Source organism: Anarhichas minor, unplaced genomic scaffold (genome assembly GCF_050575085.1).
Source record: "Anarhichas minor isolate MPS153535 unplaced genomic scaffold, ASM5057508v1 ptg000049l, whole genome shotgun sequence".
Classification (NCBI taxonomy): domain Eukaryota; kingdom Metazoa; phylum Chordata; class Actinopteri; order Perciformes; family Anarhichadidae; genus Anarhichas; species Anarhichas minor.
In genome coordinates, this window is record NW_027466495.1 from 3,537,310 (window position 1) to 3,655,359 (window position 118,050).

At 43.1% G+C, this 118,050-nt stretch overlaps 3 protein-coding genes and 1 long non-coding RNA gene across 5 annotated transcripts; 2 read left to right on the top strand and 2 right to left on the bottom strand.

Moving 5' to 3' along the window:
- Positions 1-27,893: 27,893 nt before the first annotated feature.
- Positions 27,894-45,054, bottom strand: LOC142971689 (B-cell scaffold protein with ankyrin repeats-like). The gene is made up of 16 exons (XM_076112308.1): positions 44,995-45,054; positions 44,168-44,563; positions 42,286-42,413; positions 42,058-42,196; positions 41,818-41,960; positions 40,641-40,755; positions 39,766-39,947; positions 34,658-34,721; positions 34,209-34,412; positions 32,392-32,454; positions 31,106-31,299; positions 30,186-30,249; positions 29,964-29,993; positions 29,633-29,712; positions 29,454-29,488; positions 27,894-29,352 (listed from the first exon to the last, which is right to left on the bottom strand). The coding sequence occupies exons 1-15, from the start codon at positions 45,005-45,007 to the stop codon at positions 29,456-29,458; spliced, it is 1,848 nt and encodes a 615-aa protein (XP_075968423.1). The 5' UTR covers positions 45,008-45,054; the 3' UTR covers positions 27,894-29,352; positions 29,454-29,455.
- Positions 45,055-47,813: 2,759 nt separating this feature from the next.
- On the top strand, positions 47,814-105,313 carry LOC142971690 (protein phosphatase 3 catalytic subunit alpha). Its single transcript, XM_076112309.1, has 13 exons — positions 47,814-48,113; positions 73,184-73,384; positions 81,548-81,672; positions 82,233-82,344; positions 82,799-82,944; positions 83,782-83,921; positions 87,453-87,530; positions 88,579-88,673; positions 95,396-95,521; positions 96,190-96,261; positions 98,723-98,807; positions 99,287-99,384; positions 105,020-105,313. Exons 1-13 carry the CDS (start codon positions 48,047-48,049, stop codon positions 105,220-105,222), a joined length of 1,548 nt encoding a protein of 515 aa, XP_075968424.1. The 5' UTR covers positions 47,814-48,046; the 3' UTR covers positions 105,223-105,313.
- On the bottom strand, positions 67,616-75,685 carry LOC142971691 (uncharacterized). 2 transcript variants are annotated; one of them, XR_012959402.1, is made up of 5 exons: positions 74,056-75,685; positions 73,175-73,356; positions 72,913-73,005; positions 68,659-69,110; positions 67,616-68,144 (listed from the first exon to the last, which is right to left on the bottom strand). It is a non-coding gene; the product is annotated as an uncharacterized LOC142971691 (long non-coding RNA). The 2 variants fall into 2 exon arrangements; XR_012959401.1 differs by having other exon boundaries at positions 73,175-73,415.
- Positions 105,314-108,510: 3,197 nt separating the features above from the next.
- On the top strand, positions 108,511-116,486 carry LOC142971793 (uncharacterized). The gene is made up of 11 exons (XM_076112456.1): positions 108,511-108,670; positions 111,170-111,457; positions 111,550-111,660; positions 112,064-112,162; positions 112,473-112,493; positions 112,841-112,909; positions 113,016-113,057; positions 113,361-113,456; positions 113,614-113,638; positions 113,796-113,878; positions 115,503-116,486. Exons 1-11 carry the CDS (start codon positions 108,610-108,612, stop codon positions 115,514-115,516), a joined length of 909 nt encoding a protein of 302 aa, XP_075968571.1. The 5' UTR covers positions 108,511-108,609; the 3' UTR covers positions 115,517-116,486.
- The last annotated feature ends 1,564 nt before the right edge of the window (positions 116,487-118,050 follow it).

The following is a 118,050-nucleotide window of genomic DNA, read 5'->3' on the forward strand; positions in this document are numbered from 1 at the left end:
TCTAACACACTGCCTTGAAATTCAGGCATCATGTAATTGATTTGGCGATATCCTGCCGTAACGTCATCTCATTTTTATTACTTTTATAAGTGGAATTCTGTGGTACTCAGGTCCATCTGAAGCCACAGAGCTGCCACCTGTGCTGTCAAATACATGTTTACTTAGCAGCTCTTTCTTCAAAATAGAGTCTGGTTATAAAATATTCACAGCGTTGAATGTTTCCCATGAATATATTATTTTGAGATTTTTTCTTCCAAGTTAAGAGAAGAGGGTTACAATAATAAGGCTTGCGAGGGTCTTGCCTTTTTCTTTGTAGATTCAACCCAGTTATTTCCGTACAGTGCCTAAAACAGATGAGAGGAACTGACTATTCGTATAAGAGTGATAACTGGCTGTAACGTTCAGGATCACCTAACTCAGGAAAGTCTCTGAGAGAGCAAAACAAGGTGAGTAATTGCTGCCGAGGTGGAATGAGGACATTGCCAAATCAGGAAAGACGAAACTTGACTTTAAGTATTAAACTAATTGGATTTCGTTGATTCTCAGAAGTGTGTCTGTGACAGTTTTCCCTGAAAGTAAACGTTGGATTTCATGTCCTGGAGCGATCCCATGACACAACATACCCGTGCTCCACCGTGGTATTACTCCAGCTAATCTACTGTAATACCCCGATCCCTGAGGAATGGGAGACAGACTACAGTGTTTGGACCACAGCAGTCTGCTGGGGCCTTGGAGGGTCATGCAAGGTAACATCCATCTGGGTCACTGTGTCAAGTACATGAAGCTCTGATCTCGTAAGCCTTTCTAATGGGATTGAGGACATTGAAAAAGGAAAAAATCCGTCTAAAGCGGCAATTAAGTCTCATTACGGGCCTGTGCGATGGGCTCAGGGCTCAGCTGGACACTTGATGACAACAACGGGCACCGTCAGCGGCCCACGAGTCCAAGCACCCACAAGACCAGGGGCGCCCTCCTAATGGTCGGTTGGGGCAGTGCATGCGGCATATTGAGCACAGAAAAGCCCACCTGGCATCGGGCACAAACCGTAGTTCATTTGGCTATCATTAAAGAGGACCAACTATGTGGCACGCTGATATAAAATTACCCGATCTATAATGGTAATCATCATGCCATTTATCAAAATTGGCCAGTTGAGTCAACATCTGGCTTCAATAGGGGGCTCTATCGGTGAGGGTCTTGGCAGCGTCTTGTACCCTACATATTTTCCACTCTCTTTTATCAAGGCCTGCTGTCAGTGATTTGACGAAGCTAAATAGATGATGATTTGGCCCTATTATGTTTCGCAGGGCTCAAGCAAAGGGGATTTGTTGATTGCCTTTGTGTTTGTCCAGTTTTTTTTCTTCCTTCCTCTATACCCTCATGGATTCAGGAGAGGTAACGGCGCCTTGTGGTTCTCCGACATGCATCTGACTGCGTACCAAAGAGAGGATGGAGGGGGGGCACAGTGAGTACTCTCACACAACCCTGTGAGTGCAGAGGCTGGACTGGGCTGTTGGACACGAGCCAATGCCAGCACAAAGACTTCTGTCACATCCCCAAGTTTTATGGGAGAGTATAATATTCATCTCGTGCGCTGTTGGAATAAGGTAATTAATTTATCTGATCCTTTCGTCTTTTGGCATCAAAGTATGAGTGTAATGCACTTTATCTAGCAGGAAGTCATTAAAGCGAAATTTGTGCAGATTTTCTTTATTGGTCTATGACTGAGAGAAAGATTTATGTTGTTAGTGTTTGGTGCCGACAATGTGCAGCACACGATTTCGATACAAAAACAAAACAAAACATTTAACTTTTTTGAAATAGATAAAAAATCTCATATGTTTCTCTTTGAAAATAAATCCGCAAAGGAAGAGGCTTCAGTACCCAAGACTCCACTTAAAGGATTAGTTCAACATCTTGGGAAATAAATAAAAAACAAAGTGTACAAAGAGACAAGTTGTGGTTTTAGGGGGGTAGCAGCTAGTCGTAGCTAGCTGTTTCCCCATGGTTCCAGTATTTATGCTAAGCTAAGCTAACCATCCTAGCTGTATTTTCGTATTTAAAGGACACATATAAGTGAATAAGTATTTTCCTTCACTAACTAATATTTGGAGATATCCAAAGGGCAAAACAATTTCACGTGAGCCCGTCTCTTCTGAAGAAGAACTTTCGCCTTTGTGAAGGGAACACACAAGACATCAGACAACAGCCCGCGTCTGTTTGCAAAAATGTAGTTGAAGAGAGCTCCGGGAATAAAAGAGGGCTGTCTGAAAATGCACTAGTCCTAAATAGTACTCTCAGCTCTGTGTATTCCCACACAAATTTGCATAAATTTCATAGTCTAAGTCATGGGCTGTGGCTGGAGCGTGTTATTAGTCTATCTTTACGTGGTAGTACAGGCCGATCACATTGAGGGGTTGTTGTTATCTCATTGAAAGCACCCTGGTATTACACCCGGCGGATTGAGAGTGGGTCTTAAGATCGTGGGATTTGTTCACATATTAAAGCATGTCTGTTTGGATGCGCGGAAAAAAGAAACAGGTGTTCAGTGCTTGTGTGTGTGTGAGAGAGAGAGAGAGGAAGCGAACTCATGTGTGCGTCTTTGTGTTGCCCCCCCACCCACCCCCACCCACCCCCCCCCCCCCCCCCCCCCCCATGATGTTTATTCGTGAGCATACAAGCGCATAGGATGAGAACGCTCCGTTCATATGTGTGCTGTGTGTGTGTGTGTGTGTACATGTGTGTTTTTGTGTGTGTATGACTTGACAGAGGGGTGGGGGTGCTTTATTGAAAAGTGCTCCTCTCCTCCCCTGTTCAACATGCTGGATTAGCACCAGCAGTTTCCCATGGAGCTGTTCCCTCCCAGCCCCCTGGCCATTTGCATAAGGCGCAGACAGGCGGAGATGTGACAAACAAACCTGGCACACACACACCGCCGGCTGCCTCCTTTACATGAACTCTTTCTACATGTTCTGTCGCCACGGCAAGAAAGAGACAAGACGGAGCTCAGGCAAACCCACCTGCGTACACTTTGTACCATAAATGACCTTGTGTCTGAGTTCAATCTGTACAGCGTAAGTAAAATGGATCTGGGGTTTGAGGCCTGCATTCCTGCTGGTGATCACAGTGATTCACATGTAAAGAAAAGCAAAGGAGGTGAGATAGGCTTTCATTGCTCTGTCATTTGGACAAAACTCCCCTGAATCAAAGTATCCTCCCACCTCGTTTTTCTCTTCCTCCAAGATGGTAATGTTCACCTTAAAACATCTTTACAGTACTGTAGCTACATACCACAGCTCTCTGCACTGCTGTCCGGCCGCCAAGTTCCCATCAAGCCCCTGATTTATGGCGCTTGATGCATTCCTTGGCCCTGGCGAGGAGGCAGTTTAGCTGAAATATGAGAAGAGATGCAGAGAACACACTCAAAGTGTGTTCCATTTTAGCCTGCCTGTGCACTCCGAAGCTGGTGCAGCCGTAGAACTTTGTCCATGCGAAACCTGAGAGACAGCTTGGGAGATTTTTTTATATATATATATCTGTCGATGGCAAAATATTTCAGCAATGTGGAACGGTCTGTCCGCCTCATCGGCATGTCGTGTTGGGGTGATAACAAAAAGAAGAACTGTAACCCAGCTGTCATGAAGCCCACAAGACCCCCTTTTGTCGGTTGTGACAAGTAGCATTTAGCCTCCTAAATTACATTTGGGATTAGAAATGTTGACTGCAACTCTGTGCCTTTTCCTGTCCACTTACATGTAGAAAATTACATGCAGGTGTAAGAAGGAAAAAATATCAACTTTAATGTAGTAGTTTGCTGTAAATGGCTTTCTTGCTTGTGCGGTAAAGACCTGCAATCAATCATAAAGGCTTCAAGTAGCTGTTTGTCTTCATTTGGGTCGAAATGTATGGAATTGCTGATAAATCTGATAAACAGCAACAGACATTTCTGAAAAAAACGGACGAGTCAGTATATGAAGCGTTCACCCAGCATTGCTTTGTCCACTCCCAAGTTACAACAGTGTGATTACATGCTTTATTAAGTGCTGAAGTGCTCTCCCTGAGTAAAAGCAGATGTCACCACAAGGTCTGTCACTGAGTCTGGATCGGGCTGCCTGTGGTCAGTGTCTCAGCCCGCTTGTAGCTCCCTGTGGTTTCCCATCAATTGAGCACACAAAATCATCACCAAATAGAGCGAGTAAAAATACAGACCAACAAAGTTTTTTTTTACATCACTGCACGTTTATATTATCCTGAACATGTACAACATCAGCATACAGTGTGCTAGAAATAAAAAAAACTGCACCATACTTTGTTCAGCAAGAAGCCTTTGTTGTTATTTTTTTGAACTAAGTATATAATACTTATACAACTACCACACTACTGATGAGACACACACTACATCCCTCCAGCTCCAGGGTTGCTGGTCTGGATATCAGTCTGGCCTTTGACCTCTATGTTAGGAGAGCAAATGAATGGTTTCCATATTATGCCACATTTTATCCCATCACTGCGCATACTCATAACTCTGACACTTCTATTTTAACTTATAAAAATCAATCTTTGTGCAACAGTCACCTGACTGGCATTTATGCTAACTAAACATTTATATTAATGTTCACTGGATGAATGTAAGACTTTTGTCTATTTTGACTCGCGTCTTGCTTCTTTCTGGTTTCCGGCTTTCGACTGGCCTCAAGTTGATTGCCTTGATTTGAAACACCTGTCCTCGTTAGTGTAGATGCCAGTCAGGTGACTGTTGTTCTCATCCCGAAGAAGGCTGTTTGCTGAACCGGCTGTCTCTGTGAGTTACGCATGGGGAAGTTTTTGCTCTCTCCAGAATAGGTGAGTTTTCCCCCTCATCACTTCACACTGTACCATATTGGCATACATCACGTTAAACCACATCACATCGGCAGTTTGTCAGTAGTGCGCACCAACACCTCCGTGACCAACAGAGGCAAGGAGCGGGCCTTTTATCATGCTTTGTCTGAGCTTCATGGTAGTCCTTCTTAGGACGAAGGATAGCGGCAACATGTGAGTAAAACGGCCAAAAAAAAGCCACTTTGCACCAAAAACAATGAATGTGGATATGAAGGCAACATTTTTACCTTTTTATATAGCACACTACAGCATCATGTCTGAGAAAGAAATTTAGGAAATGTGGTATCGGAATCATTCAAGGCTGATGTATCAACATATGTCAATTCTTAGAATAAGTGATGTGCTCCCTGTGTTTCCCAACACTCGGAGAGAACAATGGTCAGGATTTACCTACCAACCACAGTATTAATTAATCATCGCACATCTGCAAGTGTGTATGCCCATTTTGGTGTGTGTGTGTGTGTGTGTGTGTGTTACAATGGTGCTGTGGCACTTTAGCACCTGTGCTACATTATATACCTAAAGGCTTGGATAATAAGCTGCAGGTGCACTCCTGGCAAACAGAGCGGAGATGCAGGGGGTGGCAGTGCTGGAGTGTGTGTGTGTGTGTGTGTGTGTGATGGACGAGGGGGGGGGGGGGGGGTCACCTGCTGTTGCTGGTGGCACTCTACATTAGCAAGTATATGACATCACTCTGGCTCCTATACCTCGCTCTAAACAGCACGTTGACGGACGTTTTTAGCAGTGGAAGCAACGTTTCTTCCAGGAAATTGGCGTCAAAGCGTTCGACAAAGAAACCAACTCTTTTGTCCGACATTCCCTCCGGCCTGTGGCACTGTCAATAATTATTGATGTTAATTACAGTGATGATTAGGGTAATTTCTTCATAGCTGTGTTGGCAGGTATATGCAAAGTAAAGATGGGCTGATGGAACGGACCACAGAGGGGGGGCTTCTCTCATTGACAGCATAGAGTTGAAGTGACAACCAATAAGGAGGCAATCTACTTCATGAAAATCTAATTATGTGATGAATGGTGCAATGTATAGACTGTGGCAGATTAATATTGCACTCCCACCTGTGAAAACCCAGGCTGGAATAATTGTTTATGTTGGGGGGAGAGCGACATTATCTATATATAATGCAGACAGGGTTGTGTTGGTATCTTAAGCAAGGTATATCTATAAACATCTGCCTCATGTAACCCTGCTATATGTATTCTAGATAAGATCCATGCAGCACATTTCAGTTTGAATTTTAAAAAGTGACATTAAGAGGATTTCCAGTGTGAGATAGAAAATAAAAAAAATAGTGCCAAGCTTGAAAATGCAGCTTTGAAAATAGCTTTTTTCTTTCTGTGGAAGATTGATGAGTAATATTCACATCATTAAAGCATTCAAATCCTTCACCTGCTTAACATTTACTGTACTTTCTGCTGAAGCACTGCTCTACTCTCTGTTAAATGGCTTCCAGACTTCATCTTGGCTGAAACGCATCGATGCGATTGAGCGAAAATTCTCCTCTGAAGCTGGAAACTGTGACGGACTTTTTCGAAGACGTTTGTATTGTGAGACTGATGCAATAGGAGTGTTCTTTGTTTAAACCCTTCTCGTGGCTTTTACCTTCAATGTTAAGGTTGTAACTCCCAGGGTTGAAATCGTACTTGGACGGTGCTCCAACTGTTTTCTGCTTTGCATTTTGTTTTGTTTTTAACAAATTAAGAGTTGCAACTGTTTGCAGCTTAACATTAACAAAGACCATCAGTCCACCTGAAACAGGCTGTCCGGTTGTGAAGCATATCAAAATGACTTGGTTTAGAAGTAAGGTAGCGAGGCAGTGTACAACATATGGCGCCGCGTGTTCAAACCTGGCAACGGGCAACGGATGAACAATGAAGATTTCCTCCGAAATGAAACAAAACCCATCAAAAAAGGACCATCATTAGAAGGGCTGCAAGTGTAACCTTCACTTTCATGTGCCCATGGGAGTGAGCGCGACAAGAGTGGGAGACTTTTTGATTCTTTCAGCTGCATTTGGAGAGAGACCGAACATGCACTGAGCTCTTGGATCTTCTCCTCCACACTTTCCCATATGGCATATGGATCTGGGTGTAGATGGAAGGATAAGACGGAGGGGGGAAAAAGGGAAAAAAAGAGTCCCATGTGTGTCTGTTTCTCTTCATTAGCTCCCAGCCAAACAGAAGTACCTCCTCAGCAGCTTGATTGAAATGAATGTTGTTAAAAAAATGTCAAGACGGACGCAGTTCATTAACACAAGGACTTGACATCACAAACGCAAATGTTCCCAGAGATTTTGACATTGCCTCTAAAAAAAGGCTTCAATTTATGAAATATATATTTATGTTCAAGTTGCACACAAAACGTTCACCTTGATGTCCCTGCCGTCTGACACTGCTGTCTGTAAATTAAGGAGGAAGGATAAGAGTGTTAAAACACGGCTTCCGGTTGGAAGTTCTGGAGGTGAGCAACATGCAGCGATAACCTGACGTGACCCTGACATGATTTATACTGCAAGTTACAACTTGGCACAGATTGTTCCTGGAATCTATGAACGGAATTAATTGAGACATTCCTTCTTTTTGTGCAATCTTAAACCTGCAATGGTTTTTCTTTTTTCTGCAACTTGAGGGCAGGGCAACACACTGTAAACGAAAAATAATGACCTGAAAGAGGCTTAAATGCTCAGGTTTTTTTGGCAGATTAATAGATAATAAATATAAACAGTAGCTGAAGCTCTGTTACACATACTTATTGATCTATTGTTTGTATAAGAATATTGATTAGAGCAGCTTTGAGGTCCAATTCAGTCAAACAAGAGCCATTCTCTGTGTTTTCAGGAATAAATAGCCCGCTGTGGTTTGTACGGCAGAAGCCCGAAAACTTGAGCATTCCAGCCAACTACTTCAGTTCAATCCATTAATGCTGCAGCTCCATTCCCACCGCGGTGACCCCTCCCTCCCTCCGCTAGCTACCAAGTCTAGACAAAGTACCCATTGTGGCACTGTCCTCATTCTTCCTGCAACACCACCAACACCCTTTTAAGAATTTCACTATCCCCACCTCTGCAAACCTAAATTTAGTCATATAGGCCGACATCTAAATTTGAGAACGTAGACTTTTGATATATTAGACATAATGACTTGCCAAAACACCACTTATCTGAGTCATAAAGAGGTCAGGCCCAATTTATATCTGGATTAATCACTTAAAAGTTACCTGTGATGTTGATGCACTGCGCTTTCCAATAGATGTTCAGTCCTGTGACTTCTTTCTCCTTGGGCTTTCAGTTGATGAGGATTCTGGAAATAGTGCCTTTTTTCTTTAACCACTTCTGTTGGACTTTTTTTTTTTTTCTAAACAAAAAACGTTTTACTTGAGCTTTGAGGGAAAGCTGGTGTTAGATTGGGTTGCTGCCTGTCAAGTGGGCATCTTTCTTCACAGATGATTCATTGAATTCGACCCACGGCACCTCCAGGGGCTCGACTGTAACTTCCAGCATCCTAAATCCATCCACTTCTGATGACTTTTCTCTGCGTTGAAAAGCACAGTATTTCTTGTCACACAGACGCAATCAATTTGCACATGGCCTCCCCTTGACACTTTTTGCCCATTTCCCTGGTGGGATGGGGATATATCCGCTGTTACCTTGAAGAAGGTGTTAACACTCGGCCCGGCACCAATGAATTGCCCAGTTGCCTCAATTAGCTGCTCAGGATCTTGTGTCAGTGCCATGAGGACATGGGGGCGATGTGATACTCTGCACTCGAGGCTCTGTTGCTTACCTGGTGGCCCCATAGTATGTTTTAGCATACCATATGCCCGCTAACGCATACACGCTCCCAGCTCTTTTTACACGGATTCGGCAGAAAGGCAGCCACGGGGGCCTTCTGCAGGTCCATGACTCCTCCTTGGGCCAGGAATGCACCTCTCTAACCAGGGCCAGGCCTGACGGGGAATAAGTTGCAGCCGATCTGATGAAGGATATTCTCTGGAAACTGGTAGTTGCCAGCAGGATTAAGGTTAAGGAGCATTCCGTTGCTAGATCAGCGCTTAGGGGCACCTTGTAGCTCGGCGGAAGTTGCGCCGGTAGAAGGGGGCAAGTGTACCTCCCTGGTACCCCCTAGCCACCCTCCTCCAACTGCCATCTGATGTGAGGTAACGTGCGAGGGCGAGCTTCCATCTGTCCACGGTATACGCTAGCAGAAGGTGCAGCTAATGAGGCTTGATTTGCTGCTGCACCTGCCTCCAATCTGGGGGGGTGGGGGGGTGGTAGTAGTAGTGGTGGTGGTTGTGTGTGTGAGTGTACTGGGGATGGTCTCTCACCAGTCTCCCTTCCTCCTCCTCATCCACCCTCTCCCCCTCAAGGTGTAATCATTGGTTAGCTTGTATGGGAGCGCCTGCAGGTTGCTGGACCCTGGGAATTCATTAGGAAGTAGGTGAGGACTTGGGTTGAACGGGGCCTTTTGACCTGCCTCCAAACACACTCGCATTACAAAGCAGAGGACGATTCAAAGGAGAGAGGAGTCAGACAACTTGTCGATGCGTCTTCAATGCTAGCACGGTAGTCTGCCTGTTAAAAGGGAACAATTTAATGCTCATATTCGAGCTTCGACAGCTTTTTTTTTCGCAACGATTCCTTAATAAATGAAGCTTATTCAGAATCAGTTGTTGCATCAGAATCTGTGACTAGTTAAAGTTTATGAAATGCAACTAAAACAAGATCTTTTTTTTTTTTTTTTGTAGTTGAAAATTAGGTTGTTTTTCTCCAGATGGTGTGAGGGGGAGGTGTTATGTCCACATGTTAAATGCAGCATGTTTATCCCCCTTCTCTGTTCCCTGTCACAGATACCATTTGACACAAGAGCTCTTCAGGGGCCAGTTATTCCAGGCCATTGAATCCAGATCAAAACCAGCCCTGTGTTTTTGTGACTCGGTGTTCAGCTCAGCTTTTATTCACAATCGGTAGCATACTGCTTCTGGAACTGAGGAGGGGAGGCATCTCCTCACCGCAGCTCTGCGTTATAAGCCACAAATATGACCAGCTCTCTGGAGGGAGACTTCCCAACAGTGTGCGTTCAGGGTCTTTTGTTGCACATGGTCTTGTAAAATGTTGCATTTGAGCGCTGTGTTTCAGCGTAAGAATTTTGGTGGGAAAAAAAAAGGACCGCCCCAAGGCAGTACTTAAAACTAGTAGTGAACCCATCGTTGGGAACCCTATTATGCAAGCTGCGTGAATAATCCTCAGGGTGATGTCATTGACGACAAAAGCTATGTGCCACTCTAGATTATTTTCAAATTAGTTGCTCCATTCAGAAAAGACTCTTAAAAGTTGAGGCCCAAATTAGAGCTTTAATATTAATGAGTGACCCGGGCAGACTGGTAATACTTAACATTCACGTTTTGATTTGGAGAATATAGTTCAAACTGAGCTGGCAGTCTTTCCATCGACGGGTATAATCACCAAACTCGGTGGATGTTACCTTGATGAAAAATAGCGTCGAGTTTTATCAGGTCTCGTATCAGCATGCTGCAGAGTCACTGAACATACTGTACGCTTGACCATGTTATTCATCAGCATCTGGAAGGAAAACCATGTCGGTGATTTGCATTCCAGCCATCCCACTTTATGCTGCAGCTCATGATTTCATGAATACTTTATTGCTCAAGTTTGTCCAAATGGCTCACATTTCAAATGAGTTGATGTTAATACAGTATCTGACCTAAAAGTAAAAAGACCACTCAGCATCTATAAATAATATGAGCCACTGTGGCTCCTCAGCCCTGCAGAACCTAAAATGCATTTTACTCTCAGCCTGTCTCCCCTTGGATTTTTATTTTCTTAAATGTCAAATCTGAGATCTTGTAAATCAGAGCTTTGTCACCAATCGAATCAACTGCTGAGAGATAAATTCCAAGGCCTGTGTTGAAATGATGAGGCCGCTCCATGGGAAAAGAGTTTATGCTGCAAATCTGAGAATGCTGATCATCCCGTCGGGCTCATTTGTTTACTTTCAAATTCCCTCTTTTGTGTGGTTTGGAATTGGAGCAATGTTTGTGCTCGCTTTGGCAAAGGGGGGGGGGGGGATCACTTGAGATGTGATTAAGAAAATGGATACTGCCCTCTTCTGGCGGAAACAATGATCACTTCTCTATGAATAAATAGCAATTACAACATTACTACAGCAATCAGAGCAATGCAAAACCACGATTGTAGAAATTTTAGCATTTTTCAGATTTTCCGCAGGACTAGTACAGAGAACAGACTTCTCCTACTATTCTATCTATAATATTTCCCTTAAATTCATAGTTTTAATTGCAAGTATGTGTGCATATGTGACAACTGATCTGATCAGTGGATGCCACTTTCCTACTTCCAGCATGTGAGGGAGGGGAAATATTTCAACTCCAGATCCTGAAATAAAATGCAAAACTAGCAATTGTTTGACAATTTACCAGGCAGGCCCATCGTGCTCTAACCAGGTAATTGTCCAGAGCTTTTACGACCACTGCAAATCATTCATTAAAGCGATGTATAAATCCCATATGTTTCCTGCGCCTCTCTCTTGTGTATAATGGTGCTCCATCCTCGCGGCTGACGTGGGTCAGATCTCCAGGCAGGTGGCTGGGAAATGGAGGCAGATGGGCCGAGCACGCCGCCACTGAATCTGTGAAGTTCTCTCTTCAGTTTCAAGCTGCACCGATGGGCCCTTAAATTATTACCGGGCCCCCCATTCATAATTAGCCCGGGCCTGGTGGGGACCAAAGCCCCACTAATGATGCCTTTGTTGACGCTGATCCACGCTGCACAATCAACAAGAGGGGACGTATGACTGGGAGAAGCAGTCCCACATTGAGCGATAACGTGCCTTGAGGGCAGCCTCTCTAAAACAATCACGCACGGTTGCAGCTCTCCCCTCGTTAAAGATGAGTGTTCACATGGGGCGTGAGACTGAGTGTGTGCGTGTGTGTGTGTGAGAAAGAGAAGCTTGTAGGTCTTCAGATATGCCAGTTCCCATAGGCAGTATTTGATTTCATAAGCTCTCCAACAGCAGTCATTGCAAAGATGTCTCCATCCATCCATTAATATTCAGTCTAGTGTGATGCATATTATATTTTATTTATTTACTTTAATTTAAGTACTTCATTGCTAACATGCCTTATCCTTGTTCCTCCAATATCGATCGATTTTAATAACTTTTTTCATAATAATGATAATCCCCATGATACAGGTTTCATCAAGTTTGAGTTGTTTTTATTGGTAGAACGCTGCAGCTCGAGTGGATCACATCACTCCAGTTCTGAGGTCTTTGCACTGGCTTCCTGTCCAACAAAGAATTGACTTTAAAATCCTGCTGTTGGTTTATAATGCACTAAATGGTTTAGGGCTGAAATACATCTCTGATGCATGTGCTGCTACCTTATGAACCATCCCGGCCCCTTAGGTCATCTGGGACCGGTCTACTCTCTGTTCCCAGAGTCAGAACTAAACATGGAGAAGTAGCGTTCAGCTTTTCTGCTCCACATATCAGGAACAAAGTCCCAGAAAGCTGCAGGTCTGCTGAGACCCTCGGCTCCTTTAAATCAAGATTGAAGACTTTTCTGTTTGCTGCGGCCTTTAATTGAACCAGATTCAAGGATATTAATCAATTTCCTGCATTTCTGCATTTTACTACTGTATTTTATTTCTTACACTGCTTTTTAGTGTTTTAATGACCGTTTTTAATGTTTCAGTCAATGTTCTTAATTGTTTTTAAATCTCCTTTTCTTTTGCCTTATGCTTTGATGTTTTTAATGGTTTTATGTGAAGCACTTTAAATTGCCTTGTTGTTGAAATGTGCTATACAAATAAACTTGCCTTGGTAATCAAATGTCTATCAATTTGTTGAAAAACAATATGGCCATAAACACTTTTTAAATTTACTTGGAAGACATGCCATTAGACAATATTCATTCAAAATTGGACATTACAATTCATTTCAGAATTGTCCCCAATCTTGCAATAGTACAAGATAAGGAGGCTTTCATTTGACAGCCTCTGGGTATTTAAACAGCAACAGCTGACATGTGTCAGTGTAAAACTGTGTGCGCTTGAGACAAGTGCTGTCTCCAGATTTTCACTCGGAGAGAGGAGAAATGGCTTACTATCATAAATAATAGGCGCGTAATATGTGCAGAATCATACAATAAATATATTCTTAATTATGGGTGAAACTTCAACACATTTCAAAAAAGAAATTCAAAAAAATTTGCCAAAGGAAACGGCCATGTGGCTCCTCATCAGCAGAGTTGGAAGAAATGTTGAGATCTTTTCCTACTAATAAAAGAATCGATACCAAAATGCTCAATAGAAAGTAAGAGCCCTGCAAAAATGTTTTATTTAAATACAGATTCATAAGTATGAGAGGCTAAATGCAGCACCATCAGAAATGTACTCATTAGACGGCATGCATTATAATATTGTATAATTAGTACTGATCTACATGTAAGGAGCATATATGTCAAATAAATGCAGTGGGATCAAAAGTTAAATATTTTTCTTTTAAAACACAGCGCTGTATATGTATAATGTAGCATAAAATAAATACATGTAGTCAGGAGGTTATTTTACTCCCACATGTTTGCATTAATGTATGAGAGAAAATAGTGGTTGAATGTGCCGGGATCTCAAAGTCCCAAAAAATTGCACATTTTCAGACATTTCAAAGTAGCTGATTTCATACCTAATATCAGAAATCACATTTTTTACATTTCAATAGAACAACAAAAAAAAAAGTCAGCCCACTGCCTCCCTCTGCCAGCTCTCCTTCACCTGACCATTTCACCTTTCACAGTTCAAAATGCCAAGCAAATGCACTCCTACGTACGAGCAGGCCTACAGATGAGAGGAAAGGTCTCGTAGGTCTGAACTGTGTGAACGCACTTTCTTCCTCGTGGTCACGACAACTCATCTTCTGCCTTGAAGTTAGTTGAAGAAAAGAGAGAAAGGAACAGGACAGGAAATGAATCACATGCACGTCGTGTATATCATGTTATTTCACATAGTACACAATTCACCGTTTCCTTGAGAGGAATGCGCTTGAACGTCACTTGAGCCGCCATCTCTGAAGGAGACTGAATTTTGTTGGCAGCTCCTGTCATCTTCTCTGCCATTGGGAAGAGCTGGCAACATGGTGGCACCAGCATCTGTTCGGAGCGAGAGGAGGGAAAGGATTTATTTTGCACTTTTGGGATAAACCAACAAAATATTGGTCAAATATGCATTGGCTCCTGATGTACTTTGGAGATAACGGCAAGATAATTGTTTGGTACCACAATGCAGATCCAGGGTGAGGTTTTTGGTGTGTTGTGTGAGGGGGCTATTTGTAGCAGATGAAGCGTTTGGCTTTCTAACACAGGGGTGGATCCCCAAAGTCCAGAATCTTGGCCCTTTTTCAAATTAAAGTGTATTTGTGCTTTTATTAGTGTGCATTTGACAGACTGCACTCCACCCACTGGTTAAGTCCAGCTTTGAAGTTACACGTGAAAAGGATTACCAAAAGAAAAAAAATTGGAATACAGTTTAAGTATTCAGAATTTGGCAAATTCAAGTTCAAATAAGTTCAACTTCCTAAATGTAGATGTCTGGACCCACATTTTTCAATACATATTCTATTTTGACAAAAATTGTTTTGACATATTTAAAATTAGCTTGCTTTAGATTGCTTTTCCTGCTGAGAGTTAGACAAGAAGATCAATATCATGGTTATGTCTATAAACTAAATATGATGTTACACACAGCAGCAGGATAACTTGGCTTAGCATAAAGACTGTAAAGAGGAAACGGATACTCAAAATTGCCTACAAGCAGTGAACACTTGATTAATCCATTCAAAAATACAATTAATAAATAAATGTGTAGAATTGACACATTGTGGTATTACAACTCCTGTTAACATCTCTGTTTGCGGTCCTAAGCTAACTGACAGACGGAGACAGAGTGGTATCAATCTTCTTATGTCATCTTCTTCAAGAAATGCAAACTATTGATTTAAGTATTATAAAAAAAAAAGTGTCTGAACAGCAGGGAATTGTCTTCGTGCACATATTATCTAAAGGATGCATCTCATATTGCTAATGGTCTTTTTCAGCCTAAATACTCCCCAGGGTGCACTGTAATGCGAGTTAAGCCCAGAAATGTAAGATGTTTAACCGTTTTCTGATGACGGTTTCACAAGAGTCTTGTTAATGTCAGCCAGGCATGTTTTCCAACATCTAATAATTCAGCCTTTGGCACACTCTTTGGAAATATGATTGTTAAGATGTTGTTACAGTTGTGTGAACCCTGTGATTAACAATGTCTGAGCAGTGCGACTCACTGATTCCATTGAAACTAAGATGTAGGAAGTCAGCTGTGGAGAAGCCCGTTATGGTTTTTTGGCGTGTTGGAGAGACTGTTTGCAGCCAATTGTTCAAAACCCAATTGTTTCTCAGATCTGAGCAAAGGGCATTTAGTGATGCAATGAACTGATGAAAAGAGGACTTGATCATAGCTGTGGTGTAGTTTTAAAGTATGATAAAGTGAAAGCTCAAAAGCAAACTGACTGCTTTAGATTTGTGTTATCACAAGATTCCACCAAGTTTCACTAAATCACATATGTTTCTGTTTATCACATGGCTCAGCTAGACACCTGGTGGGCACCATTTTAGAAAGTGCTTGCAATCAGACCAGAAGCTAACAGTTTCCAGATCCGATCCAATACTTTCAGTCTGACCATCCTGTCAGTAAAACACAACATTTACTTGGTCAACAGTGCAATTGTGAAATTCTATAATGTGGAATATGATTTCCTCCTGTTTCTGGACATATTTTCGGGACATACGCAGGGCAGACAGCCACAACTGTACCTTGCAGATTAGACTTCTCCACTTCTTCCTGTTTCATTCCATCCAGGTGCATACTGGGAACGCTGCCATCTATATCCCTCGGTGCACAACAGTACAGCGCAGCTGTGGAAGCCACCTAAATTTGATTCCTCTTGTTGTAGCCTAGCAACGGCGGGTATTAGAGCACACAAGCTGGATGGATGCGGTTCTGGTGCCAGAGGCAGGATGGGCGCCTGGTTGCAGCTCATTGGCAGATGACATTGAGTGAAAGCTGGCATTCTGAGATTAGGGGATCAGATGCTCACAGTGCTCTATGCAGGAAGTAGTATGAAATGTAAAATCAATACCGGGGGGGGGGGGGCTTGACAGGTTCTTTACACTCGATGTACACAGATACACCGTGCATAATGTTGTTATACACACGTAAACCCACATTACACCAATTCGGTTTTTAATTTGTTGGGGTACTGTAGCTTTTTGCAAATATTTTTGAAAATCTGTTATCAGATCTTGGCTCCCGCTGCAGATAAGAAAGGTGGCCCGGGATTTGAGCAGATGTACTGGCGTATTTCCAGCAAGCACAAATTCCTAATGTCACCTTTGCTATTGATTTACTTTGAATAAATAAGCTACTGTTTAGACTTGTTGTGGTAACTCAGCACAGGGGGCGTCCTGGCAGCCTGGTGGTTTGTGTGTGTACCATATAAACATGAATTTCAACCAGCCCAGGACTTTTGTCACATGGCTGTCTTGTGTCTCTACTACCAGCAACAACCCCCCCCCCCCCCCCCCCCCCCCCAAAAAAAAGAACCTTAGGACAACACAGCCAAACAATACACCTCCTTGTAGATTTAAAAAACAAGCCAGTAGCATTTCCACTGGCTTGAGGCTGCTGAGCGGGGGAGGCTACTCTCCCCACGAAAAAGCGTTGGCAGCTACGCTAGTTTCTGTTTGCTGGAATACCAGATGCCTCACGCCACATGCTTCAACCACTTTGATTTCATCTCCGTGCAGTTGTTGATCAGATCTGTCTCTGTTTGACGCAACCTGCCTCCCGTCTCCCTCATAACTTTCATCTTTTTCAAGCCGGGCAGGCAGGCGGCTGCGGCTGTCTTGAGATGTCACCCGGTGACGTGCAGTGTCCATCTGGTACATGTTGTAATGGGGCCGGATGAATGAATGGCCAGCCACTCCACTGCTTCCTTTATGAATCTCAGCAGTGGTGCTGTCCAACTTTGATTCCCCAGTTATTAGGGAATCAAATTCCCCACTGAGGAGAGGAGGAAGAGAAAGAGGCACACAAAAAGAGTGTGAAATCTGTGGCAGGGGTACAGAACATATTGTACAGCCCACCACCACTCTCTTCCTGGAGCCTCTTCTTTCTTAGTTTCTCTGTAAACATGTTCACGCCACAATCAGCCCTCTAAAACTGGAAGGATGGCAAACCAATGTGCAGCATGATATTATTAAACTGGTGAATTGTATGAATCTTGATATTCTTTGTGGCTGAGAGAGAGAAATATTGCTGTTTAAAGAGTAGCAGATCATAAAAAAGCAGTCTGAAGGTTTTGTAATGAACCAAGCACCCTACGTCAGAGACGGACTACATTGGGTGAAGAACCCTTGGGGGATTTTCCTTCATCTTAAAAAATATCAACCATTTCCCTCTGAATTTAAAGGGCTCCTACTGGATCCCATCACAAGGGGATTAAAGAGGAAAAGGGCAACTGGGATCACTTGGAGAGCGGACCCCTTCCACTTGAGCCAACACTCAAGCAGGGATGAAGTGGAGGCGCAGAGACGACCCAGAGGGAGAGAGCGCAGAGGGTAGGGAGAGACGGGGAGGTGGCATAGTTTGGGTTCCCAATATGTGTCCGGGGAATCCGAAGTGAGGCCAGATGGCACAGGCCTGCCGGTCTTTGGGAATCACAGCATACGGCGGCGGGACGCATGGCAGAAGGTAGCGGGAAACAGTGCCGGGGTCAGCTCTTGATGTTGGACGCTCCCCGGAGCGGTTCCTTCCATCCCTTTGAACAAGAGAGCATCTCCACACAACTGTGCCACTCCTCTGCTTAATGCGGCAGTTGACTTCAAACGCCGCGCTATTCCCTCCTGCCCAAAGCCTCCTGAGTTCTAAACATATGTTGTCAGACCTGATGAAAACTCTGTGCCAATAACATGCCACTGAGTGCCACGCATGGACATATGTGTTCTGTTTTTCCGCCGCAACTTTCATCTTGTACAATTTCCTCTGACTCACTCCGACTGATGTGTCAGGAGTCTACGTCACCAAGTGGCGGCAAGGCTTCTGTCATGCCAGTGTGCTTTGCCATAGAATGAAGCGCGATATGATGGCAGCCAATTACATCAGTCAGCTCTCTGAGACAGATGTCCAATATAACCTGGTTAGCGCTAATAGGCCGATTTTTAAACAAGAGTAATTATTCGTCTCTCACAGACCAGTAAAAGAGACGGATGCTAATATCTGATGCTGAATGTGTGTGACAGGTGTAACCGCCAATTTCCCTCAGTCTCCTGTGGCATCGGGCACTATGAAAACATCTTAAAACATGTCTACACACATTTTGAACACATACTCTTTGACTTTGGGAAAGGAGCTACTCTGCATATTCATACTGATTATCTCCTTCTATTTCTATCTAAATAACAGTTTTTTGGAAGCCAAGTGTGGTGTTAGGGTTGTTGTTGCATCTCCATATCCGTGTATAGACTAAGATCCTCTCGTTATTCTCATTAATGGTCCATCTGTCATCTTGGCAGAAACCCACTGCTATAGAGTTAGCTATGATTAACATTTAATCTATATGATTTTCTAATGAGAGCGGGGTGCCACACTCGGCAATGATTGATTTGTTCGCCTTTTTAATAATGGCTCTATTTGTTGAGGGAGATGTTTAACTGTGTGCTGATTATGACGCCATTGTTTTCTGCATTTCACACAGTGTTACTTATTACTGTGAATTTCTGCTGTTGAGCATTTTGGTTATTATTGTAGTCGTAGGGAGGATGAAAACAACTGTCACTTAGCTGCAAGTGATGCAACCTTTTGTAGTTTGGCTTTTGATAATCTTTATTTCAATCATGAAGTTTGCTTGTTTGGTGTGTCTAGGTTTCCCTTCAGGTGGTCCGGACCGTCAAAGCTTGTTGGATGCATTGCAATAGATTGTGTGTCTCTTAATGTCACCCGGTGCATGCTGGGATGCATTCCAACTCCTGTGACCCTGAACAGGAATAAGAAAAGATTTACACATTTTCTTTTTGCGACATTAAAAAAAAAGCTTTTAAAAAAAATGTTCCGTTAATATTTCAGAAAATTGGTATTTCCAACATTCCCTTGATTATTTTTGTGATTAGTTAATTATCTGTTAAGTCAACAAAATGTCAGATAACAATGAAATGTAGTCAAATCAATTCAATTATCTTTATATGGATCAAAATCTAATTTGCCTGTGCAGCGCATGATAACCACTATTCTTACACTTGCTCATTTAACGGGGCAGAGGAGGAAACCTCGGTGGGGCAAAATCCCTCTTCCAGGATGCAACAGATGTTGCATGTGCTGTATTTAGTAGACAGAAATTACAATAACTGCACCACAGAAAAACAAAATGACAATACTAGGGTACATGAAAGTATGAAGAACCTTTGGGCCACACTAGGTGCTGCCAAAACAGGCCGGACCTGGGTCAAACAACCTCTTCTCTACCCTCCACCCCAAATTCCCCCATTCCAATTTGCTGGAGCCCATGATGACAAATGCTGTGTTTTGTCTGGCCAACCGTTCAAAACCCAAAGATATTAGCAATATAAAAATATTTGAGAAGCTGGAGCGAGCAAATATTTGGTGTTAGGAAATCAATGGTATGTTAAAAAAAGGATAATTAATGAGTATGAGCTACCAGTGTGCAGGTGTTTACTGTCTTTAACTCGCTCTTCGTACCCCAACTCAAAAAACGATATTTGTTAATTAAATGGACAGAAAAATCTGCCACATGAATACGAAATCTAAAATACCTCCACTTCTCATATACTGCAGATGCCTAAAGACACCAACTTGCGTTGCAGTTCTCCGGCTGTATAAGCAACATAGATCTGAAACCTTCCATAGGCTCACCCAGACATCTGCCATACATGGCAACATGAATGGAACTGTTGGCTTGAGTTCAAGCTTTTCGAGAGTGCCTTTTGTCTGCGAACGGCCCATTGTGGAAGGATAGGAGGACGGTGTTTATGGTCACTGCTGCCTCCGTGGCCCCCACAAGGCGGATAATGAGACACAGTCGTTATCAGTGACAGCCGAAGGCCACGAGGAGTTGTATCGGCCCGGTGTCTCCGCTCGGATCCTCCCAGGGTGAGAGAGATTAGGATGACGCTGATGTGGAATTGCTCCATCGTAGAAACCACATATAAAAATGTTTCTGAGCAGGAGATATATATTTCAGATATTATCCAGTTGGTCAAGGAAGAAGTGATGAGGTGCTTTGTAAATTGAAGGTGGCCTTTAGACTCATAAGATCTTTTGAATGTTTAATGGAGAGTATAAGCAGGGTTGGAAAAGTAAATAAAAAATTATCTTTACCAATTACTTCATTGCAAAAGTAGTTCATTACTTTCATTGCTTGGGCCAGCGCCGTGCCTTAAACCTCAGATCCTCCAATTAACACGTGTAGAAATGCTGACCATCAAAAGCTAACGTTAGCTTGGCCCTGGTGAACAAAACCAGGTGACTGCAAGCTTCCCAACCAAATGTACAGCCTGGTCACACTCCCAGGGCATCAGATCCCCATGCTTAGGTCGTGGCCATTGCCATTGCCACCAAAGTCACCCTAAAGCGTCTGTATGAGATGCACTGTGCTTTCTAATCAATAACTAATTTAAACCCATCCACATCATTATTAGACACCCAGAGCAATGTAGCTTAAGTTACGTAACAAATGTACTTATTTAAACCCAACTCATGATGACTTTTCTAAACCTAAACAGCATGTGTTGTCTTATTTGTAAATAAGACTTCTCTTTGGCTTCCTTAGACCTCCAGCCCCTTTGCCAAGCTAACGTTTCCCACGACTTCATATCAACTGTCTTTCAAACTCCTGGCAAGAAAACAAACAATTCAACCCAGAAAATATTAGTATTGAATAGAGTATAGAAGCATTATTAAGGTCTGCAATTTCTAAATTCAATCCCTTTCACTACTTTGCTACTTCCCAACACTGAGAAGTTTTGATCTGAAATACAGCCAACGTTTGTTTGAACTTTGACATTTCTGTTACCAAACCAACCTCCCCCTACACACAGATGCCGTTCAGTCTTATCTCACAGCTCAGGCCGAACATAAAAGTGAATCAGTGGTGGCGCACTTTATCCTATACCCATGCTGGATGTGGCACAACATCTTAATTGATTTGTTCCAAAACCAGATGAAGTGAGTCACAACAATCTGCTCTATATGCCCCTAGATAAGTGCAAAGAAACACGTTTTCCCCTTTGAAGAGTATCCAGCAATTATTTGTGGTATTTGCGGACAAACACCATTGTTCATGGAATTTAGGGTCGAAGCTGAGGCCCTTACAGATGATTTATGTATTCAGCTGGGGATGGGGGTGGATAAAATGGGGAAATTTCATCCGGCTGTAGAAAGCTCCAGCCCAGCGGGCCCGGAGAAGGCTTAAACATAAGCAGGACGGGTGCCAGGTCCTCTCCTCGGCCATTGTGCTTTAATTAACCTACATAGGAGCTGACTGCCTAAATGTGCAGTGATAGATAAGGCCCCTTGGATGATTGATTTATTTACTGCACATGCAAGTGATTTCCATAACATTACTACCCCCAATTACTAGCCATATGAGGCACAAACATCATTAACAGCCAGCCTCAACGTATGTATGGGCACGAGTGAACCCAAATGCAGTAAAACATCCATTACAGTGGATATCAGCTACCGAAAACATGACAAGGCTTCAGGAATCAGGAAGAAACATCTCTGCATTAAGAATCAGCCAAGGTCAGTGACGTCTCGGTCAGGGACGGTGAGGAGCAATTACACTAAATGATTAAGAGATGGTGGATCCACGACTCTTGGAGACATTGTTTTACAAAAGCGCTCTGGCTTTGTCAAGTAAAGCCTGGCACGGGCCCAGCAGCAGTCTGAGGCTGTGATTGCAGCAGAACGTCTCCATCAGAGAGCACTAGAAGGTAACGGTGGGATTAAAATGGGCACTGCTGGCACATACAGGCGGGCAGAGTGTTTCATTTTTTTATTTTTTTTTAGCTAGGCCATTGTTCCATATGTGCTCCACCTGCGCCTCTCAGAGCCTCGCGCCAAACACACGGCCGGCAGGCTCCGCCATCCTTGCTGATTGGAAGTTGCCATGGTGACGCTGGAAGCCGGTGCTGAAAATGGGGGGGGGGGGGGGGGGGGGTTGCGCTGTAAATCACAACATGGTATTTTTTTAATTTAGGAAATTGGCAAAGGAAGTGTAGTAAATGAATCGTCGTTAATAATAATTCACATATGGGACAAAACACAATTAGGCTGTTTTTGGCTACAGGCAAAGAGCAGGCAGCTCCGTCTAAAATGTGATCTCATCTCATCAAAGGCACTTCAGCAGTCCTGAGTGAGGACATAGTACGTCTCCATCTGATAATGATGTTTATGGAAATAATATCAGTGAAGATTATCATTGGACACAGAGCAGCGAGATGGAGACATCAATCATGTAATGATGACCCATAAATTGATTCCTTATCAGCGCATGCAAATGGATGGTAAGAGTGATTCGGTGCATTGGAGGACAGAAAACTCATATTTATTTTTTTCCCCTCTGGGAAGCTTACCCACTACTCAACGCTGTTTTGTTTCATAAGCTATTTTTTTCATAAAGTGTTTTGGAGTGCAGAGGAGAGGCGAGCAGCAAAGCTCACCCGTAGTTTTTAATAACACGATGGCCACCATCCAGCTCCAGACAAGTGCTGGGATTGGCTGATCCCTTCACACCCTGGCACCTGGAGGAGCCAGAAGTGTGTGTGTGTGTGTAGGTGTGTGTGTGTGTGTGGGAGGGATGAAGGCGAGGGAGACTGTTATTGGTGGCTGCACTATTGGAGGCGTGACAAGACCCTCACCTGCAACCAAGTGAGAAGAAAAATCATTAAAATGGTTTCAGGCCAAAAGCCTTTGCATAAAATCCAGAAACTTTTAGCTTAAAAAAAGAAATCTCCTTAAATTCAAAGTTCAGAGTACATTGAAGGAAATTCTTGGCTTTGGTTTTGGTATTTGCAGCAGGTGTGCGAGGAAATATGTGAGAAGGAAAACCTCCCTGTCTAAAGATTTGCAGGGCTTGAGTTTGTATGAGACGGACAAATCTATCTGCAGTGATGCTCATCACTCGTCGTGGTGACCCTCATATTTGCCTCTGATTAGCAGCCTCTGCTGAAAACGGCTGTGCAAATACGATATGTACATTTGCATGTTTGTTGTCATTCATTTGACCATTAATCCATAATCCAAATTAAAACCGGTGGTAAACAGCATTGTGTGCATGTGCGTTTGATTATTCAGCTGTGGTCTGCAGGATCATCCAGTGGGTTGAAATGTGCGTCGATAAAGCGGCATCGATGGGGAGAAATTCAAGAAATTCTGCCATTTCCCGGCACAAGCTCTGACAGAGAACCTAAAAATATACCATTCTGATCTCAAGATGTTGGTGCCATCTGCGGGGGATCGTGCACTAGCTTATCCAGTGCGGATGTGACCTTTGCGAGTCATTGAAAATCCAGAGTAGTAACAGACAAACTGACCTGCAGAGGAATTAGCCGCTGCTCCTTTCGTCTCCCGCAAACCCAACAGCTTGAACACGCCTGGGCGCTGCCTCACAAAGGCGCTCTACAGAGGAGGCCTATTAATCTTCCCAAAGCCTCAAAAAGCAGTGGACCCAGCGTGGGCCCCTGAGTCTGGTGCCTGGGGCCCACAGACAGGGGCCCTTGGCAGGGTCTGCAGGGTCACTCTTGGCCCTCGATCAAATGAGCGGGGGCGGGACAAGGGCACAGGACGGCGTACCTGTGCCCTTTGGCAGATGCCAGGCTGAGGCGTGCTCTGGGGAGAGGTGAGAGGATCAGTCCTGGTGCTGCTGGCCTTCACCAACATCAATCAGGATGTGGCTGCTGTTTCTCCGTCATTAAAGAGGAGATAGATGGAATGTTCTCCGAAAGCGGTGCAGCTTTTCTCTCTGGTGTTGAAGGCCCGACGTGGAATAATTAACACCTGTGGCACCACGTTTCGTTCTCTTTGTTGTTCAAGTTATCATGTAGAGACATCACTTTGTACTATTGGATGTATACCACCATTTTATGGGCAGACTTTCATTGAAATGTGTTTATGTATTGATAGCCTAATTTCTTATTCCTCTGTAACATAGCGCTCTATTCATCAGCGTAAATTTGGGTATGGGCGGTGAGGATGATGTCCCTTAGTGGCATAGTGGTTGGTCAGACAAAAACTGTTAAACTATCAATGAGCCAAACTGTTGATGTTCCTTCACTATAATGAACAGGGGCTCTGTAGTTTATTTGTCAAACCAACATACACCACCCTGCTGCTGTAAACACTCACAATCATACCAAATGTGTATTCATCCGCAGCGGAAAATAGTCCCCAAACAAATGTTCTTTACTTTTGTTTGAGTAAGGTTTGCTAAAAACGTCAGTGCCCATCTGTCTTAAGAAAATACAGATATATATATATATATATATATATTTCATAATAACACAAACAGGAGCAGGTAGATTGAGAATAGACCTGTCGTGTAGACACAATAGAGTTTGTGTTAGTCAGCAATAAATGACACTGTCAACAGACAACATAGCAGAAGGTACAGCAACACCTTCTGGACACAATTCTCACAGAATGCACAGAATCTGGAAATCATTGGAGGCTCCAGGAAAAACCGCGACCGAGCGAGGCTTCATTATAATGCAGCTTAATAATTCATTTAATATATTCAATGATAATAACACAGAAGGCATGGTTCAAAAGGTTTATTTTGAAATAAAATGAATCCCATAAACCCATCACACTCTTTAATACACTCCACAATCGGTAAGATACTAGCAATGTAATCAGATTATTTCAAAGCCCTGGTACTGACGAGCATTCTTTTGTGGAGAAATAGCAGTTTTCCACCAGTCCCAAGGGTACATCTTTGAATCCAACACAGACCTTTGACCCTTGTGGAGGAGGTTACGGGAAACCAGAGTTTCACCGCGGAGATCAAAAAAGGGAATCACATTGTTAATAGTATCTACATCATTAACCGTTTCAAAGCGATGTGTGTATAAAGGAGTCACTGTCGGAAATGTAGGCAAGGTGCTGCCCTCTTTGAGAAAGAGCTCCAAACCCTCTGCATAAATCTGAATTAAAAGAAGCGAGGAGACGGCCAACTCTGTGCTCTCAAGTCCGTTCATCAGCAGAAAACTGTGATTTAAAATCTTGTTTGAACATTTTACTCCCAGGATGTTTGATCCTAACTCTCCACTTTACTCAAGTCCTCATTCACATCTATTGAATTAAGTTTTTCACAGTTATATAGTCTTAAAAAAAGTTTGTGTCTAGTATGTGTTTCTATGACACGAGCCGATGTTTTAAAAAAAAATCCAAAACAATAATTAAATTTCCTGAACTGTTAACGCTCAAACAGCAGCGGGAGCAAACTCGGTTACCTTTTACATCGTCCAAAAGCGAAACCATGAAATGATCCTGTTATCGTGTTAAGGCTTCAGCATCCTTCCGCTGGGTCTATTGCCTCTCAAACAAATAGACCTCGCTCCGGCTTTTCACTGTCTGTAAGGACGTGTCAGAATGGATATACCCTGCTGTGGCTGCTGCTCTTTTCACCCCCACAGCCTGCGAGGACTGAAACAGAGCTCTACTGTGCCTCGGCGGACATTGAAATTCCCCCGAAGTTTGTACAGTGAATTCCATTTCCTAGCCCTTTTGATTCATACTTTTCCCCCCTTCTCTCTTTTTTGCTGTGAAGTACCTTTTTGTCCCCTGTTTGAACCTCGGTGAAGAATTACTCTGGCAAATGGGGGTTGGGGGGGTCAGACAAAATGGGATGAAATGAATGACTCGAGAAGGAGGGAAAACTGTGAAGAATAATGGCGTGCAATGATTAAGGAAACGCATTAAATAAGGTCTCTATATAAACGAGGGCGACTCCTGTCGAGGAGTTACGAGTAATGGACTGTTTACATGAGTGCAAATAGAAATTCACACTTCTTAAAGTGGTTTAAACTGATTTGAATTGCAACAACTGATGTGTCTGAACATATTTATTTAATTGACATTTAAAAAAGTCTAACCTTTTAGATGAGTCTCTAAAACACAATTTTTTGCTTATTTTTACTTCTGCATTAGCTGTAATCCCTGTTTACTGTTGGTCAACGCATAATTAATCATCTAATTAGTGGCTAAAAAAAAGGAAGTGAAGGTCAATATGCCGCATTGGACCGGACACTCCTTTCCAGCTCCCTACAGTCTGGCCGCTCAATGTTTCTATAGCCGATCGAAGCTCAGAACAGCTTGTTCTCATCGCAGTGAGGCTCATCTATACTGTATGCGGGGTTGTGGATTAGTGGATGAAAGAATGCCACTGACTGTGAAATTGCCTGATTTTTATCGGGGATGTTGGGGAGCAGCTGTGCACAATCCTCTGCCCTAATCCAGGGGTCGGAGAAAGGACCGAGCAGGAAGGGGAGGTGTGAATGTGTGTTATTGCCTCCCTGTGTGTGTGTGTGTGTGTGTGTGTGTGTGTGTGTGTGTGTGTGTGTGTGTGTGTGTGTGTGCTAAGGTGCACAATGGAGAAGTTCTGAGTGGTTGTGTTAATGCATGCTCCTTCTAGTTCTCCCTGATAGGTTGTCCCAGTGTTTGTACTCTCATGAGTGTTTTTTGCGGCAGTGTGGAACCAGCGGCGTCGCAGCGATGCAGGAAGGATTCAGCAGATGACTGAGGCGAAAGCTTGGCTTTTTTCATGTTTCAATTGGTCGAGGCCATCACCAGTTAAGAACTGTGTCATAACAGTATTATTGATGCGTTGACTGTGTAATCCTGTCTCTCCACTATCTGGCCAAGCCTGCTGCTGGAATAGAGGGGGGGGAAAGAAATCCAACAGGGAAGTTTGTAAAGGTTTCAACAGAATTTAATTCTTCCATTCACTGTTGAAGGGAAACTAAAAGCTGCACTTATGGGTGTACTTATGTTTCAAATGTGTAATATGAAAGAGGTAGTTCATAGTGACCGACCCAAAGACAATTATCACCCAGCTCTCCAGTTATCCTCAGGTTTTAGCATCTTTCAGCTTATTGTTTTGGGTGTTAGCAGGCCGCTAATTTACTGTTTTGGTTCAGCCTCACCGCTCTCATCAGCATCGTTTACAGACACAGAAAGCACACTGAAGGGTCGACAGAGGAAGTTAGCAACCAGCTGGTTAACATTGGTGAGCATTTGACTGCCAGAGAGACAAATATATTTCTCAGGAGTTAGTGGAGACCAAGAAACTAAAGCTAAAAGAGTGGATATTGGACTAACTTTTGTCTACTTCAAATTAATGCTAATGTACCAATTTCTGGATGTGTAAATAGTCAACTCCTTTTTCAAATGTTCGCCATATCGACATTATACGGTGATTTGATATGTCAATATTTCTTTGCAGCTTGGTCTTTTGCCTTCAAGGGGCAAAAACTGTGTTGAAGAAAAACCTTTGAAGATAATACACCCTTCACAAAGCTTATTACCATAACCTTTAAGATTTATTTGTCGTAAAATGTTAGAAAATATAGATAGAAAAGTCTCTCAAAATGAAAATATTGTACCTACAGTACTTTTCAACAGGCAAACACATTCACTGGGTAGAAAGAGTCAGTTTGCTCAACCAAATGATATCCTAATTATAGTTTGGATGCAGATATACAGTACGGGGTTTTGAAAGACAGTGAATCTTTGATCCCTCATCTTTGATGTGGGGCTGCCCGCATATAGAAGCATGTTTTGTGTGGGCGACACATGCCCACGAAGCGCTCAGTCTCTCTGCGACTGGGGGGAATCTTTCCTTGCGGCGACGCTCGGATGTTTGTACGCAGGATGAATCGAGGCCCATCTCGGCGGCCGTGCCTGACGCACGTGCTGAAACGCACTCAGCAGGTGACAGGCAAACATATGCCTCAAATGCCATGGGGTCCTGAAGCCGGATCATCTCCAAAGGCTAACTGGCAGGTCTAAGTAGGGACGGCATTAATACATATTATTCACAAAGAGCATGATTGAACAGAAAAATGTGCCCAGCGTGTACCCAGCTGCTTTGTTGGCACGTACTCTGCCTGGGCTTCAAGACTGAGCTTGGATTTAGCCATGCATTCACTGAATTCCCCATGCAGCTCTTATTCATTCATTCAGGCACAGGCTGGGCTGCACCAACAAACTGGTGTGTGTGTGTGTGTGTGTGTGCGCGCGTCAGACTATGTGCATTTGTGCCAATGCCTGAATAGTTTGGTAAATCACAGCAAATTTTTTGACAAGTATATACAGGAAGCGTTTATTATTCAGTAATTCAATGGATGTGATTTAAAAAGGCCTCTTTGCGCTTTTTTAAATAGATTATTCTAAAGCCGTTTGTCACACACAGATGCCTGCACTGTGGCAGCTGAACAGAACGAGTTTCCCAGGAAAATTAAGCCTTTGACCTTTAATTTTACAGTCACTTGCTGTTACAGCACCCCTCTGTGGATATTTCTGTTCATCCCAGTGAGCTGAGTTGTATCGGTTTTACAGTTTTCATTTTATTTCAATTATATTTAATGAGCAGATTCGATTTGACATGTCTTGGCTGATGCAAACCAATCTGTTGCTGATCTGTTTATGTTCATAAACATGTATGGATAGTTTTCTTTTTTTTTTTTTAACCATAGCTTGTCTCTAAGCCATCAGGAGGTCAGCAGGTGCTTCTGGGTTTGACAGATGTCTTTGGTTGCTTCACACAGTGAGTGTGATGGATATATTTAAAGAGACAGCGCCCTCTAGAGGCAAAGGTTTGAAGGGTTTTTAGGGGTTTTTAGGCCAACGCTTGCTGGGATATTGATCCACAGACCCATGAAAACATATTAGACTTTTTACACTGTTTTTAACCCTTTTTTATTTTTATTTAATTTACTTGTTCACTGTGCATGCAAAATTAACAAAGTTATTACAATATTAGTCGCTGAATTATTGACAATATGGTGACATTGAATTCAACATATAATAAATAGTCTAATTAATTTAAGTGTAACTTTCAAAATTAACAAGATTTTTGTTGACGTGGAAAAATTTCATGCGACATTTTACAAAATTAAGAAATTGATTCTGAAGATGTACATTTGCTTACAAAGGTAACGCATATTGTACATTACTGATGAACAAACAGTAGGAAATATATAAAAGAAAGTCTGTCATTACTCTCCTGTTGCTTTGAAAAACAACTCTTTGTAAATATGTGGTGAAACATCATAGAGAGTTGTACGCTGTAGAGTGATGATGGGGCCTGCAAATATGAAAAAAATGTGACAATTTATAAGCTTGAATAAATGTGAAATTTAGCTGAAATTATAAATCGAAAACTAGGGTCATTGATTTCAGTCTTACCTTCACCATTTATCACCTTTCGAGAACAAACTCAGCTGCGAAACAATTCAGAAGGACACTTGTTACTGGTTTGTTCGGCATTAATGTCTGTTTGCTATAACTTCATGACCGTTTCAACTCCAGTGACATTCAGTATCGCGTAAATTTAACACATTTATGCCAAGCTAAAGCAAACTCACAAGCTGTCCTTTAAGTGGCTTGCTGTAACATTCAGACTCCGCTGCTTGGCTTCCCCTTCGACTTCCACTCACTGTAACACCTGGAGGGAAAGGATCCAATATGCACAGCTGAACAGAGAATTGTTCAGTAGAAGAAAATTAAAAAAAAAACAACTCCCATTTAGTGCAAGTGAAACTCACTCGATCAAAACAGGGCACTTGGGATTTGATTAAATAACACTTCCCCGAGGATTAATCCCCCACCACTGCAACTGGGACTGGGGAAACTACAAAGGCATGCAAGCACGGGTTTTTCCTCCAAGCACACAGAGATACGGTTTTAAAGACTCACTTGGCGTGTGATGAACGGTGTTGATTTTATCTGGTGGGGAGAGAAGAGTTTCTGAGCCATTTACAGTATACAGTTTAACACTGTAAAGGGGCTACTTGCTCCAGCTTTAACGGCGCTGCATATTTTTATTTTGAAGTTCCAGGAAAGCTGCAGCTCTGTGGAGCCTCACTGTGATGACAGCGGAGCTTAAAGCCCTCACATCCAGGAAAGAGGAATATTTACCATAGACACTGTCGCCGTCCTCTCTGCTGTTGACTGTTCTGGCTCTCAGATCCCTAAACGTCTCCTGCGGAGACAAAGATCAGTGCTTTGAGTATTAGACAGACACACATCCACTTATTTAAAATGATGAGATTTCCATATATGATGATGTGTTTCCACAGGCTGAGAAAAGGAATCGATCAAAGTTTTGCAGTTTGCTCATAAATCTTTTGGTACCTTCATGGAGGTCTGCTGGAAAACATTTAATCCCACTAACATTTACATATTATTTATACACAGTAGACCAATAGATCTGGTGATTTATCAGACTCAGATTTTAAAGACATTTCCCTTCGTAACTTCCCACATTTGTTTTCTTTTTTAAATCCCAAAGAGGTTAAATAATCAATATTGCACAAACACTGCAATGACAAAAGTTAAAAGTCCTAAATATCAATGCAAAACAAAACACATAATTTGTTCTTCTGTCCTCTCCCGTTAGTCATCTTATATCTTCATCTTATAACTCTTAGGAATGGTCCAATCCTTAAACGTGGGAACCACTGGATACAATTTTCCTTTTTAGCCATCAAACAGAAGCTCAAAACAGTGCCACGCCGCCCACGCCTTTAATCACATGTTCCCTTCTTGTGCACTGTGAAAGTACCGAGTGCAAGACAACCAGCGGTAAGTGGCTCTTCATCACTATCTCTCCTCTCTGTGGAGCCATCGCTGTGTTTTCCTGAACAGCCCTTTGCTTTCCTCTAAGGTAGACGCTTGCTTGTACCCTCGTGCTCTCCTGTGAGTAGATTGCTTTGCAGCTTGGCATGGCATGAGCAACAGATGGCTATAGTTTTATTAGGGTTTTGTTCCCGGCTATTGCTCATTCATTCCAAGTCACATGTGTGGGTGCGATCACAGTGTGCGATAGTCCCATATACCTGCTGGACGGCGTCCATGCCCTTCTGAGCCCGCTGCCACTCGCTGAAGCGCTCCAGGGCCCCGTCCACAGTGAGTGAACCGGCCTTCACCCTCTGCTGGAGCTCGATGAGCTGCTGCTGCAGCCCGTTTGTCTGGTTTGGCACAAAGGTATCGTAGGTGGAGGAGATGCTGTCCTCCCGCGCGCGTGCAGCAACTCAATACAAATGTCATAAAAAGAAATATAAAACATCTGGTGTAAAACACAAAGCAATCACCACACAAGTGGGGACAACTTAACGAGCAAGATCTCAAATGTAACGTCAGAAATTGAACAGTTCTTTTTTTTTTTTTGTGACAGAAACAAGACAAGCAAGGGCATAAAGCCACTCCAGATGGCATTCATAGCGGGGACTTGCTGATAGTGGGATTTTGCTCTCCACATCTGTAATGTCGACGGCAGGTAATGTTCCGGGTGACTGTGATGATCTTTGGACCCGTCACTCAGTGCCACCAACATTACAGCAGAGCAGAAGAAATGGCTTTGTATCTCAGGTGCTCAATAGCAGAAGCAGCTCTTTTTTTACGCTTTGATTAGTATTTATTTTGTACATGCATAAATACATATTATGTAAGAACCCGGGCAGGTAATTCCACCAGGTTGTCAATCATAAGAGAGAAGTCAGCTCGACTCATTGACACGGTAAAAGTCCTGCTGTTACCAGGATAACATTTACAATCTGCACATCTCAAAGTCAGAATACAAATTGAGCCCAGAAAGGAGAAGTTAATTATTTTTTGGAGACAGTGCAAACAGAAATGCATGGCAACTGCCTACTGTACTGTAGCTGAAGGGCGCCTTGTATATTTGATCCAAAATGATGGCTGCGACTGTCTTTTTGGTAGTGAATGATGAAGAGTGGTGATTAAAGTGTCTGTGCATTAATATGCAGATTAAAACTCCTAGTGGTTAAGACACAAACCGTAATGTCCACCTTTTGCTGCTGTCATACCCGGCTCTATTTCCATCTACCTCTCAACTGTACCCTGTCATATAAAAGGTATTTATCATATAATTGCCAAAAAATGTATCTTTCAAAAGTCAAGAAAACCTCTTTTGAAGTTCTAACAAAAAGATTCTATCGATTGTTTTTGAAGCTTTGGTCATTTTAGAGACTAAAAGTCAGGAGACATCTGTTGTGATATAGACTATTCTTGTTGTAATCTGTCCTTTGTGAGCTCCACAACTTCATGGAGGTGCGATACGACATTGCTGGAGTGACTCTTTGATTGATCACCTGACACTCACCTTGTTTAGTGGGAAGTGAATACAGATCAGCGTCGCTCTGCGGTGTCGTCTTCTGCTGGAACACTGTAAAACACATGAGCAGCTCACAATAACTAATATTGCAAAATGTAACAGAACATTCAACTTTTACAAAAGGAGAATTTTCTTGTTGACGTCACCCTCACTGAATACATTGCCAGGCTCAATCCGGAGCTGATTTTACAAATTTCTACAAAATATTTGCGTGCCTACATTTGAACAATTCCTCCACGAGATGGCGCCACAGCCTTAAACTTACAACCTATTGAGTGGATTGCTAAATCTGAAGAGCCAGCAGAAAACAAACATCCCATCAATCTAAATGTTTCAGAAAAAGACCAATGCAATTTAATCTAAAAGAAATTACATTTATCCTTGTTTTTCATTCCAGAGCTTAAATTTGTTTCTCTCAGAGAAAGACACGCATTCAGCTCTGGATTGAATTAAACGCCCCTGAATGATGCTTTTTGGTTTGGTTGTGAGCTCTCAGTATGAAAGGCTACTCTGTTTAGCTCTCAGGAGGGCGGAGGAGCTGCGGCTGTGTGACCAACACTGGATTAAAATTCACCATCCACACCCTGAAAGATAATCCCCACCTCTGACCATTTCCTCCATGACGGCGTCTCTCCTTTCCACTTCATGTTCGAGTGCGGCTTGCTCACCACACAAGCCTGGCTTTGTGGCTCAATTCCGGAATGAAACTGTGTGGAGCACAGCTGAGGGGCAGAGCTACATGACTGTAGCGTGTACATTACTCTCAGTGTAGTTTACAAGCAGAGTAATTCCACTCTGTAAGACTGAATTTGATTCACATTTCAGCATTTTAGTCTCATTGAGCTGGAGAAACCCCCCCCCCCCCCCCCCCATCATTATTTCCACTTACGCAGTGGTCTCCAATAACTGGCTCCTCGCCTAATCCTCCACCGAGCCTCATCTCTACTCTCGCATTCTCTGTGGCAGCGGGAGTGAGGAGCAAAATGTGATCCTCGTGCAGTTTCTGAAGCTCCACCGTCTCAATGGATGGAAACCCCAAAATCCCTCTCCTCTCTCCCTCGTGCACTCTGGGGACAAGGACGATGGAAAACATGTGTAATGACTTATTCTAGCTGACTTGGCCTTGGTCTGGCCAAGATTGGTTGCAGATGGCAGCACGGTAGTTCCTTCTCTGTTACTGAGGGGATGGTTGGGATGCAGGGAGTTCAGTGGTGCACTGTTTCTTCTTTTTTTGCTTTGTCGGCCCCATCGGGAAGAATAAACTGCATGATGGAGATGGGGCGCTTACGTCATTAAAATCATGTTTGTGTGTTTTTGAATATGCAAGTGATGGTTAGTGGGGGACGAGTGTAATATCTGTGGGAATAACAATTCATTGTCGAAGCATGTGTGTATGTTTTGTATTTGCAAGATGTAAGAGAGAGAAGTCGCAGCTGTTTTAATGATTCATAAGCCTTAATAATACCACTCACTTTTGGATGTTTCATCTTCATGAAATATTCACGCAGCTGAAATTGAACAGTTAGAATGTGGGCTTTCTCTCTGTGGGGGGGGGGGGGGGGGGGAGTGTTATGTTGTGGTTTACGGGATCAAAACAAACTACGTTGCAAAAGAAGCATCTCTGACAATGGAAATGCCCATTCCAGGCACTTCCTCCCTCCCACATGCTCTCCCAAACTCCCCCTTCACATACTGTGCATGACTCGGTGTTGTTGTTGTTTTTTTACTCCAAATCAGCTCCATCATGTCCTGTGATTTGGAAGAAAACGGGGGCAAAGGATTGCAACGCAAGACTCATAAGTTACCTTTAATGATGTAAGGGGTTCTGTCCTCCTCCACGTGGGTGATCTCGGGCCGAGGCGTGGGCGCTGGTGGGCGACTGGCAATGACCACGGCTTTTGTGGAGTTCGGGATGGTGTCGTATTCATCACTCGCCCCCAGCGGTGCATAGATATACTCGTCCTCCCCCTCTCCGTGCTCTGCTTGTCGATGTGCGGTGGAAGGAGTCCCTAATGCACAAAGTGTTTACAGCACTGTTGCCTGAGTGTGACGATGGAGTTCTGCATGCTGATTTTGCTACCGTTTACAGCTACATCGGAGGCAAGGCTCTACACGCTGTGCCCATCGGCAAGGGGGGGAAAATATTCAGTGCTCGGAAATGAACAGCAACTCGGCATACAGATGTGATGGGATAGAACAAACACCATTACCAGCTTTCCTTTGTCCTCCCACTTCCCATCAGTCCTTCACTCACCTGCAGCGCACATCCTTTCGTACAAACCGGCATCCCCATCGTCCTTGTCTGAGCAGAACATATTCTGCAATAACAGAATGAAGAGATGTGTTTTGTGCTTCTTCCAAATCACAAAGAAGCAGGTCAATAGAGGCAATTTAGAATTCAAGTTAAGACATGTCTAATACCACATAGGTCACACCATAGGCTGATATCTGCCTCCATGCCATGCTTTTTTATGCAGTTTTCTCATGTCAGTTTGTGACAAACGTCGAGACTGTTAATTGAGGTTTCCCACCGCAATTTCAGAGCTATCGCAGGAATTGGAGAGGTGGCTGTAAGTTACCTCGCCATGCTGCTGGATAACAGAGAGCAGTGTTCCCTCTGACAGCAAAACGCTGCTGCAGAGTCGGCCTATCTGCTAATAGCATGCTGAGGGACAGACATGGGCTATGATCAGGGTAATTATGAAATCAGACAAATCTTCCCCTTTCAGTCCAAACATATCATTTAGTGAGCAATTCAAGGCCCGTGGCTTGATATTTAGACTGCATCCGTAATTAGATTGCGGTACGGCTCTCAATTAACTGCTGCATTTCAACTTCTGATAGGAATGTGAAGAACTGAAGAGTTGCATCATCATTTTGAAATTACTCGTGAAAAGCTGCTTTCTTAGAGATTTTTTTTTCCACATAGGAACCATTAAGGAAATGCAATAAATGCTGTTTCACAACATAACACTTTTTGGACTAATCACTACAGTGTACATTTTATGTATTTTGAATCAAGTTAACTATAATTACAACGTATTAATGGGGATATATATATATATCATTAGAATATACCGGTATATGCAGGCGACTGCATGAGAAAAATGTTTTTTTGAACATTAATTAAAGTATGTTAACAAAATACAAGGTCCTGAAAATGAGACTTATGTCCCTAAAGCAGCTGCAGAGCTGTATTGTAGAATTTGCCTCAAAACAGATGACAATGAAGACTCTATCATAATACATATATACACGTAAACTTATATGATATATTCTTAGTTCAATAACAATCTCAGTCAGTAATATAAAGAAGAACATATGAGACACAGCTCACTTTGATCAAGATGTCCTCCGTATAACCCGCCAAGCTCTGTGTGCAGTTTCCAAGCAACACAGCCACTCATGACTCAATTACAATATTACACCATTCCTACTACTGCAAATCACTGATTGGTTGCCATGAATACATTACTTAACAGTGGAGGTTCATATCGAGCCCAACAGGTAGAAGGGACGGGTTAATTACCACCGCAGCGTGAACATTGAATTCTAATAGTTGGATGCTGTGTGAGCACAATGTGGTATTTTCAGAGGTAATTTCTGGACAGGGGAGAGGAATTTATTTACTAACCACGAATGCTGAATCATTTTACAGATGTCTGAAACTGCAGGAGCCCCCCGGGGCATTCCAGACAAATTCACTTTCACCGCCGCAATCCAAGCAGCAGTGCTTCAGACAAAACAGCAGGCATGATTTTGTTAGAGGGAGAGCAAATCTCAAGTGAATCTAGAGTAAGATAAGGAGCGCAAATGGGGTTTTCAGCAGCTGAAATGGTCAATTCGCAAGCTGGCTCGTCTCGTCTCTCGGTGCCAGCGTGCTGGCTGTCTTTTGACATGGTGGTTTCAGGATAAGAATGTTGGGTTTGTGGCAGATTGTACAGCGTAACACTTAACCCATCACTTCAGTGACGTGCAGACAAAATCTGCACAACTTATTTTTTGGCTAAGGGAAAATAAGAAGTGGTCAGCTCAGCAGGCAAAGGAACACTTCAAACTAGGTTTACTTTGTACAGTGTTATATTTCTAGTTTTCTTTTAAACCATGTATCCTAGTCGGCCATTATAACAAGACTACAGCCATGCTAGCAGCTCCTTGAGGCTGTACTTAAACACAGCTTTGAGCCAAATGTCAATATGCTCACAATGGTAATGCTAACATGCTGGTGTTTAGCAGGTATGGTGTTAACCATGCCCGACTTATTATTTAGCATGCTAATATTTGCTAATTAGCACTGAACTCAAAGCACAGCTGAACCACACATTTTATGTCAACCCTAATGGTTGCACTAAAGGAAAAGTCAGGGGATCCCCAAACTCAGGATTCATCATCTAGGAACCATGAATGTCTATAATATTTTTGAAACAATCCATTGACCAGATATTTTAGTGGACCGACGGTGCCATTCATGAAGCAACTCTGCTAGCATAGCTGAAGACTCAAAGTGGTTGGATAAATGTTTATTTTTCCTGAAGCCCAGTCCTGCGATACGCGCCCAACGTATAGCTTGATGGATGAAAACTGTTTCTTTTTTTTAGACTGTATGATTCAAATGACAAACAAATCTGCGAGGTTTTGCCTGTGACACCGAATAAACGTAGCATGCAAAATGGGTTCGGTGGAATCAACAAATCCCTAATCCCTAATTTGTCTATGCTGCATTTGAGTAGAGAGATACGGCACGCAGCACGTGAACAGTTCTTCTGAGGTCCATACAGTTGCAAGCTATTTATCGAGCTCTGCTCTGTGTGAGAGCACACAGTGGAATCTAGGAGCGCAGAGTCCATCTAAATGCCAAGTGACCCAGTACTAAAATATTAAATAAGGACAATGTGTGTTTGTGTTAGTAATTACGACGAGCGGGCACATTGCAGTCTGTGGACATAAACATCGCGGATAATAACATTTTCTTTATTTATATTCTAGTTATGCTCCCCCTGAATAATTCAGCTTTCCCCTCTGGAGCGGTTCACAGCTAATTAACAAAGAAGTGTGGTGCCAGGGCAGACTTGTGGATCTGATGCAGGGCCTGTGAGTGATTCAGCCTGTGTATGAAGCAGGGGGACCGATCCATCTCTGGCTTTATTGACAGAGTTCTGCTACACCGATGCCCAAATCACTGATGCAGCGTGACTTGATTAATTGAAGGTGGGGGTAAACACTGCAGATGAGTTAATGAAACTGCCGAGCAAGAACAAAACACCACGACACATACGTCCTCTTATACTTCCTCTGACACGCCACACAAGCACAGTATGCATGTTAGTTTGCTGTTAAGATACATTTTAATTACCCTCCAAGGAGACCACAAATCTCAGTTGCTTGTGCATGTCTAATCTGTCTGTTATGTTGCATCTATAGGCTTGTTGAAGTCCCGTGGGGAGACCTCTGTTTGACTCTCCCCTGTCAGCTCAGCCGACTCGCAGCAAGCACTTTGACTCACTAGAGCAATCTGATCAAACCTCGCACCATCTGCAGTCACTCTCAATTAGCAGCGTTGCTAGGGGGATAAATACATTTGCAACAGCTGTTGGAGTGTCTAAATTTCCCTCGAGGGGCGATACTCTACGTTGATTCTAGACATCAGAGAATGTTAAAAGTTGTCAGTGTTATTAGGGAGGACTGTAGCAGAGATTTTCATATGAATGAATGAGCATGATGCCTGTTACCGATTGACAAGTAGCTGATTCAACTGCTGATACAAGCTTTTTGACGCAAGTATTTTGTTTCAAGTTGTGCAATTTTCGAGTTACTTGTACTTGAAATATTTGAAGTGTAGTATTTCAAATTCACTACCTTTTTTATGACGACAGTACAGTATAGTTGGAGGAATACGATTGTATGTACAGAACAATCTTCCTGTTCCGATGTGAGGGTCCCGGGACAGAGGATGTCTCATGTGTACAGATTGTAAAGCCCTGAGGTTAATTTTGGGCTATACAAAAATAAATTGAATTGCTTGGTGTGTCACGATGATGAGACTCAAAGAAGTTACTACGCCTGCATGGAGAAGAAATAGTCGGGCACATCTGACAACACCTCAACCTCTAGTCGTTTATATTTCAGTTTTTATATGGATTAAACAAATGAGATGTAAACATGTTAAGTTTAATAGTGAGCATGAGTGGTGATGCTTGATGGATTGTGTCTGTGTTTACCTTCGGACAGTTCCAGGCTAGCTGTTTTTACTCTATTCAAAAACATACAGGCAGGAACTGTAAGTGTTCTTTATTTTTTCCGTTAAAGTGAATCATGTTTATGTGAAAATGTTAATTTGCTTCTTGTGTCAAGTGGAGTATTTGCAGGACACACCAGAAATGATCTGGTGTTTTCAGCCTGCCGTCTTTGCTAATGTTACACCACTGGGCACATCATGTCTTTCTTTTAATGATAATGTCCTCACTGCCTAATTAAATTAGCATTGGGGAAAAAACAACAAAAAAACAACATGATGATCCTAGTGTCCTTCAGAATTATCAAATAAAAGGATGTGCATGCAAAGGCTCTATTAAATTTGGATTGCTACTTTTATGTTTCTCCCCACACAATGAAATGGGAGGTTGAAAAGGAATAGGCTCTTCATATTAATGCGGGGAAATGACAGCCATTACGCAAGAAAATAGTTAGCGGCTGCATTAATTGTCTGAATGTATGCAGACGACCTGCGCTCTGAGCCATTGTGCATGCATGAACAAACGCAGCCTTTCGATTATCTGTGGGGGCGTTCCATTAGGAACCTCACAGGCCAAACAAATTCAGGATGAGATGGGGGGTACCATCAATCCACCAACTGTGCCATGAGCTGGATGTATAGACACTAGATAGGAGGGAGTGAGGTCGCACTCTCCCTGCTTTCCGCCTTTCTATCCTCTCCATTCTGTTTATTATTGATAACCACTCACTCATAGCCCTAACGCTGTGTTTGTGTTGGTAAGAGTGTTCCTGGGCCCTCGCTTTCAGATCAGGTGCATGTGTTGTTTTGCTCAGCTGTCAGCAGGTAACTGAAAACCATAGAATTCCAATACTTTCGGTGACATTACATCCAGCCTGCTCTATAGATGATAAATAATGTCATCGGGTGGATTTAATTAGCTCACAGAGCACTGAACGTGTGAAGCCGTCATCGGATATTGGCATTTTGAGAAATGTGTTTATTGTATACAGGGTCAATAAAGCCAATATAATATTCACTGGCATGTTGCAAAGGACACGTAACTGGAGCAGAGGTGAAAATGATCCGGAACATACAAATGAATGAAACCCTATTTGAGAGCTGTGAATAGTTATTATAGAAATAGTTACCAGTGTTTCCTCCAATAAGACGTGAAGCTCTGTATGGCCGTGACTCTTGGCGATCTCACTGGGCGTCTGTCCATGGCGGTTGGCTGTGTGCATCGCTCGCTCAGCACCTGGACACAGCAGGAGCAGGCTGGAGACGCTCTTGAATCCATACCGGGCAGCGAAGTGGAGGAGCGATGGTGCGTCTGCATGGTGGAGCTCTGATTATAATAATAAATAAAAAAATCCCCACTCACCACTTCCTTCTGTAACTTATAGACCCGATGTGTGCAATCTAACACAATTGGGAGAGTCGAAGGAAGACAGCTCAGAGGCACTTATTTGTCATGGGGAACATTTCCCTGTGCCTATTTTTTTTTTTGGGTTCTTTTTAGCAGAGTTAGGATCAATCTTAGTGGCTGATGAAGCCATCAATCTGCCACATAATGAGCCAAGAAATAATGGAAGGCTTGCTTTTCATGGTGGATAATGTGCATCTTGCAATGGGAACGCATTCTAACAGTGGCACTTATGTTTAGCCCGCATTGTTGCATAAACACATGCTCGGAGGGAAGGGAGTGAATCCAATTGACATTGTGATGTGGTACAGCATTTTGCATAAATGCTGCGAATGTCTTCTATGGGGCACATCAGTTGATCATCTCTTGTTTCAACATGACATGATGCATATTTATAAATCTGCATGTGAAAAAGTGTTAGACACAATTATGAACTGTACAGTATACTACTGGGTTTTGGGGGTATATCTTGTAACACTGCATTTAAATATTATACAGAATACATAGAGAACAAATAATTTGTGATAATTCCTAAGTGATATTGAGCAGCAGATGTTATTCAATGTTAAGTGTAGAGTAAGCAATCCCACAGTGCTGTACCTCTTCCAGGTGTGTTTTCACAATGCAGTCCCTGAAATCCTCCGCCGGGCATGCCCGCCAATAACATGGAGGACAACTTCTGGTCCAGCTTCTCCACAGAGGATTCCTGAAGAGCCTGGAATCCAGAGAGACAGAGACAGTTCACAAGCTGGGCATATCTTGAAATAATTTGAGGCAAGGCAAGTCAGCACAAGCAAATTAGCAACTAAAAGTCCAACAAAAGCAGCATTTAAAACAATGGATATAGTCTATAGAGGCACAATAAAGATGCCAAGTTGAACATAACCAAATGCATCAGAGTCCATTTGTGTCGGTCCAGACGTTTTGTTTGAAATACTCTTGGCAAATTCTTCTTTTGGCAATGCTCAAGTTTGCCTCTTCAGCAAAAGAGACCTAATCGAATCAAGTGCTCATGGCAGTGGGAAGGCCGAAACCTGCTGTCTCTTCATTTCCACAGAGGAGACGGGGAAACAGTGGCGCACATACACATCAGCAGAAATATGCAGATTCAATTCATTTTCGGTTTTTCTGCGTCTTTCCAACGACTCGAAGGGGATCGATTATCGGCAGTAACACGGCAGTCGCTAAGTAACATTCACAATGCCTGGGAAAATTCGCTTTTATTAAAGGGGGGGAGAGAATAGAACAGCATTCCAATGCTGTTTCCTAAATCAATGATTGATGGAGTTATTTGAATATATTTGCAAGTGTTGGAGGTTTAAAGTTTGAGGTATCTCCACTGCTTGTACAAACAACGGAGTCGTGTAATATTAAGTTTACTTCCTTTTTACAGAAAGTAACATACAAACAAAGTTTAGAAATATTAATGTTCATCTTCATTACAGCATTACCATTGAAAGGTTTGGCCGTGTTGCCAACTGCAGTTGGCTGTTCTCCAGATTATGATTTCATACACAGAAAAAAAATAAACCCCGACTACCTTCTATTAAAGTGCTACTCCATTTAGTACTGCACTGCCATAAAGAAGTCGTGGGACTGGCAAACACACTGAAGAGAGATCAAAATCAAAAGACCCGATGACCTGACTTTTTGTCCCTGGCATGGGTCAAACTCGAAAAACACTATCCTACATTTCCCATAGTGCAACTCAATAGCGTGCGTTTGTTAGCCTGCCTGGTAAATGCCCACATTTGAAACAGCCCTTTAATGACTTTACCTGACACATGAAATCGACAGGGTCTGCTGCCCTCGCCAGAAGGGAGGTTATTTCCTCCATGTTGCTGTAGTACTGCAGCTGTGCCTTGCTCAGTGGCACCCCGCTGCTATACACGGTCACGCTTACATTTCCTGCTGGAAAATCTGCAATAGAAAACATACAGATACTGTACACGAGCTGGGCTTAACTTAATATTTCATTGTATAGTATTTTAATCAACTCATTGTTATTTTTGTTCACCTGGTGCATTGACACACAGGATCCGCTCATTCCAGCACGCAGGCTTCACCCTCAGCGTCTGATTCTCACCAGTGAACTCGACCTCGGCGTCGCTGCCAGCCGACTCATTTTTCAGCAGAATGAACACTTCCGTAGAGCTCTGCCAAAGAGACAGCACAGTGAACTGCAATGCAGTAAATGTTGAGGACTCTTTATGAAAAAAAAAAAAATACTGGCTGAGTGTCTCACCCTGCATGGAACTCTGGAGGGAACGACCACAATGTTGGATTTGACACTTGACTGCATTTGTTCCGCCTTTTGCTCTGATCCTAATTGTTGACGCGTCAAGGGGTTGACATTTGCCGCCACTAACACACCTACAAAAGATGGGACATTTACTGTACCATCACAGTGATGTCTACTAAATGTGTTCCAGATACCATAAGCCAGCCAGGAGTGTTTTTAGCCATGCAAGTAACGTGGCTATAGGGCTGGCAATGTTGGCCAAACTGAACTATCTTGCCAACTAAAAGATGCGTCGCCATGAAATTTGTCATTTATGATCCTCAGAGGATGAATCCTATACCGACTTTGGTGATCCTCTGACGTTTCCTTTGGCACCACTGTGAGGTTATCGTTAATGAGTGAACTGTCTCAACAACTACTATAATGTAATCACTTGGCAATTACTGAGCTATCTAGCCCCATTATCGAGTCAAAATTTCAATGGTTTATGACTAAATACCTGCAAAACTAATGATATTCCCATCAGCCTCCATTGTACTTTATGATTAACAGAGCCACTAACATGGCTGTGTAGAATATTTGTCTTGTTATTTACAATCGAACTAGGTTAAATTACACTAAATCGAAAACACTCTGGTATATATGATGAAAAGTGACATTTTAAGTCATGCAAATAGAAATAGGAAAGGTCTCCTAATTTCCAACACTGTTGATTTAGCTTTTCAGGCCGTGATCATAGAAACCAGTCATGAAGTGCCCTTTATTCACCAGTTTACACTGGAACATGTCAAACACCCACATATCTGTTGCATGTGCTAACAAACAAACAGCATCATCCTGTATGAATAGGGAAGGTACTCCTGGCTTAAAATATAACCATTTGTGGGATCCTGGCCTGAAGCCCTTCACTGTATCAGTGCAATGAAGTGATGCAGAGTGCACTTGAATTTGCATTGCTCACAAAGAGTATAGTCAGTGTAGCCGAAGAGGAAAGACTATTTGCATCATATGATGCGCACACACCTGTCGAAATACAACCCCCAATTCTCTGCTTTATGATTTTATACAAATATTGCAATTAGGAAAAACAAGGAAGGAGGCAGAGGATAATTGACCAGGCAGATGAGGACATGCTAGAGATACACACAGAGTCACAAAAGACGTCTCCGTGGCTGGTGCCTTAAAAAAATATTGGATGTCAATCTTTAAGCACACACACAGAAAGAAAAAAAAAAAGTCAGTAAACAGGTTTCCGAGCTGCTGCTCAGCCAGTCTCACAAATAATGAGCATTCTTTCCCCCTCGCATTTATGGCAGGGGAACGGCGAGGCCATGTGAAGGAAGGGTATTCTGAAGAGGGTGATTGTGTTCTGGGTTTGCAGACTGGGATATGCACGCTTTGACTAAATTGCAATCTGTTTTAAAACTGTCGCGCATTAAGATATTTCTGGCCACTATTCATTGATTCATATTACTATAAATGAAGTTTCCGTGGATAAAATAATTATTTTGAAAACTGCAGCAATCCGAATTGGAGTGACACTTCTTAGGTTGAAATATATTGACTATAAGCACAAGACATTTTTGTGAGGAAACTGAGGTGGGCATGCATACCTCACTGGCTTCTGAAATAAGGTCAGGGACTTCCAGGGGTCTTTGATTTCACTATTAATCAATTCTGCAGAATTCTTGAGAGGTGGAATATTGTGAAAGAGCATGTATTTTGCACTTTTGCCTTCCTTTCTGTAGTGCAGCTAATATTAAAATAATATCTTAAACCAGAATCTTCTCACATGGGGCTCAAGACAAAATGTTATCAACAGGTGGTCAGTGATATTTGAGGTTTCACGAAAAGAAAAAAAAACTTTTTGGTGCAAATTCCCTACCTTTTCCCACAATATCAGTCACAATGGTCAGGTACTCATGAGCATCTTGTTCACTGGAGATCTGCAGGCACTCGTCGCCGTTCAGGGGCACCAGCTCCAGCAGTGGGGTCAGACTCTCCACCCCACACAGCAGCACCACCACATGAGCTGCAGGACGCAATACACGGGCCAGGAAGAAGCGCCGCTTCTGGCACAGACCCTCCAGCATTCCCTTGGAGAGGACCAGGAGCTTGCAGGTGTACTGGACCAGCCTGAGGAAGTCTTCCCGCCGACTGGACACTGCAGCGATGTCATAGCAGCAGATCCCAGCCTCTGAGATTGGACCAGTGAAGACTGAATGCAGATAAGTTGCCCATTGCTCTGCCTCCGTCTCATAGATGATTAACAGCTGGTCAGCTACAAGAGAAAGTGTTTAAGTATTCTATGGAATAAAACATCCCCCCCTACCTTATATACGCATTTAGGCTGCGTGAGCTATATCTATAGTAAAAGAGTCTCCAAACTTCTGCAACTGACCCACATAGTGGAAAAATATCTTTGCATTTACTCTGTTTAGCATATTGAAAAGTAACGTACACGTTTGTAGAGGATGCATTGAAATGGCTTAACAGTGATCATAAATCTTGCCGTTGATTGTCATTGTCATATACAAAAACAACCAACACTTCAATATTGTTTCGAGATATTTTGTGCCAGTATTGTTGCTCCGAGCATTGCAAATAATCATGAATCAGCAAGACTCGTATATTAAAAGCGACGACTGGTTTTCGTTACCCCAGTAAAAAATGTATTGAGTGAATAAATAATCAACGCAATGGACTGCTCACCTGTCTGGCTCATGGCTACAGGTCCGTTCGTCTGCAGGTTCAACTTCACAGTGACATGGAAAACAGCACTGCTATTGTCAGGAAGAGCTCAGATAAGAGGGAGTTTCCTGCTACACCAACATGGACAAAGAAATTAGACCATTTTTTTAAGTGAACATAGAGTAGAGACTGTTCTCTGGAATTTGCTCCATTTGATTTACTACAGCACTAGCTCCATGGCAGCAATTCTAAGTAATTAAGTAATTTAACCAGTAGAATTAAATGTGCGTCATCCATGTGTCATATGGGGGCAAAAAGACAACAGGGGATGGACCCAAATGCAGATAGACCCGGGGGAACAGAGGGATGACTCACGGTGACTTTAATAAATGAAAAATGTCCAAAACTTATAGCAGGGGAGTCCTAAATTGTGTAACTAAAAACCCAACGCAAACAAGAACGGGCAAAACAACACAAAACAGGATCATGTAATTCAGACATGTGCACAAGCGATATTAGCAGGAACACTGCAGGGAACAAAGCATGAAGCATAGCAGGGAACGTACCAGGAAGCCCTCGTAGACGAACCAACACAGACACTGGGGAACACAGGGTTTAAAGACACTGGGGAGGTGTGTAGGTGATTAGACACAGGAGGATTCAAACACGGGCGGGCTAGACGATTGCAAAGGAGAGAAAACATACAAAGAAAATTCAAAATAATACTGGAAACAAACTAAATCGAAACCAAGATCGTGACACCATGTGATGGAAAAATTTATTATGTGGTTTGGACATTCAAATTCTTGTCATCCAAGTTTGTTTTTTGCTGTCAACATGTAACTGGTACTGGCACAACCAAACCCAGTACACAAAATGTGTAGTCGTAAGAAGTCAAGAATTTTTTTCCTTTATATATCGTCATGGAATAAAAACTACACAAACCAACAGTGGAAGTGGTCTAAACTGAAATACAAAAAACAATAGCACACAAAGTAAAGAAAGCCATAAGTTTCTATTCAATGAAAGGCCATTAAAAGGACATGCAGAGCACGACTACGAGCAGAAAACAGCAAATAATAAACAGAAAAGGTCGCTGCCAAGCAGACAACAGGTAATCAGAGAGAAAAACTTGAGTCTCCGACCTGACCGGCATTTAATTAAGTCTACAAAGCCACGGGTGCAAAGCAGAGTACTAGAGCCATGACGCTTGTTAAAACTAATGATCTGGTGTGAATGTCTCCACTACAAGCATAAATAAAAAGGCAGTGGGATGTTGTGACCTACTATGCACACACACACACACACACACACGGTCCATCATTGAGAGAAATGTTAAACTCAGGGCTTCATTAACTGCCTTCACCTGCCAAACAACTGACTCATACCACACCAGTGTCTCACTAATAGCAGTTTGCCACCATTTATTCCCTTTGGGCAGCGGTGGGGTAACTGAAATCCACAACTGCTGAGAAAATGAGCAGGTGCGTGCTGAGGTCTCCTTCAGGCAAATCGCCGGTGCCGTGTAGCTGATGACTCACCAATGAAAGGTCGTTCTGTTCCATGCAGATCCACACACGTCTAACTCACTCACATTTTCTGTATGTCTACCATGATCTAACCACAAAGACGGGATCTGTAGGGAGTTTGACTGAGCAGAACACGTCCTCTGTAGCAGACATTAAACCCAGCTATTTTTGTATGGAAACATGTAGACAAATAAGTAAATGTCAGGTTAGCCGTGACCTCAGAGAGACATGTTGTTATCACTGTAAACAAACAAGAAGTGAAGCTGCAACTCTTATCCTGAGGGTGGCACTGGAGGAAAAGTATTCAAGCATCCAAAATAGAAAGATCAGCATTTCACTAAAACTATCGGGGTTCATCCTCAGGGAACTATGAAAAGAGCAAACTCCATCGAAGTCTGGCCTTCATTTAGTGTTCCAGATATCTTTCTAATGTTATTGTCGTTGACTAAAAAGTGGGGCAAAATTAAAATTATGCAGATGAGATTCATATTTCCTACGGAAGCCCGATTCAGCCAGTAAAAGAAGAAAAGAAAGATGAATATAAAAATAAATACAACTTTACTCACTATCTCATCATTTTGACAGTTTATCTCAAAACCTTCACTCATAATGTTTGACTTACCTCATCATTTTAACTTTTTATCTAAGGATTTTGACTTCTCATAATTTAGACTTTTCAGCTCATAATCTTTTACTCACTATATCTTGACTGACTTTTGTCTCGTACTTTTTTGCCTTACTATCTCATACTGTTGTCTGTATACCTTATTAACTTGACTAAGACTATCAACCTTCAAAAAACTGCAGTTAAAAATTAGCCAGTGGGTTAACACTGGCATATTTATAGAAATGTTGATTAATCTATGTTGTCTTTACAAATAAAGAAATAAAATAAAGACCATGCACATTTTTACCATTTGTTTTGTTTTTTACTTTTTTTTTCTCTTTCAGGTGGAAACAAGCTTCTGTACTGAGAATGTATGTCTCGGGTCCAAATATGTGTTTAATAGATGGATCCTTTGTTGTGCTAAATCTAATATATTATCTGCTTTTGTGAAGTGATCACTATTTCTTTTTTGTATCTGTTCATCAAAGTATTTATTGTGCACACCCAGCCACAAATGTGTATCATAAGTGATGCATACCAGTTATTCATAAGAGACCAGATTGACACAGAAACAGTCCTTTAATAAAAGTGAATGGACATGAAGAGTGGCAGCCTTGCCGCTCTCCGCCAATAGAAGGAGTCGCTGTGAGTCGGGGGCGGGTCCTGTGGGTTAGCACTTTAGACTGCGCACTGCGCTCATACAACTTGATACAGAGTAACAGTAAATCAGACGGAGCAGCTCCTCCAGCACCAGCAGTGAAATTGTAACCCTGTTGCAAGTATTTTTGGCCGCTGATACGACCGAGTGAGATCACTGCGGTCTCTTTTTCTCGGATAGAGTCGAGAGTTGTTCGGCAAAAGAGCAACGCAGGGACCTTTTTATTTTTCTTCTTCTTCTCCCAGTCTCATTTCTGCTATATCTCAATATTATACCACAATGGAAATGTCCGAAAACAAGCCGAATGATGAACCGAAGTTATCTACGACGGACAGGGTGGTGAAATGTAAGTGTATTTTGTTCATGCCACGCTGAAAACGAGACGCTATACCCACGGCTCTGGCTCTCTGACCAGCGGTGGCAGACTTGGGAAGAATTCACGGTCGCAGCAGCAGCAAGCAGCAGCAAAAATTGTTTGCTGTGCTGTGGAGGAAGAAGGGTGTTAGCCGAGCTATGACAGCAGCAGTAAACTAGGAAGTGAGGGCAACTCCAGTGTGCAGACCAGAGTGGCGAATTCTTCCAGAAATGTTGTCACATTTGTCTGTACATGCACTGTTCTCATTAGCAGCAGCTGTGCCAGATGCATGACCATTCGCTTCATATACACAGTGCACAGCTTTACAGTATGCATGCAGATATTGCACAACCAGTGCATTCTATCCGAGGGCGATTTTCCCTAATTTTGCATGCACCACCAAGCATAGTTTCACCAAGGCTCTATTTTCTTCTTCTTCACCATTGCATAATACTCCTTGATGTCGCCTGTGTTTTTGTAATCTCCCCGTTTTGAGGTTGTCCATCGTGTGTGCCTTTTAGTGTTCATGCCATATGGGGAGGTGATTCCCTGTGCATTTTTACAGGTCTGACATTCCACCTTTGCCGTCTACCATAAGAATGCAATAAAGATCACTATCAAGTCGACCTGCCTCTCATGCAGCCTGCCCAGTTTCATGTCAGTTGACATCTTCTGTTGACTTATTAAAGGCAGCAGTATACTCCACTTAAAATTGCAGCATCGAAGCCAATTTCTGTGAGAATATGAGCGCCTAAATGTCATTGGAAGTGAGATTTCTCTCATTGGAAGACTAACTCAAAAAGCCCCTTTTTTTTTTTCCCCCTCAGCATCGAGATGACAGAATGTGTTTTTATTTGTGGCCGTGCTGGTTGTGCTCCAGCACTAGTTGCAACCATTATCCTCTCCAGCTTCCAGCACATCACAACAGGCGTGTGCACAAAAAGGCACAGTCGGGATGCGTTAAGTCATTATTATTTTTATTTTTTTCAAGGGTTCAACCGCTTGAAATGATCGGATCATCGGTGAGCATTACATGTTAAAAGATTTTTCTGGTTGAGAAAGGATGGAAAGGCAACGCTACAGTGTTCAAAAGACCATGACTGGAGTCATTGACTATATTAAAAGACGAGCCTGAGCTCCCTTAGCAAATATAGTTCCACGTGATTGCTTCCTTTAGACTGAGCTTTGTGCCATTTGGAAAAAAAAAAGTTCAACGAAATGATGACTGCGACGAGGTCTTTTCGGTACAGAGATAACCCGTCGTGTTTTTTGGCTATACATTCCCGCTCAGAAAATGGGGTTGAACGTTAAAAGGGAACTCACGGCATGTCTTGGGTGCTTTTTGTGATGAATATTTCAAGAGATCATCCGCCCCTACCAGTCTCCACCAACTTGAAGGCTAATGAAAAATAGATACAACAAGTACGGGTCTTTTTTTTGAAGAGATTTAACATGATCAGTGGGGATACTTGGCCTGGTCGCGTTACGCAGATCTGAAGCTCCTTTTCGCCGAGGAGATGCCAACATATTGCAACGTCTCAACACTGTGTTTTCCCTTCTCTGCTTGGCAGAAGGTCTGCTTTGGTCTTAAATCGGGTTAAAAGTAATTGATTGGTCTTTTTTTTTTTTGGAGGGGCTGTCAGGGAATCTAACCGATTGAGCCCCGGTTTCCTTCGAGCTCACTCTTCAACCAGATGATCGGCAAAGTAATTCCGCTCATTATTCATCCAAGTTTGGAGAAGTCAGTGTTTTGGTAATGCATCAGTATTATGACAACACTGACGCTGGCTGTGTACAAAGCAGCTCTCCAAAATAACTGCAGGCTATAGGTGTGAAGTAATTTGTTTTCAGCTGCCTTGGTTTGCCCCGCTACGAGGTGTCAGTCCAACTTATCATAAGTGCTTTGCATCCACCTGTTCTCCAAAAGGCATTATCATAATGCTCCTGAGAGCCGCTGCCGCATGCATAGTAATTACTCATCAGAGTTTAATCAACTGAAGCAGGAGAAGTTGCGTCATTTGCGTCGTGTTTTCATACCAGACCGGAAGAACCTGAATTATATGAGCAATCTTTCCACCGTTACGTTTTAATGAGCGCCATTGCTTCTAAGTTAAGTCAGTTGTTTGATATTGTTGTTAGTATAGAATTATATCGATATGGTATGTTTTTTTTCCTTGTTTTAAACGCTGCATTACAGTTTAATGATTTAAATTTCTGAACTTACCAGACTGTTCTTGCTGCTATTATTTGCCTTTACCCACTTAGTCGTTATACCTACTTTCCTCATGATTAATTATCAAAAACCTCACTGTGTAAATATTTTGTGAAAGCACCAATGGTCAACCCTACAATATCGGCGCAATATCAATATCTGGTCCAAAATATCGTGATATTAGATTTTCTCCATATTGCCCAGTCCTATCGAAGATGCTTAGTTTAATATCATAGAGTAGGAAAACTAAATATTCACATTAGAGAACCTGAAACCAAGGAATCTGTTGGCACTTTTATTTTTCAACTCAAATGAACCATTATCACGCACTATTCATTGAACTTTTTCATTCATCAGCATTTGCAGCGACTACAGTTCTTTTTTGAATGTATAATTACTGCCAATTAACTTCGATTTTGAATGTGGAAACAAAAGTATGCTCTGCATTTGAGTAGCGAATGAAAGTTTGCACCCGAGCGACCCTCGGTTAGATATCAAACAAACAAACCGTTGGTAATATGGTCGTCACGGTGCGAACATTACAACCACCGAAGCACAACAAAGCTCAGTAATGGTGTTTTTCCGTCACCAGCCCAGAAGCAGGGCCTCCGAGCCCCCGATGGTGGGTCCTTCTCTGCGAGCAGGGATGGATAACATCTGACATTTGACTTTTGAGGAGAGGCCCCCGTGCTCAGACATGCGTGGGCTGGAGAAATGGCGGTGGTGACAGCGGCGCAATGCCAGCCACTGATCCCAGCTGGATAGCCGAGTCATTTATAGAACAGAACATTAAGTAATGCCACATACTTGATCCTTGCCTTACATGTGAACACCTGCATACGGTTCTGCTCCATTTTCATAAGCTGGCATGTGTGCGCCATCATTTCGTTGGGTTTTCTTTCTCACCAGGTACAAACACAGTGTAATACAGAGGTATTAATTCATCATTTGTCTGGATTTCCCCTCTGGGTGCCGCCATTCTCAGTAATATTTCCTCATTAGCATTCATAAACCTCGCCATTAGCTTTATTTGCATGGCAATAAGTTTGCTGTGGGAAAGTTAAGTGATTTACAATCACTGCTGCGGCTTTTTTTTTTTTTTATTATTTATTTATTATACTGTGCCAGTCTGTAATTTGAAAAGTAAAAATTTCAGTACAAAAGGTCCGCAGTATATTATCAGTAACTACATCCTTTTGTTTTGTTTTTGTCGCATAAATTATTCTTCTGCAAGACCGTCAATTTGAATCCAGAGTGAATAACGACGTTCGTGTGCCGCAGACATCAAGCTGCTTTAATTCCTTTTAGCTTTCCAATTCTCGAGGGTGGTTGCATTGTTTTTTTTGACTGACTGCTCAAAAAATGTAAGCGTTTATTGTGCGGATTCAAAGACACTAATCGCTGCAGCTATATATATATATATATAGCAATCCACAAGATTGCTACAATAAGATTGTAAAGATTGAATAAGATTAAGATTAATATAAGAATAATATAAGAATATTGAATAAGATTGCAAGATTGAATCCGCAAGAGGCAGCCTAATAGAATTAATATATATATATTTATATATATATATATTTATATATATATATATTTATATATATATTTATATATATATATTTATATATATATATATATATATATATATATATATATATATATATATATATATATATATATATATATATATATATACTAAATGAGAAACCATGAGCGACCGAAACCTCTCATGTATCTGCTTGCCTATAGTCTGCTGTCAAGTGAAAGATGATGTTGGTGTATTGCATTTTAGTAGGGGAGACTTGGAACTACCTCTGTTGCGACGTGACGCTCGGACACATAGTCCGCGGTATTCTGAACCTGAGTGAGTGCACCTTTACCGCTCATTAGATTAAAGAGGAATTGGGCTCTATTGTGGATTTACAGCACGGCAAAGCGGCGGATTTGAACAGATTACGCTCCATATAGGGGGATAAAGGCGGCTCTGCTCAGAGGTTGTAATCTGACTCCATGCATTAAAGCCGCTGCTCTTGCTAATTCATGTGGACAAATGGATGTTGGGTCTCGATAAAGCAATAGGGGGAGAAAAACCGTTTACCTACCTTTGGCGTTTTTAGATTGTTGCTAAGCCTACGAGTACAGTTCGGGGATCTGCTGTCCTTTAAACTCCCGCCGTTGATACATCTGAACCAGTGCAGTTATAATCAGCAGTTTTGTAGCTCATATGTAGAGGGACAGAGTTTTACTGCAGCTTTTTTGCCATTGCAGCTCATCACATTTCGCCTCACAATGCGCTACATTCTCTTCAACCACCAAAGTGCCATTTCGCCGAGGAGCAAACAAACAAATTAGTCCACTCTCGATTGCTTGCACACACATTTGGCGTCCGTGAGCCATGCATCATGATGTTGCGCTATCGTATTTGGTAAAAAAAAAATCCGCCTCCGTATAAACAAACACTCAGCATTTCCCATTTCATTTCTGCCACACGGGCCTTTTTGTCGGCTGCAGCGGCGAACAAAAGCGATTTTTTTTTTTTTTTTTTTGGAACGGGGACAGGAGTCGTGTGTCATTGGACTCCTCCCTGGAGCTGGTTACAGAGCAATCAATACAGTGTCTACAACACATGTAACTACATGTTGGGCACCCAGTACAGTGAGCGCGGGGAAGGATGGGCCAAATCCGGAGTAGTCAATCAGCTTTCTCACCTCAAGTCCCAAAGCAGTTGGATTTTGAGGGAGTAGAGTGTACTCATGTATACATACATGCATGCATGCACACGGGCCACAGCATGGGTCACTTTTAGTTGATTTTTAGGATTCAGATGTAGAAAAAACCCATCTGTCATGGGACTGTTGCCAAATGCTGTTTAGCAAAATAATTGAGAGCAAATGCTTTGTCAAGGGCTGTGACTCATTAGCTTCACAGAGACTCATTAAATTAACAACTCTGTGGATGTTTATTTTGGTTCAGGAGCGAATTTGTGTGTGTGTGTGTGCATAATTTGATTTAGTAAATTACAGTCAGATTTGGTAACTGTTGGCCAAAATCAGCAAAAACAAATGTGTAGTAAAACAAGTGAGGCTGTCATTTTTGTTTTGCACGGTGAATCGGAACAAGACGGCATAATTACACTTAACCACACTGTTCTGTATGCGTTTCAGTTACAAAGACACTGAAGATTTGAGATGACTTTTTACTTTAAAACACTCAAGCTGAAACATTTAGACATCAATATCTACAGGCTTGCTTTCTTTTGAACTGTATACATAAAGTAAACAAACAACTAATTATCCCGTATTTACAAAAAGGCCTTATGAAATGATGAGGAGCAGTTAGTAAATAGGTTTAGTGTTCTAGCTTTGCAAGTTTACAGTATTTTATCGTTCCTGTCCCATTCAGGAACAGTAAATTGTAGGGATCTCTAACTTTAAGGATCTCTTGTTTGTCTGCAGTACTCGTTTGTGAAATATAGTGTTGGTAGTTCTGAACAATTTCGGCGCTGCATTGGTAGGAGTAAAGGTATCGTTGCTGAAGCCACATCGTGTTATTATTTTGTTCTGTTACCATATTGCTGCAGCTACATCTGCATTGAATCAATGCATCTGTGTAATGAATGAATCCTTACACCCCTGGTTGTATCATTAGCAGAGAATTGCAGTCTGTTTACATTTTAAAAACGCCTGAATATTTATTTAACTCCAGCCCACAGGTATGTGTGTACACACACACACACACGCGCACACACAGCCACCTCAAACCGCATGCTAAATGAGAAACCATTTTGCACCTCAGAATAAAACGCAGGTATGTGCTTCTTTTTTTAAAATTGAGGACAAACCTCTTCAGTTTGAACACCCGCGCTGTATTTAGGCATTTCTCCCGCCATACTTGTCTCCATTACCAGGAGGAGGTTCCTTGTGGTGAAAAAAAACCCGACCGTACCTGTATGCTAAATGGGAGACTTGTCTTCTTGGATCGGGAACAACAAGCCCTGGCATGCTGCCGTGTGACAGATGCAAACATAAACACACGCTCCTGTGTTGTGGCAGCCAACCGGTTTTGTATTTAAATATGGGTGAAATGAGTAAAGCCGTCTGCGGGCCTGCCTGTAAATGTAAGATTAGCAAGCAGAGAAGAGTCACAGCGGGGGGGGGGGGGGGGGATGTCGGGGATGCCGTAGCTCTTGTGTGGGCTCGGTGCATGCGTTGCGGGGAATGACATGGAAAGGGGTGTGCAGTATCTCATCGTAACTGTCAATGCGAGATTGTCTCTTCCCTGCTGTCTCGTAGGCATCGCGACTTGTTGACACACACACACACATAAATTAAAGCTGATGTAAATAAAAACCTGTTCCTATGAAGAACTGATGAATATGCAGATTTCTTTCCTTTTTCAGTACGTGGCCGTGTGCGTGAGGTGACATGCAAGAAACGCAGCAGGCAATATACCACCTGGGACACTTTATCCGGCATTATGGCCGGACAGGTGAAGTCAAACCTCGGCTATGAGGGAGTTTGTTATGATGACCTTTTTTTTCTGTTTCCACACCTGAAACACGGGCCGTGACGCTGGACTCCAGAATTTTCTTCTTCGAAACATTGCGCCCATTGGAGCACATCCTGGGAATGACGACCTGTCGGGCCCAATTTTCTCATTTCAGGTTGGAGGGCTGCAGTCGAGTGCAGCCTTATTTCGGCGGCAGGAGGGGGTTTGGTTCGGCGGATCGCTGAAGCATAGAGGCACAGAGAGCGGCATCAGCCAACATGGCATCAGAGCGGTGCATTCAGACAATTTGCCCTGTGATTTATGGCTTTCCCATGCAGTCTGACATCTTTAACGGCATTTTTCAGCACCGGCGGCTTTTGACTATAAACCAGGAGACCCTTCGGAGTGACGTACGTGTGGGGATTTATAGTCAATGTCATGTGGACCGGTTTGCCGGCTGTTTGCTGCTCCATCAAAGAACGCAGCGGAGGGTTGATCCCACTTCCTCACCGGTTTATTTACCACTTTTCATCATCGTCGTCATTTCAACTGCGGCTGGAGAAATGAATCCTTTCTGCCGATTTCTATCAGACAAGGAGATCATGTTGGGTGTATCCAGTTCCTTTTAATTATCAGACCAATCAATATTTTTAATCAAGTATTATTGATACGCTCCTTAAAGCCTCCAGTAACAGAGGCTGTAAGATTGAGAGCAATATAACCACTTTTACTTTTCTGGTTGACTTGTACAATGTGATTCAGTATTTTTAGGATATTTAGACTAAAAAGGCTATTCTCAGGTTCTGCATGGACCCTTTTTTATTATTTCTTAGCTCCATTAAGCAAATGAACAAAAATGAGCTTAATTGAGGAAAACCCTAATTACAGATGGGTAAATAAGCCATTATGTGCCACGTTGTTTTTCCTCCGTTCATTCACTGTTGATCTGTGGAAAGACAACTTCGGGGGTAACTTTTCCCTTCTTTCAGGTGTTGTTAGCCCAACTAGCTAAAGCACCCAGTGTGTGGACGAGAGAGAAACTCCAGCTATACAAATACAGCTGGAGGTGAGTCCAGGCCCCAAGGTTTATTTACACTCATTCACACGCGTTAATTATAGACCACCTGGCTGAGAATGAACCCCCTTAGTCCGTGTGGTGGTGAATTTGGTTGGTGTCTGCTTGTCTTAGTCTACCAAAGAAAAAAAGTTATCTTTCATTGGATGTCAGCTTGTTCTATAATTGACCTGACAGGATGTTGCATTGTGAGGTCGGCATTTGTTGACTGCCTGACAGGATGTTGACTAACAATCTTCTGATCTACATATTTATGTATTTATTTCCCCCCCAAATTTTCAAAATGATGAATTGAATTTTGCATGAATCGAGCCTAAAACCTGAATGTCTAAAAAAATGGGACATTTCCAGGGGTTAGGTTTGGCCCAGTTCTGATGATGGCAGGCCGCTCAGTCACTCCCGCCCACGTGAAGAGGAGAGGGAAGAGGACTCACTCCGTCTACAGAGGCCGACCCCAGCCAGAGTCGTGACTGGTGGACCTATATTTGTTACCATGCCCCTTGCTGTTTTGTCTGTTGAATCAGGCCCCAGGGTCAATTCAGAAACGGACCACCGGGTGACATTTCATTACTGGCGGTTGGCCCCCCTCAGCAGCTCATCTTCTTCTGGGAATAGTCTGCTAGTAATTGCGGGGGTAAATTGATCTTGGTTAAAGTTAGATTTAATTTACATCGGTTTGTCCTCGACGGACTGTGTCTCAGCAACGGCAAAGACCGGTGACAGACGGTCACTGCCCCCCCTCCCACCCTGGAAGTAAAGCCGACTCGGCGTTTTCCGGGGGCCAAGGGGAGCGCGGTGATGGTGCAAACTGATATCTCATCAGACTGACGCCCACAGCGGGCCTCTGTTAGCCAGATTGCAGAGAGGTTAGTGTGTCCCAGGGCTCCGATTGATTTTGTGCCTGTCCAAACCACGCCGGGGGAGCCATGCATTACAATGACCAATCATTTGAGCTTTAATGGCGTCCCGCTCCCTATCGGACCATTAGAGGGCGGAGGGAGGCCTCGTGGACTCCGCTCGCATCTCTTCGCTGTCAGGTGGGCCCTGCCGCTTACGAGCTGCAGCGTTTCGCTTTTATTGCCCGCACGCAGAGAGATCCTGTTTCTCCGTATAGACTGTAACGCGCTCGTTAGCTGCCATTGTTGGGCATGTTCATTCCCGTGTGCTTTTCATACGTGTGTGTGTGTGTGTGTGATGGGCGATGACTCTGAAGAATGTCAAACTCAAAGGAAGTAGTAGGAGCCTCCCCATTCCACTGATGTTACTTTTTGTTTGTGTGAAGCTTCTAAAAAAAAAAAAAAAAAAAAAATACTGAGTCATCAAACCGTGGGAGACATGTTGTTTCAATAAGCTAATATTGACTCAGTGTTGACTCCTGAGCCCCGAGAAGTGGGACTATTGTTGGTAATTAATGCCGTTGTCACACCCCAGTCCTGCACACACGCGCACTCGCTAGCTGTAATTTTTATTTTTTATTTTTTTGGCAGTTCGTTTGTTGCTTCGCTATATCATGCAAGCCTTTATTAATAGTGGCCCAGCCCCCACAGAAACTGCCGAGGTTGAGGAGTGACACACAAGCTCACTGGCAGCACAGTCACTGCTGTGAGCACAAGTCCATGACACACAGTCTCAAGAAGACTAAAGAGTACAACGTCTTTGACAGCTTCTCTACCGGGGCCCGACAGTTACTTACAGTCAGCACTGTCCTGTAAAAATGTGAGACATACTGTACGGAGGCAGATTTTTATTATTTCTTTTTTTCACAGGCTCAACTGTTCCCTGTCTCTCTGTCATGTATCCCAGTTACCCTCCAACAACGTATTTCTTGTCTTTTTTCCCCCTCTATTTAGTTTTCTCTGCGGTTATGCCATCCCTGCTTTCAGCCAGGACTACAATGCTTTCCTCGCTAGGCCACCGTCTGCCATTCATTTCGGCGTTTTCTTTTTTTCGTTCCTCCTTCTGCACACTCGCTTGCTCACGCTGGCTGCTCGACTGTGCCAGACCCGCGTTGTAAGACCCAAAACACCCATAATGCTTCGGGCCCGTCTCCCTGTATAGAACGTAATCCGATCCCCCTGGAGGAATGTGGCCAGCCTTGGGGACGGCCAAATCGAGGTACAAACCTGCCGGTCAGCCGGCAGATAGTGTATCTCCGACTGATTCTTAAGCCAGCACTTCGGCAGCGATTGGCAAGAGTCAAATCAATTTAGCATTTCCCCCCCCCCTCAACCAGCCAGATTCCTGTTTGTTTTTTTATTAATCTCAATCATTTCATGAGAGTAACATTGGCAAACAGTAGTTGAAAGCTGAATTAAACAGTTGTTGTGTGCCGTCTGTTTTGTAGACAGCAGTTAAGAAGGCAGGGACTAGTCCAACAGATGGTATATAGTGCAGAGCTATGCACTCGAGCGGTATCAGCCTGCAGCCCTGCATGGGATGTCTTTTAAAAAGCCCATTTGCTTTTTTTAAAAAGTAAATATAGTGTGCGTTTTACAATCCGCAAACTGCCAGGATGTGTGGCAGCGTATGCTTTCGTGTCTGTTTGTGTTTAGCGAAGAAATATTGTTAGAAACACCAAACGCCAGGGATAGCTGCTGTTACAGGGGTCGTCGGTGGTAGTGATAATAATGTGAATCCCTGCATATTAAAGGTTCATCTGCAATTCTCTGGTCCCAGTAATATCTGATCTTAGAGTGTACTGGAGTAGCATATCACATGACATGGTCAAGCCATGTTTGAGACTGAAAATATGGACCTCAAATACTGATATACCACATATGGTAAAACAAAATATTATTTCCACAAAGGTAGATCTCTTCCTTGTTTTTAGGCGTGCCTAAATGAGTTGTATTTGAAGTTATCCCCTCTGATATACTTTTATAAGACAGCCTTCCTTTTTAATATTATTTAAAGTATCAACTAATTTAAATGATTTGCTTTTATCAGTAGTATTTGTAGCAGCCATGTTCTCAAATGTATTGTGATGAACTAATATCCTGTTCTACAGATGTCTGTTTGAACTCTTGTACTCGAGGAAAAAATGTGATTTAAAAAAAATATTATAATTCTACTACATTTCCTTCCTTTTTACCTGTCGGTGCAAGACGGCATTTCTATTGTATGTTGTGAATAGCTTTGCTTAATCAACACACCTGTCCATATTCCAGCTTGTTACAGGCTTTATTATGCACCAACCAACGACTGGCGGTTTCTTCTATTTCTATTCAACTGTTGCTCAGTGGGATCTTTGTCTCTTTCAATTATCACTCTGGTTGAACCCATAATGGTGACTCTAATGTAACGTTAATAAATGAGAGGCACCAACTGGAGCTGAGCATAGCTCTGCGGAGGAACATAGCATGTAGGAATGTCTTTGAAAGTCTACAGAAGTGAAGAAACTGGAGGAAAAAACAAAAATCTGCTCGGCTACAGTATCTGGTCTGTAAATGTAAAGAGATGTGCAGCGAAGGCAATGCAGCAGGCCTTTGACCACAGCAGAGAGGAGTCTGGGAGTCGAGACTCCCTTCAGGCAGTCAAGCTGTCAAGTGGCCCTCTCCGAGTCCTGAACCTACTCGCTGACCGGATCTGCAAGGACACGTGGCCCTTGCAGCAGGCCCGCTTGCCCCGAAGGGATCGAGGGCCCGACCTAAGCAGCCCGCTACTGCTTGACCCCCACTACCCGGCAGCGCCTGGAGTTTCATAGAGGCCCCGGCCCTCACTTACACATCTCGCCCTTTTGATTGGCCGCCGGCTGCAGAGACGGCTTTTGAATGTGATGCTTTAACTGCCTTTTAATCTCGCGGTTCCTAGTAAAGCCTGCGCAGATGGTGCCTTCAGCGTAATACTCCGCTAGTGAATTTTGAAAGTGCTTTCCCTGCAGTTATAGAGGTCAGGCTGGCAGCAGAGAAGGATGATTTACTTTACAGTCACTTTAAGCCCAGAAGGGTTGCATAATAGCAGCTACTTCAGGGGCTCCGTCACAGCTTCTCCTGATATATAGAGCTCCTCCAGGGGGCTGGGAATGGCGAGACAAGGTGTGTGTGTGTGTGTGTGTGTGTGTGTGTGTGTGTGTGTGTGTGTGTGTGTGTGTGTGTGTGTGTGTGTGTGTGTGTGTGTGTGTGTGTGTGTGTGTGTGTGTGTGTGTGTGTGTGTGTGTGTGTGTGTGTGTGTGTGTGTGTGTGTGTGTGTGTGTGTGTGTGTGTGGAATTATATCCCTTGCTGACTCAGAATTCCTTTTGTCTTTTAGGGCAGTAATTCCTTTGTTCCCCTCCCTCCTATGTCGTTTTTTGATTTTTCTTTCTTGGCAGTCAGGTGCCCCTGCTGGCAGGAGAACCCACCACACCCCAGTCATGGCCTAGATTCAGAGATGGGCTTGAGATGTGGGCGTGGGCATTGGGGGGGAAGGGAGGGAGAAGGAAGCGATTGCGAAGGAAGGGGGCTCTTAGGGGCCTTGTTGTCTTGGCAAGAGGTGGGAGGAGGTGGCTGGCTGCGCCATCCCATTGCCTCACCACCTGTTCATCAGCAAAACCACAGTCGGTCTGCCAGAAATGGAAACTCAACCATGGATCTCTTGGACACAAGCATTTGATGCCACAAAGAGGCTTGTTACAACATTAGATGCGTCTTTATTATAATTGAATCCCAATCCCTGAGTACACTTTCAAATCCTGTATTTTAGCTTTATTTATGTATAGTTATTGGATCTGTGCTTGCCTTTTCTGACCCTCCCTTGGACACATCATGGAGGAATGCCGTTTCACATATGTGACGGGGCTATTCTCATACGGTTGGAAAGGGTTTGTCCCAGTTCACAGGTCGTTGTGATAGTGGCAGGGAGGTATTCCCTTCCAAGTCGAGCAGGTAACACCCCCCCCCCCCCCCCCCCCCCCCCCCCCCCCACCCCTGCTAGCTGAGAGGAGTGCCCGAGGTGAGTTAATTAATGATGAACGTTATCTACAGTTCAGGCCGTGTTTTTATTTGGGTCGGCCTCAAGCCTCGTATGCTCCGTTTACCAAGTGTGGCTGCAAATATAGACTGGCCTCATCCCCTCTGTATGCGTCTAGTAATTGCATTCTAGAAATGCCAACATCTCGGCTGCCAACGAGCCCTCCTTGGGAGGTGCGATCACGCCTGTTGAGGCATATTATCTCAGAGGCAAGCTGCGAATGAGTACAGAAAACACTGAAGTCGGTCGGAGTTTCTGCAACGTGGCCACATTTCTCTATTCATTTGCATGCCACATTGTTGTATTTGGTAATATAGGATTGAATCCGATTGCGTCAGGAGTCCCGTCGTTATCGTTGGTCTAGATTTTGTTATTTGTGAGTTTTAGACGTGGTCGTACAACTTGGGGCAGTACTTGACCTCCCACAGGTGCCAGCCAGATATTGAAAATGTTCAAGGCATCGTATGCGGATGCCACCCCAGAGTTTGTTTTTTTGTACTCCACGAACGAGACATGATACGTCTCGATGCTTGCGGCAAATGTGTTCTGCCAGATGAAATTCCTTTTCAGTGTTCTCTCCAGAGGGTGTACATGTGTGGCTTGAAATATTTAAAAGGGGCTGGAAAAGAAGAGGCTTCAATATGGCTATTTACAGTCGACCGTAGCAGGCAGTGAAAAGGATGGGGGGAAAAAAACCGTATCCCAGGTGCAAAATGTTGAATTAATTCACTTACTATGCTTACAATTTTATGATCAACCAATATTTTAAAGCACTTAATGCAAAAGTTGCTCAAAAGCTGTCCAGCATACTGCAATATATTTTTACTTCTCTCTCTCTCATGGTATCATTATGATGTTGAGTTTCAGATGTTTAACTTAGCGGTGAAGCTTTTGAAGTCAAATTTTTTGGTTTTGGGATAACCACCGCAAACCCTTAGCTGAGCTGCACACAAGGGGATCTTTATTGCGTCCAGCCACTCGTCTGCATGTCACTACACACTCCTAGAAACAAGCAACCAACAAGAGCGCTTTGTGAAGTGGCTGCCGGCGCTCTGGAGAAGCTCTCTTAGGGTTAGCGGGGGGACGTATGTTCTCGATAGACCCGTGTCGTCGGTCCTTCCCGATGCAAGCGCCGGTTGACGATGGAGAGCGGCGAAGGACTCGCACAAAGGTGGTTCTGTGCACGTGTAGGGCCAGGTTTTTTTTTGGTCCCGACTGGAATCCAAACACACCCACCAATCCCTCCTTAGCTGCCTGACCTTTCTCTTTACCGTCTGAGGAAAAGCTTGAAATTGTAGCCTTGAAGCAGTGCAGAAACCTGCCGTCATTTGAGACCAAGACCAGACACTTGATAGCGCAGACCTTATGGGAGGCCTGATTTACTTTCATTTGATCTATGAATGGCAATTTAGAGTTATGATCGGTTGTCACATTTGCGATATGAGAATATTGGATTTTTGCCTTTCATTGGCAGAGAAAAAAAATCTTGGTCTCACTCCGTGCAATTCAACAGGGGGAAAAAAACTAAAGCCGACAGCCATTTGACCCAGTGAGCATAAGTTCTGCACATTGGTTTGCTTTGCATCGGTGTGAGCTCACGGTCTTTGCTTGTACGGTAGCAATTAAAGATAAACCAGACTGAATAGGTGAAATCACTGGTCCGAACAGCCCGCCATCTATCTTTCTCTCGCAATGTCTGCCGTAAGATAATAATCATGCTAACACAGTGTGACTGCAAAAGCTATCGCGTGGCTTATGGTTGACTGTCTGCTTGTTGTGTCAGGGGCCCTAAGTGAGGCAATTGGTATGTTGCGTTTATGCCGTGTTTGTCGTGGTAGCAACCTTTTTTAAGCGTAGTACATAATGCTGGGGACTATGCAGATAAGTGTGGCTGTGAAACTGTCTGGCTGTTATGTGCCACAGGTTCCGTTTGTGGGAATAGCTTGCACACCGCCGAACATGCACCCAAAGCACCCCGTCTTCCAGATCCTTTCAGCCTCCTCCATTGTTCCGTCTCCGCTATGTTCCAAAGCTGATTACAGCGCCTTCCTTAATGAAAGCTAATCCTGTGTCACGGCATTGTGGAGGAAGTGGAGGGAGGGAGGGAGGGGGGGGGCGGCCTCAGCATGGCAAAGCTAGCAGGGAATGTCTTCTTCAGGGCCTGTCAGAGTGGTTTTCAGAGGAAATGCCGGAGAGTGTTAACGTCTCCGCGAACATGGAAATCTACAGTGTTTTACATTGAGATTGAGCTTTCCTTTTTTTTTTCTGCCCTCGTCTGTTGGCCCTTAAGACAGACCAAACTTCTAGGGGCCTGCAATATGTCAACCGTGTTCAGTCCAGCCGTTCATCATAGCTTCTTAGATGGAATTGACACATCCGATACCTCAATGGTGGATTTATTCGCGTAGTTTGTCATCCTGAGCTAGAGTTTTGTGTGGCAGCTTAGTAGCTTTTAACGATACATTAATCCAACTTTCTTTCCCAATATCCATGCTGATACCCCAACTCAGGGCATCTGTCAATACCAGGTATACCTAGCTGATACCAGTACTCTCTTTTCTTTCCCCAAACATGTAAGGTAAGAATGCCGGTATCAACACCAACACATATCTGAACATGGCTTTTGATTATGTAAATTTAAGAAGCACTGAGGCAGAAAGAATCACTGAGGCAATATGATAACATGCTCCAAAATTTCCATAGTTTTTCTACATTTTCCCATACTTACCAGTTGAATCTTACAGTCAGTAGATTCCATCCAAGGATTGTAAGAGCTGTTGTACCTTAATACTGCCCCCTTTATTGTTTGGAGAAGAAATGATTGGTCCTTACTGGTGTTGATGTTTTAAAATGGCTTTCTAGACTGACTTGACTGCCCATCGTCATGGCATGGGTAATACATTTCTGGAGCGTATAAGTTGTGTGTAAATGGTTAATCTGTAGGGACATCCCATTGGTGGACTGTCAGTAGGAGGGTGGATCGTTTTTTGAGAGATTGACTGGTGCCCTTTCCCCAGCACACTTTAAAAAAAAAAAAACGAAGAGTGTTTTCATCTTGACCCTTGATACATTTTTATTTCACTGACTGATCTTTTTCCCTCTCCCTGACTCATGTACCACCCCCACTCTGCCTCCGAATCACTTTAGGCATTTGCCAGCCGCGATCCAGGTCCCTGCCGACCTTTCACTGTGTCATTGATCGGCTGCTACATCGATGGCTCGCCACATGCCCCACCACCCCCAGAAAACCAGTGCAGGGACATCCCTTAGAAAAAGGCCCATCCACCCACCCCCCACCACAGCATCCGCCGCCTACTCCCATCCATCCATCCGTCCCTACATACATTTATCCATCCCTCCGTTCACCCACGCCGTGCCTCCCACGCTTCAGCCCCTAACCTCACTAATTAATCAGGGACTTAGTCAGAGTGCTGTCTGAGCAGCGGTGCATTTTGATCACCTGCTGCTGCTTACTGCTTTCTACGTCTCTCATCTAAAATCTGTTGAGCCAGCAGCGGGATTAACGTTTGCTTGTCACTCACTCTCGCATCGCGGCCGCACTGGTCTCTAAAACTCTGCTGCGGGCTATTCTCTGTCAGAGCTCGGATGCTCTTTGATAACCCTGACAGCCGTGGCAGAGTGGATGCAGGTCTTGGGTGTATATATGTCATTGGTTTGTTTCGTGTACAACCATGTCTATCTCAATAATGAGGATCCCTATAGGTGCCTCTGTAGAGACGGACACACATGTTATTGCAGCGAACAGCTGTGGTGTCAGATGCACCATCACACACTCCTTTTTGTTCACCGCATTCTGCTTGAGTCTCATCTATTAAGCATGTAACAGCGGAATATTTACAATAAGGCTCCGCGCTCGGATTTCCAAGCCTTGGATGATCACGTCCGTGCAGAATCCAACATGCTGCCTGCTATTCGTTTTTTAAGCCAATATTTTGATGGATGAAAGATTACGACTGAGACTCTACAGCGCTGTTTCCCTGGCAACCTCCCTTTTTACTCACTTGTATCTAATATCTCTCCTGTTTGTTGATGCGATGTAAAAGCTGATACCGCTGCAGCGGATGATGGTCAGCAACTCTTTCAAGTACAGTAATGGTCCACCGGCAGCGTTAAATGAAAGCAATGCTCGTTAGAGCTGCAATTAGTTATCCTGACCGCAGGGTATGGCCTAAAGTTGTGAAAATGAGCAGTTAGAGAAATTGAATATACAGTATGTTTTCAAATCTTGCAATGTGTACATGCCAGCACAAACAAATATTTGTCGTGTTTCTTATTTGTGAAATAATCTAGGGGAATGTGATTTGAATATCAGAAGTTTCAGCGGTAAACTGTAGATAATGTGCACATGAGATTTGTGAACATGAATTTACGGATCAGAAACAATGTTATTCCGCAAAATAAATAGTGGCGTGACAAATGTCACCGTGTTGCACCAAAAAACCCTAAAAATATATTTCCCTAACAAAATCTTAATAATACTATTTAACCCAGTTGGCCTATTTAGGTTGTTATCTATTCATCAGACAACGCGTACCGTTTATTTTTAACGCGGTACACAGCGGCGGCATTTGTGCTCCATGTAACCAAAGCTGACCAGCAAACGGTGCTGAAACACCATCTAAAGGAGCTCCACGACCGTACAAGCAGAGTGCTCTATGAATTTGAGGGAATTAATTGAGTAATCTGAAGGCTCAATTTTGTAATTTTAGGCCATGAATTAATAATTACAGGAGGCAAATGAAATAGTGCAAGATTGAATTATTAATTCGAGGGAACGATTGATAATTTTGTGTGCACACATGATTAATACCTGCTGGTCTGTAGCATTACATATCTGATACGAGCCCCCTGAGCCTTTGTTGACTGTTCTGCTCAGTCCCCCCCCCTTTTATTTCCTCTGACGCTGCCATGGGTTCTCTTCCCTGCCTTTTTTATTCCTTTTTTCCTCTCTTTCTGTCTCTCCGTCCCTGGGAAAGATGAGTGCCATTGTTCTCTGCTCTCCTTTCCTGCCTCAACCACAGACGTAACACAGTCCAACCCCGCACCGCACACAGAGGTATTCGGCAGACTCAAAAGCACTGAGCTTCAAAGCTGCGCTCCGCTAAGCGTTCCGCTCAGGGCCGGCTTCTATCCCTACTAATACATGGTAAAGAGGTCTGCGCCAATTCATAGGTGACCTTTTTCTCCGTTAGCCCTAATTCCTGCCGGCCTTTTTAAATCTCTGCTCTGTCGTCGGTGGCCAGATGGGAGGCTTATATGTTTTATAGGTTGACTTAAATTTCAATACGTCTTCATATAACATAATGTGTCTTTGCTGTACTGAGTCACATTGCAAATACTAGATGTTTGGACTCTGCATCAGCCTGGTGATGTAATCCAGTGTGTTTTACTGCTCATCCAGTTGAGGATAAATATTTTAAAAAAAGATTGAATTTCATTGTCGTCTGAAAGTGCAAAGTCGTCTTTCCATCCATTAAGGCACACAATATTGCTTTTGTGAATCCTACTAAATGTGGAGAATAATGTCGTTTTGTTCACAGTAGCAGAAGCAGGTTGTTTTTGTTGGAATAAGCTACCAGTCGTTTCTGTTTTTATGATTCATTCACTCCGCCATTTCTACTGTGGACTGTGGGTGTCATTCTGCAACTGGAATCTATATTGCGTTAATTGCGTTGGAGGAATGCATTATTTCTAGGGACTTATGAATTATTGATTGACTGTGCTTTTCTAGAGAGTTGTAGAAAAACTGAGGTGCCGTTTTCAGAAGCTGACATCTAGCCATCACGCTGGTCTATCCGGTCTGTGAGGGACACCATATTGCAAATAATTGATCACCTTGTGACTATAATGCGTTATATGGTTCAGCTGCTGCAGGTTCTTTGTACCTCCATCTTTTGCATTATGCATGTCAGATAATCAGCTTCTGAATGGACTCTGTGGTGGTGTAATAATGAAGCAGTGCCACTGCTGCCAGATGACATTTGAAGTTGAGGTGCTTCCTGATGTACCGTACGTCCTTTTTTGTTTCCTGCCGCCCACAGAAGCTCATGCATTCTTTGCATCCTGGACTCCTAAACATATCTCGCTCTAATTGAATGCTGGGGCGTGATTTAATTAACGAACTCCCGGCTATGAGCGGAGAGTGACTTGCACGCTCTCGCTGCCCCATTCAACACTTGGCAGTAGTCTCTCTGTGCTTCCACCACGCGCAGCGAAGGCTTCATCACTTAAAGGCTTCCAACTGGAAAAAAGTCGTGAGATCTGTGATTGATTTTTTTCTTTCATTTCTGCTCTGTCAATAGCAGCTCCATTATACTCTTATTCCGAAAGCATAATCACACATTTGTCGATGTGCTGCTGGGTGTGTTGCCGTTTGCACTGTGGTTGTGCTGTCTTACCTATGGACGGAATACTGAAAGGGCCGAATCAGACATAGGCTCAGGGGCCCCTAGTCTTCAGCTGCAAAGCGTCCCAGAAAGAGACACAAAACAACCACAAGGAGTCACAGAATGACCACAAAGAGACACAAAACATCTTCAAAGAGACACAAAAGGTCCTCAAAGAGACGCTAAATGACCACAAAGAGACACAGAACGACCACATGGAGACACCGAATGACCACAAACAGCACGCCTGTGGGTTGTTGTTGCTTTGTGACTCTTTCACTCCGGGTGTCTTGTGTGAATTGTGGGGGGCCTTTTACGTGAAAATCTGTTACATAGGTATTTACGTACCATTTGATCAGAGAATGAGTTTCCACTTGATTTATTACACAGAGATCTTGCATGAGGAGGAAGAGCACAGCACCGTCATTCGACAAAAGGCAAATGGATCAGGTGAATAGTGACTTTGTGCAAGTAAGGAAGTTAAGTTCGACAGATCGGCATCGCGATTTCGATCAGACGCCGCACTGCCTTTTGCATAATACCGTTTGTTCACGCAGTCAAATTACTTCTGGTATTCTATGCTTTGTATGAAGTGACCTTTGTTGCACTCGCACATAGTTCTGGAGTCTTTGTTCTGCTCCCTGTTGGTCCTGCTGAGATTTCCACTGGTCATGCTGAGTCTTAGGGGGAGGAAAATTGCTGGTGCGGTGGCTTGTCTGGTGGAAGGGGGCGGCTGGTTTGACGTGGGCAGTGACAACCCCGGGGTCTCGCCCACGCTCTGCGAGTGCTCCCGCTGTATCACGCACCGTCAGCAATTACTTCGGGGGGTGGGGGGTCAATTCGGCATCTGATGGAAAGATGCTGCGCATCGCAGCATTTAGGTTTCTGGCCCCTGGAATAAGAATGTATCATACGTTATTGGTTTTCTCGCCAAGCAGTCTGCTCTATCTGTACGTTAGCAATTCATTTGTTCTATCAATGCCCACTCATTGGCCACAATCCCAACACAGCTTGGGCAATGCTGACTTAATACAGAGGCAGATAGCTTGCTCTTCGTGGCCGTCTGGGGCACAGTCGGTGTTTGCTATAGGTATTGCTGTGCAGTCGATGAAAATAAACTGGCACTGTGGCTGCTGGTAGTGGCACTAGTTAGATATTGATTGACTGACCATATTGTGCGAGAGGTGCTGTATTATATCAATAAAAACACTTCTTAAAACGATTTTCTGATGCTACAATGCACAAAGTACAGGCATTTTTGTTGTTGTTGTTCGGAAGTCATTTTTTGCTCAGTAGCTGTCTTCTGAATTCTAGGAAAATCTCCTGAAAACCACTGAATGGGACGGTGCTGTTATGTTCTGTGCAGTTTATTCTGTGTTCGTGACGTAAAGGTGCGGCGCACTCGCCTTTCAGACGGCTGACAAGTACCAGGAAGGAAGAAGATATTCAGGAATTGTAGACATCTGGGCTGCCAGCTCAGGCAAATCCCGGTTGCGCTCCATGTTCTTCACTAAAAGAAGCCAGGCGCTGCTTGCTGAGCTCCGCAACAGTCTGTCTCACTTTCTCCAATTAAGCTGATCTGTCCAGCACCATATGACTGCTCACCTCCCGCTGTTTCATTCCTCTGAGGGAATCGCATTAGCTCTGAACTACACCAACGTGAACATTTCAAGCTGCCGTTTTCCCACTGCTTCACAGCGGTCTCGATGTGATTCAGATTGCTCAAGAATCACACCCGAATGTCTGCTGTACTCGGGGATAATTATTCTACTCGCGGATGTTGCATGAACAAGGTGACTGCTGCGGGTGACGATCTGAGGCTTTGTTAGTTCAAGGCCTCCGCCTCAGCCCTAATCCGCTGGAAAAAGGAAATAAGAAATCATTAAATGTTGCTACATACCTTGCTGACCAACACAAGATGGTATATACTTTTATTAGATGAACTTTGAAGTTTATTTAGCGCACTCTCAAGACATTCAGAGGTTTCGTGGTCTAGTAGTTTTCAAACCTAATGGCGGATGGATGGCTTTAATTTGTATCTTGGCAAATTACAAAACTAATCTGAGACAAATTACCAGGGAATGTTAAATCAGACTGCAGATTTGTTTTTTTTCATTCTCTCTCTCTCTCTCTCTCTCTCTCTCTCTCTCTCTCTCTCTCTCTCTCTCTCTCTCTTTTTTTTTTTTCGAGATTGAAGGCCGCAGTGTAATTTCGGCGGTTGCGTAACGGAAAGGAACAGGGAAATGGCAAAATTAATGAAGGCAAAAAGGGACCGGCTAATGGAGACCATTTTTGAGTCATACTGACTTCAGTCAGCTTCAGCTCTCACAGCTATAAACAACAATCACTGTGTGGGGATGTTCAGACACTGTTGTTTTGACGTGTCGATAGCTCATATTTGAATGGTTAATAACTGCCCATATTTTCAAGCCATCTTCGACATCACCATTTATTTTGATGATTGAATGATTTATTAATCCACATAGTGGCTTTTCTGTAGCTCAGTGCTTTAGATTTTTGTCATGAGGGTAACACCTTTCACTTTGGTGCGTAGAACCTACCATTACAATGTGTCATGTAATGTTTTGGCAGAGGTGGGTATTACTTCTTGTAATAAGAGGGTTGTTAGAAATTCCACGGAGGGGGGGGGGGGGGGGGGGGAGTTCACAGTGGTTCCATTGTCACGAGTGTGGGAAATGGAAAGGGTGAAAGGACGACCGGTGCGCCAACAACCACAGCTTTCACGCGGGTTATTTATATTAAAGAATAATGTTATTCATCAGTGTTTTTAGGTCACTTCAGATGTGGTCAACATCCACAGCTACTCCGATGGTGAAACTGTCTCGCATCACTTACAGATGTGCATTTTCAGTATCGCTGTGGAGGTATATTAATAACGGTTTGGGTGATGGAGATAGTTTATTTTTTACGGAAGCAAAATCAAATAACCGCTGCAACCATTGGATATGTGGTGTTTATGAGCATCTTCCTCATAAAACTCAATGTTGTTACCAGCTACCTCTCCATCCAGGCACAATATGGTTGTTGTTATTTTGCAGAGATAGTTGGAAATAACTTGGTTTCATGTCATAAAGTTTAGGTTTCATCTCATAAAGTTCAGATTCAAGAACAGAGTGGTTGCAGTAGACCGCCTCGGGAGTTCACCTGTCACTGCAGTAATTCTTAATTGGCTAACAATGTGGGCTCAGGAAAACACTGTAACATCCGCACCCTCTGCCCCTGTCTTGACGGTTATCCCATTCATACCAGATCTCCTAATCCTCCAGGGGATATTTGCGGCGTATAACGTTGCAGATTCTCGACCTTGCTTGTCATGTCGTTCTCTTCAGGAAAGAAAACTCCTCCAAACGGGTCCGTTACAGCTCACGCGAATGTTCACGCTCTATGTCCCCGACATCTCAGGGACCGATCTGGTGTCGTCTTTTCGGTGTCGTCAAAAAGCCCCGAGGCCCCGGCCTCTGGGCTCGAGTTGCACGGCAGGTGCTCACTGGAGGCCAACCTGGGGTTTTGGGTAATTCTATCTCTCTATTTCTGAGTGCTCCAGATAACTACCGGAGACGTTAGGCTGATATTGTTTTTAAGAGATTGTTTTGAGCACATTGAGTATTTATTTGGCTGGAACAATGTGTATGTGTTTAGAGCCTATATCAGAACATGTTGGTCTTAATTATGCAGATGGTGGTTGCTGGAAAGAAGAGAAATAGCATCTCGCCATCTCAATGTAGACTCTCAGATTTCTGAAATAGATTCTCACTTCGTTTGTTGGCTTTAGGCAATGTTGCAGTTTTTAAAGTTGATCCAGTTTTATATATGCAGAGAAATGTATGAGTTATCAGTAAGATAGCCTGCGGTACTTTGGTGGTTTAGACTGTTTAAGGCATAGTAATGCTGAAAACATTCACTGCACAAATATGCAATTTCATCACACACCTGTTAATCAACTTTAAATGCTGCAGTTGAGATCCCACATATGGTCTGTCACTGAGCACAGAGTGACACAGATACAATGCAGGTCTGATTACCACTGATGTCACTTTTGGAAAGGATGGATGTTCACACAAACACTCACACACACACACACACACACAACCACCAACTCAACAGTATGTGCCACTGGCTTAGTGCATTAGTCACACCCGAATGCTGCCTGCAAAGTCGGCAAGTGGACGTTAATTAAGAGCAAGTCCTATTTTTTTAGCGGCTCGAGTTTAAAAGTTCCAAGGAAGCGGTCTTTCATTGTCCTTTTTGTACCTGTCAGTAAGTAATATGCTCCTCATCAGGGGGTTGTAATAAATTAAATATTAACAGACTGTGCTTTTGTGTTGGCCACTTAAACTTAAGGTAATAAAACCATTATTTCAACTTACTTTCTTTTTACCCATTTGAAGTGACATGAGGTCCATTTTAAAGAATTGTGGGGTTTTTGTTCTTTTGTTAAAAGACCTCGCTTTCCATTTACAGTCCGTCTAAAGACTCACCGGGCTATTTGCATAGAAATTCTGCTTCATGTATTACTATTTTTTTTTAGTGCTGTGATTAGATTGGAAGGTTCACTTTTGAATTCAAATGCATGCAAACAGGATTCAGGCTTTTGAATGTGTCTGTTATATGCAAAATTGCGAGAGCACATTGAAATGGTGTGAAAAGCCATCCTTTATGAGCCACTAATTAAAGGCAGGATGAGGAGGATTTGTCTCTTGCGGTTTGTAAACGCAACATTCAAAGAGGGCCCCTCCTCCACCGGCTCATCGCTCTAGCCAATGGGGATGCACCAATACTGATATCGGGCCGATACTGACTCAAACAGAGTATCGGGGAGTAAGGGGCAAATCTATTAAATTCAGTCATATGCTTATAAACTATATTCTTAGTTTTAATAACACTGATGTCATATAATTAAACACTGATACTCGGTATTGACCAGGTATTGCTATCGGCATCGGGACCGAAAAGATGGGATCTGTGCATCGTTAGCAGCCGGTTTAGCGATATTCAGTCCAGCGAGCTAATGGGCGTAGTATTTGTGTTTTAGACGGGAGAATTAAGCGGAGCTTCGGACTCGGTCGACACCGGATACGGTGTCGGCCAGGGCAGAGCAGAGCCCACTGGGGGGGAGAAGAGGCCGAGGATTGACAGCTGGAAGGGCAGCAAAATGGAAAGAAAAGGGGAAATCCAGGCAGAGCACAGGTTCTCTGCAGATACAGACACCGCCACTCACTTCTACTGGGTCATACGTGATGATTGAGGGATTTTTATGTGTGAATCTATACATTTTTTTGAAATACTCCTCTTGCCTTTAGATTGACAGTAACGGAGATTTGTTGTGGATTTGGTTAGTCAAATTTTCATGATGTTTTCAAGACTCTCATGAATAAGCATCATTTGACCCTTCAATTGTGACTGACAAAAAAGTAAATACGTGTCAGACTGAAGATTATGTCTCTCTTCCAATCACACACATACAAGTGAGCATGTTTAAATATAGAAATGGTTCCATATTCAACACTCGCATGAAAGGCTAAAAAACATTTGTATTCTGTGCTTCATTTCCAAAATGTAATTTCGTCTGCTATGAATATTGCCAAGCAAACTAGAAACTGTGTAGGCCTGTTATAAATATTGGAAATTGAATGACTCACCGATCACAGCAGCAATCTGGTAAATTGTCTCAGAGGGTGGGCTGGAAGCATGGGAGTGAACACCGACTCCCTCTCCGGTAGGGACTAGATCCCCTGGAAGGTACAGAGTACCTGCTAATCAAACAGCGTAAACGCCTTTTGCGCAGTGAAGTGGAATTAACAGCATATCCTCCATAAGCCTTTTGTCAATGACAGGTATATTGAAGCACTGTAAATATGCTGTGAAAGCAGCCGTAATGATGCTTTTTCTTTTTTCTTTTACCCTCGGCAGCTGTCCCGTTCCCCCCCAGTCACCGGCTGACGGCTAAAGAGGTGTTTGACAGCGATGGGAAGCCCAAAGTGGACGTGCTGAAAGCCCACCTAACCAAGGAAGGCCGCGTGGAGGAAGCGGTGGCCCTGAGGCTCATCGGAGAGGGCGCCTCGATCTTGCGCGCAGAGAAGAACCTGCTGGACATCGAGGCCCCCGTGACAGGTCAGTGGTCCGATTTTTGTCCAGGGGTGAGCTTAAACATTTAATCGATTAGACTATTGATTGAAAATGCATCTGTAAATATTTTGATCGTCAGGTATTCATTTGATTCATTATTTCTAGTCAAAAATACTGATTATTATGAGAACCGTTTTGTTTTATGTGAACTAGACACTGTTTTAGGTTTGAAACGCACACTCTGGGTTATTTTAAGAAAGGACTGCATGCAGTGAATGAAAGCTTCATTTGTTTTTTTTAAGTTAAGTGAGTCACTGTGTCTCTGGGCCACGTGTGGGCCATGTGGCCAGCCATAGCAGTGTGTTTTTACTTTAGTAAACACACAGGGTTTAGTTCATCCAATTTGCCAAAACGAACAAGCTCGGTGACACTCGCTCAGTTGACTGCTTCATGCATTAAAACTTTGACTTTGAAAACACTTGCTAACCTTTTTAAAAAAGAGAACTTGACTATTTCTCTGTTTTTAACAGAGTTGCTAACCAGTGTGGCAAATGTATAAAAACAGCATGACAAGCTGAACATTTTCTGTCATTTTGTGGCTACTAATTTTCCCCACAATATTTATATATTTCACAGTTGAGCTCTTATTCGGTCTGAAAAGCGCCCCGGCGCTGAAGTCCAAGTCATTGGTGCCTGCCTCGCTGAAAAGAACGTACCGTAGAAGGACTGTCTCGCTGATGCATATGCACAGAAGCAGTGCGTCCATTGTTGTCTTTCTTCCTGGTCAAGTGCCCTGTTCCTCCATTAGACTTTCTGATGAGGCTTCTTTGATGTTGTTGTAATCAGAGGCACAGACCTACTCAAAGGATCTATGGCAACCCATCATCATTTCCAAATACGAGATTGTTCTCAAAATACAGTCCGGAGTGGCCTGTGTGCTCGTCTTTTGGCAGGCATCGCGCTTACTTAAATTCATGAATGCACAGCCCCTTTTTGAACAAAAGTGTGGGTCTCGTATGTTTACTGAGGCCATTATAATAATAGAATATTTTGTCTGGGCTGTTAAAGAGAATGGAGCTTAACAAAAAGATGCAAACAGGTTTGGACAAAAGCCTTATTTGCTGCCTCGGTCTTCATATTTGCAGGCACACAAGCGAGGGATTAGGAGAAATCCTGTTAAACATAACTAGATTTCAGATTATAATTTTTTTTTAGCCATGTATAAGCGTAACTGGATTTGAGTAATTCATGTGCACGACAAAGTACCACCGTGGACCCAATGTAGAGGGGTGAAAGGAAGAAAAAAATCTGCATTTGTAGCCACGCACAAGTGTACCTCAACAAATTCAATTCTAACTCGCACGGAACCAAATTGTATTGACCTTCCAGTTTAAAGTAAACTACTAAATACGTCCATTTCCACAGTGTGTGCTATGTATCCAAGTTAAACACGTATGCACAATAAGGCAAAGCTGTGATCTTTCTCAGAGCCTGTCCTCTCACTATGCCGGGGCTCAGAGCAAATGGAGAAATCTCTTAAAGGGACAGTGTTTATTATATAAGACGTTCATTTAAATACACTTAAAAATGTGTTCGTACTGGATTCGGCAGTCGGCGTGACGTAAAACGAGGGCGTGAATCCGACATGCAAGCATGTGTTATGATCTTCTGCCTTAACCTGATGACAATCTGGTTTCTTATGTGTAAACAGAGCTCTAACTCTGACCTTTCGGTGAGGTTGTCATTTCAATTCTTCCAAGCGCCGTCACACCCTAACACGTATTGATTTCAGATCTGAGAACTGTTCAAAAAACGATGGTTTCGGCCAGCAAACCGCCTTCCTTTTGTTGTGTTACATAGCGGTACATAAACGGTGGACAGCTCCTGTTCTGTGTGCAAGCCGTGGATCCTGAGGAGCTCTCTGTACGTGTGTGTGTGTGTGTGTGTGTTTGTGTGCGTGCACTTGTGTACACGAGCGCGGCAATGAAGCGCTTCTTTCCCTCCCACTCGACACCCCTGTCTCAACCCCTCTCCCACGCACGAGTCCTTTTCAACAAGGATTTCTCCGTTGCGCGTGCTCGCGATCCCGCTGTTTCCCTCTCATGCGTGCTCCCGAAAAACTCACACACCGCTCTCTGTAAACATTTCTTTTTGTTTGTCTCCTGTTGCCTCTTGTCTGCCATGTTCTGTCCCTCCGTGTCATGCTCAGAGACCGCGTCCATCCCTCTGTCTCTATCTCCCAACGTGACACGCGGTCAGCAAATTAGTGAGTAAATATTTATCGTCGACAATATCGGCCATCTCTTCCCTCGCTCCGCTTCTCACATTCGCACAGTCACTTCCTGGTCGGGCCAGATGGCAGGTGGGGTTTTCGTGGAGGGGGGGGGGTGCGTGTGACGACTGAGCTGGCTTAGGCCACCGAGTACAAGCTGCTCCCATGGGCCCCCCCCCACATCACCAGGCGACAGCGAGCTTTTACACTGTTCACACACCTGTTTGCAGTGCGGGTGCTCGACTAAAACATGTTTTACTCGAGCTACAAGTAGCTGTTTGCATTTCGTAGAGACATTTCTTATGAAATTGTGATTCATTCTAAGTGAGGAAATGTTAAGAAACTCGGTTGTGAAGTATCCTGTGGACACTTTTAAATAGGTCTTACTAAGACCTTGATCAGCATGATCATTTTATGAGCTGAATGTGAATTGCGCTTGCTCTGTGAAGCATTTCAAGGCCATTAAACCTTTCCTTTAATTTGTTAAGCAAACTTAACTTATCTTTTTTTTTTTACACTCTCAAATATCGATTGGTATCAGCCTCACAAATCCAGTATCTGTCGGGCTAAAATGTACCACCATGGTTTACACCTCTGGTTCCAAACCTGATGAAACGACAGATGAGAATAAACATATCTTTTGTCTTTTCTCAAATTCTGTTTTTTTTTTTTTTTTTTTTTTAAGTGAAATACGGGAAAGTGTTGCCTCTTCACGCTTCTCAAAAAATGAAATAACCAGTGGTTCACACCAACACAGTAATTTGAAGTGCGCTGAGCTCGTCAATGTCCAACTCTAAATCAGACGTTGTATTGTTGCTGCTGTGCTGGAGACTGCAGCTTGTTAAGAATCACATACAGTACGATGTTCATAACAGATCTGCAAGCGCCCCCTCCCTTTGCATAAATGCATACTCTGAAGCATGTACGCTCTCACAGAGTGCCATCATACAAACCGGGGGAGGGGGGTATTGTTATCATCCAGTCTTAATCAAAACACGATCTGGCACAGTCTGCCTCGCCGTGGATTTCGCTCGCTCAATGAGCCCGGCCTTGTGGAGTGGCCTGTGTAGGTTCTGAAGCCAGGTTGTGTAATGCCTGCCACCCACTCGGTAGCTGCTGCTACTCAGGGAGATCACTCCAGTGCACAAGCAGGAGATGGCCAGAACGAATTGTTTCTCACTCCAGATAATGTACACCCACCTGCTCTTCTTATGTGGGCTCTGGTTCCCACCTGGTTTTTTTTTTTTTTTTTTTTTTTTTTGTGTGCGCGTTGTGTGACAAGCGGGAGGGAAGGCAGGCAAAGCGTGTCTGTAGGTGTACTGGAGCGGAGAGCGATTGGATGGATTGCGTGTTTGCTGTGATAAAGCAGGGCCCCCGAGCTGGAGGAGTGAGCTATTGTGGCGTTTTTTTTCTCGTCGAACAGCCTCGTCCACGCTCGCACAGATGAGGCGACTACAGTTCACATTTGGTCTTTTTTTGGCCAGCGATTTAAACTCTCGCCCGTCGCCGTGTCTCCCCGCTGTTCTCTTCGCCTGGCAAGCGACGGCTTTCCAAAAGGTCAGCTGCAGGTGCAGTCCTCCCACACACAGTGTGCTTCAGGTGAAATTGCAGCCTCTCTACTCCCTCACCGACGGACTCCCTCTTGCAGAGCTGACTTCTGAAAACATGACTATATTGTTAATTTCCCTGTGAGCACTACATTTTCACAATAATTGCTCTCTTGGTGGTCATTCCTTTAGACAGAATTGTACTCTAGGGCAAAGTGAAATGAGTGTGTTTCAGAACAAGGACTTTACAGAGGGGATGGCTGCCTGTTGCATCCATCTCTGTGTTTCTACACGGTGGATGCATTGCATTGTTTCCGTTGGTGGTAGGCTACTCGTCATGGTCCTTTATCTGGTCGGCAGCAGCTTAGATTTGTTTGAGGAGTCGTTTCCATAGCAATAGCCAGCCATAGCATCACACCCTCTCTGGATAAAACCAGATGAATCAAGTTGATTGCCTAGTTTTATTTCATCTCGACGTTAAGTAGTACTTTAGCCCTTAAAGTGAAGCCTTAATGGTGGCCAGGATGCAAAAAAAACCAAGATATGACAAAAAATATCTGCAAAGGGTGCCTTTTTAATTTCAAAGAAAATGTCTCTCTCGCTTTAATTGCCGTTTGTTTTATATATTTATTTGTATTGAACCGATGCAGGGTCGATGCAGGTTTTTTACTTATTATATTATACTTATTTGAATCCTAAATTAAATAAAGGCAAGCTCATTTTGAAGCATAGATGAGCTGATGTAACACGTGTTTCTCTACACAGAGTTAAATCTTACTGATTATAATTAAAGAATATGAACATGAAGGATATGAACTGCATGTACAGTCCGCTCACTGTCACCTACTGTATTGTTGAGTAGGGGGATTTGTTACATAACGACTAATATGGTAGCCTATGGGAGGAATGGAAAAATAGAAAGCAGGTGAACAAACCTCCAACACATGAAGGTATGTTGTAATTTTTTTGTGCATACTGTGCGTAGTCGGTACATCTGTATTTTTATATCCCTTTTTCCTTCTCAAAATAAATCCTGTCAACACAAGCATGGTTTTATAAAAAAAATCTCCGTCCAGATGAAAATGCAAAAACACAATGGAGCCGCTGTTAAGGCCAGTGAGCAGGTTGGGCCACACACACAGCGGTGGCGTTGCGGTAGAGTATGTGTCGTGGGAGTGTTGCATTTGATAAGAAGCAGTAACCTCTGCAGCGCATTCTGATGTCAATGTGTAAACATGTAAAAAGTGCTGTTGGCGAGGTTATTTGGCCACGTCCACATTTCACAAAAGCTCCGTATTCATTGAGCTAAAACGCCGTTTGTGCGTGAACGGAAGCCCAAGATGCTAGAAAAAGCCACGTTGACAAAAACGCCTGAAGTTAATGAATGCAAATAAATAGAAACATTAATAAAATAGCTGCAATTTAAGTTCCCTTCATTCAAGCATTGTTTTTTGCCATTATTGTTCCAATTAATCAATCTAAAACCAACCTGCGCTACATGTTCGCACTTTAGTAGTGTTGGCTTGATGGCAAGAGGGACTACGGGCATCTTCAGAAACTGGACACAAATAACGAGGCTCCTTTCTTCAGAGTTGGTGCGCCACTGTGGATTTAAACCGTTACACAGTGTGGGTTTAATAAAAGACCACTGGTTAAGCAGAGGTTTACGATACAGTCAAGGAGAGCTGATTCTCCGAGCCGTCTCACGAGGCTCTTAACTTTAGATAATTGCTCTCCAACGTTGTCCTCCAGCTCCCACTAATTGGGTATCTCTCTGAAAGACTTTTGCACCGACTCCTATTGTAATTCTTCCTGCGAGATACAGTTCATAGAGCGATAAACAGCCTCGCGAAAAAGAAAGCCCGGTGTCCTTTTCAAATTAGATCTCAGCCTATTCACCCTTTTGTTAATTGCTCAACTAGCTTGAAGAAAAGATGAATTGCGGCACTTTGGCATCAGCCGCGCGGATGCCGTGCGTATCGTTGCTGTCGCTGCCATACTGTTCACATTCGATACCACTGATTGCTGCCTTTGTGCGGTTTGTTTATCACCTCTCAGGTGAAGAAGGTGACTTTTTCCAACTCGTTCACTGAAGCGGAAAGGCTTTAAGTTAATGTTAGTGTTAATTGCTGTTTTGATCACACCAGCCGGTATAGATTTACATCTGTGATTCGAATGTCTTGGCATTTTTATATGACATCACCAGAGGTCACGGGTGAACCCACACTGGACGCCACTTGACATCCTTTTAAATGAAATACGAAGCGCTGCATCAAGAAAATAGCCAAGCAATAAAAGCATTGCAATAGTAGTTAACAACTAATTCAGCAAATTGGCTCGATAAACAGAATGGGGGAAAGGGTAATACAAGAGCTGCAGAGCGGAGAAATGATTAAAGAGAATAAAAGTTGTTTTCAAGCCCAGTTTTAACCCAGTACTTCACTGAATGATACATTTTTTCTTCTTTTGTGTTCAGTGTCAATAAAACCGATTTTGACTATATTCTGTGTCAATTGTGTCTAGCTTCTCCTGAGGGAAAGACCTCGACAGCACGGTTGAATGCCAGGAATTTATCTAAAATCCGCTGCCATTTCCCGGGAAAAAATACCTGCCGATAATAACGCCCGTGTGTTCTCCGTGTACCTGCGTGTACCTGTGTGTACTGAAGACTATGTACTGAAACAAAGACACCTTCTACAAGCCTCATTAAAGCCGCCGCGTATTCATGGTGATTTAACTGGATCTAATTTCCAGCTGCAGGTTTCAGCTGGCAGCTTACAGACCCTGCTGTGCGGTTAAATACTGCTCGGGATCCGCGGTTGAGCTTTTCAGGTGGCGTTTCGCGTTTCCCCAAACAAAGGCTAATGCCAAATAAGAGAAAAGCCACTTGATGAAAATGACTGCAGCTTTTTATATGCAAGGCTTGAGCTCCGTCAAAGCTATCAGCCTTTCTTTTACAGCAGGAAAATGTAATTATAATGCTCATTTTATGTCTTTTGTTATATCCTGTGGTTATATACTCAAATAGTATTTTTAATTTATTACCTATGGTCCGAAAACGGGACTGTGGACCATATGGAGCCCACCGATGAAATGTATCAATAATGAATACTAATTTCCGGTGTAACGACCCGTTGAACCAACCTTTAGAGTAGCTCAAAAATCGACCCAAGGCCCTTAAATCAGACGACCTCACATGCACCCCCCCCCCCCCCCCCCCCCCCCCCCCCCCGTCAGTCAATGGCAGATAAGCAGCAAATCTTCTGTGTGGCCTCTGCTCCCCTCTTCTCCCTCGAGAGTAATAGAGTATAGAGTCACGTAAACCAATCCATTGAGTGATTTGCTGTCCCTGATTCCTGACGCGGTTTTTTATCCCAGGACACTCCCCTGACGCCGTTTAACGACAGAAAGGATGCGACGCTAGCGATGTCGTGGAGTTCCCCGTGGTGCTGAATATACTATATCATATCCCGGTTAACAATACATGTTGAGGAATGGAGACCACTGCGAGCTTTCCAGTCATTTCAGCCAATTAAGTTTCAGTGTGTTTGGCGAGGATGTGTTCACAATCACGAGCCAGTTGGAAACACCTCAAGGTTACGGAGAGGCCGAGAGAGGATGTGGTGGAAAAGCGAGCTGCAGCCAGTTCTTGTGATTCCTTTCCAAACTGGACCGCTACTTTTTAATAATGAAAATAGTGTGCGCTGAAGTATTGACTTCTTTTGTGAGAGTGGAGCTTGTAGGAAAGATTGCAATAACACACACTTGTTTGTGATGTGATTCATGACCATCTAACGATACTAACGCGTGTCTGCTGCCATTGATAGTCAAATCTAAATTCTTCGTACAGACTGTGATTTGCAATTATGCTCATGTTTTTGTTTTTTTCTGAATGGATTCAGATTACAAGCCTCATTTTAGTGAACATTGAGTTTGGAAAAAGCTCCTGTTATAATAGCCGGTATTTACGTCGTTTTCGGTTTTATTCTTTGCATAATTTCCTGCAGTCAGCGTGGGCTGCAGAGCTGGTCCATGCATAACGATGCCTTTTTTTTCAGTTACAAGTGAGCAGTTTATGTTAATAACAAAATTTCACATTGTTTGACAAAGCAAACTGATTAAAAAAAATGATATAGTGAACTGCCAGATGGAATGTTTGTCGCTATAATTATGAAAAGACACCGAAGTTTAAGGTTTATCCAGGATTCTACACATATAGGACGTCTTCTGCGGTATAGCGTACATAGTCTGAGCTCCTCACATCTGACAGCAAATATGGAAATAAGCAAATAGCCTCGCACGGTGTTATAAAGGCTTTCATCTGTTCCTCAGCTGTAAAAATAGCAGTTATCCTGATGTGCCTTTGTTCCTCTTTCTGCCTTATTCCAGTGTGCGGAGACATCCATGGGCAGTTCTTTGACCTGATGAAGCTGTTTGAAGTCGGAGGATCACCAGCATCCACGCGCTACCTTTTCCTGGGGGACTACGTTGACAGAGGGTATTTCAGTATTGAAGTAAGTCTGTGTATTTGTTTTTTGTCCTCACGAGGGCTTAATCAAGTGTGACACGCTGTGTTTATTAATAGCTTTCTTTTGAGTGTGGATCAAATCAGGCTGCAGATATTGGAGCGGTGATGGGCCTTTTGTAATAACTTCAAATATAGCCCGGATAGCGAATGTCACTGTGTATGTTATATGTGGAGAGAGATTTTTTTAATATGAAGCAAAATGCACGTATTTAATCTGCGACTGCAGATTGGAATTAACTTAGATCTGTATTTGCTGCCATCTCATCGCCTGAAACATTCTACTTTTATTAATAAAATATATTGTAATGGAGCGTGCCGTGCCTGTCCTCTGATGGCTCCTCTGAAGGATTGTCATCTCCTCCCCGCAAGCCTGAACTATGCCACGAAAAGTACCGCATGAATGTTTCATTATAAGCAGAATTGCTTGTATTATGCCACTCCGTGATATTGACAAAGTCTGACTTGACGGTTCATGTTTCCAGTGTTATTTAAAGATGACAAGCTAACTGTTCCCCAACCCTTTTCTTTTGTGCTTCTTTGTTTCAGTGTGTGCTGTACTTGTGGGCCTTAAAGATCCTTTACCCAAAAACACTGTTTTTGCTGCGTGGGAATCATGAATGTAGACATTTAACAGAGTATTTCACATTTAAGCAGGAATGTAAGTAATGCTTTGACACTTCTATTTATTTATTTTCTAGATTGAGTCCAAACAGTCTGGTCTGTGACTCTCTGTACAGACTGAGTTATTCTTTCTAATAAGCTGTTTATCATGCATCTATCGACCTCAAACGCTCACTTAAAAGTGCCCTCGAGCCTGGTGCAGGATTCGCTCAGATTTTTTGCCCTTCTCATTATTTACACAAGTCAGAACCATTTCTGTTGGACTCTGACAGAGAACGGGGGGGGGGGAGAAGAAGTAAAATACAAAAGAGCTGTGAAATTGTGCTGTTTTTAAAAATGTGTTTGAGAAGTTTTATGGCACTTTGGAGAGCCTTTCCGCCCCATTCCAGCACACTGTGAGCCCCACTGTATGAGAGCTGTGTTGTTTGACTTGGCATGCTTACCTTTCCCTGCCCTGTCTCCCCCTGTCTCCCCCTCCCCCCCCATGACAGGTAGAATTAAGTATTCAGAGAGGGTGTATGACGCATGTATGGACGCCTTCGACTGCCTTCCCCTGGCTGCCCTTATGAACCAGCAGTTCCTGTGTGTACACGGAGGACTGTCTCCAGAAATCACAAATCTTGACGACATCAGGAAAGTATGTGTCTGATTCGAGGCCATTTTCTCGATCATTTCATAAAGCTACAGTTTGTGCGTGTGTGTTTTTAACAGCAGGTGGCTGTTAATGGCTTTGAAAATACAATTGAAGCTTCCTGTACACCTCATGTGCTTTCTGCATTCATTCAAAGTTAATGAGGAGATAACTGTATTTGTTTTAGCATGATGGGCTGTGACAATAACAACCGTAGTTGCAATGCATGAAGTGATTCACCCAGATGTGTCTCAAGTACTGCTCAGGACTTGGACACGAGGGAATGTAAAGTCGGATTTAAAAAAAAAAAAAAAATGTTGAAGAGTCGGATCCTGCTTTCAAACTAATTCAATAATTCCAAATGGATTTTATGGCTGCAATCAGAGGGCATGCATAATATAATTTGCTCTATTGAAGTGTCCATCATGCTACCCATCCAGTAATCCACAAGCTTTTTGTTTGAGAAAGAGCTATCCTTGGCTGAAAGCAAAGTCATTTATGTTCATTGCACCAAAAGAATGGCTGCCATTGAGTTTTTTTTCATGTCTTTCCAAAGAAAAACAACTAAAAAAAGCCTTCTAGGTACTGAGAGGTGAGCGCTGTCTTTGAATAAGTCATCCGCACCGTATATCTGAAATATTCCACTCCTTTCTACGCTGAATAGAATTTGAAAATCACTTCAGCAAACTCGTCAGTCAGAGTCACGATTTCATTATAATCACGGCAGCAGCCACTCTCCCAGAGACGGCCAACGTATTTTTTCTCTGCAGCAAGAACACACACTCCATGTGCATCTTTCCAGTCAAACACGGCTGACACGAGTCCCAATTTTGTCTTCCACAGTTAGACAGATTCAAAGAGCCCCCAGCATACGGACCAATGTGCGATCTGCTGTGGTCCGACCCCCTGGAGGATTTTGGGAATGAGAAGAGCCAAGAGCATTTCACACACAACACAGTGCGAGGCTGTTCCTACTTCTACAGGTGAGTGTTCTGTTTTTTTACTACATTGGAAAATTAGAGGATAAAGGATTCCAGCCAACAGTGGGATAGATGGCAGCTTTGATTCTCTGCTAGCATTAAATAGCGTCCGCAATGTTCAGTCTATAGGACTCTTATTAAGCCAACATTTTGTTTTATATTGGACGGTGGAATTAAAAACATGATCTTAGTAACCGTAATCAAAAAGCTTTTTTTTTTTGTTAATAAATCATCTACTTATTAGTTTTGGCTGTGCTTATCTGTAAATACCTTATTGCCAAAGACAATAAAAATGTTTCAAGACAGAATACTTGAACTTAAAGATGGGTACGGAAGTTGCTGAAGTACTCAAGTAGTCATAAACAAATGTTTAAAACAAAAATGGGGGGAAAAAAAGTTGACAAATCAAGACACCCGGCTTCCAAATTTCCATTTCTCATCTGCTTGTTTTTCTCCGCCCTGCAATTCCTCAACCGTGAGTGGGAGACCGACATTCGTCAGAACATGGCGTGCATCAGAGAAGTCCCAAAGTCTCCTCCTCAGACAGTCGCCGGTGTTTATGTAATGCGCATTACCTTCAAATGAGCAGAGCGACTGAACAAACGGAGGAAATGCACGGAGCGGGGCAGCTCCCACTGTCACAAGATGTAATGAACTAGCGCATTACCGCAAGGCGCAGTGCTGTTCCACTCATTATTGCCTAAGCAACGCTTGCTTGGCCCCGGCGTGCCTGGGGGCAAGCTGGCAGAAGAAGTACTCCGACATGTCCTGAGGCTCCTGATTTGCATTTTTCTCTTTCTTGATAATGGGTGTTTCATAACCACTGACTTAATAGTATTTTAATGTCCACGCTTGGAAATGAACTCCCAGAGCTGCTCTTGTTGTGGATTCGTGAGGACACATTTTGCCTGATGGTCCTACAGTCTTTATGTGAGCCATTACACTGCAGATCCACAACAGGTCCTTTGCTTTACTGAAGAGAGACCCAACAGAAACGTTATGTAATGTTAGGTGTTTGGCCTTTTTTTTTAATTTATTTTTTTTTTTTTTAACCTCAAACCAGTGATTTGACTGTTTGAGTTGTACCAGCACCCTTGTCAGCCCCGCTGCCTTTTGGTCGAAAATTCCTCTGCGGTCTTGTTTTCATCAGTGTCCCTCACGTCATCTGCCCAGGGCACGCTCGCTAATTGGCATCACGCTGGCATTCAGGATTTATGAGACAGTTTAAGCCAGACTGAGAGGGAGCCATTCCTCAGCACTCCTCCACAGAAAAACATTGAGCTTCTTTGTTGCTTCTGTCTTGCAGCGACCAATAATTCCCCCCCCCCCCCAGCGCCGTAGGCACGCTCGTAACTCTTTTTTCAAACGCAATTCAGGCATGAAATTGCACATGTTTTGAATGCGGCCGCTTTCATTTTAGCCGCCACTCAGCAGCACAAATGTATAACCCTGATGTGATTTATTTTTTTTCATTGGTGTTAATCCAAGCTATTGATATTAAAACCAAATATAAAAGCTTTAATTTGAACGTAGCGAACATGCAAAGCGATACTAATATTGCACGCGTGGAAGGTCTTGCACAGCTCCTCATGTTGTCCAAGGAGCTCATTAACATCTGCGCCCTGTTGTTGGACAGATGGGAGACGCTCGCAACTCAAAAAGCAAAAAAAAAAAAAAACTAGGCCAAAATGTATCTTGTCTGAACGGCTCCATATGGCATGTATCTACATCTGTTGCAGGAAATCAAGTGAGAAATAAAACATTTATTCCTAATTCCCCCCCCCCTCCTCCCCGCAAAACTCATTACGTTTTTAATTCCATCTCGGCAACTGCTCCCTCCTTTTCACATCCCTCCCAGCAATGTTTGTTGCGACTGTCAGGAATGCATGTGTTCTCACGTCTACATGAACCAGGATTGTTAATGAACCTTTCCGAACTCCTTCAATTTCAGTCTCCCATAACGGGGTTTTCACACAATTTCAATTTAGAATATTTTACCTCTGCACCAAGCATGGTATCTGAGCATGCAATAAAAAAAGAAACCAAGCCATTCAAATTAAAGTTAATTTACTTATATAACACTTTTTACAACCCTGCCTCAAAGGACTTTACATTAAGAGATGCAATAAAGCTGCCATAATAGTATTAGTCTGTCGGTCAAACTCCACTAAAACTGCATTTGTTGTGCAGCATTTGCTAAAAAAGAAAAAATCTCTTGGTACTTTTCTCGAGAGGTCTGAAGCCAAAATGTATAGTTTGGTTTTGATGACTTTATGTGGGCGTTGTTCATTGCTGTGCTCTGATTCTGCAGGGGCGTTGAGCTAGGATTACAGAACTCAATACAAAGTCATAACCTGTTTTTGAACAAACACAATATACTTCTTCACTGAACAACAAAAGTTTCGGGATTTTGAGATTGTTTTATGAACTGTTTATTTCCAGTTTTTTTTTTTTTTGCATTAGAATTACTACTGATCCAAGTAATCACAATGATAAAAGTTTCACATTACACATTGTAATAGAGATGCTCTAAAATTCCACCCCAATTGCTGGAAAACCTACAAAGTGACTTTTATGTTAATCAGCCAAAAATTCTAGAGCTAAAACAACTTTATTATAGCCCCTATTATTGTATAGTGGTTCTGATGTAATGCAAAGTGTCACTCATTCACTGTGAGCTGTCACTCACTCTGTTCATTACACAGCATCCCACGATTCACACATCCTGGCGTCCACTGTTGTTTTAATCATGTTTAAAGCAACGCGACAGAAAGTATTGTGGGAGTGCAGTCACTGTTTAACCTATTTTCAGGTCAAGAGACATTACATAACAAATGCTGTCTGCCAGTGACTTGTCTTCTGCCTTTCCCATTGCGAGCGTAGGAAATTTCCAGTGGAAGCTGGTGCTGAGAAACGAAAGGTTGTAGCATGGAAAACCCTGAAACCGCACTGTAGTCTGATCGTTGGCAGTAAGGTTTTTCGGTCTCCCTCCACACAGACTGAATCGATCAGCATGAGCATAAAACATGCTTTAACACTCTCCCAAGTGATCAACTCTTTTTCTTGAAGAAACCGAAGTCTGCTACGAATCATGTGTCATACTCGACATTATTTGAGTTTCATTCGAAAAATAAAAATCCGCCGTTTCCAAAAAAGATCACACCTACTCCGCTTACAGTATAGAAAGCTTGTTTAAAAGTAAAGCACATTACGGGTTATTATGTAGATTATGATACCTTTTGCTGGCAAATGTTTTTTAGACGCATTAAAGGGCCTGTTTTGAATTCAAGGCAAACTTAAAAATGTATATGAAAGCTTACAGGCAACCTTTCAAGACAATATAGCGCTTTATAAGCCACGTGGCTTTAGAACACATCTAGCTTGAACTCAGAGTTGTATATCCACAGTTTCTCTGAGCACGATCAATAATACCTCTGACTTATTTCATTATTTCTATTGATTGTTCTTCTTGATCTTACTGGGATTTTTCTTGATGTATGACTAAACCAAATGTTCTGTCTCTTTATTCAACAGCTACCCTGCAGTCTGTGACTTTCTACAACACAATAACTTATTATCTGTCATCCGGGCCCATGAAGCGCAGGATGCTGGGTGAGTGTTGTGGCATTTCGTCGTCGTCTCCCCTCACACTGTCAGGCAGCAGAGTGAGTCAGACCAGGGTATTAAATGAAAAGCTACCCCGGTGCTCTGGGGGGGGGGGGGGGGGGGGTCTTACTCAAGCCCGTCTGGAGAGCCTATTTCGGTGCGGTCTGAACTTTGAGAGAAGTCGTGTTAATCCAAGAAATGAAAATGAATCCAGCAGCAGGAGGAGTAAGTCGGCCAGATGTGATGGGATGAGTGTGATTCATGCAGACCAAGTCAAGAACCGTGGTTTGAGAAAGTCGAGTTTGATTGTGGCGTTTTGCCACTACATGTTGTTTGCTTCGCATTCAGACACATTTCTAACAACACACTGGAAAGCCTGGGAGGATTTTCAAACGGGCAGGTGGGTGGATGTGTCAAGCTGATCTCCCTTTTAAGCGAGGTTAAGGCGGTGGGATTCACAGCACACAGTTGTTTACCGTTCCCTCCCACAGCGTGGTCACATGGGACGCCTGGACACGTCCCAGATGAGGCTGCAGCCCCAAGCCAATTTAAACCACACATGTCGTAATGTTATTGAGTTCCATATATGTTTTGTTTGCACCTTCTTCTTTTTTTTTTCTTTTTTTTGGATCTCCGTAAATAGTTTCTGCGAGGTGTGGTGCAGCAAACATATCCTCTGTGTTAGTGCTCTGTTTACCTATAGCTTGATTCCATTCCAAGTATCCAAACCACCAAACGCAGCACAGACGTTCCTGGGAGATCCGAGTAGGTGGGTTTGAATGCTGAGTTGGTTCAAGCGTGATGATGACTACTTAAGGGCATGTTTAACCTGTAACGCGGGGGATTTACTCTCGTAAGGCTACGCCGATGTTGCCCCCCCCTCATTGCTGATGCATCAGCGTACAAGACAAACACACAGCCGCGGTGAAAACAAGAGGCCATGAAAACTGTCGCCGCTAATCATATCCCGAGGGTTGAACACCAATGATTAATCCAGGAGTACAAGGTTGTAATGTCTACTAATGCTTACCTCTCCTTTTGGATGTTTCACCAGATACCGCATGTACAGAAAGAGTCAGACCACTGGCTTCCCATCCCTTATCACCATCTTCTCTGCACCCAACTACCTAGATGTCTACAACAACAAAGGTACGGCTTATATCTTTGTCAATCTTCAGTGGCTAATGAAGAACAAGCCAGCTGACATTGCTTACTGAGGCTCACAAGCAATCTCTGGTTTAGTCGTCTTTTAGAGTATTTTGGAATCATTAACCAGGCTTTTATATTTGGGGCATTCTGGACACAACGTTTTGGTGACAATATTGCACTTGCTCAATGATAATAATCTCTGCGCCGCTGATTTTGATCAGGTCAGTTCAGGGACAAAGCCGGCGAGAAATGAAATGGCCTGGTGCCGGTTGACTTGGCACCTGGTGGCGCCCTATGCTGTGCTATGGTGCCTACGCAGCAAGACAGGCTTGCCTCTGTGCTGTGAGTCAGCACTTTTCCCCCGGAGAACAGACAGTATATTGCTTTGGCTGTGGGGGCATGTTTGGATGGGGGCGGTGATGCGCGAACCACAGGAAATGGAAATGGGAAGGAAAGAGTGATGGTGCTGGTGCACGCTGTTTCTGCAATGCCTCTCGTGATGAAATGCCATAACGGAGCTTTATAATGCAGCGCCTTTGGTTTGAATATGTCACAGACTGGGGGAGTGAGGGCTGGCCTTTTCTATTTTCTTTTGCCCCATTTGCAGGTGTATTTGGTTGATCTAAGATTAGGTTACATTTGTTTGCTCTCCCCCCCCCCCCATGAGCTGCCTCTGTGCCTCCTTCACTGCACAATAAGGATAGTGAAGAAACTGCAGTTTGCCTGCCTGTATTGTTGTTTATTATTAGGACCCCATTTGTACCATGCCAACTAATCTTCTGGGGGCTCATGGTCAACGCGACACGAACAAACAAAACAAAGTGATCTCAAGCGCATGTTGTTTTTAGTTTTGGCAGCCAATTGCCGGGCAAATCATTTACGCCTCTCGAGCTCAATATGGTATATGGAAAATGATTTGGTCTGCACCGTGTTCTGAGCTGCAACTGGCTGACCTTCAGTTGATAAAATGCCTGCCGGAGCAAGAGTGGTTATCAGAAAGAAAAAGATTACTCTGTTTAATTTTAGGACCGACTTCAATCAGGCACACGGATGCATCCTCAGTGGCAGCACTACGTGTTCTTTATTTCTCTTCGGCTGAATCCGCTGTCCTAAAGTGGCAAGATCTTTGGCTTAAAAAGGCAAATACAGGAGCAAGAGCAAATAAACATCCCTTAAGCTAAATGTCCAGTCAGAGATTTCATGTCAAAGCTCTTAAAACTTCGACAAGTTGCGGCTATGCAATTACTTGGTTCCCAATCCACTTTAATAACCGTCTGCTTACCCCCCCCCCCCCCCCCCCCCCCACACACACACACACACACACACACACACACACACACACACACAATACCACGGAACAGGCACAGCTAGCCAATAGAGTCCTATCAGTCCTGTTGATGCTCTTCTAATCAGTCATGTGGGTGGGGTTCACTGGTAGAACCAAAGCCTCTGTAATGAATTGGTCTACTCTTAGCTTCTTGGCAGAGCTGGAAGCCCACTGAGCATGTACCGTGATTGATGACCAATCGAGTGGGCACATAAATCTTAAAAAGGTGGAGGGAGGAGGCATCAGCGGGTCCCATCAATACAGTTTAACTAGCCAGGTTAACCAATGAGACGTCTCCACGAAGTGCGGTGGCGCCTCCTCCTCCTCCTCGGCGGAGGATATCTATGAGGCACCACAGACGGACACCAACTCTTCCACAAGAAGTAAAGCGGACTGGTGGCTGAGTCAGGTCGATCGACGCGTGAATGATGCTCAGGATGTGATTCTGTAAGGATATGAAGTCCTGCTTCAGGGATGCCACCCATCAATCCTTTGCCATTTGAGTCAAACTGTTGGCTTTGCAGTAAGTGTCAGATGCTGACCAGCTGTCCATCGCAGCGCTGACCCCCGCACAACGCACCCCTGCACTCCAGCGCTGGCAGGGGAGCTGTGTTAAATGAAAACACAGCAGCAGTGATTTAGCAGTTTTCACTGTTTGAGCTTCGAGTTCTGAGTGGAGGGAGAGGAGGAGGAGGAGGAGGAGGAGGAGGAAGGGGGGTGGTGGGTGGGGTGTAGTTGGCAGTTGCACACTTTGGAGATTGCTTGCGGTTTTGTATTAATGGAATGTTTTCTGCTGCATCATTATTGACTGGCCCCCGAAAGCCAACAACTGAGTCCTAATGGATATGGTGCTTTGATGGAATAAAAGCTAAATGACCGAGATGTTGGCAACGCTGTTGACGCTAATTTGTGTTAAATCTCACTCCTGAGACACTGAAGGATCGGTTGGGTTAGATTCATCCCACACCTGTTAAACCATATAGAACCAAATAAATGCCTTGCTCCTCTCTTGTGTCGTTTTTTTGATGAGGAGGTCAGGTGCTGATTGGCAGGTTGACGGGACGGGTGATTTGAAGAGGAAGGAAACGGAGTGGCATGATTGGCTCCCGGCCCTGCCACTGGAATGAACGGCAAGATGGAATCGATGGCAGTGATGACGCCAGCGCAGCAGGGAATTCACTTTCTCCCCCCCCCCCCCTCATCACGGGGGCCAGCAAGAAGAGTATCCCTGGCACAGATGAACCGCCCATCTGTTATCACTCTGGTCATTACTGGGCTTCCCTTCAGTTTCCTGTAAACATGCGGCATCGACCAAGAAATAATAACAACGTAATGCCGGACAGGTGCTTCTCGGTCCACACAAAGCGGGATCTTAAAGTCATTACAGTGTAATGTATGCCCAGTTATGGGTCATTGGTGAGTGTAGTGTGTAGGACTGGGTATTGTTGAAGTTTCATCAATTCTGATTCAAATTGTGCTTATTTGTTAGACTCATTGTTCCCATTATCTTCATATTTTTGAGGAAGAAGACTTGAGCCATGGTAAATCCACGACTACTGAGCAAACTCTGTCCACTGGAGAAGACCATGAGATGCAATTAAATGGACCCTTGAGTTCAGATCATCATTTTGAAATCATCATCCACCTGTTGTCATTTGTCAAACATGACGAGGTGTTTTGTCCCAACCCTATACTACTCCCTACTTTTATGTGCTACTGCAACTTATTGCATTGATTTATGAACTGAAAATGAATTAGAAACCATTCATGCATTGTTCAACTGTACACAGACTACATTCAGTCCCTGCCATCCATGTGTCTGACAGGAAATGGAGGAGAGCCGCCGAATGTAATGGACCAAGAAGGTCTAACACGGCTGGCCTGCGATACTAATCCAGTGGAACTTGATACAAGAGGCCTTAGAGACAGATATGCAGTCAGCATTAAAGCGTCGGGGGGCAGGACGGTGGGAATCTCCCCCTCTTCCCAAAGCAGACTTAACAGTCCTCGTTACCCGGGGAAACCGACTCGAGGCACTCCCTTTTGAATAAGTAATGTGCGGGGCGCCGGCTCGCAATATCTGTGTTACCGTGGCAGCAGGCTTGCCCTCGGCTCCCCTGCTTTAGCCCACCACCGGAGCAGCAGAGACATCTAGTGGCTGACGTGCAGCGTTAAACACAGAGCTCCCGGTTGGTTCACCACAAAGGCAGTGTGCCCTCCTACTGCATGAGAACTAACTTCTAAGCATTTGTTGTAAAGCATGTGTGGATAATGGGGGACGCAGCAACGCGTTGTTCTTGTCACCATTTATATCTGCGTGTTAAATGGAATATCAAAAGAAAAGAAACAAACGTGGGCCTTGACCTGCTCTCACCCGGAGCTCGACGAAGATGTTTGTTTTGCACGGGGGAGGTTGTCGGGTGTGTCTTGTTGCTTTTTTAAAGGGAATCCGATTCGAAGGAGGGACGGCGGGGGAGCTGACCTTCTCCCCCGCTCTGCCTTTTTTTTCTTTTTTTTTTTCTCCCTCCGTGCTTCCGTGGCTTCATTCAATCAAGTGCTTCGACCATGTTTATGGAGTATGTGATGTTTATGCAAGGCCTGCCCATGTGCGCAACTGCTGTCATGCACGCCTACGCACACGCATAAATACCCACTGCCCCGTCTGAGTGGTGTGTGTGTGTGTGTCACGGTAATGCAATGCTTTTCTGATTGGACTGAGTTGTCGTGTTTTCCCGCTATCGATAATAACTGTAGAATAATTATACAGTACATGGATGTTCCCCTGCAGGAGTTTGTGTTGGAGTGTGTGTGTGTGTGTGTTCATCTGTGCAGCCTGGGATAAAGAGGTGACTGCAGTGGAATGTAAATGCTTTGCAATACATAAGGGACCACTTTGATTGCATAGTTACTGCACTATATGCATTACCATGCCTCATTGATTCCACACACACATACATACACACTGGGGCGAACTCCAACCTAGCAGGATGTTTTCTGACCCCATTTGTGTTACGACCGAGGTTCTAGCTGCTCGGGGTGCCAGGTTTGATGAGCTATTCCTGACCAGAGAGAGAGGGCGAGACCGAGGCAGGAAAGTCCCCCACGGTGACCCAGCCATGGTGTCCGCTTTCCCCAGATCTGGGACAACCAGACTGGCCTCTTCTGTGCAAGAGGCTGGGGCTTCTATATATATATCTATCTCTATATCTCTATATATATATATATCTCTATATATATATATCTCTATATATATATATCGATATCGATATATATATCTATATATATCTATATATATATATATATACTGCACGGATATATTAGTGACGGGCGGCTCTCATGTTTTCCTCAGCACCCACGTTCACACCGGGCCTTAATCATGGGTGAGGTCACACGGGGCGTTGTGTGGTCAGTGTTTGGGAGGTGGTTTCTATGTCAGCGGGGCACAGAGACCATGTGATTATGATAAGGCTTTCTCTAAATATACACTGAATACGGCACAAGGAGAAATACTCAATAAGCATCCCGTCTCATTTAAAGTCAGCAGGCAAATTCAAGTTTTTGCTGCTTTTATTCTGCTAACCCTAACAACCTAACCACACCCACCGGATCCTCCACTGAGACATGAGTGGTAGAACTGCTTGAATAATTTACAGCCACTATGTGTGTATATTTGTTTTTGTTTTTATGATTGTAGTATTTTAATTGTTCTGATGGGATCCATTTTAGCTTGTAGAAAAGAAAAAAAGAATTCTCGACAATAAAGCAAATAAGCGCATTTCCCAGCTGTTGGACTAATTCCTTAAAGCACACTTAGTCATATCAATTCTTTAAATGATGCAGCGCATAGATTTTGATATATTTTAGCATTTAAAGCAGCGTACAAAGGAACACTTTCATGGCAGAAGCAGGTGGGTGGAAGTAAGCAGTTCAGCATCTCATGGTTTCATGTCGATGTCAGATTGCCTGGAACATTACCTTACAGTGTCCATGACTATTATCCCTGCCGCCTCTGGCTATTTCCCCCCCCTCCTCCTCTTCCTCGCCAGGAATTGATGGTCGTCTGTTAACTAATGAAAAGTGCTCAGCCTACAGAGCCTAAATGCTGAGCCGTGTGTTTCTGTGATGTTATTCACGCGTTCCAATCCTGGGAATGACAGACACGCTTCACCAACTGGGGGCGGTAATCAATACACAGAGGAAATGTTCCAAAGCGGGAAAAAATGGGGATTGATTCCCCCCCCCCCCCCCCCCTCTTCCTCGCCAGGAATTGATGGTTACCTTCATTTTGATGCTTGTGCAGTTTTTGAGCCTCAATTTACACATCTCAGTTTGCAATTATGCAGATGTATTAGTTCTTCTGTCAGAGAGAGAGATTGACTAACGCTAGCGTTAACAAATCACCTTAAAGTGTCTTTGTGTGCGTAGGTAGTTTTATACCGGATCCTTTTATTCACTGTCATCACCCAGAGGTTTGACTGACAGCATCTGACAACATCTTGAGTTACGTCCAGGCTTGGTGTTGTGGTGTTGATGACAGCGTTTTGGCCACTTTACACTATTTCTCCATTGTTTTTTTGCCAAATGGAGCTCTGTAGCGAAGATTGTCTTTAGTCACAAGTCTGCACAGAACCTGCAGCTAATGACTAACAAAAACAGCCAAGAACCTTTCACATTAAAACTCAAAGTATTCGTAAAGTAAAGTTTTTCTGGCATTTAATGACTAAAGAACAAAAGATTGAGTCCCCTTGGGGAATGGCGTAATAGATGCATAAATAAACAAAATGACAGATATAAAATAATATTTACAAGTAGATAATATTTTGGTCTTCTTTTTGTTCAAATTTGATGTCCAAAACAATCCATGGAACCATGCTTTGGATATGTTTTAATGTCCGTACTGTTAGCTCCTCAGATGTTGATATTTTCCAACAACCATCTTGTTTCTCGGCACTTTAGGCAGAGTGCTTTGTGGGTAACTCTCTCCTGGCTAATAACATGTCGGGCGGTCCGTCGGAGGGATATACGTACCTCGATATGTGAAGCTGCCGAGACCACACAGTGTTTCTAAGTGGTGGTTGGGAACAGGATGGCGGCCGGTAATGGACCTGGACCTTAATCCGATCTGATGCTTTCTCTTGGTTTTGTTGAAGTATGGAGTCAAGTATGGATTTCAGACCGCGGTGTACTATCTGCGACTATAGAAGAAGAAAAGGGAGATGGCGTAAGCTTCAACATGTATACGCACATGTTAAAATAATCAGGCCGTGGGACATGTGGATGTTGACGGACACATCATAGGTTTCGTGATTATTAGCAGAATTTGTTATATCTGCCCTTAGACATTTCGACGTATGTTAACAACCACCTTTCCCCGTCTTTTCTCACCCTCCCCCAGCGGCAGTGCTGAAGTACGAGAACAACGTAATGAACATCCGACAGTTCAACTGCTCACCTCACCCTTACTGGCTGCCCAACTTCATGGACGTTTTCACCTGGTCCCTGCCCTTTGTCGGGGAGAAAGGTGAGCACGCACACATTCGAAGTACAAGCAGTTTTTACCAAATGCGTCATTGAGTTGTATTGCACATTGAGTCAGTAATTGAAAATGGGCCGACTTCAAGGAATGTAGCACAGACACTTTATAGTTCATAAATACAATACTTACTACGAATGATTTATGAACCAGAAACGCACAAAGTGAAATCCTGCAAGTCAGTGAAAGTTTAGAAATGGCTATAAACATGAGCAGAGGGGTTGAGTTCTCTCACAGCCTTGAAGATTGTTCCAGGCGTTTGGTTTTTAGAGCGCCCCTCTGTCAGATCTGTGACACGTCTGTGTCAGCGGATCACACATAACTATGACTGACTCGCTCACCCCAGGAAGCCTATTTTGGGTGTGACCCTTCCGCATTCCTAGCAATGTGTGCAAGGTCACCGATGGTGTGTGTGTGTGTGTGTGTGTGTGTGTGTGTGTGTGTGTGTGTGTGTGTGTGTGTGTGTGTGTGTGTGTGTGTGTGTGTGTGTGTGTGTGTGTGTGTGTGTGTGTGTGTGTGTGTGTGTGTGTGTGTGTGTGTGTGTGTGTGTGTGTGTGTGTGTGTGTGTGTGTGTGTGTGAGAATCTTTGTCCGTGTAACTAGCACCGCGTGTAGGATTCATGTTGTAAAATGTCAGTTTTTCTGATTTCTTCACAGTGACTGAGATGCTTGTGAACGTATTGAGCATCTGCTCCAGTGATGAGCTGACGACTGAAGAGGAGCTGGACGGTAAGCACGGCAGACCCCCCCCCCCCCCCCTCTTCAGTTTGCCTTAGCTCCACTAGAGGGAGTTCTCTGCCAACAGGAGCACCAGACACACACTCATTCTAAACCTCATACGAATGCACAATCCTTGTGTTGTTTACCATACCATGGCTGCTCTGACCTACTTTCAGAGCATTCAGTTTAAATATATAGAATTTTCACAACGTTCTTCCACATCTCACCAACAGAGACCGTTTGACACGTGACACAGTCTAATCAATAAACCATTTCTGGTTTTGCTTTCGGCTGCTTGAACATACTTCATTTAAATACCCAGCGAATCCTTAGAAAGTCTGAATAGAAAAAAAATCCAAATTGAAGGCCTTGAAAGTGTGGATATGCCTTAAATACAGTTGTTGGAGGTGTTTTGTTCTGCTAGATAACTCTGTGGTGCAACTCCTCTCGGGTTCAAACAGCACAGTTAGTCATACAGTAATCGTGCTTTTTATAATTACATAATTGTGGCAAGTTCGGGAAATCTGTTTGGTCACAGCTCATCTACAATGAGCTTCCCTCTGCCTGCCCCACCTAATCACGGACTATAAATGGGTGGCATAATGAAAAAAGTTCAACTAAAATTGATATTAATATTTGCACACAGCGTGGTGCTGCCGCGCCAGAAAAAGATCAGCATCACGTTGGAACATGAGAACTTTGTTTCTCACGTTGATTACGACGTAACTCTTCACATTATATATGATGCTGATCCATTTTTCTTTTTCTGGCATGGCAGCAATACGCTTAGTGAATTTGGACTGCGGCACAACTCGCACTACACGGCCCCTCAAATAATTAGCCGTCCTTGAACGTCTGATCATATTCCACTCCGAGCGTTCGGTTGATCCACTTTGTTTTTGTGTTTCCTTGCCCTCGCTTTCACCTTTCTGTTTCGTCTTCTGCTCATTTCTTGTATATTTTCACCACGTTGACGCGGATCCTTCTTTCCTTTTGTCTTTTCACTCGTGATCTCGTTTTCTGTGCCAGCACTGCTCTTTATCTACTATTGTTTCCATGGTTTCCAGTTGCCTTCATGTTGATGATTTCAAACCTCACTACTTTTTCACACATTTTCTTTGCATTCTCCTCATTTCTCTGTCTCATGCTGTGATGTTGACACTACTTTGGTTTACCTCATCTAATCTCTCTTTTCTATGTTTTCCAGAGTTTTTTTATGTTCAAGGCACCGCTTTACTTTACACTTGTTGTGCTTTCTTGCCTCTCTTTTTATTTCGCTGCCTGCGCCCTCTCCACCACCTCATCTTTCATTCTACGGCCATCCACTGATCTCTCTGTCCCTTTCTCTTGTCTTCTCTTCTGGGGGTGTTTCATGAGAAGGACAGCTAATATATCCCCCCAAAAAAGGTACAAACATTAGCCGTAGCGGTGTGTGTGCAGAGGTAGATAGGTAGACTTTTGTCCAGTGCTTGCTCTCTGCGGTTAAGTCTGTCAACTAACAGCACTGTTTAAAACACCTACTAACTCTACTACAGAGTCTTTCGATTGATCTCTCTTTAATCCTTTACCACAAAGACGTGTCAGTAATGTTACAGTAAAGCCAAATCTCTCACATGAACAAAGAAAAAAACATTTACAGGAAGCTGATTTGCATTAGCTGAAGTAATATATTTGCTTTACACATTGAAGTAAGCGGTGTTACTACAGGGGATCAATCCTGTGGAGAAACATATTTCAAAGTAATAATGGTTTATCCAACAGTGGATGAGATTAAGAGTCTTAAACGAGACATCAGACGGGCAGCTCTTTCCTTTACCCAGCCTTTCACCACACATCAGCTTCATTTCCATCCTTCATACTTCATGCATTTTCCACGCTGGCTCCCCGGGGCCTTGAAACTGAAAAAAAGAGGTCTCTTTAAAACAAAGTTTTGTTTTCCAGTCCAGGAAAATTCCTGTTTGAGTCTCCGCAACCAAAACACAGCACAGGAAAATTCATATAGAGTGTGCTCATCTAAAGTGCTGATAAAACCTGTTTGGACAAGGACCAGGCCATGTACAGATGATTTAACAATGTTCAGTGGTACCAAGTACCTACCTGGCCAAAATAGTGTGTAGGAGTGAAAGGGACTTCAGCTGAACACCACTGATGGTACAGTACAGACAGGTAGCATGAGTGCACTGAATGCTGAGAATCACTCAGTTGTTGTGACGTGTGGGTGGATCTAAACATATTTTGTATATAAGCTGAACTTCAGTAACCTCACTATGTTTGCATCGTTTCCGTCTGATGAACTTCTGGATCAAATTAATAGTCCAAAAATACTCTCTCTGTCCTACCACATTTACTAAACGTTATGGGACTCACAGAGCAACAGACAAGGAAGTCTGTGTCACACTTCCACAGGACATGGTTTTAGTATGCATGAGTCACAGCTTGTATGACTGTGTCTGACCTCTGACCCCTCCAGGTGCCACAGCTTCTGCCCGGAAGGAGGTCATCCGCAACAAGATTCGTGCCATTGGCAAGATGGCCAGGGTATTTTCTGTGCTCAGGTATGCAAACATTAAAAAGAACTCCCTTGTGTCCTGTATGTTCTACCTTTGTAGTTGCAGTTCCCCCCTCAGCTGTACGGATGGTTTTTAGTGTCTTTCAGCTCATTGTTTTGGCCCCAGCCTCAGCCCCAACTTTACTGAATAGGTTCAGTCACAATGCTCTCAGGCTCTGATAAACCCACTTCACAAGGCCTGCCCGGCACCAAACAACAGAGAGACTAAGTCAGCAACTAGCGGGTGAACATAGTGGAGCCTTTAGCGGCTACAGAGCCACGTAGTTCCCTCAGGAGTTGGTGGAGACCAAAAAGGAGAGTGAATATTGGACATTCCTTCAGTGGCTGGAAACCCGACTTTAAATTAATGTCAATGCAACACGTCTGCTGTAACTTTTGTTATTTTGTATATGAAAAACAAATATCCTACAGGAAGTAATACGTACCGGAGTAAATATTGTGTGGATTTCTGTGTTGATATTTCAGAGAGGAGAGTGAGAGCGTGCTGACGCTGAAGGGACTGACCCCAACAGGCATGCTACCAAGCGGAGTGTTGTCCGGTGGCAAAGAAAAGCTGCAGAATGGTAAGACTGTCACCAAGTACCCCGAGACCTCCCAGCTTCGGCCCCCAGAACGGATTCTCTCTCGCACATAAATTCCCCTTACGCAGCAATACCCTGAATAAAGTGCTAGCTCAGTGTTTAGGGAATACTGTATATATAGACTCCTCCCCCCCCTCAGTGAAGGACCAAGATTTTAAAATTGCTGCCTCGAAGTAAAATAAGTAAAATGTTTCTGGCAGCTTCACTCGGTAGTATCCTTTCTATACTGCATGTTTTAGTTAAACACTTCGGCTGCTCTATGAAGCTTTAATGTAGTTCAGTGAAGTATTTTTTTTCTGGATAAATGACGGTAGCATATCAAGTTACATTTCCCGACGATAGTCTCCTCTTCAGTGCCACAAACATTCAGCAGATTTTCTTTGTCCCCTTTGTCTTCTCTAGTGTGTCTCCCCGTCCCCGTCTCTTTCTATATTCCACTGGTTTTATCTCAAATATTACCTGTATCTTTTTCTTTCTCCTTTCTTTCTAGAAACCGCAGGTATAATCGGTTGTGCAAGTATTCTGTTGTGTTGTTTTTCTTTTCGTTTTTTTTTATTTTTTTTTAATTTCTTTTGTGAGACAAGTTTAGAGTTCAGTCCACCCTCTTATGTTGAATTCCAAACACTCCCTAAATGAGTTTGACAAGCTGCTGCAGCAAAGGCTTTCTGGAAACGCCTTTACAAACACTTCAAATTTACTTGGAACTCCTGACAAAGAAATGGTCACTTTATTGTCCAAATTTGAGCGCTAGTTGTGGATCCCAGCAGGGCTCCGTCGGGATAGACGCGGGACTCTCTGTGATCCAAAGGATGAATTGGAATTGACACAAGCGACTGTGAATGAAAGGGGGATAACCGCTGTCTGCCTTTCCTTTACAAAAAAACGAAGCAGAAATCCAGACAACGTCCCTCTCCTCTCACAGGTTCTCACACATCAGCTAGCACTAAAGCAGGCTGTACACTAGAAAAACAAGTCTGTTAAGTTCGTTTTATCGCTTTTGAATTCTACTTTTCATTTCTCACATGACAGAATGTGTCTTTTTTTTATCTCTAGAGTTCCATAGTTTCGCTTTAAAGAACATTAGCACTCAGATTAACAGCTTGGAAGATGCACGTAGCAGAGAGAATGATGGGGAATTCTTGGCTGCAAACAGCAGAATAAGTTCTTGTTGTTTCCACAAATCATGGAACACAAAGTACACACGGAGCATAGCTTCTGAGCTGGGCCCGCTTCGAATTGCATTGTGACCTCCTGTGGGAGGAGATGTGATCAAATTGAAATAACATCCGGACAAAATTGGCAATCCTGCGTATCTCAATTAGGGAGGCTGGGATGCTCTCCACTACGGATGTCGATTTAAGTCATAACAAAGCTCCAAATTCATAGTAATGGAACATATCCTCTGCAAATGTGTACACAAACAGCGTCTCTAATAGATGGCTTTTAACCCAATATTGACTGTTTCATCAGAGCTTTGAAACCACTCGCATCTCTCGAGATTGTGTTTCTGCCGATGACCTGTTTAACAGTGGTGGTCCTAAGGATTTAACATACGATTATGGCAGTTTGAGAGTATTTGAATTTAAGCCAATTGTGAAGCAGCTGACACTAAAGAGAACCCCGGTGAAGGTAGAGTGATGTTCAGAGATTCCTGTTGCAACATTGGTAGAATCACATTGCTCCCCTCCTCTTTAAGCAGACGCCAGTGTGCTTCTACTGTAATGTTGACTCCATCAGCCATTCCGTTGACACTCTGTGGCCTCTCGCGCCTTTTTGTAATCTCATCCTCATTGGTAGTATGTCCCGTAGTCGTCAGTACTGTACAGCCGTTACGTTACTTTCACCTTCTGCCTTCATATCCCTGTCTTTGTGTAAAGCTGATTTACAACGTTGTACTGTACGTAAGTTTATGATCTCGAGGACGACCGTAAGAAATTGGTAAGTGGTTAAAAACGCCAAAAGGTTTTCTCTCCTCCCCCCACACCCCCCGCCCCCCTCGCACCTCACAACAGTAAGCCAGCATTTTTGATATTTCATATCAAAAGATGCTAATCCTGCAGTTTCCAGATGCTGCTTCATGTTGCGCACAACACAACAAGCAGCGCTGCCTCCATGTGTCTACAGTGCTTCGATGCCACAGCCATGACACCCCCACAGTCACACATGCACTGAAAACCTTGTTCTTGTTTTCCATCCGTCCTATTTCAACACTCCTTTCACGATGTATGGCCTGATTTGCGTCATGGTTAAGAACTAATCTATTTCCTGCTTTAACCTGTTGTATTTGCTATCAGTGTTCGTCCCTGCCGTATTCATTTTTCTTTTTCTATCACCGCATCGATTCGTTTGTCAGACCTTGTCAGACTTTTCAAAGTACCTCAAATCCTCTCCACGGGGTCACGTGTCACCTTCCCTCTTACAGATCTGGAACTCATCTTAAAGCTAAGGCTCATCCCTCTTCCTCTCTCCTCTCTGCTAACATCCATGTGTCCTTTTTGTCATCAAAAAAAAAATGTGGCGATGACGTTAACCTTTTGTTGTCGGCATTGGCTGTCTTTGCTGCTCATTGACTTGTACCTAGGACAAAATGAACTCCTCTGCTCACTTCTCTCATTCGTTTTTGCAACCCCCCTCTTCTTCTCTTCAGCTACTATTGAAGCTATTGAGGCTGACGAAGGTAAATGGGTCTGGCTGCCCTCTTCTGTTGCTTTTTCCACGGCAATAGACAGGGGGGCTCCGCCGGGTTTTCATTCATCTCGCTGGTGCTTGAATAGAGTGTGTTGGGTGTTTGGGCTAACAATAAATGTGGCATAGTATTAACAGAGACAAAAGACGTAAGTCATTTAGGGAATCCTGTGGTCACACGATGTTTTAAAGGGGGAATGGATTTCATAGTTTTCAAAGTCACACTGATTTTGAGTGAGTGCAAAGCAAGTACTAAGTTCTAAATATTTGCTAGTGCAGGCAACGTGCTATAATACCGTTACAGCAATACTTTGCTTTTCATTTCAGAAGTTAAAATATCACCGTTTATGTAATCTTTCATTGAAGAGTATCGGACCATCCAGGTTCAGGATAGAGGTTGCATTTTTTAAGGAAATGCACATTCACACTCTCATAATGTGGGAGGTGTGAATATACGGGCATCATCAGGTCCTCTGGCATCTCTAAGGAGCTTTTACCAGATACCAGAGGCACCGGCTGGCTACCATACTGTATCCAGTAGAGCTAGAGCACTAGCACTATAACCCATACAGTGCTTTGTAGATCTTTCTCTCAACATGTTTGATCCTGTGTAGAATGCCTACACAGACAGAATTGGCAGATTTGTGTAAACTATGTTAATAAAGTCTTGTGCAAGATCGCGCTTCTTTTCTTATCTAAAGCTGTTAAAGTTCTGGAGACCCTTAAACAAACATTTCATTTAAATCACTCAACATGGTAGTAGCACCGTGCTAGATAGCGTACCACCTGCTCTGCCCTCACGCAATACAGATAAATCTTGCTATGAAAGATTCTAATATTATTTCCCCTTTGAAACGACTGAAGCAGTTGTGCATTGTTGTTGCTGCTGTATTGATATAATAATACCGCAGTTTTCTTTCGAGCTCAATCTGATTTAATAGCGTTAAAACGCTCCACAGGAGGCTTTTTTGAAATCCAAATTGGATTCTCCCGAAAATCTTTTTTTATTCACATCGCCTCTGGTGCAAGAACAACCTCAACTGCGGGCTAAATAGTAGTTTGCCAGCTGCTATTTACGTTGGCGTTGTCCAGTACTTCGTCTTTAGCCCCACAGAGGACACTCCTCTGCTTCTCTCTCCATGTGGATCCTCTGTGGCCCTGCTGTGTCGTGTTCTTCCCTGTGAGCTGCTAATAACCTGTGTCTGACCTGTGCTATGCAGCAACACAACTACACTACCCATCATGCCCCGCTCCACGCTCCCCAATTTGTTGTCTAAAATGATGTCTCCTTCCCTCATTCTGATAAAAGGGTCTTTGCAATTATACCCGTTATTACTATTAAGACCCCCCCCGCCCCGGCCTTTATGAGAGGTGGAAGTAACACAATTTCAAGTTTTAAACCAGCTGTTATTTGTTTCCATTGTTCAGTTCAATTGGATCTTGTTTTTGATTTACCTCCAGTCTAGATGCTCTTGTGACCTCCACCCCTCATGACCTCCAGTCAACCCTGAGATTGCTGCATGCTCCAAGCAGACTAAACAAGTCGTTAGCACCCCGAGTACCTCTGTAGTGTCTTTGTACGTGAGCTCAGTCTCAACGTGGTTCTATTTTGTGGACGTGAATGTCTCAGTGGGCTCCACTCTAGTGTTTTTTTAAATTATTATTTTTCCTCCCCTCGTTTCATCATTCTCCTTCTTCCCTTTTTTGTTGTTTTTAATCTGTGACGTGACGGGGCAGTCTGGATGTTTGGGGTCCTCAGGTGTTCTGGAATGTGCCCAATTATATATGCCATATTTTAGCAATGTTTTAAGATTTACAAAACGGCATGTACAAGATGGTCATTAGATGGTCCGGTACTGTCTGAGTCCTTTCACAGATACTGATTATAACAGCATGGATTGATGGCACAGTGAAAACCTGTTGACCCTGATTCCAGGAGTGCCCTCTATAGATTTAGAAGGATTGTTTAATCCTTTTGTCTGTGCAGTTATATCATTTTTCAAACTCTGATCAATGGTGTTAATGTCTTGTCATTTCATGAAAATGAGTTCTACCCTTTTTTATATTAATTGTTCTTCTGTTATTAAACTACTAAACACTCTAAAATGATGAATAAGTAAAGATGCTGTACAATATGTGGTGTGGTTCATAAACAGCATAATGCAACGACTATATCACCGGTTGGAGGTTTACTTCAGCCTTATGAATAGATTTGTGTTGCATCACACATATAGGACTATATATAAGATATAGGAATAGGTGTACATTTTGGGAAAATGTGCTTATTCATTTCTTTGCATAGAGTTAGATGAGAGGATCAAACCTCTCTCATATTTGTGCGTTTAATATAATGCTACAGTCAGCAGCCGGTTAGCTTAGCGCCATTAACTTCCAGCAAAGTGCTATAATTTATTTTTACCGCATCCTGCCATATTTAATTCCTCATGTCACCATTTTTTTTGTGCTACTTGGTTTTTCTTAGGTATTAGAGCTTTACAGGTGCTGTAAGGCCCTCTGCGTTACCTTCAGACGGAGCCAGGTTAGCTGTGTTCCCATTTTAAAATATGCAGAAAGAAAGAGGGCAAATAAGCACGTTTTCCAGAATGACAGACTATTCCTTTAAAGTAGGGTCTTTAAGGATCAACATGATGCAGGTACCATTAGTGTTAACAAGCCCTTCAGGTGCTCATTTTTCATGGTTGACTGGCACTTATGAGCCAACAGCTCCTCAGATGCCGTCTGTATGTTGTCGTTTTCTCAGTTCAACAAGTTTTTTTCCAAACTGGTCCAAGACCAAACCAAAGATAAGCCAAATCTGGTGATGTGAATGTGAGCAAGTGAGACCCCCATTCTCTTCATCATTTAATCCCTCCCCTCTAAAATGGCTCCTGATCTCCCCCACCTCTTTTCCTTTGTCTTGCCTCCCCAACAGCCATCAAGGGCTTCTCGCCCCAGCACAAGATCAACAGCTTCGCGGAGGCGAAGGGTCTGGATCGCATCAACGAGAGGATGCCGCCGCGGCGAGACGGCTTGCCCTCCGACGCCAGCCTCAACTCCCTCAACAAGGCCCTGTCCTCGGAGACCAACGGCACGGACGCCAAAGGGAGCACCAGCAGCGGAGACAACATCCAGTGAAGGCCGGCAGCAGGCGCCACCTTGGCCGACGGGGCTACCCTGTCATCACGGCCCGCCACCGCAGAAAAGGGGCAACGGGTGAAGGTGTAGAAAGGGGGGGGGGGGGGGGAGGCATCTATGGCTCAAGCTGGGGGTGGGGGTTGGGGGGGGGACATCTCACTTTCTAGTCTTTGGATATGCCTTCAAAATATTAGTTCATAGTCAAATCTGCTAAGTTATTGCCGAATCACATTTCTGAAGGGTCGGGCCTCTGTTGTGCTTGATTCTCCGCCACACCGCAGTATGTCAGAGAGAAGGAGGGATGGAGGGATCTTAAAGGTGATTTTATTTTATTTTATTTCTTGAAAGACCCTCGCTCGTTTCCACCGAAAATGGAAAGTCGTGTAACTTCTTACTAACTATTGTACGTTTACAAAAATACAGCACTAAAAAGGACAGGACATGAGATAATGTTTTTAACATATAAGGGTGTACAAACTAAATAAGGACTATTTATTGATAACTTTTTTTTGCTACTCTTATAAAATAGCTCTGAAATTAATTAGGCAGTCTTAAAAAGAATGTTGCAATGTTGTCGAAATGCCAAATAATGGAACGTTTTATGGTTTTGTACATATTATGCTTACCTCAGGTTCTTTTGGTGTGTGCTCTGACCTGATTTTTCTGTATAATGGCTAAATAACTCTGTAATGAATACCTATTTTCTTGAGTTTCATAACTGGAATTTACAATTACCTATCTATCATTTGCAAATATGTTTATTTTGTTGTCTCTTTTGGAAGGGGTTGGGGGGTAGATTTATTGTGGCTTGCTGGAATTGAGTGTTCATTTTTCTCTTTTTAAGTATTGCGAACAAAGTAAAAATAGAGAACCTATATTGTGTAAAAAAAAAGAATACAATAAACTTAAAAGTGTCTGCCTATGCATGTTTTATAAAAATCAAACAAAGGAAATAGAAAATCTGAATACCGTGGCTGCGGAGGCCTGTTTTGAAATATACTGCGCTTTAGTGAACATATACTGGGAACGTATATACCTGCATACTTTCAATTAACACCATGATGCTCTATGCCTTCAACTTCTTTTGAAATTGAAGCATTTAATTATCTGAGATGGATGAGAAATCATATTTTTAACCTGCGCTTGTAAGTGCACACAGTCCAATTAAGCATGTTTGACAATTCTTGTGAGGTGTGTAGTTACATGTGTAACTCAAAAATGCATGATTAGCTGTTTGTGTCATATAACAGGTAAATCGGTTTTGTTCTGTTTTGTAAATGTGCCACAGAAAGTGTAATTTGATTATTATTACTATTATTATTATTTGGAACTCTGCTTTGTATATCAGTTACAGGTTTGATACTGCTCAATACTTTAAGATGAAACAAAAAAAAAAAAAACTACTTCGATCTTTTTTAAGAACTGCTTAAGTGCCCAAGTAATTCACTACACGACATGAAGCCTTGCTTTTGTAATTTAACTTCAAAACTGTTGGCAGATGAGGCATGCACTTGCAACTATGAAAAGTATTTTATATAACTGTTCAATAAAAATGTGCATGAATTTCAACTTGAAACGAACCCGCTTCTCGTGTGTGTGTGTGTGTGTGTGTGTGTGTGTGTGTGTGTGTGTGTGTGTGTGTGTGTGTGTGTGTGTGTGTGTGTGTGTGTGTGTGTGTGTGTGTGTGTGTGTGTGTGTGTGTGTGTGTGTGTGTGTGTGTGTGTGTGTGTGTGTGTGTGTGTGTGTGTGTGTGTGTGTGTGTGTGTGTGTGTGTGTGTGTGTGTGTGTGTGTGTGTGTGTGTGTGTGTGTGTGTGTGTGTGTGTGTGTGTGTCCGGCTGAATATGCAACCGTGTAAAATAAAAACAAAAATACAGAAGACACGTATAGTCCTGCGGGCGTTTTTTGCACCACAAGTGAATGAAGCTGGATGCGATGGTTTGTGTTTTCCAACGACATTACGGGAAACACGAACACCATTTTTTGTTTTTGCTCTGCTGGTTCCGGTGATTTTCAAGATGTTGGCATTGCCTGGCCTGTCGATCCGCGTTTCCTCCTCGTCAACCTTAGTGACTTCTTTGATTAAGCTACGAAGACGAAGCCAAGATTACTCGAGCATACCTGTGTACACAGGAAACAGAGATCTGCTGGCTTCCTCCTTCGTACAAAGATAAAATGTGGCAACATTTAAATGTTATTGGTTTTACTCAGCCATATTCGTTTTTATGAGGCATCGCTGCCTCATAGAAATGGTATGTTAGAAATGAAACCTCCAATCTTCAGGCACATGAGAATACTTAAAGATCAATCAAGCTACCAGAAAAATCCAATCTATTTTTCTTACGCAGTTGTCTAAATATATAAATTATTCCAACATAAACTAACACACAAGTTAGCCAAACAGCCTACATATTGTTTGTCCTTGGTTTTTCCGAAGTGTCTCTCTTTGGTCTCTTCAGCTGAAATCAAACACAATGCTCAATTGAAAGGAAGTAAACTCTGGCATCCTGTGTTTTTGGGAGGGCCAAAACACAGGAGCTAGAGTTTGTGGCCTTCAGGGGGGACAATCTGAAAACCAACAAGATGTAGAAGTTGTCAAAGGGGAAATGATGGTAACGTAAGATTGGGTGGACGGCTAATGTCTGGGAGTCTTAACTATCCACTCATCTCACTATAAACCAGATTTTCCTTATAATCAGTGCAATAATGACCCATCTGAGGTCATCTCCATGATTCTGGAGGCACTTACATAAACAATGAAGAATGGTAACGACGTCACGGCTGGTAATTGAGCAGCTCCCCAGGGCTGTAAGGACTTGCCTCTTTGTCATGCGTTTCAATCATTATTTATCAAAACCAAATTTATAATAGTTTTATTTTTTTGTGTCTGTATTTGTTTGTATCTGAAATGTTCGACCATGTGTGTACAAGTGGTCACAAGGTCCTTTGTTTTTCTTCTCATATATATATATAATTATATCACGTACAGTTCTTGGATGCCACGTTGTTTATTTCACACTTGGTCGACATCCTTTACCTGAGTGAGTCCCAGTGTCCTCCCAACTGGTCAAGTGGTGTCAGAGCAGGGGACATAAATACAAAAACAAGTGATGGGAGTTGGCGATGCATTCAAAACACATTGCTCAAAACTGAGACTCCTGTTGAACAGACATACTGTAAGTCTGCACCCACTGACCGCCTTGTTCTGGTCTCCACAACCACCCACTTTTACGCCAGGAAGGGAAGCCAGTGTATTTCCTCTCCTCCTTTATCTAAAGGAAGTGCCAGAATAAGCATCGGAGAGCGGAGCGCCCCGAGCACCTTTCCCACTGTCCACTGAGTTGGTGTCCGAGGTAGAAGTCGGAGGAGTTTACTGCCGCAGAATCACCATGAAGACCACCAGTGTTCTTGTCCTCTTCCTGCTAGGATCCGTCCATGTCTTCACACCAGGTAAGGGAACCAATCAAACTGCTTTCTGCTGATATTAGATTGGATTCTCTCAGAATCAGGGGTTGAGGGGCCCTTAATAAAAATCTTCAGCTCTCTTTAACCAAGAGGAGTTCGTTTCAGGCTCCTTTCTGTGCATTGTCCGTGTGGGGATAATAAAGAAAATAGCCTTCTTTGCTGATGTCTGAAACTAATTTAAATTTGTGTCAAAACATTTCCACAGTCGGGGTTTCCTATCAAGTTGATTGGCCCCATTGTGAGAACTTAAGAACATGTATTTTGTTGCGTTGTGCAGCAGTAGTTCCGATGGATAATGTTCTCATGTTTTATCCTGATGTCATTTTGTTTTGGTACGTGCAAAGATAAAGATCACAGTGTTGTTCAAAGGACCCTCACACTTTGAAATGTACCTCAGAGACATCCACTCAAAGAGCGTATTTCCGTTAATTGAGGCAGATATAAGCTGTGTGTGTGTGTGTGTGTGTGTGTGTGTGCGTGCTTTTTGGTTGTCCTTGGTAATAACAAGAAACAAAAAAGTAGTTTGTTTTTTGGCATATTTAGTCAAAGTGAAGGTAGAATATGTTTTGATATGAGCTTAAAACACCAAGCACAAATCAAAACCTCAGGAATGAAAAACAAAGTGCTAAATGGGTGGGTCTTGGTTGAAGAAAAAAAAAAAAGAAAAAAGGGGGTGGCTCTCGATTTGTTTGTTTTCCTCGTGCGGAGCCCAAAGGACTTGTATCTGTTCTGCGCTGTGCAGATAGGTGATCTCACAGCAGATAGCCAGTGGGAACCACACTGCCCCCGTCTCTCACAGATGACACAGATCTTTGTCCTGAGACCAAAATGTCCCAACTGGCCACCAATCTACTTCCAGCGTTTAAGAGTAAACATCTGGAGGAAACACCCTCGGCCTTGTGAGCTTTTCTTTCCACGGCACGTAAAGAAAATGAACAACGACTTCTGACCTTTCAACGCTGACTTGAAATTGACTTGCTGATAAAAACATACGACTTAACGTTGACTTGCCCCAAAGGACAGCAGACATGACTTGAGGCTTTACTTAAAGAACGTAAGACTTTTATTAACACATGTACTTGATAGACTTGCGTTGACTTGAACTTCTCTCAAATGACTCATAGGACCTGTTACTGACTTGAGATTTGCTTTTTGACTTGTGACTGTGACTTTGGCTTGAAGACTTGTCTCGAATGATTTGTGGTACTTGTGACTTCACTCAAGATCTGCACCAAAGTACCGGAGACCTGACTTGGACTTGGTATCGAATGACTTAAAGGAATTGTGACTTGATCTGACATATTAAGGACTTGGTCTTAACTTGTCTGCAATGACTTAGGACTCCAGACTTGAAAATTGAGACTTTATTTAACACACAATCCAAAATAGGCCTACTTGCGGTTTGATGTGGATTTGTCTCAAAGTGTATTAAAGTACTTGATACCTGACTTGAGGCTTCTCTACGTGAAACCAGCCTTGATTTGGATGACTCAAAGGACTTCAAATTAACTTAGACAAAACACTGGAATAACAGCGAGGTTTAAGGACTTTCGACTTGACTTTCGACCTGCTCCAAAATACTTGAGATTTGACTCGGACTTGTGCACAAAGTCTGAGATAAAACAGCTTTGGCAAGAAGAGCGGCTTTTCCCGATGAGCCTCGTGAACCCAGACAGAGCAGCATGCCGCCGGTGCTTCAGCGACCGGTCTGCTGAGAAATATGTTGAATGAAATCCTAACTGAAGGCGATGAAGACAGGACGCTTGGGCTGCTAAGGTCAGGGGGCAACAATAGTGTGTCTGTGACAGGATGCAGCTTCACACTGCTGAAGCGCTTCAAGCAGAGGATATCCACCTCAACACGTCGCGACCTCCACCACTATCTTGACTTCTCATCCCTAAGTCTGACACTTTTGAGCCGGGGCCACTCCTTTGTCTCGGATGCTGGGCTTTAAAGCCGTGCCAAACAGGAACGATGCAAATATGCATGTGAGAACCTAAAATAGAGAATCTGTCTGAGAAAATGTTTTACAAAGACAAGCTGCGTCTGGTGTTTTTGTAATGGAGGCATTCTGCATTCCTTGATGGCACATTATAGTATTGCGCTCTGACCTCAGACAGTGATGGTATAAAGCAGAAGAGCCAGCATGGTGGTTTACTGATTACTGGACAATAACTTCATCAGATGGCTCAGTGATTGATGACAAAAAGCAAGAAAAACCGTCAACACCATCACCAGAAAAAGCGATACCAACTAGTAAGTATAGCATTAATGCAATAGTTACATTTGGGAAATACATTTATTTGCTCTCTGGTGGAGAGCAAGATGAGAAGATCAATACCACTCTCATATGCAAGTGTAAGGCTACAGTCAGCAGCCACTTAGCTTAGCACAACGACTGGAAACAAGGGGGACAGCTGGCTTGGCTACAGATCTTAAGAAACCATTTATATGTCAATTTCTCGTGTTTTTGTATTTCTACAGCAACAGCAAAAGCCCCAACTGCAGTGACATCAACAGCAGCACCAAACGCAACCGCAAAGGCAACGCCAACAACAGCAGCGCCAACAGCAACCACAAAGGCAGCGGCAACAACAGCAGCGCCAACAGCAACCACAAAGGCAGCGGCAACAACAGCAGCGCCAACAGCAACCACAAAGGCAACGCCAACAACAGCAGCGCCAACAGCAACCACAAAGGCAGCACCAGCAACACTACTCCATACATCTCCCACTACTCCTCGTGTTACCACCAGCAAAACTACTGAGAACAGTGAGACTGGAGATAGATAGATACGATGCTCCTTGTAGACCTGTTTGGCCATGTTCCTAAAAAACGTCTTTGATTTTCCCTTTTATTTCTAGGTAAAACTGAGGCAACCCAAGAACCTAAGAAGACTTCACCCAACGCAGCATCTGTGGACCGCAAGACTGTGACGGCTACAGCTCACGTTGTTGCCCAGACAGACAGCAAAAGTTAGACTTTCCTTTGAATTTATTGGTTTGGAGATGATACACAGCCTTCACCTACACAATGTCACTCAAAAATATACTAACAACCAGGAAGAGACTGAAAATGACTACAAAGAAACATAAAATGACTACAAAAAGATGCAAAACAGCTGCAAAGAGACTCAATGACAATAAAAAGGGGCCGAACAATTAATTGAACTCAACTTTAGGTTGGCCTGATGGTGGTGCTTTGTTGCACCACTGGGTCCACGTCCACGTCCAATATCTGTTGCATATAACAATTGCGACTTATACCCAGAGAAGAGATTGAATAATACATATTATAAGTCATATAATACTGTCCAAAATTACAAAAAAAAATGAGATTTGTTGTATTTACATGTGATTTATTTTCCTTTTGTCTTAGCTTCGATAAATGGCAGTTTGCAACCGAGATCTCTGAACCCAGGAAGCCACTCTGAGGTCGGGACAACTGAGACTGGAGCTAAGAAGAGATTTGGTACAGGTAGTGCATCATCAGTTTATTTTCATCATGCAGATGATTACAGTTTTAAAACTTAATGCATGATGTATTTTGAGTTTGAGCAAGGCGTGACCATGCTGGATGTAATCTTTATAAAGTGTCACCTGTATTTAAAGCCATATTTAAACCAATTTGAATTTTGTTACCAAACGATGACAGCACGAATAAAATGAACCCAGGCCAACGTATGTTTGTCTCAAAAACATGTCGAGTCATTCAAAAAGTTGTTTTTGAGAAATTAAATGTAAATAGTACTTCAAGGTTTTACTCAAAATATCTTTATTTTCTGCAGGTACAACTACTCCTGACCCAGGTACTGTATATTTCTACATGCGTTATAGAACAAGCACTTTTCTCTCTTCTTCTTATATTCTTTATATTTCTTTATTTACATTCATAAATGAAAATGTAATGCCAACATAATATGACATACATATTCTCTTTAGCTAATACACTGTCTGTGAGGTGGATACTTTCAGTCAAACAGCTTCACACTCCCATGAAAATGTACATTTAAAGTTTAAATATGGTTTAAATATCTGTGTGGATGGTTGCTGGACAGTAAAGATCTAAAAACGTCAGATTTACAATCGTTGTAGACTCAGTAGATGTTTTCATGGCTTTATTCTAGTAAGTAATTCATTAACTTCAATATCGTAGCAACACACCAAACCAATGCACCTCCAGGGACGTCACAACATCCAAAAGAGGATATAAACAAAGATCCAGGTGAGTCATACTGCACTAACATAATTCATTTGGTTAGTCCGCATATGAAGTCATGATTAAATGAAATCATAACCATTTCTAATCATAAAACACTTTGTTTTGAAAGGTTCTCATACTGGCAATGATAAAGAACCCTCCAAACGTTCAGGTAAACGTTACTCTGCTTAACTCGTGAGTCGTGCCCCACGAACACTTCTTGGTGATTTAAAGACAGACTAGGCTAACAAAGCACGCTATTGACAACATTTCATATAAGGATGGTTTTGGCACTACAATGTGGAGGTTTTCAAAGTCATTTGACTTGATTGTGCAATGGCCATTTAAGGTTCCCTTTGAGGTGCTGTAGCTGCTACATCAACAGTCTGCCGTCATTTGGTTGGACGTTAATCTTTCAGAGGCCAGTCAGAGTAGATTCACGGAGATGATCGTCTGTCAAAATGTCCCCCCTCAGACAAAAGGCTGTGGTGGTGGATTGTGTTGCCCGTCGTCCTGATTGGAGCTGCCATTCTCCTCAAATTCAAATGCAAGAAGATGCACGACCACTCGGGTACGTGTAAAAGTAGGCTGCACCATGTACTCACACATGTACCATAACAGGGCATCTATACTGTCAACTCTGAGGTGGAGTATAGTTTGATTTTTTGAAACGAGAAGATGTGTATTTTTGTCATTGAATGAGTTGTCTCTTGTCCTCCCTTCAACAGAAACCATTAATGCTGGAGCTGAGAAGTAAGTTTGAGCTTTTGTCGTCATGGACTGTATTTGAAAAGCGTGCAAACCACTTAATCATCCGTCCCTTTGTCTCTCTCTCTCTCTCTCTCTCTCTCTCTCTCTCTCTCTCTCTCTCTCTCTCTCTCTCTCTCTCTCTCTCTCAAACTCCCTGCAGCGCATCTTTCCAGAGCAGACCCGAGAGCAGCAAAGATGGTGTCATGCTCCTCGGAGTGAAGTCATCGGGCGGAGAAGAAAACGGTGAGCTTCCTTCTGTCTGTTTCCTGCCAGAGTTGCTCCCAAGTTCGTTCTGTTTGTTCATTCTTCCATCACTTGGTAGAGCTGTTTCTCCAGACACAGACTCGCAGTGATTCCAGGGAAGTTACAGGCTTTTAATATCCCATTGTACTGTACGGGCTTTTGGGGCTTTGCTGGCCAACAGAAGGTGTTTCCTGTGATTTTGCGACCCCCCCCCCCCCCCCCCTACCCTCGAACAAGCAGCAGGGCTAGAAAGATAGGAACTTCCTAACATAAACACAGATTATTTTGGACAGGAGCTATTGTGCGCTCAGTAAATGTCAGTGCGGCCCAGATGCTGACAGGCGTGTGCATGTTTGTTGGTGGGGGTGAACGCACGTGCACATCCATGGGGGCGTGTGTGTCATATGTACACAGACTCAGTACCCCTACACCCCACCCATTAAAAAAAAAAAGAATTATGGGCACTGAATGTCCTACCTTCCTGCCCTAACACAATCCGCCCTACATGACTTGGCCGCGAGCTTCAGAGGGGAAACGAAGTCATGCTTTAGGAATTTTCGCTGAGGAAGGACGTGTTTATGTTGTCACATCTTTGGATTGTAGCGTTATAAATTCTTATCTGACTGCAACATACCGCACATAAAACCTTTTAATCCCACGCTCGAAGCTCATTAACTAAACCTGTTTGTTACTTACTTTAAGGGTCAGTGTGTTGCATTTAGGGGGATTTATTGGCAGAGATGGAATATAATATTAGTAAGTATGTTTTCTTTCGTGTATAATCACCTGCAAATAAGAATTAGTGAGTTTTCATTAACTTAGAAAGAGTTTTGTGTATCTTCATACGGAGCGGGTCCTCCTCACAGCCCAGAATAGACAAATCAAACACTTGCTCTAGATCGGGCTATTCCTGTTTTTCACAATTTCGCGTCAGCCTCCGTAGTTCTCCTACACGCTTGGCACACAGGAGAAGTTTCAGTTGGTTGCAATCTGCAACCTCGCCGCTAGAGGTCGCCAAATCCCACACATTAGTTCTGACACTATTTGTAGGCCTGGGACCTCTTACAGAATGTATCAACACATATTTTCAACGACTGTCTTAGTCCTAATAAATCTAGATTTATGTTAGTTTTAGTGGCTCAAATGAGACTGTGTGATTACATAATTTTATAATTTATGGTAAATTATTTCCTGGGCCCCCTGACGGAGTGCCTCGGACCCTTACTTTGAGAATCACTACTTAAATTAACTTTTTTCAGCAGGCATCACCATAAAAAAGCCCCCCGTCCCTAACAGTCCTAGATTTAATGTAACATAATGATTTCATGAATGTACAGGCAGTGAGTCTTCAGGAAAGAAATGTACAACTGCTTCCAGATCAACTTTTGGAAAATGTAGGCACCACTTCCTAACCCTGGTGACATAATGTCACTGCACTGTAGTAGTCAGTGCAGCACTGCCGTCTTGTCTAAAAGGCACAAATGATCTTCTCAAAACACAATTAAGAGCTTCATTTGTTATCGTTTTTTCGGGTTGGATGAAGCTCTCACTTTTTGATCACACAGATGTGGGTTTTATTCCTGTGTGATTTTATCACTCTCCTCTGTTGTTATGTATGTTTCAGCTTCTGCGAGATAAAAAAAAAAAAGAAGGGCAGCAACATCGAGATCGGCCAGTTGATGAGTCACACCTGTCGCCCACGCACTGATGGTCTGGAGGAACCGTTTCGATGTTTGATTTTGTGAAACGTTTCGGGAAGCAGAAAAGTATGCATGATTATGTGTGTTGAGAGCAGTTCTGTTTGTGACTGTGATAATAAATCTCAGAGCAAGTGAATTTAATTTCAACCACAATATGTTCCCACGGAATCTTAGAATTGAAAGTATAGGCTAAAGGCTTTAAGCAGATTAATCATTGCCTGTGGAATTGAGTAAATTAACTTAATCTGCACCCTTTATATCAGTATTCTGCTGACAAAGACAAACCTAAATACAACTTATTTCTGTCTGCATGATGGACCACAAAACACATCTTCTGCACAGTGCACTGACCTCAAATCTATCACATGTTTGATGTAATGAATCATAGTTTTACAATTGTCTTTTGCTTGTGTTGTTTTATTGTGTATGTGCCTTGAACTGTTGTGCAGATTGTGATGTTTTTGGCGTTGTTGGTTTTTTTTTTATGTGTCATTTAATTTCCCCAAAGGATGGGCATTGGAACTGGCTCTTTTGCTATATTTTACTTTTCATGTGTCTCAGTGAAGTATTTCTTAATAAGTTGTTAAATATTCTACCATGCTTCTCAGCTGCAAACGTGTTTTAAGCCAACAACCTTTCTTTGCAGGTCAGTGCTGTACATTCACCATTTGTTTTCCCCCAGTAAATGTTCAAGCACAAGAAATAAGTGAAGCAGATGCACTGGATTGTATTTAAAGACCCTGTAACTGCTTTATGGCTGGATTTTGTTGCTCTTAACCTCAATTTTTCTCAATAAATCACTAGGAAACAGTTGGGTTGTGCAGATTCAGTTCTTTAAATCAGCTCTTGAACTTTGAACTTGAACTTGAACATTGCTCTTCAGAATCAGACTGCAACGGAGTGTCAGGTCTGCAGAGAGGATCATTGGTTCCAGCCTGCCCTCCATCCTGGACTTGTACACCTCCAGAGTCAGGAAACGGGCTGGAAAGATCACTGCAGACCCAAATTCCATGTATGCGTACACACACATGGCCAATAAAGCTGATTCTGATTCTGATTCAATACTCAACCACCGACAGTGTCGGTTCAGTGAGTTGCCACTAGAGGGAGCAGACGGTCAACACAACACAAAGAAAGCAACTGCGGTTCTGCCCCAGTTTATAAACTGGTGTTTATTGTGGAGAGATTTCATGAGGCTGTTGACAGAGAAGTGAGACATAGGCAACCGGTGTCAAAATCACACTCTGCTTGATCTTCATAACACAGGACGCTCATACAGTGCAGCACGGATACGCTCATAACCAAGCTCCTTACGTTGTGATTTTCATGGAACTAATTAAATGTCATAGTAGCCTATCAATTAAAACGACTTTTGTAGTCATGACCTCCATTTTTAATTGGATTCACACCAGGGTTATAAGCACCGGCTCTATCCGTGGCCTTTGTAAAATGAGACTGGGCAACGGCTTCGACTGTGGGCACATTTTCCTCGAAGAGACAGTGAGCAGATGGGCAGAAGGCCCACCACGCGCACACACACACACACACACACACACACACACACACACACACACCACGCCACACACTAATGCCAGCTGTGGCATGGACTGAGTTACATTCAGGACTGCCAGGCCAGTCTTTAGGCCCGATAACATCTTCATTTTCTCTTTCAATCTTAAAGTGGATCTCTAAAGTGTCTGACAATGAAAAATCAATGTTTGAAATCATTCCAATGGAGTGCCTTCATTGCTGGATATTGTCTTTGTGAGGCAGCAATCTTATTGATTTCAAACTATATGCTCTGGAGAACTAATTTCCACATATTCAATCTCTTGATCTGTAATACTTGCAGCACGGCGAACATTACAGATGAAAACATTAATTATCCTCGGATTATCTTTATATTCAGAAGTGACACAACAATAGGACCAAATAAAGGCTTAAACTGTATAGTTTGGTGTTGCTGATGCATATTCCTCGTTTGTTTTTTAAGTGTAGGATGCCCTAAATTAGACAAACATGTAAAAAGCAGAGAAAATATCTATTGGCTTCAGGTGGCCTTGGGTTTATTCTATTGCCTCATGCTGCTCATTTGTGCCAAAACTAAACAGCTTTCTCAATAAGTGAATATCCTGTTCGCTGGCTCTAACAAAAGAAAAACATATTACATGTTCTCAACTGCTTTTACTTGAGAAACCCTTCTTCTTTTACTTAAGACATGTCAGCTCTGATATGCACAGAGAATACTCCTGCACATGCAACCAGCTATCTCCTGTGGTCGAGAAGTGCAACTCTCAGCAAAAAGGCCCCCTTGTTGTTAAATTTCATGGGGCAGGGAGGAGGTTCGCAGCAAGGAGCACGTTTCACTGAGCAGGGAGTGGTGTCAGCCTGGCATGCCGGGGCACTCTTGATGGGGGATGACAGAAGGTTCATGGATGGATTGGAAACCTGAAACACAACACCTCTTATCTT

Excerpts from the sequence above, each read along its gene's own strand:
- LOC142971689 (XM_076112308.1), bottom strand. Across the intron at positions 40,756-41,817 it reads CTGTCGATTTCATGTGTCAG|GCTCTTCAGGAATCCTCTGT; the intron begins GTAAAGTCATTA and ends TCTGGATTCCAG. Across the intron at positions 29,994-30,185 it reads GGACGGCGACAGTGTCTATG|ATAAAATCAACACCGTTCAT; the intron begins GTAAATATTCCT and ends TCTCCCCACCAG.
- LOC142971690 (XM_076112309.1), top strand. The coding sequence starts at position 48,047 with ATGGAAATGTCCGAAAACAAGCCGAATGATGAACCGAAGTTATCTACG. Across the intron at positions 82,345-82,798 it reads TTTCACATTTAAGCAGGAAT|GTAGAATTAAGTATTCAGAG; the intron begins GTAAGTAATGCT and ends CCCCCATGACAG. Across the intron at positions 83,922-87,452 it reads GGCTGTTCCTACTTCTACAG|CTACCCTGCAGTCTGTGACT; the intron begins GTGAGTGTTCTG and ends TTTATTCAACAG.
- LOC142971793 (XM_076112456.1), top strand. The coding sequence starts at position 108,610 with ATGAAGACCACCAGTGTTCTTGTCCTCTTCCTGCTAGGATCCGTCCAT. Across the intron at positions 108,671-111,169 it reads CGTCCATGTCTTCACACCAG|CAACAGCAAAAGCCCCAACT; the intron begins GTAAGGGAACCA and ends GTATTTCTACAG. Across the intron at positions 112,163-112,472 it reads TAAGAAGAGATTTGGTACAG|GTACAACTACTCCTGACCCA; the intron begins GTAGTGCATCAT and ends TATTTTCTGCAG.